The following is a 144,179-nucleotide window of genomic DNA, read 5'->3' as shown; positions in this document are numbered from 1 at the left end:
TTTTGCAAGGCTTGCAGTGTTGATTTGCACAGTCAGTGGCACACACTTTTTAATTTGATGTGCAATAAATACTGCATACTAAATGCACTGCAGTGTAACCGCCTTATTATTTAGCCTTCTGGTACTCATTTCAACAATTAAAACTGCTAATTTTTTCATTGTCCTCAATGGTAAACAGAATCATTTATTGAATATCAAAGAAACAACATTTTCAGAACAAGTTTCCTTCATCAGGTTTAAAATACAAGGCAAGAAATGACGACAATTATACGCACACCTGGCGAAGGAACCTTGTTCCTTGGGCCGATATACCGATGAAAAAAATCTCCCTATTTTTCACAACCCAATGTTGGTAAGTATGGTGTGTGTGTGGCTCAACCTCTCACTTGATCAAACAGACACACAGACCTGCAGCTTGCATCCAAAGAGCAGAGGAGAGAGACAGAGACAGCAGTGTAACTTGGTTGCTATGGTTTTAATGAGTCCCGACCTCGGCTGGGGGCTACACTCTACTACCCAAAAACGTCCAGAACAAACCAAAATAAGAAGAAAATTAGAAAGTACAGGCAGAGGGCAGGTTCTCTGCAGATACAGACGCTGCCATACACTGCTAGTGGGACAAAGGAGATGATTACTTTTGTGTGATTCTATATTGTTTTTTAGGGAAAAATCCTACATAGTATGCCTTTAAACCAAGAAAATCCAAACAGGCCATACAAGCTTTATAATGTCCTGCATTTCATCCTAATATATTCTTCTGGATTACAGTTGGGGTCACCTTAACATGGACCTGTGTCATCTCCATGCCCTTTGGTTAATCCTTTGTATGATTGCTTACTGTAATTGTGTATGGATTACATGTTACCTGAACATAAAGCAGCTCAAATCTTTGGGTTATACCATAATGACTAGAGAGGGGATTGATATCCAAGTCCCAACAATCTTAATATCATGTTTTTTTGCATGCAACTATTTCGATCTTTTCAGTTTGCATTTAATCATTTTGAGAGTCACAGCTGTCCACTGCCTCTGTAACCAGCCCCCATGCAAACATCATACGATTTTAAAGAGGGATCATGGGAGAGGAATGACTGGGGTGGAGAAGTGGAACATTTAACTGTGTCAGCGTGGACCTGACATCAGTGCAGAAAACTACTGTGCCGTGACCTAGCTAATCACAGCAGGTGTCAAGAGTCATTTGGGACTTAGTGTACCAAGCGCACACACACACAAGCACATCCCAACCCAACCTTGTCATTTTTCCAAGCATCCCGACTTTTGGCAAAGCCGCGGTGCATATATGATGATAAATGGCTGGAAGCGGGTCTGAAGCCACTGAGCAGAGGGTGGAATCTTATTTAAATGAGATGCGTAAAGCTGTGACACGGAGATGAGCGACTGCAGCCATCACAAAGCCATATGGCTGTGTGAAACAAAAACAAAACGAACTCAAATCTCTCAGATTTGTGTTTTAGCAGCAGAAATGACGGGGCAAGCTGTGTGTAGGATTGATAAATCTGCTGAGAAGAAAACATATATTGTTTGTGTTTCGATGGCTTGTAGAAGTCACAGCAGATGTAGCTTCCTCCCCCACTATTTCGAGGTGGAATAAACTGCTTCATTGCCAAGAGAGTTGGAGGTCGGTGACGGTTTGAAAGGTCTGTGGCTTCAGTGGGCTGTTTAGATGGACTCTGTTAAAGGCTTAGAGAGATGAAAGTTAGCATGATGAGATGAATCGGTCCTGAGACTCAGATGTGATACAAAGCAGGACCTATGGCTTCTTTCTGCATGCAGCATGATTGAATTCTTCTTCATGCCCAACATGGTAAAAATGAATTTTACTAATTAAATGTAGTTACACCCTCCGCTGGTAATGACAGGTATTATTCTTCAAATTGATTTGGCTACAGTTTCGGTGAAAGAGCAGTCACTGTAAACTGAACCTCCAACAAATTAATTTCATACTTTATGCAGCTATTTTTCAATATTCAAAATATTTTTGGTGGAAAAACACTTTCACTTAGATTTCATCACTTACATTTCTTGAATATTATCTTTCAAAGTGATGTCTCTCAAGTGATCAGGCCCTGACTGGAGGCAGTGTTATGAGTTTGCAAAAGCTCAGCACTATGGGGGGTGATGATGAATTGTGGATGATAATCGGCACAGATGGCTCATCATTAAGGTCACAAGTGTAATCAAATATAGCCAGGGGGGCATTAAAGGCTGTGCTCGCTCCGAGTGAACCAACTCAAATAACTTACAGGGGCTCCAGTCATGTACAATGATAAGTTTCCACATTAGAAAGCAAATATATAAGAGTTCACAGAAACTTCCAAAACAATTCTTGCAGCATTATTTGTTTCGCTAACATCCATCCATATGCTGACCGTCTTCCACACAAACAAATACAGCTAAATGTGCTGCGTCTGTGACTAACTGTTGAAGAGCTTCTTGCTCCTCCTTCTTTTTCATTGGCTGAAAACTGATTTTTTTTTTTATCTATAAGGCACCCACATAGTTTGTGTGACTTTTAACTTTAATACTGGTTGGTAAATCACTGACTTATGCTTAAGAAGAGGAAAGATTTTTGGGGTCTGTTCATCCTAAAGCCCGGTAAACACTGTGCGGTTTTGGGCTCCTCCAAACGAAAGATGATCAGCGTGAAAGAAACCTGGCAATATCTATGACCTATGTCTACTAACCAACCATTAGAAATGCATTATGAAATGGCGCACTGGTGCTTAATCCAAACAAACAGATGGATAGCAGCTCGCCATGGAGGCAAAACGTGCTCCAAGAAATGTCTGGGATTCCAGCAAAGAGGAAAACCTTGCCTGTATGATGTGTCCTCCAGTGGACAAAGCATGGAAGGAAATATCGGCGAAGTTTCAGCTGCCAGGTGAGCAACCTAGCAGCTAAAAAACTCACACAGACACACCGCAGTATATAGTGCCCACAAAACTTTAGGCTATTTAATAATGTAACTCTCTATGTTGTGCTTGACAGTAGGAGAAGTAATAACCCATGCAGCATCTTTTCACACTCAGTATGGGAAGCTATTTCATCGTACGTCGTAGCCTGCAATTCAGTAGGCGCTGTCCTCATACAGTCCTCATACATCAAACGTGATGTCATACCCAAGTTTATTAGATCCATGTAGCACAGTGTAGCTGCACTTACAACGTAAAAGACTGCTAAAATCTCACAGTCTGTAGGAGGCTTAAATATAACCAATGATAACCACATTTGATTTTGAACCAAAGAATTCACCATTAAGTATTAAAGCAACAAAAATAAACACTGTACTGTGACGTTTACTGTTGCTTAGGGAAAAAAAACTGCAGGTGGCTAGACACATGACCTGAGAAATTTACTGATCTAAACTAGGAGAGAGAGTGTGCAGATTTAGGGAGGGCTCATCCACTGGACCTTTTCAGGAGCCCAGCCATTTCTGTGGGTGGGTTTAGTTATGAGGCAAAAAACCAAATATTCATCACCAAAATCTATGAACTGAACTGAACTGAACTGAACTTAACGTAACAACTTAACTTCTTAACTTAACTTAACTTCTTAACATAACTTAACTTAACTTAACTTAACTTTTGCAGACTTTATGGTGAGAACCTTTATTAATGTCTTGTTAACATTTGTAAGTGTAGACTTGATGGCTTATGAAAAAGGTGAGAAACTCATGAACATTTATTCATGAATTACCTAAATTTATAACTGTTTTATTAGCAAATAGAAAGAGTAAACACCTTCCAATAACCTGACAATCCAAAATCTGTTTTAAAACATGTAAATTATTTATTAACCATTAATAAAGCATTTAGTTAGAACTAAGACATTTATGAATAGTTTCTCATAGGGCTGCAATTAACGATTATTTTTATAACGAATAATTCTTTTCTTGATCTATCAATTAGTCATTTGGTCTATAAAATGTCAGAAAATGGTAAAAAAAAAAAAAAAAAATGTTGATCCATGTATCCCAAGGCCCAGGAGGATGATCCTAAATGTCTTATTTTGTCCACAACCCAAAGATATCCAGTTTACTGTCAGAGGAGTAAAGAAACCAGAAAATATTCACATTTACGAAACTAGAATCAGAAGTTTTGACTGAGAGACTTGAAGACTTGAAGCTTTCTTGAAAGAATTACTCAAACTGAGTCATCGATTGTCAAATGAGTAGATGTTAATCAGTCATTTAATTGCTTGTTACAGCTCTGCTGTGTTTAATTAGAAAGTTGTTTCATAAAATGAGACTGTATCATTGTGGAACCTTCATTCGTTTGCCTTTCAGCTGCTGTTCTTTGTGTTGGACAATAGACACGCTTGATATATTAAGTATTTACTGTAAATAGATAATACATGCAGTGCGCTATTCAACAAAGTATAAAGCTAATGTGTCAACTAATATCACACGAAGATGCAGCCAACACACCAAGCACATACACACAAATATAATTTAACATGACTAGTTCAGATCATTTTCTGTCTCTAAACCAGTTTCACTTGCTTTCCCACTGCAGAATGTTCCGGTAATCAAGCTCGCCTCCAGGAATCCTCTGATTATATGATGCTACATCACCTCTGGTCCCAAGTACCTCTCAGTAACAACTCAATTTATGCTTTTATCCATTCAGGAGAAATTGTGCTGCACCTCAATTGTAGCGCTCAGAGAGAATCTGCCTCCCTCAGGTCCAGGATTCATTTACAGTTGTCGGTCTCTTCAACAAGGATCCAAACACTGAGATTTTTATATTAACCCAGTGACCCATTCAGATGCAGCTGAAAAGAAAAGAGACATGCCTTCACCTCTCTTTGCAAACAGAATACTAAAGTAGTCCCAGATCTCTGAGAGCTGGGGTGGGAAAAGCCACAGTAAATTCTTTGAATGTCAACTGGCATTTTGATTTTTTGTCCGGCAGGAAAAGAGACGTTAAATGTCAGGTTAAGGATTAGTATTTTTAAGTACTGCTCCTAAACAAAAGCATGATCAAATCCTTTAGGAACTTTCTCACCCGTAACTTGTTATGTGCTTATGTGAGGATTAAAAAGACTCCAGGCGGCTGCTCTACTTTTCTCCTGTCCATGCAGAATAAGACACTCAGTGAGTGACCTCTTTGGTGGCATGTCCTGACAACTCTCAAACATGTTATTACCAATTAGGTTGCCCCTGCTGGGAGGAAAATCTCACTGGGGCGTCCTATTTATATATGTGTGTGTGCTTGGGTCCATGTTTGTGTGTTAGTGTTAAAGTTTATTAAGGTGTCAGAAGAAATAGGCCCAGGCTCAGGGGAGGGAAACCCATGTTTGGCTTCATCAATCGTGCCCAGGAAGCCGAGTAAAGGCCAGACTTGGTCCAGGAAATAATAAACCACAGAAGTGAGGATATTCCACATATAAAATGGTATTGATTGATATGGCAAATAATAAAGGTTGAAGGGGACATCCTTGGCGAGTTTCTCCGAAAAGAAGAAAGGTCTCAGAGCCTGCATAATTTATTAATTCATCATCCCTAGTCTTTTTTTCTCTGCTTCTTTTTTGGGAGGATCATTTCTACATTTTATGGCTCATTACAGCCCGATGCAGCTGGCAGAAATGTCACCATGTTGCCATGTCATTCCCTCGCCCATGTGCCACCTAGTGGTCAAACACTCCACACATATTGTGTACATAAATTTTGATTAGGCTTTGGTGGTATCTATTTTTCATGCCTTCCTGACATTCCACCAGGGTGAATGGTTTGATCAACAACAGAAAACTTTAAATGTGAGCCACTGGTGATAGAAGTCATTGTAGCATGTATGTCATTTTCTAGCCTACCGTGCTGTGTTTCTCTTAGACAGGTCATGCTTTGTTTAAATAATTATTGCCCATAGAATAATGAACTGATAAGCTCCCTCCTTGGATATGGACCTGATGATTCAACCTCACTTACTGCTGCAGCGAATACCAACACACATGAGCCGAATGGAGATGATGTGTAGAATAAAATCATTCTAATAAACTGCTTTTGTAGCTGGAGGAAGTCACCCCCCAGAGGAAAGTTATATGTGGCAATACTCTGGAACAGGGGCAGAGACATTTTTCTTTTTTTTATTAGTCCTGTGAAGATATCTCCACCACTAGCAGCTGCCATCTTTCTCAGCTCAGCTGCCTGTAGCTCAGTCCACAGTCCCTGTACAGACCAAGTATGGAGCAAGGGCTGGTAGCTGGAGAGGTGCCAGTTTGCCTCCTGGGCACTGCAGAGGTATCCTTGAGCAAGGCACTGGACCTCAAACTGCTTGGGGAGCCTGTCGCTGCTGCTCTGACATCTCTCCATTCTTGTTCTACTTCCTCTTGTTGTTCTTCTTCTTGTTATTGTTCTTCTTCCTCCAGTAGACACCAACCTAATGTGGCACATCCTACATCATCTCCGTATCTGTTTAATAGATAGAGGAGCAACTGGGTTTTTTTTACGGTACTGAAAATCTGTCCTGGTGAGCATGTTTAACGACAGTAACCAACTATCCTGCATACTATACCTTTTAAAGTCTGCCTAAGCTTGAAAAGTTTTTGTCACATACAGCATTGCCTCACCATCCGCTAGCTACATGTGCTCTGAATATGCTGCAAAAAAGTCCGGTTTCTGTAGGCAGCCCAGGCTCCGCAAATGGCAACAAAAACATTTTTGGTCCAGACTGCACCAACCAGCCAGCGCGAGCCCAGCGAAAGCAAGCATACACACATGAACGTGGTGCCCAGAGAGGCAGTTAGAGCTACAGGCTACAATGAGGCTAAAAGGCGAGCTAGCTCCATTGTGTTTGATAACATTGTTGAACGTAAACAGAAGTGAAGTGTTTTTGTTGCCATCTGCGGAGCCTGGGCTGCCTACAGAGACCGGACTTTTTCACAGCATATTCAGAGGACATGTAGCTAGCGGATTGTGAAGAGATGCTGTATGTGACAAACACTTTTCAAGCTTAGGAAGACTTAGAGAGCCTTTAAGTAGCCTTCATTTTTATTGAGTCACATTTTGCAGGCTGTTCTCATTTGCTGTTTGTTATTTATACCTACGAAACGTAATGCACTAAAAGAGTAGAACCCAGGTGGTTGTGAGCCAGGAGGCTGTGATCACATGACCAATATTATGCAGGCTGTTGGGAGCAAAGGAGGAAATAGGTGACAAAGTCTGAAGAGCAATTAAGTCTGCTCAGAGAGGAGGTCAGGCTCCTTTGACCCAGGAGATCAGTGTTTGTTTGCAGTATGAAACCAAAAATCAACAGGTTAATTTAAAGGAGTGGTGTGTAGGATTAAATGGCATCTAGCAATGAAGATTGCAGACTGCAACCAGCTGAAACTTCAGGAGATAGGTCTCTTCCTCTCTAAAACAAATGGATATTGTAATCAAAACCAGTGACAATGCAGAATAAAGCAGTTTCACATTACAAATCAGTGTTTCTCCAATGTTGTTTGGATCCCACAGAGGAGCTGCTAACTACAGTGGCCGACATTAAAACGCAAATGGCCCTGTTAAGAGCCAGTGTTTGGTTTGCCCATTCTGGGCTACTGTAGGAACATGGTGGTGCAGTCTCATGGATGAGGACCTTCTCCTTATGTAGATATAAACGCCTTATTCTAAGTCTGATCTAATGTAAACATGACCCTAACCGCTTATCTGGCGCTGGAGCCTGTCCCAGCTAACATAAACAGTGGGAGGAAGCTGCAGAACCAGGAGAAAACCCATGCTGACACAGGGAGAACATGCAAACTCCACACAGAAGGGCCCCAGCTGGTCAGTGGGTTCGAACCTGGAACGATCTTGCTGTTAAAGAAAATGTCCTTATAATATTACACTCCATTTCTGCCAATAAATTAGGTGTGTACGTCACGTCGCCCAACTATGATTCTGTTCCTAAACCTGACCTAAGTGGTCGGGACGCTAATTCATAATTTCAACTTCCTCGTTCACAATAGAAAAGTAGACATGCAGCATTTCAATACAACTAAATATAATACAGCCACAGTTTAAACAGCTCTCTGGTGACTCTACACTCTAACTGCAGTAAAGTTTTTCTCTTTTGAGAAGCCCAGTTCCAGACACAAATGTGTTGTCTTCACCACACTCCATTATAACTCACATTACCATCTTTGTAATGGCCCGATAAATTATATATCCCATGCAGATATTTTTCATGCAGTGCTCTGTGTGACCAAACACAATATCTCTGGATGCCCCAGGAGTAATTTAGTTTAGAATGAGCGCCAGAGGGTTTATCCACAACGTACCTGTTGAGAGGGATTGAAATCATTAGATCCTAAATGGGACATTTGTGTAGTGGTCAGGGGGTTTTATTGCTTTCCGGCCCATTGATATATCAGGTGGAAACCATGGAGAATGACATGAGACGTTCACCACTGCTGGACTTATGTGTACAGGGTAAATCTCGCCATTACTGTTTCATTTCGTCTCGTCCACTGGGGTTTAACTGTCCATACACAAATCAATAATTCATCGTAACGGTATATGATTTACTTGATAGATGGGAGGAAGTCAACTTTTCAAAACACCAATAACATGCTTGTTTCTCACGTTTCCATTCACAGCCGACAGAGATATCAGCATGAGGTTAAAAAACAGAAGAGAGGAAAAAAGCGGGTTGTCGATGAAAACATTCCTCAACGCACTTTGAGAGGGATTAACGGAAGAAAAGGTGCTGCTCAATATGTCAGTGTGATAAGCTGGGGACAGCAGAATGAGTTTTCTTTGCTCTCCTTAATTGTTTTGTGGTGCTTTCCAGTCTACAAAGCTTTAGGGGATTAGCAATAATGCTTTCACATTGAACTGAGATATAACAGCAGAGCTTCCTAACAGGTATGTGCGCCATGCTGGCAGTTTGTGCTTCTTACATCCTTTTTTTTTTTTTTTTTTTTTTTTGAGATTTCACAGCTCAGAGAGTAATTGATTTTATGTGATTCTATTGGCAAGATCAAAGTTTGTCTTTGTTTTTTGCTTTCCGTTTTAAACCACTGAAGCCTTCGCACATCCTTAGAGTCCTAGTTAGTTACAAAAATAACTCAGCTGTCACATCCACAGCACATACTGGAGTGTATTCAGGATGAATTAGATGATAAGCTCATAATTCTGTGTCCTTGCTTATCAATCTTTTTTGTTACAACATGTGAGAACATCTGTAACTCACATTAGTGCACATAACAGGGCATCCAATACTGAAGTTTCTACATTGTTGATTTAGCCTTGGTGATAAGTGCTATCAGCAGAAGCATGTTGTTCCCTCTGGTTGCTCTCCTGTTGGCTTTCTGCTTGTCAGAGATTACCATCTGTGTTTGGCTGAGCTACAGCAACGCCCGAGCATTCGAAAGCACAGACACCTGATGTCTTATCACACATCAAAGATCATAGAACATAAGGAAAAGGATATTGCCCAGACCTGAGCAGCAGTCACCCTCCGTCTAACGCGGGCGCTGAATGGCAGAGATTGACCGACAAAGACGGGCTTTGTGCGCGAGAGAAATGGCGGCTGCTTCCTTTTTCTCGGTCTGAAAGGTTAAGGGTTAACGCTTTCCTTACAATTGTTATGAGAGCAGATAGAAGGCTTGATGAGAACCACTTTCATTATGGCTTCCAGTCAGCTGTGTCCCCCACAATCAGTATATGAGCAGCTGATCTCAGAAATAGACAATAACGTCCGTGGCAAACAGTGTAACAATGGGCTTTGATTTGCGGGCTGCGGAAGATAAGGGATTCTGAGAGTGGCGGTGATAGCATTGTGCCATTTTTATTTTTTCATTTTTCACGCGAATTGTTTTCTCTTTCAGATTGATAAATGGTGTGTCAGCAGCATAGCAAAGAGGTGTTGTTTCAACAGTGTATATAAAGACATTTTTATTCTTCTTTTTGTCTGTATCAATAATATGGATGTAGTTGTTAGTAGGCAGATCAAAGATAGGCGGATTTCCTACTCATTGTAGGTATTAAGCCCACACTTTATCCACAGGATTATGCACACCTCGTGTCACATAAAAGATACACACATGTCCAAGGATCTAACTCTAATGGTTTATACTAACTGCTTAGCAACTGCAACCCAAAACACTGTTATTAGATACAATGGAGTCACTACTTCACCCACTGCCTCCCAATGAAAGCACAACTGTTAAAGCCTCAGTGTGTAAAAATGGTGAGTAACAGCGACATCAGCGGTCAAATTCTATATTGCAGTGCTCACTCGTGCTCACTCGCTCACCCCTCCTGTCGGGTAAGTGACGGTGGCCTTGTAGGAGAGAAAGCCTTGCGCAGACAGAGATGGCATCATCCACGAGTTTTTCAAGTCTTTCAGGAGTAGGCCTATCTAGCGATGAGGTGAATATTTATTTAGGAATCTAAATCATGTTACGATATTGTAGCAACCCTGCAGTAAATGTTCTGTTATAATGTCAATGTTCTGTGAGTTAATGTCATGTTTGGGATTGAATGAGTAAAGGTAGGGGGGCGGGGTGCGAGTGTGACGGGGATGAGAGCTGTGTGAGTGCGCGTGCTGGTGTGTGTATGAGCGAGCTGGAGGAGAGAGCAGGAGTGCACAGTTGGAGTTACAGCTAAGTTCTTGTTTGTTGGTTGTTTTGGTGTAGTTATGGCCAACAGTAACCTGTACTGTTCAGTAAAAAAAGGTGGTTTGCCGAATATCTGCGTCATCCTTTCCACACGTCCTGGCGAATGCTACAATATGTTATAGCTAACCAGTGAGATGTAGGATATCTGTGAGATATAACGTTATGTTAGGTGTGTTTTATCTCTAATTGTTTATCTAATTGTCCAGCAGACTGCGCCCTGCCTGTGTATATATAGAGAAATCATTCTAAGCCTACGAGAAAGCTTCCATTTGTATGTGAATTGCATTACACTTTAGTAAATATATATTTATGAAAGCAATAGTTGATATTTGCTAATAAACAACCATGTAAATTACACATTGTAACTTTAATATACAATTTAATTAATTCAGTGTCTTTTAAATGTGAGATTATGCAGAAATGAATATTTTATGAAATTAATGACCTCCTCTCAGGTTTTAAGTGCACTTACTTAATCACAAGATGCGCCCATTATTTTCATTAACATGTAATTGCTCAAATTAGAAAGTGTTATCAGCTGTTAGTAGTAGGAGGTTTTGCTACCGTGGATATGAAAAGCACTTATGTTCAGAGCATCTGCGGGATGTACTTTCTCGGCTCAGACTATTTACTTTGGTGGCAGGATGTGTTCTGTCTCGCACAGAGATAACCACTGTTTAGAAACGGAGCAGACGAGCTCTTCATTGCCCAACTGTTTGCTGCTCAGTCGTATAGAATCAGCTTGAGATCACACTGATTCCAAATTGTCTTCTAGGTGCCAAACGATTGCACTGCTCTTAATTGATAGGCAGCCGCAGCTGAAGTGACACTCAAGCCTTGCTTTCAGTCATACACTGATCTGACAGTGGCATCACCCTCTTTTGCAGTAAATACATATTTTGAAGGACAACTTAGATCTGCAGGATTTTAATCAGGGATTGAATGGATATATTAAGCAACATAAGCTCCTACCACTCTGGTTCCAGATGCTGGTCCTTGATGCTGCTTGTGGCTTGGCCATATAAGAAGTGGATTTAGCCAACCTGGCAGCAGCCATTGGTTTGGCATTTTGGCTGTTGCCATCTTGGTTTTTTAGAGCCAGAAGTGACCGTATTTGGACAAGATGGTGGGGCTGTGAAGAAGCGAGCGGTTGATCTGACTGAGAAGCCAAGGAAATTATGCTAAGTAGCAACTTGTCAGTCACAATCGCGTCTAGAGGATACCCTGCTTTATTGTCTATTTTACTCTAAATGGGGCCATAATTTACAAAATGAACGTAATGCTGTTTTAAAGAAGACATAACACTAACAACTGAGACCATGAACTCATTAGGAAAATGTTTGCTGAGGTAATAAATCGAGTGAGAAGTAGGGTCAAGTTGGCATAGACCTGTACAATCAGACTTCTTTTTGGAAGCAGTGGAGTCGCCCTCTGCTGGCCATTAGAAATGATGCGGGTTTAAGGCACTTCCATGTACAGTACCCCAGGAATGAGTCTTAAAACCCAGAAATGAAATAGCTCACAGTTCCCTTGTCTCAAAGTTAATAGGTTTTTGATTGGGTGTTTGGTTAGATGCCTGAAATAAGGTCTGTGGTTAGGACAATGTTAAGAGAAGTTAACATTTTGTTCTATGACATTAAATGTCAGTAAATCACCCACTGGTGAACTCTGAAGCTTTTGTGTGTCCTAAAAAAAGGTGGTTGCTAACAAGTGGTTAAATGAGACGTCATCGGCGTGTAAAGCTGCGGTGAAAACAGCTTTACAGTCTTGTCATGGTGGTGACGACCGTGGTGTAGTTTGTATATAGCCTAACATGTAGTGATGGCCTCATGAAGCCTCATAAAGCATTTTCTTTATTTTCCGAATAGCACTTTTTGTTCAACGAAAGGTTTAAAACACACTGAATTACCATTCTTTGAGCCTCTCTCTTTAAACCAAGAGTGCCATCTAGTGGGCTCAGAAAATGAAGAAAATGCTTCATGAGGCTTCATGAGGCCATCACTACTAACATGAGCTCTGTATTTCTGGTGATTGCATATAGGCTTCAATAATCATGAAAGTGGTGTTTGTTTGTGAAGATTATCTTGCTGAACAAAATGTGTGAGTATCCTAAGCGTTTGTTTCCCACAGAGCCTATGTTCGGCAATTATCCAAAATCCAATAGTTAAATCCCATAGGCTTTTGACAAGGGAACCAGTGCAGTGCTAACAGCCATGTGGGCTTACAGAAAGACGTCATTTGTGGAGCACTTTATTGGCTTCACTTTTCATACCCAGAGACAACCCCTTGGGTGGACAGGTGGTGGTTCGATGTTGGAGCCTGAAGCAGCAGACCACAGGTGCAGCCATTTGGACTGTAAATGAGATTAGTGATCAATGATTGGCTCCTTTGTGGGTGAGTCAGAAGCATGCTAGGTATACATAACTTGTTGAAATGCAACAGGATCATACCTTCCTCTCAGTATTGTTGTTATGTTTTGGAACTGGCATTAGTGAGAGTGAACCCTTGAGTGTTTTTATACACTCTCTTTTATGTGTACAATATTACTGATGACATACGTACATTACTGAGGTCCCTGATGAAGACTCTCTTGTCGAAATGTGTTGGTTTATCCATTTATTAATAATAGAGAGTGCCTCAGATGCATTTGTGGACTGCCTGCCTGTACAATGGACTCTTACACTGAGTGAGCTGGCCAGACATTGTTTTTTATGTTTATGTGACCATTTGCACCATCCTCGAAGAACACCTGATTTTCTTTTATAGCTAACTACATAGTGCTTTAACCCACTGCAGCACTCCCTATTTTTCCCCCAATGCAATGGAGGATGTTGGATGATGGGATGGGAAGTAAGCAAATAACTGAATCGATAAAAGGCAAATGGCATGGTGAGAGGGAGTGATAAATCAGTAGTCGAGGGTCTCTAATTGCTTTGTAAAATGATCTTGATAACTCAAGAAATGTGCCTCTTTAAACAAGCTCCTGATATTTAGTGCGGTTTGAAAAGTAATACCAGTTAACACAAATGAGAAAAAGACCCATTTCTACAGTTAAAAGCTAGAATGGGCTTTTTAATCACAACATTTTCTTATTCCTATTCTCCTATTCATCGAAATTACTCTCTCAGGGGGTTTTTTGGTCTAGGTTTTTTTTTGTTTTTTTTTTGAATACACCAGCAGTACCATTCACAAATTTTCGCAGCTGATTATTTGTAGATTGATGATAATAATTTTCAGATCCCATTTGCACATTAAATCACAATAAAGCCAGAACCTGGTGAGAGAAGTTGTGTCATCATTTGAGCCAAATATGATATTCAATGTATGCGCGCACACACACACACACACACACACACACACGTGCACACACACACACACACACACACACTCACTCTGCTGCTGTGGGTGTCCGTGTCCTCTCAGCAGATGTTGCACCTTCACCCTCTATTTCACACATATTGTATGATCGGCTGACATTAGCTGCTAAGTCATAGCTGGGGGGCATCTCTTCTTCAGTGGAAATACACCTCGCTCTTCGGAATGCAATTATCACATTAGGACGATTTCTACAAATCCATTTTAGCGGTTTGCAGAATTGGTCAATCCTATTGCTCCTTAGAGATACAAAGCGCACAGTGACTGCGCCGCAGTTGTGCTTCAGATCAGCTAAATGAAAGATTAAAGAATGTGTGTGGAGAAAGTCAGAGGTAGGCTTCACATTGGTTTGCAATTTCCTGGTAATATCCTGTGATATTAAGTTTTGTGCTTTGCGCTCAGGCAAATTGAAATTATATTATATGGCTGACACCATGCAGGTGATCTACCTATATTCTCCTCATAACGTATGTATATGTCGGTATGAATATTTTTACATTATTGCCCCATAAATATGCATAAATGTAATTTTACAGCATAGACTTTATGGACTATGATCAGTTCATAGGACTTACTATGTGTACAGATTAAGACAGCAATATTCTATAACCTGAACTCATAATACAGTAATAATATTCTTGTTTGCATGTTGGAGACGTAGGATGAATGGTCAAATGAGATGTGAAGTAAGTGGCAACTCTGGAGCTGATGTAACACTGCATTTTATTAAGGCCAAAGTTATGCATATTTAAGGGTGAAGCCACTTGAGTGACAGGTTGTCACCACAATCTATGAGTCAGATCCACCTCTCGCTCCCCCACAGCTCCAAAAACACAAGATGGTGATGGCCAAAATACTGAACTTGAGGCTTCAGAACTTGACTCCACAGACCAGTGGGTGACATCACTAGCTAGTTACGTCCATTATTTTTACAGTCTGTGATGTTAAGGCAGTTAATGACTTCCTCTCAGATGATATGGCTCTTGCATGTAATGCAGGACAATAATAAAATATAGTGGTTGTTAAATATTTAAAGGGGGGGAATCAAAGCATGGGAACTTATTGGATAGATTGCCATTTTTTATTTAGTGCCTATCTTAGAATTATTAGCTTAGATCAAAGTCATGTTATAATATAAAAATTCATGGGTGAGACTTTGTAGACTTGCTTAGTATGTGTGTGCTAACCTCTTGCTATGCTAAAGGAAACCAATTCATTCTCTTTTTTAAGGTTTTAGTGTAATTATTGTTGTCATTTTCCAATTTATACAGCTTAAATACACACAAGTAAAAAAAACTAAAAAACAAAACAAAAATAAGTCGTTACTTTTGAAAAGGTGACAAACCAAAGAAAGGTGAAGGCAGAAGCCTTAGCTTATTGCACCCACCCTTTTTACATTAGACTGTGTTTTGTGCTGTTGTCTTTAAAGTTATCCAATGAAAATGAAAGAAACAAGACAAAACAAAATATATGTATATTATACATATCCAAAAGTTCCAGACAAAAGTTCATAGCAGTCATAACTCAGTTTTATTATGGAAGCGTATCGCTGCCACATCAGAAAAAATAATAATGTATCAGTATTACATTATAACATGAAAAGTTTAGTGTTCTCACAAGAAGTTTTTCACGTTATAACAATATATTTTCATGTTTTAACAATTTAGTTTCATGTTATCTGTGTTTTGGACCATGTTGATGCCTGTTCACTGCAAATAGCCAAGTGCACCTCCTCCTGAGACCAAATATCACATTATAATGTGGAACTTTTAATGTCAATATAAGTTATCGCGTTTTAACATGAAAAACTTCTTGTTAGAACAATAAACTTTCACATTATAGCGTAATACTGACCCATTATTTTTGATTGGGTGATGTGGCAGCAATATGCTTCCATAGTTTTATATATGTTAATCATCTTTTTGTTATATTGTTTTATATACAGCTTATTTGCAGTTTGGTTTACACTTCATTACAAAGGAAATTGTTGGTCAGCGTTAAAGGGAAAATAAATAAATATATAAAGAATAAAGAAAAATATAAAAGATAAAAACAACCCATACATTCACAGTATAATAATAACAGAGAAAAAAAGGGAAAAAATAATAACTTTTAACATTTGAAGAGATGTGGACTAACTAATTGTAGAAGATAATAGCTAATAAGTTCTAATAGCTTATACACTAATCTTTTTTTTAAATGTATTGAGTATATTACACAATTACAGATCCTTTTCGAAACTGTTACACAAATTAATTCCTTTGACTGTTACAATTTTTTGCATTTGTTCCTCTTACTGACACACTATAACATGGAACAACTTGTGGACATAGTCTGGAGGCATCTTATTTGTTACTTCATACATTAATTATAATTCTATTGCATTTTTCTGTAGGTGTGGTGGCTCAGTCATAGTTCCTCGTGGTGCAACCCCATCTCCGTTATAAAACCAGTCTCAGTGACCCATCTGTCATTCTCCCTTTGTGGCAAATACCTCCTCAGCCACCGGTTCTTACAAAGCATTTCTCAGCAGTCACCCTGACTGAAAGACAGCTTGACAGCAAGTGAGCCATCCCATCAGAGCGCAGAGAAAAAATCAATATTTTCAAAGAGTGAGTCACATTTCTTTATTTGGAGTCGGTCAGCTTTGTAATGAAACAAATTCTGCTTTGCGCTTTTCTCTTTTTTCTTTGATTACCAGAACAAATGAAACTTTCACAAGGTCAGGGTATGCCAGTTCCAACACAATATCTGGCACTATGAATGCATCATTAGAGTTAAATTCTTTGGATGGCTGTGTTATAAAGTACAGTGCATGCAGCAGAAACAGAGCAGGCATTGTCATGAAAAACAACTGCAGAGTTTGTGTCTTAATCAGCTGAGCCACCAGGATGCACCATTGTACTCCTCAAACTCCACTGTTAGCCTTCACGCAGTGTGAGTGCAGATCTCTGCTGGGATCTAACGTGTGCCAAGTCCCTAGGAGACTGTTGAAATCCCTGCAACAGCCTCCTGACATCGCTGGGTCATCACCATGGTTACTCTATGTCATTCATGACATTCAGCGACTCAATCTTACTTGGATTCTTGTAGAGGGACATCAGACCAGTTGGTGAGCGACAGAAACTTCTCACCTCCCTCTCTCCCTGTGGAGCCAGCTGCCTCTCGGGGTAGACATACTGTCCTGTGCTCTGTTATCCAAGGCTGCCACGTACTGCATGAAGCAATTAATGTGTGTAGCTGTGTAGCTGTGTACTCCAACTATTCCTTCACACCAATAAGTTGTTTTTTAATACCATCTAATTGTTGGATTTATTATAATATCCCTATTGACTGTCTTCTCTCTTCCAATTAGATTCAGCTGCTCTTCACAAGTTCTTTTCAAACCGTTCAAAAGAGTAGTACGTGAGGATTCGCCTATTACCTGATGTGAATGTGGACAGTCTGTATTACAAATAGAAGCAAACAATAGAAAGAATAACATTAGTATTTCAGCCCGCTGTGTCTCCATGTCCATTAATATCACTCCAATCCTCTTTTTTCCAAAGAAAGCAACAGTCAAAAAGCTTTTCTTGATTATCGCTCTTCTGTCAGGTGGCTCTAGCTCGTCTCTTCTTTCTGTTCTTATTGATTTGAATTTGCAGACTATGGACCAAGGGTGTTTTGTATGTTTGCACTGGCTGACTTTTTTTCCTAGTGTGATCAATGACTCACTTTTCAACACGAGCACTCTGGCGTTCTGCTCAGACTGACTGCCACCTCGGGAGCAGCTACATGAATGCTCAGGTGTTGCTTAATGAATGTTTGGCTCTGTTTTAGTACCATCTTCACACTGACTTCACTTACCGTCCTCCCTCACCGGTGTTGGAGTTATTAGCTTTATGTTTTTCAAAGCCCTGAGCAGTCATACAGTTTTGGACATCAGAACTGTATGACTGCTCAGGGCTTTGAAAAACATAAAGCTAATAACTCCAACACCGGTGAGGGAGGACGGTAAGTGAAGTCAGTGTGAAGATGGTACTCCAAGCAGGAAAAAGAAATGCTTGCTGACTTGATGGAAATAACGGAACATTTGCAACAAGAAGGTTCTGCATGAATGCTCATTAGATTATGAGTGCTCATGCACGGTGAACAGTCATGTCTCACTTTAGCTTGACGTCTCTTGACATACGATAGTGCCTACACCAGTGGACAGAATATCAATATGTAGCATTTACATGAATGACTTTGACGATCTTTCATTACTCAAACAGCCGCCATTCTTTCACATCTAGATTTTGATGCTGATTCTTTACAGAAATGTTCCATGTGACTCTTTTAGCCATGTTACAACATTGGCTCTAGGGATGTCAGCGGGACCACCACTTTCATCCATACTGAAAAAAGTTTAACAACTGTTAATAGGGTAGTTATTCACATTATTTTAATTGGGGCCAAATTTTTGTAACCTGAAGCTGGGAAGCCGGCTATGGAGGTTGGTCAGCTTACCAGTGAGTCGAATAGTTTCAGTCTATCTGGTCTACTTTCTTTTCTGTTTTATTTTAGAACTAGCCCAGTATCACTGCTGTTTGTGATTGCTTATTTTAAACATGTATTTTAGTTGTGTCTAAATAGAGAGTGAGAGAGCTGAGTAGGCACACTGCACACAAACACACACATACACACAAGCTAACAGATAGAAAAAAAACAATCTATGTGTGATTAGAAAAGAGCAGAGTAGCAAAATTGCTTGTTGACTGCAGCTTGTTCTAAATTACATTTTTGTTATTACTCTACAGAAAGGCTAAGGTATCGAAAAAAGGTACCATTGAGCACTGGTATCAAATTCGAAGTATGGGCAACGGTACCAGTATGGGTTCAAATGTGAGCAGTACTCAACTCTAATTATGTTCAAAACACAAGAAATTTGTGCTCTAGAGAAAGGATCAGCGCTCAGTGAATAACCTCCTAAGCCCTATGATATGCTATTATGGCAAGGCTTAACTATACAGAGCAGTGATAACTAACATGTTTTTGGGGTCATCAGGTGGCAACCTCCTTTCACCAGTGTTTCATATAGTTGGTCCCACGACACCTCCAGGAAGCTAGACAGTGATCTCTGGCGTCCAAGAGACACTTCCCTAATGGCAGCTCTCACTGCTCCCCGCACCGACCCAACAACCTCCTTTACCTTACTTACACATGGCTTTCTCAGCCCAAACAGCACTGCCACCTTCAACAAACCCAGTCTCCATTTATGCGAGCTCCAGGTAGTGACCGTGCAGACACTACCTTTCCTAGCACATTCACCATACTCTGTTTCACATGCTACATAGCATAACTCCAATATAAGGAACTGAAATGGATTGCCAGAGAATGAATCCGTATGATTCTGGTGATCCCCTGACCCTTTTTGTGCATCATGAGGTGCCATAGCTCAACAACTATTGGATGTAGCACCACAGACATTCATGTCCCTCTTGGGAGGAATTGTAAGAACTTTGCGAATCCCCTGACTTTTCATTTAGTACAATGATAAAGTTGGAATTTGTGGTATTGGTGAAATATCTCAATAACCACCTGATGGATTGCTATACAGTTTGGTTCAGACATTCATTCCCCTTCAAGGTTGAATCGCGATCACTTTGGCAATCTCCAGACTTTTCGTGTAATGCTATCATCAGGTCAGAATTTTAGTGTAGGTGTCAAAGAATTGGTCAAATACCTGCATGCTAACATGCTAATCTAAGGTGACCATGGCTGGCTGTGCATCATGAGGTAGAGCCAAATGTTGAGTAGTTGCAGGGTTTTATCCCTGTCTTTTCCCGTCCATATGTCACAGTGTTCTTTGGAAAGATACTCAACATCGAATTACCCCCAATGATTGATAAACAAAACCATGCAAACTTTATACGTATGAAAAAAATCAGATCAAGTGCAGGTGCAGCCAGCTGCTGTGCTGGATTGATTTTCTTTATTTATTTTTTTATATTAAGGGAAGAAAACAACCTAGCCATCCGCCACAGGCTCAAATTTAAGATTATTACATCCAGCAGAGGATCATCCAAACAGACAGCTTGCCACTGTGCTTGTTGACCTGTTTGGGCGCCTTTAAACATGCATTTCCCCTCTATAGCCTGAGTGGGGCTTACCTTTACTTCCACAACCTAATGAATGTTGGAATTTTATTGCCTAAAGTAGAGTCAAAATGACCAGCAGAGATATTGGCAACCAAGAGCTAAAGCAATAGTGGAGGAAAATTTAATCAACAAGATTAAGTCATCATATTTGACAACGACAATGCAGAAAGTGTCACTGGAGGCACAACTTTGGATTTGACAAATGTTGTTTGTTCCGAATTTGAAACCCTTCCCTGCATATTGTAGATAAAGTGCCCTCAGCTAAATGTTATAGGTTGTTTCCTGGTGTAAATGCCAAGGTACATCCTGATTTACAGCCCTGATTTGTCATCGTTAGAGTCACAACAGTTCCTCTACTCAGAATCTTCTGGGTATCACTAGCTTTAGAGCAATAGCAAATTATATTTTGTAAACCTGTACCTGCAATGTACATCTTAGCAAGAGGGATGGCAGTTTCAGTGGGGACAGGGATGTAATGAATTCAACAGGTTAAGTTGAACCACAAAGTCACCTTGCAAAATCCAGATTTCCCCTCAGATAAACCTCAGCACATCTCCCGTCTGGCCCAGGGATCTCCATAGCAGCCAGCCAATGATATCCTCACCTACTCATGGTATAATGTTTGTTTGCCACCTTGTCTGATAATTACTTGGTGATGAAACAAGTGGGCTGGAGATGGAGGAGGAGGTGAAATGGAGCTTAGTGCTTGTTTCTTGTGATGTATCGGTGCATGGATGTATTTTGTTGCAAACACTCTACCCTGTGTGGTAGTAATCTCGACAATCGAACACAATGCAAAACACAAGGTTAATACATACAGTGATCAGCTAAATATTTCAATCATGCTAAAATGACAATTGTTCAATCAACCACACATCAGTCTTAGATTATGGTGATATTTTGTGGATCCATGCAGCCCCATCCACACTTAATTCACCAGATACAGTTCACCACAGTTCCCTATGTTTCATTACTGGGAACTGTTTTTAGAGCTCACCGCTGTGAACTATATCAGAATATGGGGTGGTCTTCTCTCACTGATAGAAGGGAGAGACACTGGGTGTTTCTCAAATTCAAGGAAGGGTCTTAAATGGCTTAATTTCAAGGATGCTATGTCATCAAATCCAAACTGTTCCAATGTCAAGTATCCTTCAAATTCTATTGAGTACGGAGGCGTTCTTCAGAGAATTTTCAAGGATGCATGTGTGTATCCTCCACAGGTGTAAAGTACCCACAATTCTTTGCACACAATTTGCTGGAATTGAAGGCAGGGCCTCTTGTGTGTTCATTGGATGCTAGGTAGGACTCTTGCCTTGCCTCTACAGGATCCTTCTCTGGAAGCACCCATCCTTGACTTTGAGAAACACCAACTGCCTCCTTTTTGTTTATAAGGCATTGCTAGGCAAGTTAACCTTTTACCTCACTTCTCTTCTCAAGTCAACAGGAATTTCTATCCCTTGAAACTCCTCAGATCAGCACTGAGCTTGGTTAATTAGCTTTTAGTTGTTTTTTTTTGCACTAAATAAATGGAACAAGTTACAGGAGGTATTGACATTAGAGAGGTGTGTGTCTTTAGATGACAGGGTTGTGCAGTGTTTCTGCTTTGGTTAATTCAGTCATAATTTATTGTTTTTATTTTCTACATTTTATTGTTGTTAATTTTTTCCGTCAATTTTATAGTTTTTACTGCTGTTTGTCGCTCTTGACAGACATCTCTGCTAGTTATTCATTTTTATGGACTTTTTCATAATTTTGTTGCAGTTATCATATAATATGTATCCTTCTAGCTCATATGAATCTGAATTCAGGGCATTGCTGTAAAAGAGCTGAATGCTCAGTCAAATTTCCCTGAATAAGCGATGATTGATTATGTTATATTGCACCAGTTTTTCTTTCTTTTTCATTTTGAGCTTTTCCAGTGTTTGTGTGATAACTGCAAAGGGCACACACCATAATTATGATTTATTAGAGCATTTGGTGCAACTATTTGTGACGACAAAAACTAAAAGGTTAGGAATAACAGAACAGGCCTGAGTTGTTGTTTTTTTTCAAGGTATAAATGAAATATTGGTGGGAAACTGCTACAGAAGCTGCATATTTCTGCGATATCAATCAGTCATTTATTTGTTACATCGAATCATATAAAGTGCAACTCCAGTGAAAGGTGACTTTGTCAACTCCTTAACTTTCCATGCTCTTATAGGCTGCTGCTTTATAATTGTCCATGTTCCTGGATGGTTCTAGTCTCTGGTGGTGGATTGATTTAACTGCAGTTTTGGGTACAGTTGCTTCTGTTGTTTTACAACTTAAATTCACCACAGTCTCAATGAATTCACTGATGTCAATGGTGGTGTCCTGGAATGTACTCTAGGCTCTGATTGGTTTCATCTTTTGCATCACTGGGGCCATGCTTCATGCTTTGTTCACATATCTTCGCAAGATGGCCACATGGTCGCTCTCCTCAATACAAGCAGCGACTCCGCTCTGCAGCTGCCTCTGAATGATGCATAGCTGTGCTCCAGAGCAGGAATGGGACAGCATCTCACACTCCTACTGTCACGCCAGTCGGTATTCACCATAGTGTACACACCTCCTCCCATTCTCTTGCCAGAGTCTGTCTGTCTGTCTGTTCTGTCAGATTAGCATATAGAAAAAGAGTCACCTGGTTGAGTGGTGCTGTTCAGGACATAGCTAAGTTTCAGTGAAACGAAGGATATTACAGGAAACTGACATCTGGTTGGAAACTGATGCAAGCACGGAGGTCATCCGGTTTATTGTCCAGAGTTTGCACAATGGCTATTAGGATGCTAGTTCAGCAGAAAGATCCATGCAATTGGGGTTGCAGCCGGTGTTGGATTCCTCCATGCTCGCCCCTGAGGTAGATATGGATGCAAAGATGGATGCAGAGATGGTCTTGCTTGTCCATATGGTTGGGTAGCTACATTTGAAAGCCATGAACTGGCCAGCTAGCCACATGCCACACCGTCCAACACCAACCACAAGAAGCACCACTGATACTTGCAAAATACACATACCTGTCCTGCCTACCTGTCCACCTAATATCCAGGTATGAGGTCCAGTTTCAGTTGTGCCAAAGGGACACAGCATCACATACCACTGACCTTGGATACAGTTTAACATTTCCCTCTGTACTTACTCAAAGAAGTACTTTGAAACTTCACTGAAGAAAAACATATCTGTCAGACACTAGACACTGTCCTTTCTGTATCCTTTGCAGATAATGACTCTTTTTAATGAGACCTTTAAAATATGCACTTCCTTTTTCCCCTAACTGTTGCTGAAGTCAAGCTGTTATGAGCACTAAAAGAAGAGAGGAGAGGCCTCTATGCTGAGCTGCAATTAAATATTATCAATGTCACGCTCAAATGGGCAACCTGTTCATTACAGGAGGGGGCTTGTGTGTGTTGAAGAGAAAGAACAGGGAAGTCATTTTACCTGCATTCAGTGTATAACACAGACTGCCTCGACTGAATGAACATTGTTTTGGGGCTCATGCTGATCACATTTAGTTTTACTGCGCTGCATGTCTCTCTGCCATGATATGAACAAATTAATTCCCTTCAGATACATTCCCGTGGGACTTAACCTTTCTGCTCATTCAGGTGCTTTTTAATACATTGTGAGTATTCCATTATGAAAGACAAAAGGAAAGACTGTGACTACCAGCTATTCTTATGACAGTGTGTGCTGTGTCTGTGGGTATGTGACAGCTTTGTAATTACCTGGTTGACTATAAACTAAAATGCCAGGCCAGAAGGGAGGCTATTTCAAGGCAGGTCATTAAATCGAAACACAGCTCATTAGCCTCTGTTGAATACCACAGGTCTGACCTGTTGCTCTGTCGTCTTCCTGAGGATGATAAACAACACAAAGAGTCTGGGGCCATATGGCTCTGTGAGTCTGCACTGAGGCACAGTGGTGCTGTGAGCTACATGCTAACATTAGCATGATAAAACATGCAAAGTGACAACGCTAACATGTCGATGTTAGGGAGCAGGCGCCATCTTAGTTTAGCATGTTAGTACAACATTTGCATATTAGCATTAAAGGCAAAGTACAGCTAAGGCTAAATTAAAAACTGGACCTCATAATGGTGCTAGAGTCATAAGGATAAGGATACATTATCCTGGAACTATGAATGGCTGTACATAGAGCTGGAGCCTATCCCAGCATGCAATGTGTTGTTACCAACCTCCAACACAATGCATGCTGGAGCCTATCCCAGCATGCATTGTGTTGGAGGTTGGTAACACTCAGGCTCCCAGAAAAGCAGCTCAGCCTAGCTTCCAATTTTTCCTGGTGGCCACTCGCAGTAATGCAGCACAAAAAATCCCCTGTGGCTCAAAAAGCAATTTCCTTATAAAAGAGACGTCTGTAAAACTGTTGACAGAACATCTCAAACTGCAAAATCAGTGTGTGTAAAGTCTGTAAGCTCAGAGGAAACTCGCAGGCAGAGCCAGCAGGAGAAACTCTATTGCACATTATTCAGTTACTGCTACTTCTAAGATTGTGTAGGCGCCATCTTGGAAATAGTTGGAAGTCCATTATCTGGGTGTTCTTATACATCTATGGCTATGCCGTGCGGTTGCCAGCATATTTGGTAACCTTGAAGATTTTTCAAGAATTAAAATAACAAAATAATAAGTAAGTACTAGGATCATGGTGGGTCAGAGGAGGGAGGGAGGCCAGGCTGTGGGCTTCGCCTGTGCCAGGGACCCACAGTTGTCCACACACCCCTGGGACCTGGAAACCCAAGCGAGGCATAACGGGATGCTCACAGTCTATGGAAGACAGTTGGGTACCCTGCCGTGGTGGAAGAGGGCAAGCTGGTCCTTCACCCAACCCTCGAGGGCCCCTTCAAACCCATGCTAGAGAGTCTGATCCAACTTGCGCACGTGTAATGTGGTCAGCATGGAGACGCGGTGTCCATGTGGGCCCAAAGATTGCCCCTCTCTGGAGGGTCAGAGAATGAGGAAGAGAGGGGGAAGCAGCAACAGACAGGAAACAGTACACTTTTCGTTTAGAGTTTAGGGTTCATACATGCTGTGCAGTGCCAGAATAACTGAAAGGGAAAAAAGGTGTGAACATTGTCAGAAATCAAAAGAAATGCGAGAGAATTTAATCCCAGGAAATAAACAAAGAGAAGGCAGTGAAAAATGTGAGTCTCCTAGGGAAACACGCGATGCTTGGGAAGTATGTTGCCAGGCTATCACAGCGCTAATGTACATTGACAACTAAGTACACACTTAGATTCGCACCTATGAGCAGTTCTCCCTGACTTGTTTGAACATATAAAAATGCCAACTCAGTGCAGTAACATCCCATACGGCCAGAAGAGACCCTCCTGCTGTGGAGTTAGCGAAGTTTTGTGGGTGCCTTGCTGTTTCTTGAAACCCTGTCTCCACTGACTGCAACGCTTAGCTTTTGTGTTTCATTGAACGCTGTGATTGAAGTACCGAAAAAATGAACAAAGAACTACAGAACAATTGGAAAGAACTGACTGCTAGAAAATCAGCATAACTCTCTTGGTGTTCCAGGCTTTATTGTTAAAATCAATGCAACAAATGAGAGACAGGAATTCGAAGGAGGTCGGCAGATGGTGGTTTTATGCCTGCGGGATAGTTACTTTGATCAATCCTTAGAGGACTGTAAAGGCTGTAATGGCACAAGCTTGCATCAATTACAGCTTGTTGTCGAAGTGTGCTCCTTTGGAATTGTTTCCTCTCTTTCAATCGAGTGCATTGAATGTGGATCGTGATTTGTAAGTGAACATTGAGGCTGTTGCTGAACAAACGCAGCTATCTTGCACATAATTTGCCTCGTGTAATCAGAAGTGTTTACGTGGAAGATGATCTTGTGAAGATCAGAATTTGCTGAGTTCAATACGTCACTGGGAAGCTGACAGACAAGGACTCCCCCCGGCCCTCCTCGTGTTTAAAAGGTGTTCATCGGTTTTCTCTTCGCACTTGTGTTGAGGAGTGCACTTTGGTGATGTCAGAAAATGATGGGCCATCACTGTGGTTTGGCTGCACATGCAGAGATGTGTGACTAGCGCCCACACAACAACAACACTTCCATCAAAATGCCACTATCTGCATTTACTCTACCATCTATCATCCGGTCTGTCGATAAACCAGCAAATAAATGGTTATGACACAAGAAACATTCCCTAGATGCTGCCTCTGTTAGCTGGAGTAACTCATGATGAGAACAGCAATAACCCCGAGTTATGTTTAGATATGGCCGTATTGATTCCAGGAATAAAAGATTTAAAAGTAACACTTCTCAGCCCATTTCGGCAGTGTAGCATTTATTTCAAGCAGACACCTCTGAGAGCCCTGTGGATCTACTGAGGAGATTTGTTCAGTGTGGGAGCACAGATCTTATAGTGTCAGAAGATTTACAAGATATCAGCAAACTGGCCCCCCTCTATTTCTTAAACTCTGGTACTGTATCAGTGGAGAGCAGGGCGTTTTTGCAAAGCTAGATGGATGCCTGTGAACTCCTGCTGATCTGGTGAAGCCCTATGAACGTGGGATGATCTTTCACACATCTACCTCACTCCGCAGCCTGCAGGAAGTCTCAGTCTAAACCCTTTCTCATGCAACCAAAATGAGGTTTTAGATTTAATGATTTAGACACCCTTCCCACATTCGTTCTGAAGTCACATTCTGTCTCCGAGCGGGGACCGCACAAATATGCAGTGAGAAACTTATGGAGCGATTTGATGATTTGTTGGCAGGCGAGTCTGAAGCAAAGAGGCACAGATGGCCTCAGTGCAGAGGTGGGGTGTTACTGCAGAACAAGGTAGGGTTTTGTGATGTGAAGATGAATACAGAGCTGTCCCTACACATTAAACTAAATAAGCACTTGCTCAAGGCCCCCTGGTCTCTGGAGGCCCCCCCCCCCCCCCGAAAGAAATTCTTTTTTTTAATTAATTAATTACAAGACGATAAAAATATATATATATATTAAACTTCCAAAACATACACTGATAACATTTTGGGGCTTTTTTTGCCAACAAATACTGACAAAACATAAGCTTGAAGACTGGTAAAATGTATGTAGGCTAAGTACAGTAAGTGATGTACTGTAATTCCTCACAAAATAAAACCTCCCAGGATTCAGTGGAAAAAACAACAACACATTTTGCACTTGTATTAGATATGATCAACAGAATAATCAACACAAAATAGGATAAAGATCTCCACCAGCTAATCTTTGACACTTAGCCAGCACTGCAGGACATGAGTTAAGATGAAAAAAATACATTTGGAGGCTGGGTGAAGAAAGTTTTTTGATTCTTTTCACATTACAACAGTCATATATTTTATCATTACATGCTTGCTGGTGGATGTTTCAACCAGTTTGGAATTTACTGTCATTACAAATGATAATATTTGTAAGTTCCTCATAAGAAATCATAAAGAATAACACAAATGTCCTTTAAACCCTCAGATAAAGGTCGCTGTATTTGATTAAAATAAGACTTAACTAGTGCTCCAAACTAACTTCATTTGCTGTATTCGTTCCTCTTTTGGGCAATTTTATGTAAACATGTTATTTAAACAGTGCTCCCTTTGTCTTTCTCATGAGGACACTTTAGCACATATTGCACAATATTATAAAATATTTGTGATAAATATATGCTTTTTACCATATTGTTGCCTTGTGCATCATATCTTTACGGTCACATCACATCCTTTTTACATTGGGACATCATACACATGAACCCAGGTGAGATTCAGCTCTTTCCATTGATGACATAGAACTAAAATATGCTTCAAATGTGAACCACAGCAAAAGACCTGCAGAAAGGACCATTCATAGGGTTAGGCCGTAATAAATAAATACTGTATTTACTGTAGTCTATTTGCTGTTGTAGTGTCTTATCTTAACATGCTTATTCGTGGCTACATTATGTGTGCATAAACTAGTGGTCGACTGATTCATTGGCGCCGATGGGACTTTATATAAACTATCATTAATAAGGGAACGGGGCTCCGATACTGGCCAATATCTGTTACCTCCACTTGTCACATGGGTACGGCCATAAGACTTTTGCACGGAGTACCCCACATTCAAATACAAGGTAATGTGTGCTATAGATAATTTGTGTGATTAAAGTGAAAGTTAACTAGCGTGTACTTCTTTATTAGGGGCATAATAAGGTGGCTGTTTATAGAACAGCATTATGTGCTTTGTCTGTTTTGCTAGCAAGCATGGCCGGTATAATTTCACTAGAATTAAGTAGCAAGCCACTGGCAATGTGTGTGAAATAATTTCTGATGATCGAAATGATTATTAACTCATTATTACTTTAAGACCAGGAGGGGCCAGGGGATATTTTAGTTTAGAGGGATTTATTTATCAAGGCGAGACATGGCAGGCAAAAACATTGATTTTTCATGCAGTGGTCAATTTGGAGATTTTGGGCTAGTTTACTCCTTGAATATGTATTCTTTCAAACTGCTATACAGAAAACATTCAAATTATACATTTAGATGTTTATTTTATTACATTTTGTCTACTTGTTTAATGTTATTATATTATTATGTAAATCTTTGAGTGCCATTATCTCAAAATGAGTTTTTTGTCATACTCCACGTCGAACATCTCAGCCTCTGTAGCACCTATGTACACCAAACTTTCCAGTTATAAACCTAGCTATATTCTGACAATATTTACAAAGGGATTTGTTAATAAATCATTCCTAGCCTGATATATGTGACATTTTATTCCCAAAAATATGGCGAAAATCTATTTTTTTTTTAAGGCTATGGACAGTATATTTTGATTTTCTAGGTAATAAAAGCAGATATCCTTATCCTTCATCTTATATATAAACAAAATGAAAAAAGAATTTTGCACCTGGCTTTATCAGATGGTCAGATTTATCTTCCTAAATATGCTAATTCTAGCATAATGAAATAATGCCTAATTTGCATATTTAAACATTAAAATTTTAAAAACTTGTCATACATTTTTTTTCTCATACTATTGTAAGTAATGAACTGAGGACATTTCATGATGATATCTATTATTTTAAAATTTTACCCTATTCACCTGTATTGTCTCCTCTTAATCATTTGTTGATGTAACAGTAATATTTATATAAAGTACACTCACTTTTGTTAGAGAGAGGTTGGAAATTTCACTGTTGCTGCTGAAATGCTGTAAAATGTCAACAAGTATAGAAGTGTAATGAAGCTAAATGGACAGTTGCAATAAAAGCAAATGTGAAAAAATGAGCTTGTGCTGAAGAACTACATTTTCATCAGAAGATTACAGCAGGGGGCAGTACAGACAGTTTTTATTCAATCAGGCCCTCCTTTATAGTCCAGACTACATGTATGACTGAGATCAGAGCCTCTATCTTTCCGAAGCATCTCCTACCTGATAAACAGTTACTGTGTCTTGTTATAAAGCTGTGTTGTTATAAAGAATGGTCTGGGAGCGGTAATTGCTCATGAATGAAGCAGGGGGCTTCGGAGCTCACACAGCCAGGGGGGTAATTCATCAGAGTACAATGGCACGGTGACTTTGATGACACAGAACTGGAGAAAATAATCAGAGCACCATCCAAGAGGGGGATGGAAGTCGTATGATGGAGGAGGCATAGATGAATACACCAGAGAGAGAGAGAGAGAGAGAGAGAGAGAGAGAGAGAGAGAGAGAGAGAGAGAGAGAGAGAGAGAGAGAGAGAGAGAGAGAGAGAGAGAGAGAGAGAGAGAGAGAGAGAGAGAGAGAGAGAGAGAGAGAGAGAGAGAGAGAGAGAGAGAGAGAGAGAGAGAGAGAGAGAGAGAGAGAGAGAGAGAGAGAGAGAGAGAGAGAGAGAGAGAGAGAGAGCGAGCCACGGTGATAGTGGTGGATGTTTTTACACTCGACTGTGTGGCAGCTGAAACGTTTGATTATCAAAGACATAAATAACCCTGTGCAGTGATTCAAATTAGGGGTCATTTTACAGCTGTGATTTAGTGTCATTCTTGCTGCTTGCAACCAGTAATAGCTGTCAAGTCGTAATGTGATCCCAGATAAAGACAGTTCCACTGATGCTTAAATGCTGTGTATAAGAATCACAGGCAGTTCCTCAAACACTCAACATGTATCATTTCTATATGGCCATGCATTTGAAAAACCCTTCTCAGTCTGTGTGTGAGCACCCCTCTGCTGTGTGGTGATGCCACCTACTGGTCAAACCTTGGTTGCACGCTATTTTCTGATCAAATATGAAACTCAGTGGTGCATGTGTCTCTTATCAACAAGACTCCTCATGCACGTCTCGGTTGTTCAGCCTCAGAGGTCCACGGTGTGTTTGCTCAAGATGGGTCGTCTCTTGTGCACCGGACAAAGCATTTCTTTGTTTGAGTGATTTACAGCACTTTCCCATCTGTGGCTGCCTCTGTGGACTCATGATAAAGACGCAATAACCTGCAGACAACACGCCCTGTAGGATGGGATTCAGTCATATATCTTTTGTGTTTATGATGCTAGAATTTACTTGCACACAAACTGGATTTCACTGAGATATTTTGACTCAACAGGTGCCGGGTATCAGTCTCAAAGCTGTACACCTGTCCTTGACTCAAATTCTTAATGAATCTCACCCCGTGTAGTTCACATGTGCATGTGTCCGTTCTTGGCTATCCCGTGTTTTTAAGAAGGAAAACTAAACATCGGGGGAACAAAGGGCCCACTGTGTCTGCTGGAGATATTCGTCACCTGTGGTAACACTATGATGTAGTGGAGCTGGGATTACACGGGTTTAGGAATGTGAAGGGTGACAGTTTGGACAAGATGGCTATTGTTGAGAGTAACACCTGAACTGGTAGCAGGGTGAAAACTGATCAGAAGGAGATGGGAAATGGCTCATCTCCGGCCAAGGAACAATTCTGGCACAAGTCCATAGGCAAGTGATGTTACAGTCTGGAATGGGCAGCGGAAGAAAACTGTCCAGGGCTGATGATATTACAGTTACAGCAGGTCATAGTGATATTCAGGCAAAATAAGGCCTCAAAAAAGGAATCAAATATGAAGTGTTTATTCATGTAAGTACTGTATTTTAGTGTTGAGTTCTAAGTTTTAACTTCCATACAAAACTGAAGTTGTGTTCTCTTTATGGTCAAAAACAGATGAAGACAGAGATACACTTATTTCTGTTACTAGTAAGTCAGTGGTTTTCAAAGTATGGTCTGGGGACCCATAGGGGTCTGTGTAAAGATTTCACATTCATCAAATCATCATGAAAACGCAACATTTGTTCAGCCATCTATTTATTTTACAAAACGTTTCATAGTTCACTGAATATTTCAATTTTTAATTCTAAAAAATTCATAGAAAATTCATAACTAAAGTCCTATTTGACCTCATGTTATTTGTAATAAATGCAGAGGCTGTCTTTGATCTTAATCCCACATGAATCTGCCATGCTCGCAATTTGTCAAGTAAAAATTCCACCGCAACTTGCCTACCCCTTGGGTACGAAAAGGTCATATCACTCAAGCGGCAACCTCCGAGGCTGAGAAATGAAGCCAATGTGGAAGTAGCAAAACCTGCAGTTCCTCGAATGACTGTTTGAGGCTGAGTCAATCCCCATAGACTCCCATGTTAAAATGCCCAACTTCACAACAGAAATAAACATGTTTATAGCCTGGAACAAAAACGGGTTTAGTCTCTTTAGCTAATTTCAACATTCATGACAACTGTACAGGGCGTGAATGTTTTATGTAACTTCCATTTTTACATTTTGTAAGGCCCAAAGTTACACATATTTAAGGGCGGAGCCATTTGAGTGACAGCTTGTCTGTGAGGCCTCACGGCAGTCTGTGAGTCAGATCCACCCCTCGCTCCTCCACAGCTCCAGCCTCTCGTCCAAATATGGTCACTTCTGGCTCCAAAAAAACAAAATGGCGACGGCTAAAACTTGAGGCTTCAAAACAACAGTCCACAAACCAATGGGTGACATCGTGCTAGCTACATTAGTTATTTATACAGCCTATGATCTCGCTACACAGCATGGAGACCCTTTTGCAGAGAGACCAGGCTCAAATCCATCAGAAGAGTGAAATGTCGTAAGATGATGAGATGGGTGACAACGTGTGGCCGAATCGGTGAGGTTAACTCTGTACATCGCCGCTGTAGTGGTGCTGTGTAGTGTTTCTGTGTTGTATAGTTACAAATGACTATGCTTTTCCCATGCCAAATGGGAACACGAAGCACCAAGTGGTTTTAATGTCTAAATTAGTCGGTGAAGTTTCTCAGTCATCCAGGTCATGATAATCGTAAGTGCTAATAGCGTAGGCAACTGGACTTGCTTGCGTTTCTTGAAGACGTTTCGCCTCTCATCCAAGAAACTTCTTCAGTTCCGAACTGTGATATTGGGCTTTACAAATAAAATTGAATTGAATTGAAACTGAACAGAAGTGTAAAAATAGGCTATGTCAAATTATTCCAAAGGACATACATGGGGTAAACCCTATCTTGTAAGGGGTCCTTGGCTAAAAAAAGATCAAGCACCTCTGTTCTAATCTGTTCAACAACAAAATCATCTTTGTTTTAAGCTTCCTCCACAATGCATCTGAGGCAAAGACAGTTAACAGTTTAATCTCATCTTCTTGCCTTTTAAGTTTGAGTCTTGCCTGGGGAAAATTCATGAAAGCTCAAAGACTACTGCTTTCAGAAGTATGGTGGTGGCTGCAAACCTTCACAGACTTCCAGAAGAACAAAGATGTCACAGAGTTTCAACATGTTCAGATCTGAGAGCTTCTGTAAACAGAGCCCTGTTTTCCAGAGCACTTCACAGTCATATTTTTCAAATAAGAAACTCTTTAAAACTTCTGGAAGCCCCGAGGCCATCACAGCTGCTCTGCTAGAATCAGCTGTAACAGATCCAGGTAGGAACTTTATGAAGAGTGAATAGCATTACTCTATTTCCAGTCCAGATGGGATGCATTAGGGTGTAGGCCCGATCGAGTACACCCAACGATTTTAGCCTCCTTATAGCGGCGCAGCGCCCTGTGCATTAGGTGGCCAGCTGCTCAGAGTTTCAAATCTTTCTTTTTAAAAACAGGGCAAAACATGGAAAAACATTGGGAGGGCTGGGAACTTTTTTCACACATATGTAAGGTGCATGTCACGCAGGGCGGTGAGGGGAGGTGAATAGAGCGATTGAGAGGCGTGGGACCCCGCGGAATGCACCGGAAACCACTGTCCAGATGTGGAGTGCACAAGACAGGGTCGGGGATATGGGATAGTGGTATGGTGTGGGCATGGTAGTAGTAGTGGTGGTGGGTGGGGGACTTGAGTGTGCCATGTAGAAATGGTATGTTACATATGTGCAACAAAAAAAGTGACGGATATTTGACGATACAATAAGTACAGTCCACACACTGAGTTATGTGAATGACATGACGTTGTTAACCAGTCGGGTGGCTCCACTGTCCAGTGTATGAGAACAATCATGTCCAGTGTGCATCATGTGTTTCATTACTAGTGGCCTGTCCGTATGTGATTCATTATGTCTGCCTCAAGGTCCCACATTTCTGTCCATCCACATGAAAGGGACCTGCTTTTCTTTTAAAATGACCCTGGGAGGAAAGTGTTGAGAGAGGAAAGTGTTTTTACGGACCAGTGTGCACACGGGAATCCATTTGACTAAGTGACACTCACAGCTCTGGAGTGAAAGACGACATCAATCGGCTGCTTTTAAGTAGTGATGAGGTGTGACGACTTGTTTCTGTTTTATGTGGATTGATTTCCCAAGCAGTCTCAGACATTCTTAAGATGAAATGCCTCTTACTGAAATATATATCAAACCATCCTGTGTTTCGACTGCATCCTAAAGGTATTGTCAGCTCTACATACAGAAAAGGTGTATTTCCATCGAACACTAAGAGTGTGTTCCTTGTGTGCGCGCGCGGTTGTATTGGCATGTCGGTGTGTATCCGTATTTTCTATAACAAGTGGTTGCTTGTGTGTGGCTCTGCAGCGTATTGTAGTTATTAAAGTCAGTAAGAAAGGAGTCTTTGTCACGGCCATCATCTAAACCCAGTCACACGGGCCATCTTGTGCCAAAGAGCCCAACTCATTTTTACCACCGCATTCCTGGGCTGTTTGGTAAGCCCATAGGGGTCCTTTCCCTTCTCTCCTCCTCCCTCGCTCCCTCCACCTCCTCTCGTCTGGATTCCTCATTCCATCTTCATTTGGGTCCTAATGGGAACATTAATCTTGCAAACACACACGCACACACACACCTCAAGACACATGCAAATACATTTTTTAACTGCTGTGTTGTATCTCCTACATTTATGCACAAAGTCTAATTTTATGATGCCTGTAATGTTTACTTTTTTATTGACCCTGTTATAAAGATGCTTATTAAATTCTATGTTTCAGCATTGAGCTCATAGTTAGTGTTGGTTCCATCAGACTACATTATAGTAAGAGTTTTCTAATTTTTTTTTTGTTGACAGTGAGCTTTATAGATAATGGAAGATAATGGTGTGCTGTTGTACTGCACTGAATTAGATTCCACAGGTGTACCTAACAAAGTGGCCACTGAGGGTACATCTATTATTTTATCCAATAAAACATACAAAATAAAATATATAACATAATTTTTTAACCAGGTGGCAAAGTGGTGGGGTGGTTAGCATTGTTGCCTCACAGCAGGAGGGTTCCTGGTTCAAACCCTGAGGTGTGGGAGCCCTTCTGTACAGAGTTTGCATGTTCTCCACGTGTCAGGGTGGGTTTTCTCCAGGTTAGTGTTGTGTCGTTCGCAAATGAATCGTTCAAAAGCATTAATCTGTTGAGTGAATGTACTGAACTGAATCACTTCTGGAACTGAATTCGTTCATTTCTCAGTTCAGTTGAGCTCAGCAGCGAGCGTGCTGGCCGGGAGTGGAACTGCCGATTCGGTCCGTGCGAACAATGAATCACTTGCGAAGCAGCCAGGGTGCAGGGAGAGACTGCCTACCGCGAGACGAATCACTCGGTGAACAACGTAACCCCAATCCCTGAGTGATTTCTTCTTGGTAATACACTTTCATAGGAACCATTTTCTCCAAGCTAACGGCTAATGTAGCCAGGAGTCAAGCCACATGAACACAATCACACATCTCCCCATTGTTTTAACAGACTGAAAACTTTAGGCTGGCCAGTAATGAGACTCACCAGTGCAGGGCAGACGCAGCAGCTCAGCTGTTTATCAGTTCAATGAGTCAGACTACACAGTACACAGTCGGGGCTCCTCCCGCCAAGCACTGAACTATTCAGTGAAATTTTTTTTTGAACGAATCTTTTCAATGCACTGATTCTAGTAATTCTAAAGAACTGCTTTGCCCATCACTACTCCAGGTACTCCAGCTTCTTCCCACAGTCCAAAGACATGCAGGTTAATTGGAGACTCTAGGTGTGAATGGTTGTCTGTCTCTGTGTGTCAGCCCTGTGATAGTCTGGTGACCTGTCCAGGGTGTACCCCGCCTCTCGTCCAATGTCAGCTGGGATAGGCTCCAGCCCCCCCGCGACCCCTAACAGGATAAGCGGTTACAGAAAATTAATTAACATAATATATTGACCATGAACTTGAAATTGTCAAAACATGATTTGTATTTAACCCCACCTTCAAAAAAAAAGAAAGAGGAAAAAAAGTAAGCCTTACGTAAGTCTGCAAGTTTAAATATGCATTGTGCCATATTGCATGATTTTCTTTCCAAACTGAGGTTGTGTAATGGTGGGAGGAAGGCCAGGTGAAACACAAACGAGAGCTATTGACTAATAGTACGGAAGCACAATCCATTCAATTCGGGGGGGGACATTTTTTAAAATTTTTTTCTGTATTCATGAGATCATTACCTCAGAATTATGAGTAAACGTTTCATGAAAAAAAATCTGCCCTTCCTTCTCATTAATTCAGAAAAACAGGGCAAATATTTTTCCCCATTAATATTCTTTTCCTCAGAATTCTGAAATTATGATCATGTTAATTCAGAAAAACTGAGCAGATTCGTTTTTCTCACTTGGATGCATCATGTCTCCATAGAATAGTTTATTGGATCATATTGCATAATTGTAATGGGAGGAGGTCCACATTAAAAGTATCAGGAAAGGAATAAGTCCCCTTGACCCATTTTAATGATCTTTTCAGACTGTCCCTCGCTTTAGCTGTTTACTGTCAAGTCAAGCGATGTGCCAGGTGAAAATAGCACCTTTTGAACGTCAAGCATTATCTTGCATTGCATAGATTACTGTAATAAAAGAATGTAGATTTCATTTTTATCTGGTCATATTTAAATGATGTGAACTATTGATGGGTTTTGAAGAAGTAAGGACTTGCCTATACTGTATGTCCTCACTTTCCAAAAATGTCTGCACTCTCATGGTCTAAGATTCTAACTGACCCTTGCAGAGAGTGAAGTATAAGAGCGCACACACACACACACACACACACACACACACAGTCCCTAAAGGCAGCCACTTTCCCGAGCAGCCTTGATTACCTCACTGAGCCCCAGGCTCTGCTGCCAGCCCTGGTCAGTGGGTTTTGGAAGCAGGAGGTGACAGAGAGCTTCCTCTTATTTTCTGCAGCCTGTTCACTCTTCTACCTTTTTTATTCTTCTAGCTCCTCTCCCTTTGTTTCAATAATAGAGACGACACATAAAGTGACACATTCAATATCAATACGACCACTTAGTTTGTCAGCAGCTGTGTTCCGCAATGTGCTGTAAGCCCAGCGGGAGCAGTTAAACTGATGGGTTTTGCAGTAATCACTTGCCCCTTTCTTATCCGCATTAAGCTCTGGGTTTTTACTGTCTCTGTAAATGTCTTGTGCGTCGCTCCCCGCATCGTTTCAGAGGCTGACAAACAAACAATCCATTCATGGAATAGCCAGACTTCCCAAGAAACTCAACCGTATGTTTATACATTCTTTCAGTGAAAGAGCCTATTTGCGGTCGAGCCATTCTAGTTTCCCATGTTTCACTCTCTCCTGTTGTCTCTCTCAAACATTTTCCAGACTTTCTTCCTCCTTCCTTCTCTCGCTCTCTTCCCTAACTTGAGTTTGCCTTCTTGTCTCCACAGCTCCTCTGTTCTCACGGGTATAAGATTGTATGGATAGAGAGCATGTTCCTCAACATTTGTTCTGTTAAAAACTTGATATGCAGTCTATATAACACACTTTATGTGCGGATGACATCACCTGAGGTTTACTGGTGGAGTGAAATAAGGTTACTGACCACACAGGAAGCCAAGGTGATGGTGGTACCCTAAATTGTCTTACTTAAATACTTAAATATACTTAAATAACATACTTAAAAATAAAAGATAAATGCTTTAGAATTTGGGATAAAACTAAAAGTAAAAATAACTAAAAAACAAACCCTCCAACAGCTGCACAAAAGCAGGAATATAACTTTAAATCTAACATGGATAGATTGCATTAAATGTTATTTTAATGCACCAGCTAAGGGTGCAGTAAAAGTACAGTTGCAACTCAATAAATGAACAATGGAAGTAGTGTCGTCTCTGACCTTAACCCTCCTAAACTAATTCCATGCACAGTCACTGCCTAAATAATTCTTGCTTTACATTTTTCTCTTTCTGATTCCAGCATCAGTCATTGTCTGTATGAACGTGGGTGCGCACAATCGGTACTTTATTCTCATGTTTGTTGAGTAATACACAGTCAATGGTGCCATGGTTACCATGCTGTCTTTGTTTGATAGGTTGGATGTTTTACTTTCACTCGGGCAAATATACAGTGTGTGTTGAGACTGGGACGAATGGTGTTAGAAACCATGCAGCTTGATTTGTTGGATGATGATAGTGATGATTATTGTTTATTATCACCACCCCCGTCGGATTACATTTACTCAAGTGGTTTTAGATAACCATTCTGGCACATTTTAGAGGCAAATGTCATCATTTTTCCTCCATTTCATCCATTTATAAGACAGCCTAGCTATTACTTACCTTACTGCATAATGTCTGAATATAAACCTGTTTGAATAGTTGTTGTTTTATTGTGGATTTTTGTACTAAATGTTGTATTTGTTGCATTTTAATGTGTTTTGATTGGCTGCTAACTTGGCCTGGTCTCTCTTGTGAAAATAGATTTTCAATCTCAATGGACTTCATGGTTAAATAAAGGTTAAATAAAAAAGAAATTAAAACACTGACTTGTTAGATCAAACTGAACAACATAATATAATTTTTTAAAGGCAATACTTATGATCACTTTTAATTTTTCATACTTTACTGCTGACATCACTTTTACTTAAAGGAGCAGTGTGAAAGATTTAACAAGATTTAGTGCCATTTAGTGGTGAGGATTGCAGATTGCAACCAGCTGAAACTTCTCCCGATTAGAATTCTCTCTGTGTTCATTGTTCAGGAGGTTTTTACCAGGAGCTGATTTATCCAAAGACGTCTCTTCCTCTCCAAAACAAATCGACCTGGCGGTTAAAACCGGTAAAAACAATGAATAAAGCAGTTTCATGTTACAAATCAGTGTTTCTTCTATGTTGTTTGGCATGACAGGCAGACAGGCCTCTTGTCCTGCTATCTGCTGTGTGCTCACCTTATTTCTGATCCAGACAATTGGGAGGTGTTTACTATGTGCCAAATTATCCGCAGAGGTCTCTTCCTCTCCAAACAAATAGACCCAGTGATTTAAATTGCTAAAAACACAGAATAAAGCAGTTTCACATTGCAAATCAGTGTTTCCCTTTTTTCTCTGACAACTTAAGATCCAGATGTTAAGAAGTTTTTTACTGGGAGCTGTATTATCTGTTGAGGTCTCTTCCTCTCCAAAGCAAATGGACCCAGCGAGTTAAATTGGTAAAAACACAGCATAAATCAGTTTCACGCTACGACGCAAAAACGCTAATGGCCCTATCTGGAGCCAGTGTTTTGTTTGTTTATTCTGGGCTACTGTAGAAACATGGCAATTTCCATAGACAAGGACCCTCTCCCCATGTAGATATAAATGGCTCATTCTAAGGTAACAAAAACACAATGATTCTTGTTTCCAGGTGATTGTACACTAGAAGAAAACATACTTATTGTTTTGCTTTACATTTCTGCCAATATATCCCCCTGAATCCTACACACCTGACCTTTAACTACATATATGAATCCAGGATTTTAATTTACTTATTACATGAAGAAATCTTTTATGTTGTTGTATTGCTTATTTTACTTGAATAATGATCTGAACATTTTTTCCACCTCTGTCTATTCCTTTGAAATTTAACCAGACAATGACTCAACCCAACAGGCTGACTCACTGTACTTGTTTTATTATTCACACACAGCCTGCAAATAGTATTTGCTTACTTTGACCTTTCATTTTACCTGATATTCATCTTCATGTACCTTATGTTTAGATGGTGGTGTTAGTCACATGCAGTGTGATTTTCCACAGGGTCATTCTTAGGATTTTTGTGCTGTCATGAAGGCCCAAGTCTTCTTTGTAGCAGGTCATATACAATATTAATGAGCTCTTGAATAGCAATACCATACTGCTCACATGTGAGATGGGACTGTGGGAGGGTCATAATGAGTTATATGGTTGTTTATCCCTAAAGAATATAATGTATGTAATGATTTTTATCTGTAAACAATTTGAATTCACCATTCATATCCCACTTTCTGGAATTCCGTCTGACAGTCTTAATTAGTTTTGTCTCCTTTACAGCCAGACCTAATCAGCGGATTTAACTTAATCTATGGGGTTTAACTCCTGCCTCAGCATGCCAATGTTTTGGTCAGGCCTGGGCATATATGGCAGACAGCCTTGTGACTTCCCGACTCTCCTCTGTGTTTGTCTTGGCAGAGTATTCCTCTCCGTATGATCTGTTTTGCCACCCTGCCCCTCCCTTTATACACGTCAGCATACCCAGCTGCCCAAAACTTATATCCTACACATGCTGGAAATGCTAAACAAAAACCACAAAGACAGAGCAGTCCTGCCTTTCTGTGTGACAGGCTTTTGCTTCTCTGACCACACTACCGTTTGTTCAGTGTGATCTGTCATTACAATGAAGTGGTCTGACTGCATGCATAATAATATTGCTTTCAGACATAATGAGTATGTTTGACCTTTCGTTGGTTCCCTTTTCCCTCATTAGAGCTTTTCTCAACTTGAATGGTTGGAGTGGGTACGACTGGAGGTCAGACAAAGGGGTTAACCTCTGATACTGGCTTTTGATTAAGAACTGAATATAGTGATTATGAGTGTTTAGGAAATTATTGACATAAAAACAATCAAATTGACGAAAGGACTACAAACAATAAGGCTGCAAATGAGAATTACAAGTAAAAATATCACCCTTTTAACAATTCATATTAATCAAATTTGAGCGAGAACAGCTCCTTCATTTGGTTTCTGTTGGAATATTTATTTGCACATTACTACATAGTAATGGGGGGAAAATTGACACAGATATATATATATATGTATATATATATATATATATATATATATATATATATATATATATATATAATTATACATATATTAATATATTTTTTTGCTTTCTTGCCTTTATTGACAGGACATTTTCAAATTTTAATTCAATAGAACTTCAATAACCCCGAAGGAAATTCTTGTGCCAGAGAATGCCTTACAGAAACACAAATTACAGTTACAACAATTACAATCACAAACCAGTAACAATGGACAGAATGGACTGCAAGTGACTCACAAACTTGTCAAGTTTGTAAGAAACACCCTTTATTTTTAAGTACAGTGAATTTCTGGCACAGAGCTTTTACATTGTAGTGCTGTTTCCTGCTCTGGAGTGAGTCACTAACAGACAGCTACTTGACCGAGACAGCAAACTAGCTCAACGACATGACCAAATGCAAGTATGACTCTAAACTGTGTGGACCTTGAACTAATGACTAAGCAGAAATCTGGAGTCTTTGGTTGGACCAGTTGGGAACCACTGGAATAGAGCATTACGTATCAGTCAAAGTATTCAAAATATTCAAGATATAAAGTGTTTAAAGCACAAAAAGCAAAAACCAGTGCCTAATAGAGTAACAATATAAGTAGGATAAGTACAAGAGTTACTAAAAATGAAATAAGATGGTGAAGATTGTACCTGATAATCAACGATATATAGTATATAACATATATCAGACAGGAAAGGGGGCAGAGAGAGGAGACCACATGCAGGACAGTGCGGCGGGATGGAATCAAACCCAAGCCACTGAAGTCAGGACTCAGTCTTTCATGCTCTACCAGGTGAGCTGTATACTCTGCCTGGTTATGTATCGACACATGGATGCTAAGTATCATTTTTTAAAATTAGATTAATTATTAATATTGCAAATACAAATTCAACTTTTGGTAGCCATCTAGAATAAAAAAATTAAATGCTTTTTTCTTTCACTAGAAACATTTTGCTGCAATAAAATGATTTAAGGGGTTGCTGCTAGGGGTTGCAGGGGGAGCTGGAGCTTCTCCCAGCTGACATTGGGCAAGAGGCAGGATACACCCTGGACAGGTCAGCAGACTGTCACAGGGCTGACACAAAGAAGCACACATTCACACCTACAGCCAATTTAGAGTCACCATTGACCAATCCTGCATGTCTTTGGACTGTGGGAGGAAGCTGGAGTACCCTGGGAAACCCAACCCTGACACAGGGAGATCATGCATACTCCACACAGAGGGGCTCCCTCACCCTGGGTTTGAACCAGGAACCCTCTGGCTGTGAGGCAACAATGCTAACCACTGCACCACAGTACTGTGGTGCTGTGGTGCAATGCTAATCACTGCACCACAGTACCGCCAAAACCTAATTTTATTTAAAAAAAAAAAAAAACAGATGTTGATTAAGTGTCCTTTGGGGACATAATTTGCTCTTGAAAAAGGTAATAAATCACAATATATGTTATTGCAACACTCAGCAAATCACAATAACATTGTATCGTGACTTAAACATTGACAGTGACATTTATCCAGCTGTATACTCAGTACCTCCCAAACAAAAAACTTCACATTTAAAACTGACCTGAAACGTATCTCTGCTCTTTTCAAAGCCAGCCAATATACAGGATTTTTATAAAAAATGCATGTGTTTGTGAAGTACTGAGCACATGACTGGATAAATGGGACTTTTATTATACTACACTTGTAGTTGTGGGAGAGTTTGTAAACCGATGTTTGGATACAGTTTCACTGATGTTAAATGTAGTCCCCAATCAATCAATACATCAATATATTTGCCGTTTTCTGCAGAGGCATGCAAGAAAAACAAAATTTCCTTCATGATTCCAAAGTAACATGGCGTGGCTGATTAATGTACCAATTGTAATCTTGTGGGTGAAATATTCCTATAAGTATCATGATAGTATTATATCATGGGGCCTCTGGTAATTCCCACCCCTATATAATCAATTGATTTTACTTTTCCTTGTCGCAGGTGTAACATTCCTTTCCAAGGACGGGTGGGTAAAATCTGTGTATTTTAAATCACTTCCAATAATATGAGGCCTGGCTTTTTCAGCTGAAAAAAAAGAGAAGTTCCTTCCTTCCTCTGCCTTCCAGCTGACAAAGCTTGTTCACAGAGACCGCAGAGCAAAACCTTTCCTCCCTGGATACCCATAGCACATTACTTCCTTAATTCTTCTGTGGAAACATCTCGACAAACCTGGCCCCAAAACTGCCAAGGCACATTCTGTACTACAACAAGTAATGCGTTGTGCCCTGTTTGACTTCGGAGCCGTGGAAACACAGAGTGGCTCAGTTCCCTCGACTCTGCAGGTGCTGGGAGCACATTTCATAAACACCTGCTGAGAGTTTAGAGTGTTTGGAGCTCTGAATCCTGGCTGATCGACACTGGGCTGAGATTGTCTGCGTTACAGTTGGTGATAGATAGTCGGAACAGTCATCTGTTAGTCAGTTGAGTCACCACAAGGTCAAGACTTGTACTGATATTGGATTTGAAAGCATTTGGCATGGCTAGTGTTATGGAAATTATCACAATTCTTAAATATTTTCATGACATATTCAACATTTCCTTGTCTGTATTAGTCAAGGGGTGCTTGACGTTTCTCTGGGTGCTCTCTTTATCCGCCAGAGTTCCTGGATTGAAGACTGCAGCCTCAGCTCTGGCCCTTACTCCAGCCACAGTCCTCCCTAAGCCACAGCCCTAACCTCAGCATCAACCCTGCAACAGTTTAGAGAGCAGGAGGACTGAGCGAGCTGACCCAAACTTCCCAGGATGAGAAAACTTTAAATCTAAATGTTATTCTTCTGGGTCCTCAAAGGATACATTGTGTGGGGATCCAGAAGGACATACCAGGCTGTGAAAGAGGCTCTTTCTTGTTTTCTGCCCATTGGCCCCCTCCCAGTCTCTCCGGGGCGGCCTGTCTCTCTCTGACAACAGCTGCTTGCTGCCTGTGGAGGCCGGGGGTGAGCGGCGCAGCTCCAGACATCTGTAGGCCCTGAGCCTGGGCCGCCTAGCTCTCTCTTTCTTTTTCGCACACCCTCACACACACACACACACACACACACACACACACACACACACACATACATTGGAGCCCACAGTCTGCCCAGCACAAAGGACTACATTCATCCCCCTCATACAGTCTCTACTGGTGAAGAGGTCGTCTGAAGCTCCCAAGCTCTCACTCTTTTCTGCCTCCTCTCCCTCCTTCTCCATCTCCTGTCATTCTCACAGATATTCCCTCGCTTCTCAAACTACGTCAATCTCTGCCTTGCTCTTCATTGGAATGAGCGTTCCTACATTCAGGTCCATAAGACTCGCATAATCGCTAAACAGTATGAGCTGCGGTTAACCAAAATGACAACGAGGGCCACATGTCTCAATTGGAGGAGACATATTGTCCATTTTTGGAAGTGCAGTGACCTGTCTTTGGCTTTTGGTTTAGTCCAAATGTGGGTGTCTTTGAAAAATATGTGGGAAAGTGCACGTGTTTGTGTGTCCCTCTGTGTGCGTTTTACCTCCTAACCCTGAGAACAGGCATTCCAGTGCAGAGGACTTGCCGACTAAGTTCACAAAGGGATACTGAGAGAGGCCAGAGCGAACAGAGATCCTTTGTACAGAGTGAATGTGGCCATGAGAAGTTTGGGAACGGCATGGTTTGAGAAACATCACAAAGTTGCTTTTAGAAAGCGCCATTGGTAGGAAACCATCTACTTTCAACATTGGAGCTTGAGGTTGGCCAGGTGTCCGTTACCTCGCCTTTGACAGGCAGAGCCAGTCACTCCACGCCGCAACTGCATAGTGTGTGGGACCTCAACTGAAAAATGCACTTTGTGGATGAATGTCTTTAAGACAGCTGCACTGTCCTTCAGCTGGACCACCTTTATTCACACCCTGTGTCTTCATGCAGCCATAGGTGTTGATTTTGTGGGGGGTGGGGGGGGGGGGGGGCAGAGGACATATCCCCCTCAATATTTAACATGTGCATTAGTCCCCCCCCAATAAAAACATAAAAGGCCCCCTTTACACCCGGCATCAATATGTGTTTTTTGCGATAGGATTGCAATCGGATAGCGCTTGACCACACACACTTATACCGGGTATTGATATGCGTCTCTGGTGTCCACATTCAGATCCGTTTACTATCCAATCATGCTCTGTCCCACTGACATCACATCCTCCTCTTCTCCTTCTGTAAACATTTCCAGCAGCAGACTACAACGTCATATCCTGTGCGCCGCAATAACAACAACAACAACAACAACAAGATGTTAGCCACCTGTGATGTCGCGTTATTGTATGGACACATTTGTCTAGCCAACTTAGAGCTTAGATTCTCTGTGTGCTGAGTGCAGCGCGATTCTGGTATATGACAGCAAAAAGACAGGGACCTCGACACTTAAGAGGCACATGACGAAGGCTTGCCATGGAAAGAAAGACGAGTCAGCCTTCAATGTCCATGTTTGTATCCTTAAAAAAATGTCGGGTTTAAACCGGGCTCGGGCTCATAATTACAGTTAAAGGAACGGGACGGGACGGGCTTGGACAGAACATGCAGGGGCTCGAGTGGCGGCTGGATTTTTGGGCCGAATGTATGCTCTACCGTGACTCCATCCTCGGCTATTCCCGTGTTTTCTTTTTCTTGGCAGTTGCTTCCTGGTGAGGATTGATGTTGTTGTTGTCTTCTTCTTCCTTCTTCCTGTGTCCAGCTGGCGCACCTCGCTTACGTATTTCCATCTATGGAGTTGTTGCATGTAGATTGGAGACGCATTTGCATTTACACTTGTGTTCCATGTGGTCACAATGCGTCCCTGACCACCTTCAGAAGTGGTTTGGCAGATCGGATAACAATCTGTCGTCAGTGCCTTTCGAGTGTATTTACACCTGTACTTTCATGTGGACAAGAGCAATCCGATTGCAATCCGATCACAAGAAAAAGTAGCAGAGGACTATTATTTTGATGACATTTCCACCGTAGATTGAAGCATTAAAATCACCAGAATGCAGGAAATTAGGTGTTTGACGCTGAGAACTTCCTGGGAGGACCCCAGTGTGTCCACCCCAACGTTAAAACAAAACCTACACCCTTGCAAGCAGCTGCCCTACTGAAGTATCGTAGCACATTGACTTTTAGCATTAACACTGGAGCTCCAAACAGGTTGCTTGCAGGTCAGTGTGTGTTGCAGCCACTGCAACTTTTGTAAATGCATCCCATGGGACCTATTAATAGACTTTTTCATTGAACACTTTTCTTGGACCTGTTTTATTGCACTTCTTTGTTGGATTTTTTTTTCTTTTGCATTAGTATTGGACTTGCTGGAATATAGACCCCTTGTGTTTTCAGTTTATACTAGCTGTTACAACTTTATTCATTTTACACACGTATTTCTCTTTAAATTGCTTCCTCAAGAGATGTCTTTGACTTTATTCTTCCTTATGTGCTTTATTTAATTGTATTCAGTGGAACTAGTGACTTTGTGGGCGTTGCTAATAATAACAAGAGATAAAAGGTACACGTGTTGCACTGTGTTGTTTATACAGTTCACCACCCAGCTAATTCATAGTGCCGAGTCTACTCTCAAACCACCTCCATACTTGTTCCATGAGAAAAGGGTTGTTCCTAATGTGACCTATGGGTGGCACATGGCTGTATTTCTTCCACTCTGTCAGTGCTGCAGCTCAACTGTAGATATTTGTGCTGGATGACTCCAGAGAATATCACTTGGCACATACATACTGTACGATCACTGTTCCTTACTCTTTATTCAGACTCAGTCACTAGTTCACAATTCACACATTTAAACTCTAAAAAGTTTGAATTTGGATTGTTATGTGAAACAAAATAATGGAGACATGCAGAAATCACTTATGCCTAAAGTTGTGAGTAATTTGCTGACAGTGGTCATAAAATGTGATGCAGACCAGAGTGCATGTTTTACATCAGCGTGTTCTGATCTCTACATAAACCATGTTTTTAACCCCAGTCATGTTCCATAGCTCAGCAGTAAAACCCATCTAAGCTCTACACACACTCACATGCACACATACATGCAGTCACTCACACACACACACACACACACACACACACAGTCTGCGCAACTTGTCTGCTCATCTGCTTCTGATTAGTGACGACATGAGCAGTGCCAAATGGGAGATATGGATCTCATTCCTCTGCAGACAAAGCCTCATTCATTGGCAGAAAGCTCAGATGTGGGAAGACAATTCCTGTGACTTGGACCTGAGCCGCTCCGCTCCTTCTGGGTCTGATGTTGTCCTGCGAACAGGGGGTTGTACCACATGTGTTTTGGACGGATCGAGGGATGTTGGATTGGACAGTGGGAAGGTGCACATTTACACAGTATACTGTATTCCTGTCTGAGGAGTGTAGACGGTGGGTAGTTTCCACAAGACGCATAAAGCCAAAGTTCATTTGACTTCTGACAAAGAAAGAGACACATTTTCCAGGAGGGACCAGACAAAGCAGATCCATCAATCTCAACAATATATGTTACAAGGGGCAATTAGCTGCCTACATTATCTGCTCATGTACTTACAATGAATCTTTTCTATTAGCGTGTCAAGCAGATGTGTGTGTTTTGGATCACTTACAGGATCACGCTAACCTTTTTATTCATCCTCCTGTTTGCTGATGTTGTGTTTGGCCAGCCAGTGGATATGTTCCATCCTCAAGCCAGGAGTCAGTGGCCTGCAGACAAATACCTGACAGCTCTAAAGGTGATGGCACACCTTGAGAGGACAGGCAACCTTTTGATGGCAGCTGTACCCACGAGCCCTCTTAACCGCTCTGTGTGACTCACTTTTGAGGAAAAAAACAGACCGGTGCCAAAGTTTGGGTGAAACTTCACCTTTGAGCTGCAATAAATATGACTAATACTCAAAACATTCAGAAAAAAAATCAAACACTGTCCTTCAAAAGCACACGTGTAGATACCAGAAGTGGGACCAAGTCATTGTTTTGCAACTCCCAAGTACTTCAAGTCATTGCACTCCAGTCCTAAGTCCTAAACTTTGAGTTACAAGTCCTGAACAAGTCATAATGTGCTCTTAACCAAATGTCATGCCATTTTAACAACAGAGTAATGATATATTCAATTAACAAATGTCATGAAAGCTTTTACAAATTAGTATTTATGTGTTAAAACAAGTTTGTTGGAAGCTGTGTCGCCATCTTTAACATTTGACCCAGGAACGTAATGTTAGTTCTTCATGGTTCTCTCCTGTAACTTGATTGGATGCTGTAGGGTTGGTCCAAACAGTGTCGACAGTATTAATGTTAGTTGACTCAGGAAATGAAGGGATATGAATTGATTTGTGGCACATTTTTAAACAACATACTTTGTAATCTTTGGGCTTGGGAGAAGGAAGTATTTTCAAGTCAAAAGACTTTAGTCCAAGTGAAGTCATGAGTCATTGGTATTAAAGTCCAAGTCGAGTTACAGGTCTTTTTTTTTACTTTGTCAAGTCGAGTCTAAAGGGCCTGTCCCATTTCTACCCCTTAAATCTTCCACTTGGTATTGAGTGCCCTCGTTTGCGAGATAACCCTTGATGAGGGAAGTGAGAAATATTAGGGTAGAGATCTTTCCCTAAGAAATGGGACACCACTTCATGCAAATTGGCGTGACTGACGTGCAGGCATATGTCACACGTAGTAGCAACGCAAGATACCGGTAGTCGTTCAGGTTTGAAAATGCCGGCTCCAGCGCTTATGTTGCGGCGTATGCTATTTTCATTCTTCTCCCTCTGATGAATCAACAGGGAGAAGAAATGCTGGAAACAGTTCTGATCGATTTTGTTCAAGTAAGTCAATTTGTTTAAATATTTTGACGCTGTGTTCAACCGAGTTTCTGATGAGTTTACGCCAGTCAAACCATCTGTTGTCTGTATAGCCTACATTCTGATCGTACAGTAACAAATTGTTTTCCAAAACTTGCCGAAGTTGCTGACTTCGCAAGGTGTAGCGGGAAATTTCATCTTCCACTTCATTGAAAGTGTTGGTCGGGGCTCCCTTGGAATCTAGGGTGGGTTTTCAGTGTTGGAAACCACTTCCACTACCTCAGTTCTGTTTTGGGACACCACTAGCCTAAACGTGAACACGCACAACCAAGTGCAAGTGGGTATTTCTAGGGGAGGTGTGGGTACTGGGACAGGCCCAAAATCAGCAAAATTTTGACTCAAGTCCAAATCATGTTTCTTGAGTTCACACCTCTGTTTGATACAAACATGCAGTCTTTGTCCCTCATGGAATGATGTCACACATGAAGTCCACAGGGTGAGAAACGCAAACCAACACCCCAACACATTCCAGTGCAATGAAGTCCAATAAAGATCATATTCTGGAGTTTAAACAATGTTTATCACCTCAGCAGAACAAAGGCTGTAAAGCTCTTTACTGCAGTTGCCTGTGCTTTATAGTGTGCCCTGTCACTCTTGGTACAGTTGCTGAATACTACACTTTAGTCAAACAGGATTTTTCTCATGGAATTTAACACAATTTTTGAAAATATTTCCTTTTTAATCCACATGCTGTTCTCATTTCTCCATTCCTAATTACACAATAGGATTATACTGTGTGTTTGCAATTCGGTTTGTGGAGCCTGGCAGCATGTTCACCACGCTCAGAGGTTGTTGACCTGTTGTTCAACTCTGCACTGGTGAAATACGTCATGAGTAATAATGTGTGTGATTGTTCTGTCTTTGTTCCTCACAGGTGTGCAGTGTCATCACTCTACAGAACTCCTAAACATTCTGATCTCAACAGTAACACTGCATCTGGACTCTATCGCTCCATCTCCTTCCCTGTTTCCCTCTCCTTTTTTTTCCTCCCCTCCTGTCTCTTGCCCTGAACCCAAAGAGCAATCTGCCCGCCAAAACGTTTGAGGGCAAACTAATCATAAAGTCATTTCCCCCGTCATATTAAGTGCACATTTTTTCAGGGGGATAAAAGGTCATTGGCAGATTTATTTCAGACCTGGGAGGCAGCTTGGGTGATTTTGGATCATACTGCGAACCTCAACCACATTACACACTTGCCCAGAAACTCGCTCTTGAGAATTGGGTGTGTGGGTTTTTGTGCGTCTGCCTGTTTGTGTAGACACGGCCATGTGTTTTTACTGTCTTGATGGGTCCTGATCAACAAAACCAACAAAAGCGGTCACAAGGAACTGCTGTCTAATGTTGAATGTCTTAACATGCAGTGTTACACAGTGTGTCATGTCATTCTAAGGTGTAATTCTTATTATGTTATTTCTGCAGTTAAGGGTTGGGCAAAATGATAGAATACGCAGCACGTCAACAATGTTTGTCGTCAGTCAAAGAATTTTGTGGAGCAAATATACTCAAGGATTCAAGGTTTTATTATTGTCATTACAATACAGGATTGAAATGTAGTTGTAGTCTTCTCCGTGCTACACACACAGAAAATGTTTAAACAGATATTCAAAACATTTAAATTAAATTACATAAAATTTATGATATAATAATAACTTTAATATAAATATATCAACACATCTTTACCTCTAATGTCTTTTGCATTACATCTTTTAGCAGGACTGCTTTATGGCTATATTTTGAATCAGTATAATAAAATTGATTTTTTGGGGGCTATTTATTAAACTAAATTAGCCGAAAAAAATCTTGTTTCATCTGTAAGAGGTCTCTCAAAGAATTGTCTGTAAAGAATAATAGACATTTTGAAATGTTAACTTTATCGGGATAAATCTGAATCACTGAATATGAAACTCAAAGTAATAAATAAATAAATATATAAATAAATAATGAAATAAAATTGAACAAATCTAACAAACGAACAAAAAAAAAAACATTAAAAAAAAAGATTCAAGCTCACAGTGACATTAGCTTGACTTTGTTTAGAAGCCTTCATGCAAAAAGGTAATCAGCAATGAGCAATATTTATGTTACTTTATGACATTAATTTGTATTATTTTAATTACTTTTGAGTGTTTTGTAATTGATGTTGGACAGAAAATTAAAAAAATCAAATGTAATATGAAACAGGACGCTTGGATTGGAGTGTTTTTCTTTTTTCTTTTTCAAAATACTAAAAATACTTTATCCGTGATTCATTTAATACAAACAAGACTCCTGTCCAAACCTAGTATACGGCTGGAATGTGTATGAATTGATAGAGAACTTTTAATTTGAAATGCAGGCTTTTGATTTGAAACAGGAAATGGCAGCATTTCACTCAGTCATGCATCTCAAATCGCATACTTCTGTACTTACACTTATATTTTGAGTGCATAAGTGCATTCACACTGAGAAGTATGGAAAAATGCAGTGCACTATGAGTACCCGGATGGTGCACGCAAAACGGTCAAGAAGTTGAGTGTGGAACTATGGACACTTCTTGCCCTCAGTGGTCGCCATCTTGGCTACATAGTGGAAGGGGAGGCGGCCGAGGACTGTGTGACTTTGAATGTTGCTGCATTGTAGCCTACAAATACATGTGTTTCTTGCACTAAGCACCACTATACTGTTGTCGGGTATAAGCCAGCAGTATGTTTATTGGGTTAATTTAGCAGTCTAATGACTGTAATGATTTGGTACCACGAACGATAACGCTAATGCTAATGCTAATGCTAGTTTGCTAACTAGCCAATTTGCAGTCGTTATTTCCGGTAAGTGCACAACGACCATGTTTGGTTTGAAACAACACTACCCTGTTGAAATTTGCGCACTATGCCAATAAGTACATAGTGCACATAGTATACTACATGTAAGTAACGGAAGTTGGTGATTTGAGACACAGCAATGGACTCACAGACTTTTGCTCCTTTGCTTCAGTGCAATACCTGAAAAAAATACATCTTGAAATAAACAGCAGTAAACTAGACACAGTCACACACCACGAGGGACCTGCTTTCTCCAGAGCTGTACGATCAGCTCCCTTCTGCTCAATTTAACACAATTCTGTCCTCTTCAGCTTCAGTTGGTGATGTACATCCCAGCAGAAGTGGTAGAGGCAGCCATCAGCCACAATCAAAGCCAGGTCACGCTGACAATGATAGTTTGTAAAATGTCCTATTGGTGTAGATTAATTGACCAAACTGATAAAGTGGTCGACCTCTCATTAGGATGTATTGATGTCTCGATATGAGATTAGCTATACTGTAACAGAAACCCAAACAACCCACCCCTTATCATCACGTTATGCAGTCCTGAGTTGTTATGAATAATGTCACAGGGTTGCATTCTTAATTTGACTCTAGGGAAAAAACACAACCCAAAAAAGAGCAACCAAGAAGGCGCGGTTATGGTTCTAAGACTGACAATCAAAGCTTGAGATTGAAACTAAGGTGTCATTAGGATGTCCCCCTAATTCCAACAGATACCTGCCGTACGTGTGAGTGTCTGTGCTTGTGCACATGGACTTTTCCTTCCTTCCTCACTGCAGTGCCAACCATCTGAGTCTTAGCAGGAACCTAGCGATGTAGCAAGTCAACTCGACAAGATCCAAGTACAGCACCACCAGGTTTTCTGTAATCTGCAAAAACAAGCAAATGTTTTGGGCTTTTCTCTCCTGGGCGCTCCCCTCCCTCTGCACCGCATGGAGCAGGGTTCATTTGAAAGGCGCTGTTTGTTAAGGCTTTAGCGGTTAGTAAGTGCTTCCTTTGTTTGGTGGGAGCGCAGAGACGGGGGGTTAATATCTCCCAGGGAGCGCATACAAAGAGGGCCTTCAGCTCCCCTGGCCGGAGAGGGGTGGCTAGATGAATGAGGCCGGGCCGTGGGGCAAAGGTGCCAGGGAGGGCACAGGAGGGTGGGGAAGTGCAGGGGGCAGGAGGCAGGGGCGAGTCCGTGAGGTCACGGGGGTATTAGAACAGTGGAGGGGGACGAAAAGGCTGCAGGGGGGCAAGAGGCGGGAAGGAGGGTAGTTAACTTTTGGGTAGTGGCCATGAATAGAGAAGTGACTTGAAGGCTAGAGGTCACTATCAGTGTAAATGTAGGTTAAAAAACCCTGCAAACTTGAGAAGAAGCATGGACAGATAAGACTGGGGTGATAACGGCTTTTCCCACATTTCTCCTGTCTGTTTCCAGATAGTTTGATGCCCAGTGGTGCGGGTTTGGGGATATTATGTGTCCCTCTGGACCCCGTGGTCTATACGCCATTAGGCCAGGTGCCACAGGTAGCAGTTTGAGTGTAGTAGGGATAGTGGGAAGCAGCGATGCAATCACACAACTAGAAACTGGCAAGCTCTTTATGGCATCTACACATCCCTATGAGACAGAGGGAGTAAGGTGGAATTATACTTCTGCGCTGTATTGACACTGTACCTACGGCGTAGACTCTGTGTTGACGTAGAGCCTACGCCATAGCTTACACCGTAGCCTGACATGCACCTCCCCAGAAATGTAACTACACGTTGCGGTGAAGCAGACCTCCTGTCTGTTTGTGTAAGCTGAAACCATTTCCCTCAGTGGAAACAAAGCTTTTATTTACTTTTATTTCAGAGATAAACAATAAATTGTGTAGATACTAAAACATCCACAAAAATAGCATTTTAAGTCTTGTGTGTAATTTATCCTTCAGGGATTTATATTTCATAAGAGCAGAGGAAATCTCCGCTTGTCGCTAGGCTAATTTATACAATGTAAAATGCTAACGCTTGTGCTAATAACGTTAGCATGTTGTATTCGTTTGGAAAACGTGTGAAGTATAAGACAGTTGTTTTGTTGGTGAACCTTTTGAGCTGTAATGGAGCTGAATTTTCTAACGTTACCTTTGTCAATTGTTGCTGTTGTCCCTGGCTTCATATGAGAAGAGGAAAAGGTTGCTAGCTGCTAGGCTAATTTATACAATATAAAATGCCACAGGCCTGTGCTAATAACATTAGCACGTTGTATTTGTGGGGAAATTGTATCCGGATAAAGAGGCTGTTTGTGTACTTGTGTTTGAAATAGTCTCTATTAGGCAATATTTAATGTGTTTTTTTGGGTGTGTTTTGAATCAACTAAACTTCAGCACTACAGCACTTCACAGAAACCTCCGCCGCCGACTAGTGTTTTGGAGGTGTAACTGCAGAGTGACACAGACACACCACTGCACAATTATAAATGCTCACAATGGCATAGGTGATGTTCCTAGGCTACGGTGTAGTGTCTGCCGCACAAGTATAAATCCTGCTGAACACATAAGGACGGTGACAAAGCTAGTGAGAACATTTAGAGGAGTGAAAATTGGTTACATTTTTAAAATGTTAAAAATACTGTTAAAATGCTGTAGAAGTTATCATTTGAGAAATTATCTAAGTAAAAGTCAGATCATGTTCTTAAAAAAATCTTTAGGGCTACTAAAAAGTGCCTTTGTATTAAGTGTTGGTTTTCTAGTTTCATCGTCACTAAAGACCGCTTCTTTTTATTTTTGCTCCAAGTGTTTTTTTCTCTACTGTCCATTGCCCTCCACCTCCCTACATCTGCAAGTGTGTGCATGAGTGTTATTCAGTATTGTGTTTAACATGAGTGCAGAGTTTCCCAATAGAGCCTGATTGTGGAGGGTCAGCGTTGCATGATGAAGAACAATGGGATTTCTGTAGTAGTCTTGGATCAGATTGATGCTTTTATTTCATGGGAATCGCTGTGTGCTTTGGATTGCAACATGTGTTGGCTCGGGTCATGATACAGATAAAATGAGAGGGGGAACTTGCCCATAGGGGTATAAGTCTCATTTTTTTTAGATTGGGATTTGGCAGAGGGAAACTTTTCCAGGTATTGATGTTGGATCAATAAGTCACAAGTCTCATTATATCCCTGGGTGCTTTATGCTTTTCTGTAATGTCTCTCCAACATCAGAGATAATGAACAAAACTCCATTAAAAGTGCATGTTAATAATTACAGATAATGTTTTCCAGAAGTACAGTTCATATTCTTCTTAAATTATATGTGTTCATTACCTTGTATTTGATTAGTTTTACTCCCCGCCAGCAGCACTGTAATGATGCGTATCTCATGTTGGATTGAAATAATGCCTGCACTGAATTATTGAGGGCTGCTTGTGAGGGCTTTGTTGATGTCTCCATCTCCTCTTCTCTGTCACAAACTCATTGAGGAGAGGGAGAGAGATCTGTCTCATTGAGCCCAACTCTTCCCACGGAACTCCAACTGAATTCCCGCTGCGTCTCGGGCCAAACCAATGGTCCCTTTGTGCCCGTCTATCAGAGTTCCTCTCTCCCCTAGACACTGCCCTCTCTGTGCCCTGCAACCCAGGACCAACTATCGCCTCTCCTCCTTGCAATGGGACTCTGTGGACTGTATCACCCCCCATGACCACTTCAGCCAAATCTCAACAGGGTTCACTGCCCACCTCTGTCTACGCTATGGCTAATCTCGTGGGAAGATTTGTAGATGAAGTGGTGTGCAGCTACTGTGAGAGGTACTGTATCTTATGTAGCAGCGTGCTTTTATTTCATCAACAGTAAAAGGGTCGTAATGGCACTGATGAGTGGCTGTAAAGTTCCTTTCTTCCTGTAGCTGCTGTATGTATGCAACTTTTTGCCCAAAAGTTTACAACAAGCACTGTACAATTGTTTCTTTCTACACTAGGAATGCAGTATGTGTTTTGTCCACATACACAATATATTGTGAGATATGGTTTTACATCTGTATCTGAATTTACGTTGTTGGCCAAAACACCATTGTAATATTACAGTTATCAGCCTTACATAGCCACAATAGATACATTACCTCATCACTATGTATCCTGCAAACAGCTGTGTATGAAAAATAAGTTTTTCTTTCAGTTGCTTCCAACACAAATGTACACACTAGCCAGATCAAGATCTATGGTGGTAGTCTGGAAACACTTTCGCTTTTGTCCACAGGGGCCACCAAAATCAGCATAAAATGAAAGTTGCTTGTAGATACTTTAAGTCAAACCAGTCTCCAAAAATAACCTGCATTACAGGATTAAATGACTATGTGATCTGTTGTACCCACCCCCACAAAGGACATACCCTGCTGCCATCAGCCTGTAACTGCACAACATCTTGCATCACCTTGACCGTCCATGAACTCTTTGGTCATGTCCAAAGCTATAGGGTTGGGCATTGTCAGTCGTAGATGACTGCCAGGCACAGGCAGTAACCTCCAAGGCTGAGAAATGAAGACAGTGCAGGAGTGCTCAAACCTGCAGTTCATTGAATGGCCACTGAGTTTCCATATAACTCACCTATCCTATCCATCCATCCATTTTCATTTTTCAACACCTCTAACCGGAGGCGCCCAAGGAGCATCCTAATCAGATGTTGAACCCTCCAGATGTCTGTGCTCTGCACCCTATCTCTAAGGCTGAGCCCAGCCACTCCCCGGAGGAAACTCATTTTGGCCGCTTGTATCCGCAATCTTATTCTTTTGGTTACTACCCAAAGCTCATGACCATTGGTGAGGGACCATTAAATTGAAAGCTTTGCCCTTCTACTCAGCTTCCTCTTAAACCATGACAGTCTGGTGCAGTGTCCACATCACTGTGTTCCTTCTCCTGTTTACATTTTAATAAGGCTTAAAATTATGGCTATTAAAGGGCGGGGCTACTTGAGTAACAGGCTGTCTGCGCCACTACAATCCGATCCACCTCTCACTTATCCACAGCTCCACACTTTTGGCGAAACATGGCCACTTCTGGCTCCAAAAAAACCCCAATATGGCCATGGCAAATGCCAAATTCAAGGCTTCGTATAGTAGCCCACAAACGAGTAGGAAACACTCGTGATGGCTGTCTATTATTTTACACAGCTTATGGTCAGTCGAAGGCCACTGTGCCCAACATCCTACTTTAAAAGCCCCTGCCCTCCCCGTCCACACCAACACTGGGGCATGGGCTTGCAGTGGTGCTAATGCCATTGATTATGTGCTTAAAAATGGACAAAAGATGAACTGTAGGATGTCCGATGGGCAAAGAGGTACCCTTTTTAACAACCAACTTTGTTGTCACCATCGTGCATATTTGCCACTGCCACTGATCAGTATTGGCTCAATCCTGATTCTCTCTGTCCTTTTCTCAGTCCTTAGTCCTGACAGATGCTACTGTAATGCATAAAGTGAGGGTTGGCTCCAGTCTGGATAGTAGATGTCAAACAACGATGTCATCGTTCATCAGGGTGTTTCTGGTAGACATCACTCAACCCTACAATGAGCGAAATGACAGCTCTAAAAAAACTGGCCTTCCTTCACAGTCTTTCTTTAGTCACATTAATACTCGTAAAGTGAGACACGACAGAAAGTCCCAGTATAGGTTTCCCTCTTGAAATTACTTGAGCCAGAATCGCCCAGAAATTAAGTTTCTTTGATTCTGTTGGTCGCAAAGTATAATGTAACTCATTGTTAAGCTCAAATGCCCCAAAAGCTCAAAGTCATCAGGAAGTGATATAACCTATGTATCTCAGCATTATTCAAGACATCTCCACTTATAGATATTCCCAACCTGATTCCTCCGCAAGGCAACAAACCTGTCAAAGCACTTCTGAAAGCTCCCAGTATCCCACCTTTGTGTCCCTTTCAGTTTCCCACCATGAATCTATTTTTATTGAAGTCTGTTTTTGCTCTAATCACCTTCTCTCCATTCCTGTTGACTTTCCTGTCTTTTTGTGAACTGTATTTTTTCCTTTTTTGTATGGGTCGCCATGGCAGCATTTCCCCCGCATGATCTCATCAAATCCATACAGCTTTAAATATGCTGTTCAACGCTGATTCAAAGCAGTTCTGTGAAAGAATAATATTTATTCTCTTTAATCCCCCTCTCCACCTCTACACATTCCCCCGCCTACAGAACTGCGGGAGTGTGCCAACAATAGCACCCCTCCCTTCTTCCCTCACTCCCTGCCGCCCACTCTGCTCACTCCCCTGGTCGTGCCGGCAGACTGGGGGGCAGGTGTTTGGGTTAAATGCCATGTCAGAGGGATAGGAAGTATGTATAGGAACCGGCTCAAAAAGGTGCAGAGACAGTTTAAAGTACTGGCATACTTGGATGGGAACATCTTTGCAGACAGATGCTCTGTCATCTTCTAGATAACCAAAAGTTAGAGATATGCAAGCACTGATTCAGAGATATCACAGCTGTGGAGAGGTTGTATTGTGTAGTCTGCCAGATAAAACGGTGCTGAAGGATACCATAGGGTTTGACTGTTTTCCTTAGCTAAATTAATTTCCTCCAGGTGCACCAATGGAAATACTGAAGGGATTCAGTGAGTGATGTACCATAGATTTCTTTCCTTTTCAGTTACCGCACTCCTTATGTGGTGATGGCAGTAATAGATTAAGTTCTCTCGGCAAAGTGTGCAAAGTGTTTCGACATAGAGCAACCTGCATACCAAATCCCCCAAAAGACATCTAGTGAAAAATGACTTTAGCAGTTCACATCAGAGTTATTTCAATAATCATTTCTACAATGTCGCACATTGTTAAAACTACTTTAATAGATGTTTTTTTATAATAAAAATGTGTCATAAATGCTAAACCGATGTGACAACGTGGAAGGGCCCTGTTATCTGATGACCCTACAGAGTATTATCACCTGAAATCTGCAGCTCCCCTCAGCTTTACAGAGCTGTCCATCATTTTCAGCTCATTTTTGCTGTCTGGCCCACCATTTTAATGCTTTGGTTCACTCTCACCACACGTATCGTCATTTTCGGCTGCAGCAGGCTGCTGTTTTCAGTGAAAAAAGCCACTGTACACTACCTGCACCGCACCGAACAGCAGACAGACCCAATTAGCAACTAGCAGGTGAACATAATGGAGCATTTAGAAGCTATAAAGAACTAGATATTTTCCTCAGGAGTTGGTAGAGACCAAAAACAGAGGTAAAAGAGAGTGAATATTCGACTTTTTGGGCATTCATCAGGTGACCAGAAGAATAACTCTGAATAAATTATAATTTTGGTCCTGTATGCTGGATGTGTAAATGAGAAACTCTACAAAAAATTCCGCCATATTAATTTAAAGGACCAGTGTGTAAGATTTAGGGGGATTTAGTGGCATCTAGTGGTGGAGATTGCAGATTGCAACCAGTTGAAACTTCTCCCAGTTAGAATTCCTTCAGTGTGCATTGTTCAGGAGGTTTTTACCTGGAGCCACAGAGGTCGTCTCCTCACCAAAACAAATGGACTCGTGCCCTTTTTCCATTGTCACTCTTGGCTGTGCCAAGTAAAGCCATGCCACGTCGATTTGTGTTTTTTCTATCGTTAGTTTAGACGCGCTGTGCCACGCCAAGCCGCGCCTGAGATGGACCTTCTCCGAAGTAGGTCCAACAGCCAGGCCGCCTGTCCTCAAGCAGATAGTGATGACATTTCGCTGACCGCAGCCAACCCTGTTGACACCATCCCTCCTCCAAAGAAGCATTTGTGTTGCAACACTCTACTCAGCTCTGTCCGCAGGAGAACAGAGAAAGGCGTTTTTAAAAGTCTCTGTGCGTTCAGCTCTCAGTACAACTGAATCTCTGTGGTTTGGAGTTTAGTTTCTCTCCTGCGTCCTGTTTTTACTTTAGATATCTGCTTTATTTTACTGCTTCATGTTCGCTATCAGTCGTATTAGTTGTTTGAAGTTGCTGCTCAAAAAACAGCTGCTGCTTCACAATAAAAGTTTATCCATAACAAAATAACAAAGGATTTTTATTGGAAGAATCTGTAGGAAATTAAATGTGTTATTACTGAATTAGTGGAACTTTGTCAGCAGCTTCATTTTAGTAACAGCAATTCTAATAATAGGGCAGGGAGGAAAGTGAAAACAGAAACAGCCACAGTGAGATGTTGATGAAGAGCTGCAGACAACAGGCTCTTACTGCACCTCTGTAAACTTCTTATACCTGCCTTGCTGTGGAAAAACACAAGGAACAAAAATAACAGGGGACTTTAGCCGTGGATCAGCACTCTACTATTAAACGTCATCACTCAAGACAAGCCATCATCAGTTTCACGCCTTCAAGAAGGAAGCCCTGTTGTAATCGAAATGCAAATTCTTGCTGTGCTGAGCTAATGGCCCAAACCTAGCCAATCCATGACTGTTGAAAAGGGGTAAAGGTGAAACCAGTTAACACTTGAGTAAAGCAGTTTTACAGTAAAAGTCGTGTTTATCCCACTCTGTTTTAGCCCAGCACCTGCTAATGTGTGCTCACCTTTTTCCTGATCCAGATGTTCAGAGGGTTTTTACTATAAGCTGAAATTATCTGCAGAGTTCTCTTCCTCTCCGAACCAAATAGAAAAGGTGAGTAAAGGAAGTTAAACACCGAATAAAGCAGTTTCACATTTAAAAAATCAGTGCTTTTTTGACACAGCTTGTTGCGGAGGGGCTGCTCACTAAAGGGGCTGAAGCAAAAATATGAAAACATGAATTTCGCTATGTAGAGCCAGTGTTTAGTTTGTCAAATCTGGGCTGCTGTAGAAACATGGCAGTGCAACATGGCAATCTCAGTGGATGAGGACCCACTCCCAATGGAGATATAAATGGCTCAGTCTGAGGTAACAAAAACACAACAATTCTTATTTTCTCATGAATATACTAAAAAAACTCCATGCTTATATGTTATATTGCATTTCTGCTAATGTATTTCCCTAAATCCTACGCAGTGGACCTTTAAAAGGTGTTGATAAGCCCATATTGATCATTTCCTTTATTTTGTAACCCCAAAAAATGGGCCAAAGAGCAAGCTTTGTTATGCTAGTAATGGCTAATTTGCCTTGAGCATCTAGTCCTATGCAAAATTAGGAGTGAGCTACAGAGGTCTGACAATCTCACTTCTTTATAACTCCAGATTTTTGACTCAAATAACATCACCCAAGGCAATTTTACAGACTTCGCCCAGTTCCCTCTGGAGCCACAAAAAGGTTTATACAACGTTTTCACATAAACAGTAGCTCTCTCCAAGACCTGTAAACAAACTTTGATGTGTAAAGCCAGTACAGTTCACCTTTGAGGTTAAGTGACTAAAACACTTGGTAAGGTTAGAAAAAGATCTGTGTTCATAGCCATCCACCGCCACCTCCAAACTTCAGTTCACCACTTCCTGCAGAGCCACTGAATGTTTGCACTGGAGGTTACATGTGCTGCAGAACTGTTCAGTAAGAATGCTCTTCCCAGAAAGTGTGCACTGAATACAGCTCTTAGTTTGATATTTCAACACACTGTCTTGTGAAGTCATTTTCTCTGCTCAGAGGGATGTTCTCTGGATGAAAATGGTTTTACAGAATAACTTTCCCTTCATTCTTGTGGTTAGAAATGCCTGGCACCATGAAATGGAGCATTATACCATGCATTATGATGGAGGAATCCAGCATGTCTCCAAAATGAAGTAAACAGCTTGGAAAAGCAAACACACATGCTCTCGTCCTTTCTCTCAATTTGAGGAAACTTTGCTCCCGTCAGGCAAACTGTGCTCAGGATCGTTTTTCATCAGTGATACAAAAACTGAAGTTTGTTCAGGACTCCAAAAGGAGTGAGGTCATCGGCTGTGTGGTCAGGGAATGAAAGAGGAGATGAGGAGAGTGAGTTCATCATGACCTAGGTCTGCCCTGAAGCCCGGGACTTTGGTTTGAGGTTTGGACCGGGAGACAGGGAGAGAGGTCAGCCCTAGTGTAGTGGCACCACACTCTCCTCAGGTCTTGGCTCAGCCGTGGTGTACTAGTTGTGGTCCAGGTTGCTAACCTTCAGGAACTCTTGCTCAAGCTTTTCTTTATTCTCTTTGACTTACTGCTTAAGAAGGGGAGTTGCTCATACACTCGTCAGTTATAATGGTGGTAGTGTTATTGTAATTACATATGTATTTATTTGTTTTATTTTACATAATTGTGAATTAGAAAAGTGTGCACACAGAACATGAGGCTGACTGGTCCAGTAGTTTGTGAGAGAACACATGATACCCTTCAGGAAAACACCTGGCGGAGATCAAGGATACCTAAAAAAATATGATGATCATGTCCTGAAACTAACTTATGGCTAAAACTAAAGCCAACTAACGTCCGGTCAAGGCCAACACTGGCTTGACTGGGGATAAAGTTATTCCATCGTGTAGCTAGACTTTAGCGGACTGAATTGTTTAAATTCTGATAGTAAAAACACGTCATTTCATGGGGGTTGTGACGCTCAAAAAAATGTATCCACTACACAGAAGCAACGGAGTAGACAACAGCAGAGCCTATGACGTCAGCACATGTTTAACTAACTTGTTGTGATTGGCCAGTGAGCTCACTCCTGGAAGTGAGGTTTCTTCTACACTGCCTTACTCTGCCTCTGATTAACCTGATATTCTTACTCTAACCCTGCAGTCTCACTCCTCATGCTTACACCTAACCAACCCAACCAACGAAGGCACAAAGTACCAGCCAATCAGAGAGAGGGCAGGGTGCCTTTGCTGTCCTTGATTAAAAAAAAAACTGGTGGCCTGGCATACACACACACACGAATACGCACCCTGAATGACAGGCACACACACAGAGTTGGTAAAGAGAAAGAGGGCCAGACGCGTGGTAAAAACTTTACAGATTTTTTGACGGTCCACCAGCCCACTGATGTGGCGGCCCACCGGGATTTGTCCCAAAATGCCAGATGGCCAGTACACCACCACTTTGTAGTTTATATAAGGAACCCTGCGCACGCTACATCACACTCGGTGAGGCACAACAATGGATTCACAGCACTGTCTGTTCATGTGTCATCTCAAGACAGGAGATAGGTGTAATGTCTAGACCATAACCAAACAAAAGCTGTGTAATTAGCCATCCCTCACCCTCTCCAGGATTTGGCAGAGGTGTTGAGTATATAGAGCGCGATCACAGGTGGAGGAGAAGGGTGAGGTTGTTTGAGTTAAGTGGCTGTCAGAGCTGTCATGTGGACATTTGCTGGATTAGTGTGAAGAAATTCAATGAAGAATGCATCCAGTCATTGTACCCACTATGTTTTTACAACTATTATGAATGTTTATAAAGATTGAATTAATCTGTTTAATCTGTGTTTGGGCCCTCTTTGGATGACACAAACACTCAGAGTCACACACCTTTTACTCATACCTGCTCCCACTGCAACACAGCAGCTCCTCACCTTTGTTTTCTCCCCTCCCTCCCTTCTCTCCATCTTCCCTCTCCCACTCTATCCCTCTCTTTTGCTCTCTGCTGCTGTAAAGCCTTTCCGTGACTAGCTGTCATTAATCTTCCCTCTCTAGGGGCAGGATCTTGACTGCATGCCAGCAAGCGCTCATACAAAGCCAAGACAGCCATCCAAAAACAGAGCCGCTTTTCTTGTTTCCAGAGCACCACGTAGCTCACATTCACGCTGCTGCAGCCCTTGGGGCAACACTGCTCCACACAACAATGGAATGACTCTGGATGCAGCTTCGCATATCACACCTCTGCTAATATCCATACATTTAAATACACATGCAGGCATGCAGGCTGGACGTATAAACCCCCTTTTTTTCCCCTTCTCACACAGTGTCTGTCCTCTTAAAAACAGTCACATGTCAAGTATTGTTTGGATGCATGCTGCATGAAGTCAATGTCATGTTGTTGTATGCACTTCCTTTTCCAAATCCTCTCATTTTAATTTTTGGGGGTCTATATTTTCGCATACTTTCTCACTAATACAACCATCAGAGTCTTGTTTCATTGCACTCATCAGTACCTGCAGCCCGAACAGCACCTGCAGCAGCTTCCGGGTGGGAAAAAATGATTATAGTTACTACAAGTACATGAGTCAGTCAACCGCTGTTGACATTTAAGTCTGATATTATCAAACCATACACACCTATGTAGCATAATAATAGTGTTTACAAGAGGGAACTCGTAAAACCAGAATACATGGAATTCTTTCTCAGGACACATCAACGTTTTAGCAATCGCTGTTGAACACGTATTTTTCTGCAACAAAAAGGAAGTTCATTTAGTTTTAATTAGTTTGTGTTGTGTTATATATTTGATAAGTTTGTTTGTACTTGTTCACATACATGTTCAAGATCAGAGTCTGTGTGCCTAGTTGTTAATCTGCATTTGTCGGTCGCCTGGATGACTCTTTGACCCAGAGAAACCACGGGTCACCTGACTGTCACGCTCTCCCAGCAATTAGCTTTGACTCGTGTTCAGTAGGTGAACCAATCCTCTGCGTCATCCTCAGTGTGTTGGCAGCAGACTCTGGACTTTGTGTCACAGGCAGCACATCACACATCGCAGCGCTGTGGAGACGAATGGCTGGTGATTTCAATAGCTGCCCCTAATAAAAATGCAGATCCTTTGCCATCATAAAGAGCTACTGGGAGGTTAACAGTCTATTGTTTGCGCTATAAATGTCAGTCAACGGAGAGAGATGAGAAGGAGAGTGGAAACTCAGCTGTGTAGCAACACCTTTTGTGTGAACGTTGTCTTTAGGGGGGGCTTAGTGTTGCTTATGAATGGGCTGGATCCTTCTTTGTTATCTTATCACAAGGCTGTTTTCAAACCTGGTCCCCTTGGTTTTTCCTTTCCTGTGAGAAGAGATACAGTGATCTGCCAAATAAAAAGAAGGGGCCACCAGCAGTGGGTGTGCTGCAGGATCTCCTTTTAACAACAAGTGCCCCATTCAGCCCCCATCGACTAACGCATCATGCAACCTCTACAAGCCACCACCACATACTACTTAACGTACCCACTTCCCTTTGCCCTCAGATCCTTTGTAGCTCCTTCGCTTCAATCTAGCCAGACCACCGTGCTTTCCCTCAAGAGTTCCCCACCTCTTCAGTGATCCAACCACAGGAACTATGCACAGTTTACACCTCTGACTAAATAAACATAAAGTGATTATAATGTCGATATGGTTCTGAAAAGCTTCACTCTTTATGGGTTTGCTTTTGCTCAAACCCACATTGTCTCGCTATACGGGTGCACAGTAACGTGCTGTGGGCGTACTGCGGATGATGGGAAATATGTTGTGTAGTCGCAGCCACTGGCAGGCTTACAGATGTGTTTTAGGACATTTACTTTAAAGAATCCATAGATTGATAAAACACTGGCTGTAAGTGCAACATTTTTGGCACTGCTGTTGGCTTGAGACAATATTTCTCTTAAGACGTGTTACGTTCCGTAGCTTTGACAGCCGTCCAACAGACTCAAAGTGAACAGTTCCGCAACAGTGCGAGGAATGATTTAGACAGCTGCTGTTTGTCTGTAGCATCAGACACGGCGTGCACTGTTCTGTTATTGTTTTCACAATCAGTCATCAATTATCAGTAGCATCGCTTGTGCCCTTCAGTTTTATCTTTAGAAATCTGTATGCAGTGTGAGTCTGCACAAAGCTTTTGTTCTCTTGAATAACTCTGCAGCACAAAACCAACATTAGGCACGTCAAAAGTTGGCATTAACCCAGTTGAAAGAGCTGTCATTGTGTCAGTTGAGGAGCTGGATACCCATATCATGTTGAGTTAGTGGTGACATAAATGTTAGACACTCGCAGGGATTTCAGTCTATATTCTCAGGACAGGAAGGATTTACATTCACTTGTGGATTCAAATGGGATTGTAATGATCCTTTCCTAATGTGTGCATTGATGTGCGCACAATAAGTGTGGTATATCACAGTAATTGCTCCGACTCCTGAAACACAAAGACGAGATAAGCCCCATGTAATTACTTCTTTTTAAGCGAAGGACTCGCTAATAAAAAAACCCGAAATATTTTAAAAGGGACGTTTCTTTCCCCCGCACTCCGTGTCCTCAGCCTCAAGGCGTCAGTCAGTCAGCCGTATTTCATTGTGTTTGTCTGGAGGGGGGACACATTAACCTGCCTCGGCTGTCACGCTAGCTCCCAGTCGAGTGAGTCAGCGTCAGCAATCGTAGTTGGACCTCAGCATACCATTCTCACACATCAAAGGGAGGCTAAAGTGACTCCATACGCTGAGCCTCCGTGGTGTGGTATTCACATATTCAACGCTGCTCCCTGACCAGTTTAATTTAAGCTGCTCCTTGGTACAAACGCATTGTTGTGAAGTGTGACCTCACTGCGTTGCCAAGTAGAGTACAATAATGACAATATAAGAGTTAATGCTAATCATACTGGATTAGCCAGTCAGAGAATCTCTTTATTGTTTCTTTGAAGTGGTTGTTGGATGTGTTACCTGTGGGTGTTCCTTCATAGCAGGAAAAACAGAGATGACAATCCATTCAGATGTCACACAGCAGTAACTGGCATAAGCAGTTGATGACTGTTTTGCATACAAACAAACCGCAAACCAAAAGCTACCAACACTCTGGCCTGGTTGGAGCAGTTTTATGATTTCTGATAGTGATAAATCAGCCCAGATGTGAGGCTAAATAATGGCTTCTGTGGCTGAACTCTGTGTCTACTTCATTTTTGGGCAATGTTTGGTTCGGAGTATTTCTTATTGATGATCATGACACAGCAATGTCACTGAGTTCTTGGATTTTACGGCTGAGCTGTGAGAGCCACTATAAACATGTTAAATGAGCCATACATGAAGAGGGTATTGTAATCATTATGGTATTGAAAGCATTAAAAAGAAAATTGTGTTTGTTTGCTCAAATAAAGTAAATCAGTACCACACCGATCTACGAAATGCTCCACAGGACCTGAGGACACTGCATGGCATGTGTATAAGTCCACCATTTCTCCTAAATAATATGCAGATGGATGGAATACGTCAAGCAATTTTTTAAAAAGACTATTTCACACTTTTGTTTCTGATGAACCTCTCGTATTCATTTCAAAGCTGTTTTTTCAGTACTGCTCTTTTCTCTGCTACAGCGTGCCAGGAAGCTGCCATTGTATTCCAGCTCAACCCTGTCATTAGCTGGCTGGGCTGCGGGGTGTACTGTTTACAAACAGCTGCCTGGCATGACCAGAGAGAAAGTGACACACACGCTATGTACTACAACACACCCTAAACTTGTCTGTCTCTGCCTGTGTGACTCGATGACATTTCTCTGCTGATAACAAAAGCAATTGCATAAGATGATTGGAGCAAACATGTAGTGTCTGCTGCTGAATAAAATAAGGGTTAACAAAATAGAAAAACTGTAACAAATAACATATATATAATTTTAACATGTATTAATTATAAAATTACATCGGCCCTCCAACTTTCAATAGGCATCATCTGTAATACACAGGAAATCACTGATAAATGACTCATGGTAATCAAATAGTGCGATGACAGTGGTCATTTTGTGTCCTTTCATACATGACAACATATAGAGAACAATGTTAAAAAACCTTGGTAATTCTATTTTATTTACTTTTTGTACTTTACTCCTGTACTTTGCCCAAGTTGCAACCTCTGGGGCTGAACAATGAAGCCAACACAGGAAGTGTGAAATATTGCAGTTCCTCTAATGGCCACTTGAGGCTGGCTCCAGTAACCAGTCAATCCCCACTGACCCCCATGGTAAGATGCCCAGCTTTACAGCAAAAATAAACATGCATTTACATTTTATTAAGGCTTAAAGACTTATGACTTTGCCTTGCTGATACCCTTCTGCAGGGACAGCCCTCCATTCCGAAACCCCCCCGTTCCGAACCACCCCCACTCCAAAACTGATTTTCAAGTCCATATCGAGTTTCCTGCATCAAACACTGCCGCCCGCTCTCTGGCCGCACTCGCAAAATTCTGAAATTTGTTGTACTACAAAAGCTTCCAATGAACGTTCAACTCATTGTTTTTATTGAAAATATGTCACTGTCTTTATTTATTATGTATAATTTCGCTAGCAGCAGACACATTTAAAAGGAGAGGCTTGTCAAGTCTTTTTACGTGCGCTGTCCATTTTGCTGAAATCCCCACTCCTGGCCGCACCCGGGGATACGTGTTATTAAATGCATTTATAAAACGGAAAGGTGAAATCAGTCAATCTGATTGTTTCTTAACTGTGATATAATGAGCATATACCCACGGCTACAATTTTAAAGCCTTATCACAGCATATCACCAGCTAGAAGCAACGATGTAGGCCTATCCATGACAACAATAAGCCGAGTGGAGCTGTAGTTGCAGGGGGAGGCTGGTCGGGGCGGATCTGTGATTGAGTGTGCTGCTGATTGGAGGTACCTCTTGACGAACTGGGGGCGTTGTCCCCAATATTCCGAATAGTGGGGCCTTTAGAAAAAATGGGAAACCCCGCCATTACGAAGAATGGAGGTCTATTTTCGGAAAGGTGGGGTGTAACCCCCTTCTGCTCCCAGCTGGCTACTTGAAGCTGGTGCTGCATGCACATTGAAGTAATGGGGAAAAAAGTTAAAAAATGTACTGTCCTCGAAGCTCATAACAAAATGCCGGAAAACAAACCAACAAAATGCAGCAGTCAGGGCCCATAGGAAAAGATGACTACTGACATGAAACAAAAAAAAACAACCTCCAGGGCTGAAAAATGAAGCCATCACAGTAAGTGTCAAAGACTGTAGTTCCTCTAATGGCCACTTGAGGGTGGCTCTAGAGGCCAGTCAATCCCCAAATACCCCCTATGTTAACATTCCCAACTTTACAGCGAAAATGAACATGTTTACAACCTAGTAGCTAGTATTAAGTCTTAAAGACTTCTGACGTCGCCTTGCTGATACCCTTCTGCTTCCAGCTGGCTACCTGAGGCTGAAGCCGCATGCACGGTGAAGTCATGACGGAATAAGAAAGCCATTTTTTCTCAGTTAAAAAATGTAGTGTCCTGACAAACCACCAAAAAAATGATCCAACTTGATGCAGCAGTGAAACTTGGTGTTCCTCAGGCTACCTTTTGTAACAAGAAACAGTCATAGCTGCTAGTAATGGAGACAGAAAACAAACACGCACAGAGAAAGCACTTGTGTTTGAATCCGCAGTCAAGTGGACTGATGATGGCCAGTCACGTAATGACTGTTTGAAACAGCTGTACTGTATTTTGAAACGGGTAATAAAATTCAGTTAAATAGCCAAGCTGTCAGTTTAATCACTTTATATTCTTGTAATAAATGTACACATGTCAATTAGATGGTAATCTGAATGAGAAATAAAGAAAAAAAATGTGGCTATTAGAATCTTCCGGACAGACATGAATCACATGATCACTAAAAGCTGTTTCCACTGTACTGTGTTTTATGGCAACATGATCTCATTCCTGTCATATTTTAACACTTGGGCAAAAGCCCCAGGCATCACTGTGATGATGTCAGGGTTTAGGTTTAGGCAACCTAACCCCTGGCACAAGGTGCTCAGTCTTAAGCACCAAAACTATTTGGTTAGGTTTAAGACACCATGAACCAACATCAAAGAACTAGTGCTGATGAAGGCCAGTTGTTTGCGTCGCCCCACATCGCCTGTGTCTTAGCTAAAAAGATAATGCTTGAGTCTGAGTGCTCGGCAAAGACTACAGCCAACAGTTGACTAGCACTTGAGTTCTGTGCGTTGTGGGAGAAAATAACTTTCCGTATGAGCAGGCGGCAGTAGTCTGTATTTGTCATTCAAAAAAAGAAACCAGAAGACTGACTTTAATGAGAGTGCATTCAAGGCGCTAGTTAGCCAGTTAGCACATTAACAAAACAACCAGGTTTTAAAAGAACAGATAATATTTACTGTGCACCAGCGAACAATAGCTCAAACACTTACGAACTGTGTCTGCTAAAGAGCTCAATGGAAGAAGTTTGTTTCGATCTCACACCCTCTTGACTTTAGTCGTTTGTTTGCTTTCCTCACTTCCATTTCTCTTCTTGTGCACTGTGTTGAACTGCCCATCAGAGTGATTTCTCCCACCAATGGGCTCCAACATCTCCAGTGCCTTTTTAACAAGCTGAATCCGCCAAAAAAGAGCTGGCAAGGACCGACTACTGCCAACGCTTGAGGACACACTGGAAAAAATAAGGCGACAGACGGTTTTTGACAGCCTGACATTTTCTGACCACTGACCATCAGCTTGCTGTGTCAGGGCCCAGGAAAAGAAAGAGGCTGACGTTTGTCGTGTGAGTTAACTCACGTAACTAACTACTGACGAGACACTAAAAATCAATGTGATTTTGAGTTTCACACAGGATCGCGTCCTGGTCTCCTGGGTCAAAGTCATGTGCTTGTTGAATATCCATATCTGACACCAAGGGCCACTGCCTGAGCAGCAAGTTTTGATGGCCTGGGAGTGAGACCAGGCTGTTTATAGATACATACTTATGTTTTTTAACCATTTCAAGTAGGTAATGAAAAGAAGCAAAGGTTTCTTTATCACCCATGTGGTACGAATTTACAGAGAGAGCATTTTTCATTGTTACGTTGCCATGTTGTTGGTTCATCTCTAAGCTCACCTTGCGGTGTGAGGACGGACAATACAGCACTTTCACAGCACTGACCTAACTGTCACACCTTATATCCAGGACATCCATTGGCTTCATGAACAAAAGCAATTGTTCCAAATGAGAGCAGCGAGTGACAGAGATTAACTGATCATGAAACAATAGACTCAAACAGGGCACAGCAAGTTTGAGCTGAAAGCTCAGAATACATGGAACAAGAGGAAAAGTGTGGCAACGTTAAAATATAGGGAATTATAAAAAATTGGGTGAAATTGAGAGTTTCTATTGTCTGTATTTGGATGAGAGTGTTTGCGCCTGCATTTACGGGTCCAATGACAAACAGCGGAGACTGTAATAAATATCCCTTTATACTCCCACACCAATTGCTTCATATTCCCGATCAAACAGCCCCTTTGTCTCAGCGTTTCGTCCGCGCACAGGGAAACACTGCACTGCAATGACGAGACGCAGACAGATTATCTTGTTTGAATGGCTTTTCCAGAGCAGCAGAAGGCCAGCACAACAATAGGTAACTTGTTGTAGGCACAACAAATCTAATATTCATTTAACATAGCCTTACCCATGGGGGCTGCCCATGCTGGTACAGTAACTGTTTGTATTTGCATAATACACTCCACCTCAGCAGGGCTGCTAATTGGGCTGGTTGGAGGGAGCCAAAAGGCCCTGATGAAAGAGAGCAGTGGCTACAATTATCATAGGAGACACAACAATGTAGGGATTGAAATAATTTCTTTTATGCCTGCATGGGACTCTCTTCTCCTCTCTGACAGGCTGACTTTTCCAAATAAAGAGAACAGGAAGGACTCAGCTGAACTCCGAGCTTAGAAAGTAATCTTCTAAATCTATGCTTGTATGTGACTGAATCTTAATGAATTGCATACATGGACAATGCAATATGTTTGGTAACCAAGCAATCTGAACTTGTCTGAAATCCCCACGCACTAACTTAACCCTCATGGGTTTGTCAGTAGGCAGCACGTGGGTATTTGTGCAGACATGTATCCATGTGCGGGTGTGTGTTTGATATTGCTAACAAGCTACAAAGATCCTTCTCTGCCCATACATTCGTTAGAGGCTGATTGAAGTCATATGTGCTGCTGGTAACGTTGGCAGAGAGCTTTGTAGTTTTCTCTGCTTGGACATGATGGTCGCCCATGATGTGTCAGAACCAGTCAAACCTTCCCTCAGTCTCCGCAGTAAGTGCCTGAGAGCAGCTTGAGGGATGTGCGTGACTGAGATTGGCATTGGAAACAGAGCTGGAGTTCACAGACCAGATTTGGGCTTGTTTTATTACCTTCTCTCAGTGTTCAACATCTGTTAGATCACAATCATTCACACGCACCAATAAATATTTTGGATGTTATTCACACATATTGTCTTTGTGGGAGCTGTACTGAAAACCATGTAGCAACAACACAAGCAAATTAAAGGTTACATGTGATTGAGACGTGCTTTTATTGTTGTATGAAATGCATCAATAAAAAAGCTGAATGAAGCCAACATATTCTCATGGCTCTAAAGTATACTTTATTATACAAAGACTATACAGTATGCAGCACCATAAATTTACATTGTCATCAATACCAAACCCATTTTGTTAAGGTTTCTTGGAGGTAAGGAGGATGTTAGATGTCAAAAGCTCAGAAAAACTGTTAAGCGAACATTTGAGTTGAATTTCTTGTCTCACTGTTTCCAAGAACAAAACTGAACTCGGATGCTGAAGTTTATGGACCGTTTCTGACAGATTGTTTCCATTTTGTATCCTTGAGAGATGCAGCCCACCACACTTGATTTTACTCAAACCTTTCTTTTCCTTTGGAAGCATAATCACCGTAGGCAGCCTTTAAAATCTCAGAAATCTCTTGTCATATGTTGTTAACAAATTGGCCATGTTTAGGCCTATAATGTTTTTTGAAGGCTCCATTTTCACTATGAGACTTATAGTTTCATTATGGGTGAAAAGAGTAAGCGGGAGCAGGGGAAATAAGAAACAAAAAAGCAGAAAACAAACAATGACACCCTCTAACTTTATACTGAGGGTGTTTTCAGCTGTTGTCTTGCTTTGGTCCAAATCAGGGACTCATTTTGTTACAAAGTTGCGTAATTGCCTGGTGGTAAAAGAGTTGACTTGAGTTTAACTTGGTATTCATGACTTGAGACTTGACCTCGATTCGAGACAGATGAATCGAAAAGACTTAACTTTTTTGTATTAAATATTTGCATTTTTCTAGATATTGATAAGTTATATATATTTTTGAAACATGATTGGGTAATTTAAAATGCAATGTGTGCAAACCTGGCACACCCACAGAGGCCAAGGCAGTCCAAAAATAATAAAAATTGAATCTAAGTATTATGTTGTTGATGCAGGTAGTAAGAAGTAGGGTGACCATATTTTGATTTCCAAAAAAGAGGACACTCGGCCGGCCACGACATAGCCTACTTAAATGATACTCGCAGCTTACTTAAAGATGCCTTATCATTTTAATATATTTAAAATTTGTATGTATGGATAGAAAATTTTAGTTATATTACAAAATAATATCTCTCAAAGACAGAAATTCAGATAGGCCCCAATAGGGGACACATACACACACTAGAGTGTGGCGATCCGAGCCCGACGTTACCCGACAGGTCGGGCCGGGTTTGGTCAAAAATGTAGCTATAAATTGTATTTGGGCTCGGGTCGGATTCGGTCAGCTTTCAGTGAAAATGTAGTGTAAAAATAAATAAAATCCTATTGTCTGTCCTGTTTATTGCTTGGGCACTGTTATTTATGTGACAACACCTGAACATAACACACACAGGCACACATTGGCGGTTTGTTTCTACCTCTCTCCTCGCTGGAAGTCTCGGACCTCCAGCCGCCCGCCTCCGCCTTGATTAAACGCTGAAAATAAAATAAAAGAGGGAGACAGGTTTTTCCTATTTTATCTTATTTTGTTTTATTTCTCCCTCTCCTCTCGCTGGAAGCGTCGGACCTCCCGCCTCCCGCTCCCGTCTCAAACACGGAGGTCTCCCTCTCCGCTGAGCACGCCCGGCCTGTTAAATAGCCTGTAACTGTAACAACTGTGTGACACAAACTCAGTGCTTTGGTCATTAAATAATGTCGGGCTCGGTTTGGGTTCGGACAGAAATATGCGGCCCATGCCGCACTCTAACATACACACACATACAAACACACGGAAAACCGGACATTATCATCAGTTTATAAAAACCCCCCGGATGCCCCGGACGGGACGTGAAAAGTGGACATGACCGGGCAAAAGAGGACGTTTGGAGAACCTTTGTATACATCGTCTGCAGCACAAAAATAAGTGGTGTGACCACCAAAACATCCAACTTCGTCCGTCACCACAACACCCTCGAAGAAAGGTACATGAACATATGTTTTTAGCTAACTTAGTAGCTTATTGGTTCGTCTAGAAAGCTGATGTTTGACCAGGTCATCAGAATTTCATTTGACTTGTCTTGCTTGACTTGTAGCAGAGACTCGACTTGACTTGCTTGATTCTCACCACAGTAACTTCAGAGTTGCTCAAGATTTGAAGGCTGGGACTCCAGACTTGCTTGTGACTTGGACCTGCGTGACTTAAGCCGAGTTCACATTACACGATTTTCACACTGATTTTGCATCGCGGAGAGACTATCGTAATCTTTTGAGTGTTCATACCTGCCGACGTGTGTCTCTGTCAGCAGGAGTCTCGCCAACTGCGTTATGACCTGAGCCCTCGCCGACAGAGCCCCAGATAACGCGGTGACGTCACCAAACTTGGAGACGACACATCGTAAAGGCATGGATATTCTTTATTATCCTGGGTCCAAACACAACATGCTCCCCGTGATCCTGTGGATGCTGTCTTTGTTGTTGTTGCTTGCCGGCTGGCTTGTCAGTGTTGCTAGATCTTGGGAGAGAAACAAGCAACCAGGACTATGTAAACAAGCCCAAAAGAAGCGACTGCAGTCAGACATACTATCATGCGTTTAAATAACTTATTAGACGGATATATATAGAGAAAGATGATGTTTAGAGAGCAAGCAAATAAGCAACTCCACTTTAGAAACAAGCCCAAAGTCGCAGCTAATAAGCGGACCTGGCAACCCTGCGGCTTGTCCTCCTCATATTTCTTCTGTCCTCCTGCGTGCAGATGTGGGACGTATCCTGCTTCTCATTGGCTGATGCTCTTTGTCAGTCGTGTCACACTTCTCCAGTTTTCTAGCATGCAAGATATCCAGTCCCAGTCTCAGATGAGGGGGCGACTTGCTCGTAGGCTTGTTCACACATGAGGACTCGTTGTGGTAGACTATCTGCTGACTCACCTCCTACCCAAGGTGCCTCTCAAGGTCCTCTGCGACGTCAAAATCGCGGATAAAATCGTGTTATGTGAACTAGGCTTTACTCTTACCTTTGAATGATGCCAAAGTGGAGATAAGGTGTGGTGTATATTAAGGGTGTAGCTAAATCACATTATTTTGGTCCTGGTAAGGTACAGGCTTTGGTCACAGGTTAATTTTATTCAGTTAAATGAAACATACTAGTTAATTTTGTGACAGTATAATAGCATTTATTTTTATTCAATTACACAGACATCCACACTTTTGCAGGACGAATATTACAAATGGTTCCAACCAGGTTTGAAAGTGCAGCAAAAACTCAGACGTTTAAGTTCACTAAGACAGGAAAAAGCACAGCGATTAGAAGGCGCAAGTAAAGCCTGATGGTAGACCAGTGTTTCCAGTCAATCAAAAATTTGGTCAGTCACTGAGCGACAGAGAGAGAAACTTCATAACCTTCATAGGAAACAGGTGCTGAGTCAGTGAGGAGAGGAATGTTAGAAGAATGGGGAGGGAAGGATAGCGTGTCTGCGTGTGCGTATGTGAGAGAAAGAGGTGTGTGTGTGGTGAGTGTGTGAGAGCGAGTGTGAGTAACGCTGAGTGGAAGCCAGGGGAGGCGAGGAAAGAACAAGGGGAGGAGACTCTCTGGGGATTGCGTGCGGACATCAAATGTTTACCTGTAACAAAAAGAAAGGGGAAGGTGTAGAAGGGAAAAAAAGGAGAGGAAAAAAAGGCCGTGGTTTACAGGAGTGGGCGGGGACCCAAAGCCTAAAGCATGAGCTTCGCACGCAACTTAACAATACTACCTTTATGAAGACTGTATTGCGTTAGTCAGTGAGCACACACAAACACTCACACACGCTTATTCACGTATGATACCGCTTGTGTTGCGCACACACACACACAGACACACACACACACTGAACGATGGCACTTGCACTGCACTGAAACCCCGTAAAAGAGGTGTAGAAAGCATTCGTGACTTCCAGATAATGGGATCAAAGAGGCTTGGACTCTTTTGCGGCCACACATTATACACCAAATGGGACCAAATAGCCGACCCCATCTGTAGAACAGCTGGAGTTTCTGTTTGACAGAAAGGGTACTTGTGTGTCTATCCCAGCTCAACCCAGAAAGCAGAAACTTCTGAAAGCAGATGTTCAGCATTCCCTCTCGCCCCCACCCCCACCCCGACCCTCTCTGCGGTTGCCCTGTTCATTTTTCAACATAATTGGCCAACAAATCAAGACAAAATGAGAGTCAGCCTTTGTTGTGGAAACCGCAGAGAGCCCCGGTGATTTACAGACGGTCGGCTTCTCTCTTGCTTTCTCTCGGGGTCTCTGTCTGACTGTCTGTCTCCCGCTGTCTCTACATCTACAGTATCTTGGCTCACCATCTCAAGGTTGCCTTATCTGTTCCAAGAACAAAAAGCCTGGAAAAGCCCGGGCTGGTGTACGGCTGAAAATAGATTACTTAACAATAGTCACAACATGGGTTTATATTTTAAGCTCTCTATTTCTACAGACCTTTACACATTTTAGCTACCTCTGTGTGCATGTGTAGAATACTACTATTCCTCATTATAAGCTTTTAAATTCAATTATAATTAACAGTGATTAAATGGGGAATGTCATATATTGAATTTGACCAGTAATGACGTGCATGCAAGACAATTATAACCAAACACAACCTCTGTCCTTTTGCCAGCACTTTGCTTCTTCTCTTTGACTGGGAGTAAAATCTGTCAGTCACAGCTCTGATTGGCAGCTTGCGTGTAAAAGGCAGAGTTTTGGGGATTTAGCCTGGGGCACCTGCAGTCAGCACAATATGTGTACTATAAATAATTTGACTCTGTATGTCGTGTGATTGTGTGAGCAGAGAGAAAGAGAGAGAGAGAGGGAGAGGGAGAGAGCTACACACACACACTGGGCTCAGGGCTTCCTCTCCTGTGAGCGTCTGCAGTCAGAGCGCAGGTACAATAGGGAGCATTGTTCAGCTGGCAGGCCCCTGCGTGCCGGCTCCCCCCCCGTACCTGAGCACAGAGACAGGTGTATTTCTCCTAGTCACGCATAGCCCTGCCACACTCCCAGCTGCCTACACACAGCCTGCCACTGAGATCACACACACACACACACACACACACACACCTAGGAGAGCATCTACAGACAAAAGCTGGCATATACCTACATGCTGACTACAGGCACTGCTTTTACTCCTCACAGTAGATCCCTTACGTGAACTCTTCATATTCATCTTTCCTAATTCAACGTACAATACAATGTACAAACTCCAGCTGCACACTTACTATGTGGTATTTCTCCTGCAGGAAATTATTGTTGTTATGTTTACAAGGTGTGCTCTTTGACACAGAAACCCAATAAATTGAGGCACCTGCAGGTCGAAAAATTCTCATGGTCACACCAAAGGATCCAGGAAGGGTGTGTTTGTCCAAAGAAATTCCCCTTTTGCCCAGCGCAAGAGTGTGTGTGTTAGGGTGGAAGGAGGAATGAGTCACACATATGTCAGTGCTAACTGCACAGCCAGTCCAGGCCAAAAGTTCATTTAATTTCTCTGTAAGTGGGAAAACATGTTTGAGTAAACATGAGAACCCCTGTTACAGTTTGACACCCTAATGCAGCGTGAGAGGGTGAAGGCGTGAAGGGAGCGAGGGATAAAGGAAGTGATTTTTATCAAAATCTTTACATTACATTTCAATGTGAAGAATTACATAGTAGTAAAGGGGGGTTATTGATTACATGGCTTCCTTTGAAAGAGCCTCCCCTCCACAGAGCTGACTCCCTGAGGTGCTGGAAGGACTCCAGCCCTATCAGTCTCATAGCACAAGAGGATTAGCTCTTTATCCTGGGTGACTCTAAAGAAAAGAGGTACACGCTGCATTATGTCTTATTATATAGAGCAGGCACAAGCCATTTTTTCTTTTTACCCGTTTTCACATGAGTAATCTTTCCCCATGTCACTCTGAAACCTTGCCGTGACCCCTGTTTAGCTTCTCTTCGCCCCGTTCCCACGGAGAGGCCAACAACCTGACGGAAGCCGGCACATTGGCCGTACATGAAATTGAGCTGCCAACATGGAATCCAACCTCAGGTTTCCTGGCTGATATTTACCGAATTAATTCCCAGGCGGATGTAGAAATAATAACACCCGTGAAAAGTGGGAAAACAAGGAAGGGAAACCAAGTGTGGTGGGCTAGTGAGCGTGCGGTGGGGGCCGTGCCTGTGAAAGGGCATGCTGTTATTGGGAAATACTGGTCATTTCTCATCTGCCTCTCAGTTTTCATGACATCATCCAACCCCTGCACCTAATAATGCAGCTCACATCATACTATAAGATGGGCTGAGCGGGTAAATAACGGCAATACGGCTTGTATTATTGTAACCTTCTCTGTCTTTCGGTCTCATAGGCTCTTGCTCTCGATCCCGTCGCTGCAGCTCGGGCACTCAGAGCCACATAAGGAAACATTTGTTCCCAGTCTGGTTGAATAGAGCCTTGTGTTGGAGGTAGTCAAAGAGATACAAGGGGATAGGACATCCAAACAGTCCAACACAAGAGCTCTGCTCTGAAGCCCCTCTCTGTCTGAGCTGGGCTAGTAATGAATGTCCTCTAGTCTTAATCACTCTCAGAGCACACACTGGAGATATGACTGACTCCATTGTCCTCCTCGCTATGTTATGTATGTTGAAAGCAGAAGTCGTAGAGGTCATCGCTTCCAGTAAATATTAGATTTGTTTCACCGCCACCAGGTGATTGCTGTGCCGCTTGCATGGCCTCTTTCCAAAGAGTGCATTTCCACATATGCATTTTTTTAATGCTGCATCACATGTGTTACAGTTGTGCATCTTGATATGTACGCCAAGCAATTTTTTTTTTTTTTTTACACAGCTTGAAGATTTACAAACCCTCTCTTTACTCAGTCAGCCTTGTTTCCCCTGGATTCTCTGATGCATTCCTCCTTTTCCTCCCATCTGTGCGAATGGTTTTGTGCTCTCTGGATATGATTATCCATGTCACACCAATCTGGAAAACATTTGTGTGCACATTAGCACATACCTACAGACACACATTGGCATGAGTAGAGTCATGGAGGAGGAGAATGCAGAGTAGATACATGCACACATACATACATGCCTGCAGACACACATGCATTATGCACATACACACACTGAAAAATAATGCATTTTCACTCCAGTTGCCTGTGGTTGTGAGGCGGAGTGATCGCTGAGCAGGAGGAACTGCCGCCTCCCTCCATTGTTTACATTCATGACATTGTTTCAGATAAGAGATCATTACCTCTAAATTACCTCTACAAGATAATTGCCCCTGCTAATACTTTAATTCAGCCTTGATTAATGATTAATGAGCCGAGGGTGCAGAACGGCTTTTGTGCAAGAAGCGAGGTCAGCACAGTGAACCAGATAAAAATGTGTAACCTTCCTTTTTCTTTCTTTCTTTTTTCTCAAAAGGAAAGAAAAAAACCCTTCACACAGCAGCGGTGGCTTAGGAATGCGAGACAGGAATGCTGTTGAGTTACTATAAAGGGGGTTTGATCACTGAAAACAATGTCTTTGTGTTTTCATCCCCAGCTCTAGTCACGCAATGCTGTGTGTGCAAACCTCCAGCAACTTTTCAACCCCGGCACACAAGAAAGCCATCAAGTACCTGCAATTGACAGAATCGCGTGCAATTCAGGTACTCCAGGATTGCACTGGAGCACGGCCAAATGGGGAGTGAAGGAAACGGTGGAGTGGAGCTTCACCTGCTTTAAAGTGTAACACACAGTGTGTCCTGTGATTGGAGATCAGCAACAGTGGTGGAGTGGAAGGTAAAGCCACTTTATATAAATATTAATATATGGCAGAAGTTACTACATACATGTAAATTATAGGGTGACAAAATGTAGTTTGTTGTATGCTCTGTAGGAAAAAATAAAGTAGATTTCTTAGATGAGGTACCCTTTAAATCAAAGTTTACCCACTTTACCAAAATATAAAAGCTGTCACTGTCAGCCATACTACATCAATTTAAATGCAATAATTCACACAGTCATACAGTATGTTCACAATGGTTTTATCATAGTGGAATTTAAAATAACACACATGATCAGTGTAGTTATTTTCAGTTCTCTCTAAACAGTCTAACACATGACAGACCCATTAATTATGCCTTATATCACATTTAATGAGTGAAACTTAATTAAGCTTTACTTCATTTATACTGTGAACTCACTGCTGTTCTAATTTTAGTCTTCAGGGCTGCACTCCGTTCCCAGAAATCCACTCCTTGTTTTGAGCTTTAAGGGAAGCTATGATCCCAGAAATACAAGCAAGCCTGGAGGTGGTTAGGACATGAAAGTGAGGTAAGAAAGACAAGAGATTCATTCATGGGAAGGTGATTCAAGGCACCGACATCCCTGTATCTCTGCATAGCGACAGAAGATCATTATTACTCACTCACACAGCTCACACAGGGCTCACACGCAAACCTGCGATCAAACTGACAGATGATGAGTGATTGCAGCAAGATTATAACAGCCTGCATTCATGACATAACAACTTATGTGACAGTAACAGATAATAATACTAACAATAATGATAATAATAGTAATAATAAAATGCTGTCTTTTTTCTCTTTTGATTTATGTATTGCACCTTATTTGTGTTGTATGTTTTTAAAAAGTAAACAATAATAATAATAGCTAATAAAATCGTAACTCTAGGAAAAAAAAAAAAAAAATTAAAATGATTGATATGCGAGTAGTTACTGAATGAGCACAGATCCAGGGTCCCTCCCATGGCCTTTACATGCAAAATGTCACTCATAATATATATGCAATCATACAGCAAAAGACCACACAGAGACACAAAATAACTTAAGAAATGGGCAAAACAACCAAGAGACACTAAAATGACCAAAAAAACCACCAAAATTACCTCAGTATGACACAAAATAACACCAGAGAGACCCAAACATCTACAAGATGACACAAAATAACCACAAAGAGACACAAAATGACCAAAAAAAAGACAAAATTACCCCAAAGAAGCACAAAACAACCACAGGGAGACACAAAATGACCACAAAAAGCTGCAAAGGAACTGCAAAGAGACATAAAAAAATTAAAAATGGGCAAAAAAAACACACAAGGAGACACAAAGTGACTGTAAAGATACACAATATGACACAAAATGTCCTTAAAGAGACACAAAATTTCCTCAGTATGACAGAAAATTACTCTAAAGAGACACAAAATGACAAAAAAATTACCACAAAGAGACACATAATAACCACATAAAATGACCACAAAGAGATGCAAAGGAACTGCAAAGAGACACAAAATGACTAAAATGCAGAGTGACTACAAAGAGACAAAAAAACGACCAAAAAAGAACCAAAATTACCTCAGTATGAACCCAAATTACCTTACAGAGACCCAAACATCTACAAAATGACACAAAACAACTACTGGAAGACTCCAAGTGACTCTAAAGGGACACACAACTACAAAACAGTCACAAAAGTACATCAAAGAGACACAAAACAACCACAAGGAGACATAAAATGAGCAGAAAGAGATGCAAAGAGAAACAAAATAACTAAAAATGGGCAAAATAAACACAAGGAGACACAAAGTGACCAAAAAAGACAAAGAATTAGCTCACAGAGACCCAAACATTTACACAATGACACAATACAACCACAAGGAGAAACAAAATGACCACAAAGACACACACAAACCACAAACAATGCATAACAACTACAGATGCAAAACCACCCGCACATCTGTGTGGCTTGTTTCTGTTTAAGAGAGGTGGTGAGGCCCTTTGCATATCTGTGCCCAGGGGCCCATTGTCTCATTATTGTCCCATGTTGCTGAATTGATTCAATGCATTTTAATGTAAGTGAAAAATTTCCAGTCACAGGCAAACATGTTTGAACCTCCAACGTGAGCAGAATTAATTAAACAGTACTTTCATTTCATGCCACTATATTATAATATCATTCAATGCAGGCTTAAGCTCGGTGTTTATATTTTGTCTTTTGTCTGTTTCAAAGTGTTTAGTCTGGCATTAATCTCCTCTTCTCAAATATTTGGTCGCAACAGCAAAAAAAAAAACTCCAAGTACCATCATGCTTTGCGCGCCTACGTTGGCTGAGAGCAGCATGTGCTCCGGCGCTCTGCTCCAACTATGGCTCAGTGCGGCTCAGGCTCCTCACAGGAGCGCATCGTATCGGCTGTGGAGACGCTGGTTGGAGCTCCAGCAGAGACCAGAGACCATCACTGCGCTGGACCACAGGGAGGAAGCAGCTTCTTTTATTGCTTATCGGAAATAACCACACTGATCGATCCGCTTTATTTGGTGAAGCGGCAGTCACTTTACGCACGGATTCTGTGGACGCATAAAGTGGATTAAATGCTGCCGTTACAGCGCTGACACACGTGGAGGAGTTATTATTATCATTATTAATATTATTATTACTGGGAAAACTTCATGATGGCGACAGCTGACGGATTCAACACCCCAGCTGTGAACCCTCCTGGAGGATATGAGGAAATACAGCCTCTCACACGGGATGAGTGGTGTCCATGCCTCCTGCTGCCCAGGTCCTGCTGCTGGACAAGCCGTCTGTCGGACACACGAGTCTCTTGGGGTACTTCGCGCGTGTGGCCAGTGTCATAGATGACGAGCACCATGATTGTTTTGGAAATTTCTAGCGGTGGATTTTGGCACAAGAAAAAAAAGGAATATCCTGGAATATATTTTGAAATTGATGCTCAGCAGACGTGCAGCAGTTTGGATAATGACATCTCCGCATCCAGCAGGTATGTGAGAAAAGATAATTACTTAAGACTTCTGTCTGTTTGGCTGTAAAGTGTTTATCTGTCAGAAATGTAGGTTGTCATTTCTTTTTCTTTTTTCTTTTATTGGGGGGTTTGAAGCCTGCTGCATAGTCAGTGCGTCCTGGGGTTTTCCAAAAGGGTCCCAGTTGAGAATAACTCAATTTCACTCTCACAAACAAAATGAAAACGTTCAACAATGGCTGTTTGGGCCAAAGGTTCTGTCGTTATCTCCCTACACACCCATTTGGCCTACATCTCCACTACCAAATTACACTCAGCAGTCAAACTCTCCCACATGGGGTTCCTTAGGACAACTCTCACCAAGTTAGGGTCCCATCTGTGCCTAAAGAGGGGGGCGTGTTTGAGATAAGAAGCCTAGTCAAACCCCTGACGTGCTCCACATGTGTAGGCCCACCTGTTCAGTGTTGAGAGCACTGCTCCGTTATGCTCTGGGTTCATTAGGTGTACATCTCTCACCTTTAAACGTGACTCCAACTCGCTGTATCCCCTCCTTTATGACCTGACGTCACCATACACCTGCAGTGCCAGGTGTCTGCAGACCATTCACAGAGCCATGACCTGTCACAAGTCGTGAAAGACCAGGTGCAGCAGAGCAAACAAACAGTGTGGGCACAGTGACCATGCAGTCCACCCACCTCTCTCACAGTGACTCCATTCAGGTGAGAGTAAATCTGTCTCCAGAGCTGTGCCCACAGGGAGGGCTGCCATGTGAAGCGGCTGTCAGTAAAGGCACATGGCATGTGTGAGAGATCGCTCTGTGCTGTGGCGAGAGTGTAGGAGGATTTGGATGAGGTGCAGATGCTGCATCTGAGCGGAACCTGCAGGTGCATGTGATCTCACTTGAAGAAGTGTTTGTACCTGTTCTGCTTGTGATACAGAGGCATTGCATTCATAGTGGGGTGTGTGTTCATGCAAGTTATCTAATGAAGCTCCCACCTTCCTCTTCCTTCACCCCTCAGCTCCGTCCACTTCCTTAGCAATGAAGAATTCCATCTATTGTTGGGGCAGGGGACAGAGCCCCACTATATGTCTGCATACAGCGCAGAGCACAGACCGAGCACACCCCCTTCCCCTCCAACTCAGCAACCACCCCCCCCACACACCCCCTCCATTAAAAATCTTCTCCAAACAAGACCCCCTTTCTCCACTGAAGAGGGACCCTCTGTCTAATGCCAAGTGACTCTCATGGCCAGCATTGACGGTGGGACACTTGCTTCACAAAAGGAGCTGAAGTGTCAAATAAACTCGGTCAGAGCCCCCGACACACAAGAATTCCTTTATCTGGCACCCTGGGAGGCAGACAAAGACAGACTTTGTGTCAGTGAGCAGGCCTTGACTAAACACTGGGGCTTTTTTTTTTACTCCTCTTCTCACAACTTCTGCCTCTTCTTCCTCCTCCTCCTTTTGTCATTTGAACGGCGGAGCGGGAGCATGTCTGTTGACGTGACCCCCGCTCGCCCAGCATCTGTCCTGCACACGGCCAACATCACCCCTGTGCTGCTGTGTAAGCGCCGTGCAAACACAGATACACCCCTGCACGCCCACTCCAGCAACACCCGCTTCTCTCCCTCAGACATCAAAGCAGCCGGAATATTTCAGTAGATGTTTTTTTGGATACTTTTGTTTATGTCTTGGTGGATAGCTGAGAATAGCAACGCAGGAATTTGCTTTCTCACAGGGCTGAGTGTGCTGGCTGAGCCGTCATATGATATGCTTGTGGTGAACCGCAGCAGAGAGCCATATACACACCAGGGTCAGACTCACTTAACAACCCTGTATTTACTCCACTCAACGTTTCCTAGGAACTTTCTCATCACTTGCAATTCTTTGGGTGCAGAATCAGCTGTATTGTCATCTGTTTGAAATGAAAACATAATGAGCTAATATCAGAGCTCCTCACACCTTCAGGTTTGATGTTGTTTTTCCACAAGTTCTTAGATGATTACCACAAGTTTCCTGGATGAATCAGGTGACACACACACTTCAGATAAAACAGATACACACTCTTTCCACACCATGCAGAGATTCTCTAGAGCTCTATAGTCTGCTCCTTGAAGTTCAAAACTAAATCTGTATGAAACTGAGCCCAAAGTGCTGGAAAATGACCTCAGACGACGTAGCAGTAGCACTGAGTTGTGGCCCAGAACTGGAGCTGGAGCTGGCTGGCCCCTGTGATAGACATGTGCATCAGGCCCCCAGGCATACTAATACAGGCCTGCCAGAGAGCGATAGTCCCCAGCACGGTGGTTAAGGTAAACAGATCGAGTTGCTGTGGTTGAGCGTGTTAATGGCGTGTTTATGAGCTTAAGTTGAGTGGTGATTTATCATGTCTAAACTCCAGGCTCACCTCGGGTCCTTGGCCTTGATCGAGCCCAGTTTCTGCTCTGTGTGTGTTTGTATGTGACATTGCACACAGGTGACAACGCAGACCGAGCAGTGTGACCTCCCGGTGAACCGCGTCTCGATGTCATGACCGTTTCTCGCCGGCTGAAGGGAAATGGAAAGCGATGGAAACATTTATTATGCATTAATTACACCTTGTTTTTACAGCGCAGTGTGCCCTCGGCGTTACCTCATCAGGTCTGCGGGGCTCGGGGCTCGGAGTGCAGGAAAATATCCCTCCATCATTAGTGTCAGATAACCTTTTAATGAGCTCCATGAGAAATATCAAGCTGTAAAAAAGCCGTTGTGTATCCTTTCATATAGAGCACCATTTACACTCAGCTTGTGTGTGTGTGTGTGTGTTTAGAATGGGCTCTAAAGTTTGTCTGAACAGGGGAACTGTCATTTATTAGTAGTGCAGGAACAATGGGGAGCTTGTCTCCGGGGTGGTGGGGGCCAGAGGGGGGCCAGAGGGGGCCGGTGGAGCCAGGGGAGGGTGGCCTGAGATTGGGCAGCAGCCTCTGACCAAGAACAAGCCCCTGTCTGATGGAGAGAACTGCTGACCCTTCCTGAGTAAAATGGCACCTTTGTTTCGAGGTGTATGTGTTTGTGCCTATGTGTTTATGTGTGTGTGTGTGAGAGAGAGGGAGAAGGAAAGAGGTTTTGAAAAGCTGGGAGCACTTTTTTTTCCTCAGCACTTTCCCTACGTTTGTGTTTTTCTCTCAGCTGCGAGTTTCGCGATACATTCTCAAGGAACGTGTGTGAGAAATAGGGGCAAAATTTAATTAGTTATTTGGCAAAAAAAAATACGCCCTAACATGCAGAGAGGTGTCCAATCCTCCCATCACAGAGCAAGCGCCCTCAGCAGTGCACAACAGCGTAGCACGTCTGTCATGCTACACAATGCTACAGACCGATATGATGCTATGACACCAGACCACCGCTTCAGACTAATTAGCTATTTTGTGTTTTCCTCTGGCCTGTTGCCACAGTCTGTGTGGTGCTTTCTTCCGACTGGCCTCCAAACAATTGTCTCCACTCTCTAATGATGCTCATGAGGGAGAGATGCTTTGTTTAAACAGGGAGGGGGGGGGGGGGGGGGGGGGGGGTAAAGGAATAGAAGGGAGGAGGGAGGAGAGAGGAGGAGTAAATGCTGGTGGGTAATAGCAGCAGATTGCTGATTTCCTACAGGGAAACCACAGCTTGCATAGAGGGTGGCGTGTGTGTATGTGTGTGTGTGTGTTATACCGCTTTGGGAGTTATCAGGAAGTGGGAGGCTGAAAGAGACAGACAGCTTGTGCTTAAGTGAGAGTGTGGCAGGGTGCTTTAGAGGAAGTGGTGAACATGAGTGGGGGATTCTTCAAAAAAGATGCCTCTGGGTGCAACACTTGAAGCTTGTCCTCTTTGATAAACCTCCTTCTGCACCTGGTGTTTAGACCTTTTAACTGAACTCCCCCTCCGTATGTCCCACCACTCCCGATTGGGTGATAAAATCTGGCACGCTTTCCCCTGACTTTCATTTAAATCCTGCTATCCCTCCTGTCCTTGACCTCCTGTGTAAGCACAGTCTCACCAAACTGAAGTGAATCAGAAGAAAGGAAGCATTGGGGAGATGGAGAGCGCAGAAAGGTGAAAGGAAGATGGGTGGAGGACAGGCTCTTTTCCCCCCGCAGCACCCCTCTCGACACACACAGAGCAAACAGCAAAGACACACAGTGCAGCACAGGAGCACCTCTGTCGGCCCGGACGCAGACAGACAACACTCCATTCAAGCTCCACTCAGCCACAGGAAGGCTGCACGCACCACCCACCTCTCGACAAGGAGACTATGGATCTGCGGAAGAGTAGTAAACAAGAACAGAAAGTCTGCGAGCCACTGTGAGGATGTGCAGTGTAGAAATGTAGCACAGGGTTGACTCATATGCACAATACTGAGGAAGGGCATGAAATGAAGCTCACTAGCATGGATTTGCGCGTGTGTGTGTGTGTGTGTCCAGGTGTGTGATAGTGAATCTCAGGTGTCCTCTTGACCTGCCCCTGGTACAAAAAACAATTTTGGTTTTCCAGTGCTTTAAATACCAATCATTCCTTCTCCCATTTTCTCTCAAACTGACCTTACTTCTTCTTTTCCATGCTCTCGTTTTGGAGGGAAAATTCCTCCCTTTGTGTCCCCCCCCTCACAAATGTCACATTCCACCGAACCTGTGACCATATTCGGCCTTTGCTTTGCTGGGTGTGGGTCTCCACGGCAACGCCAACGCGTTTCAACGAGTCACACCTACACAAGTAAGCCATCCTCATTCAGGGTCCCCTTTTTTTTTTCATTCGATCCACTCTTTCACTCCTCCTCCCTTTTCTTTCCTTCTCAGTGGGGAGGATAAAGGAGACATTTTCAGTGTGAAGAGGAGCGTGAAATTTCCTGTGTGACCTCCCCGGGACACGGCAGACCACCAGGCTCCTCAGAAGACTGTGTGTGTGTGTGTTTGTGTGTGTGTGAGATCCGTGTGACGCATGCTGAGGGCCTTTAGTGGCTTGTCTGTTTTTATTTGCTTTGTTCAGAGGGGACTGAACGAGGTGGTGTTACACTCTTCTTCACATAAAACGTGCAATTAAGTTGGATTAAGTGTCCTGACATTTAGAAGGCGCACACAGATGATCGTGTCACATAAAACTCTGTAGGCTGGGGTGACTGGGAGGCAGATGCTCCCGTGTTAAAGGCTCTCCCAGTAGGCCTGTGTGCTGTGTGGCTTCAGGCTGTCAGTGTCCCTGACCAGACGCACAGATAAGCACAGAGAGCCAAAGTGCTGTAATGACAGCTAAAACGACTGGAGGCTGTCCAGACGTCAGGCTGTCATCACAGGGCATCACTCTTTCAACAGGCTGGGGAAAGAGACTCTCACGCTCCTCTGTGGGCTGTCGCTCATTGAATTTGTGTCAAATTAAAGATGATTAAATTGGTATGAGCAGCTGATGGGCTTTATGACAGTGAGTTATATAGTTTATAGATTTTGTGTAAAGGAAATGGCAGTGAGTAACAGTGGCTGTTATAGTGCAGACTATGGTTGTTTGTATGCATTTGTTAGACTCTGCTGCCCCCTTGTGGACAATATAAGCAATGAGAGAATAAGAATTTACTGGGCTGTAGTTCCTCTGTTGGCCACTAAAGATCTGTGGTGCTAATTGACAACTTTAGTGATTTGATTTAAAAAAAAAGTCACTAATGCCACCATTCATAGTAATACAGCAAATAAAAATTATGTATTGATACTAAATGTATTATACTGTGAACTTTTACATCCCCAACTACTGTAAATTGTCTTAATTTTATTTTATACAGTGTCTTTGTTTTTTTTGCACTGTGTTTAAATATAATGCACCAAATCATCATCAAGTCAAATTCCTTGTAAGCAGAAGTTAGTTGGCAATAGAACAATTCTAATAACAATAGCTTATAGTTACTCAGAATATAATTAAAATTCCTATTTCAAACTAAATTTACATGTTGGTGTCTTAGTGATCCATCCATCATTTGTAACTGCTTATCTCAGGCATGTCCAAAGTCTTGGCCGGGGGCCAATTGAGGCCTGCGGGACGAATGTTAACGTTTTATAAAATATATTACATATGGTGGCCTTGGTGGGTGGCACGGTGGTGTGGTTGTTAGCATTGTCACCTCACAGCAAGAGGGTTTCTGGTTCGATCCCAGGTTGGGGAGCCCCTCTGTGCGGAGTTTGCATGTTCTCCCCGTGTCGGCGTGGGAACTCCGGGTACTCCAGCTTCCTCCCACAGTCCAAAGACATGCAGGTTAATTGGTGACTCTAAATTGTCCATAGGAATGTGAGTGTGAATGGTTGTCTGTCTCTATGTGTCAGCCCTGCGAGAGTCTGGCGACCTGTCCAGGGTGTACCCTGCCTCTCACCCAATGTCAGCTGGGCTCGCATGGAAAGATGATTTGTTGCACTTTTTGGATGTAATTTTTGTTGTTGTGGTGGTTTTAATAACCCATATGATGTGAGAAGCAGATGGCCCCCAGGTATTTTCACATTATCTAATATGGCCCCCATTCAAAATAGTTTGGACACTCCTGGCTTACCCTATTTTGGCTCGCAGAGGGCCGGAGCTGATCCTGACAATGGGCGAGAGGCAGGGTACACCTCGGACAGGTTCATCACAGAGCGAACACATAGAGACTGGCAGCTGTCACACTTACATTCACGCTTAAATTCACACCTAAGAGACAACCAGGAGAAACCCACACTAACATGGGGAGAACATGCAAACTCCACTCCCAGTGATACTGGAAATACAACATCCACAACTATTGTTTTAATGAATTATCAGTGACTAACAAGAAATAATAATAATAAAAAACAGCTGCCTTACAGTCTGGCACCTGGTCGCTACCTTTTTAGAAAACCCAGACTTCACCCATAGATGTCCAGAGCACAGAAAATAAGAACATGATAAGAAAATACAGACAGAGGGCAGAGTCTCTGCTGGAAAAAAGACACCGTCACACACTTCTAGTGGGTCATAAGTGATGAAAGAGAGGGATCACTTCCGTATGAATCTATACAATTTTAGGAAAATCTTGCATAGTGTATCTTTATGTCTCACAAAGTTATAAAAACGTATCTATTAAATATCAATCACGTTTTCATTTTAAACCCATCTACTTCTTTTAACTATTCTAAATGTTATTAACTATAATTAATTGTAATTAACTCTCACATATTTGATCAGACTTTTGTTTCTCACCGTCTTCAATGAGGGAGGAAAATAGAGTTTTATTCTGACATGTACATACATTTCCAGTTATACAGAAAATAGAAAGTAAGCTGCTCGACTCAAACATGCACAGAATATTAAAACAGGTTCAGAAATTAAAATAATGTCTGTACCACTGTATAAGTTATATTATGGGTAGGTTCATGTGTTCCCTTGTGAGGTGCCTCAGTTTATAAAATACATAAAAAATGTCCAGATAGATGTATAGATACCACATATTTTATTAAGAGAAAAACATCTATCCAAAGTTTTCCACAGCGTCACAGCCAAGCTTTTCCATCCCTCTCACTGCAAACCTATAGCAACAAAAGCATGTCATTGTCTTCAATCACCACTAGAGTTCAGAGTTTGATCCTTGTCTGGAAACACATAGGACTCCACTGCTTTACTGCAACATACTCAGTCTAATACAGTGGTTGTCAAATGGTATATTATTTCCTTAGTGTCATGAAAGAACATTTTTGTGTGTCACATCACAGTGAAAACAAATTTAGACCACACAAAGTTTTTTTCATTCATGTTACCTGCCTGCTTTTTTCTGCCCTTGACCATTGAATCAATCAATCAATCAAACTTTATTTATATAGCGTCTTTCATACATCAAAAATGCAACCCCAAAGCACTTTACAAACTAAAAACATACAAAAAAAAAATACTACAAACATTGAAAACCCGCCCCTCCCACCCCCACATAACAGAACAGGGGAGGACAGGAGCGGGAGAACTGTGGGTCACCACACGAACAGCGCCCCGTTTACTTAGCAAATGCAAATAACAGAGCTTCATTCTTGGTGTGTACACTACTGCACTACAGTTGACTACATTACCCACAAGGTGTCGCCCTTGCATAAGGCTGTGAGCAGGTAGAAAATGTCCTCCACAGTACAGAGAGCAGGTTTCTACTTTTGTTTCCTTAGATATCCACAGTGATGATTTGCATTTGCCCATTCAACTTGCCACTGTTTACAGTCTATTAGAATCTATTAGTGACAGCATTTTGTAGAATTAGGGTGCCCACTCACTCACCTAGTAGAGTGGGCCCCCTCATGTACAAAGGCCATGTCCTTGCCACAGAGGCTGCAGGTTCGATTTCAACTCTGGCCCTTCGCTGCGTGTCTCCATTTCATGCTAGACTTTCCTATCAAAAATACCAAAAAAATAATCTTAAAAAAAAACAAGAAAGAAAGAAATTTGTAGAATCTCTCTTGCTTTGCTAAACTTACTTCACAGATTGCTTTATGGCCTTTTTTCTAATATGTTAAGCTGCCATCACAGGTACAGTTCAATCAGCATGTCTCTAAGTCTCTCCAGTGGACCAAAGGTTAGTTCCAACTTTACCCACTAGATGGCAATGTGGTAACATGAACTACATTTCCCCCTCTTGAAAGTAAAAGCTACTTTGCATGTCGGGGTAACCCTGTGATCTCTGGAGTAATGGATGTAGATTGGCATTATTATCTTCTTATTGCCCCTCATTCTAGCTCATCTCCCTTTGAAGATCAAAGTGGCCGTGTGCCTCTGTGTGCACCGACACTGATAAACCCCGAGTGAACTTCAATAAAGCCAACTGTTCACTCTGTACATCTGTCGCTCCTAACCCTTCTCTGGCCTTGCAAGCTGAAAACGCTGTTGAACCAGCAGAGGCAAACTGTTGTGGGGCACTTCTCGTTGATTGCTCAGTCAAAAGATTTCAGGATTATTTCAGCAAAGTTGGGGATGTGATTTTAAATGTATGGTGGTGTGGCTGAATGGCAATGTGAAGGACCATCAGCAACCAGGCTGGCCATTTGGATCATGATACGGAAACTTGGCAAGGCCTTTGACTCACTGTTGGCTTCACTCCTCCTCTGTGAACTTCCGACGTTGCAGAACACAGAATGAATGAGAGAATGATACAGGTGACATGGTGAAGGAACAGGTGGGGCAGCTTATGACTGGGTGACAGTAATAGCAGAGTGTACTTAGAGCACTTAGAGTTTAGTTCCCACAGGTGTCCTGAATGTGTTTAAGGAACATGTTGGGCACATTATGTATAGGACGCAATTATTGTTTGTTGTTTTATACATGTGGTTGAATTTACAAAAGGTGCAAAAAGTTTTCTGTGTGTTCAGACCTTCACTGCAAATTCAGCTCTTCATATCCACTGTGAAATTTTGACGGTTGCATTTCGTCTACTCCTGATTCAGCTCCCCTGAATGAATTTCCTCTTAAATATCGAATATCACAGTTTCTTGTAAGAGCTCTGTTGCTAATTTTGGAAGGCCCGCTCGTCCGTTTCCTGCCCGCGTGTGCGCTACATTGTTGAACGCTGACCAATTCGTGTTCAGCAAATCAGATTGCAGACTATGTAGTTATTCAGGTTCTCATCAGGTGGAGATTATGGGAAAGAGTGTCATGGGAAGAAGTTGCAATCGCAGGTGAATCGTTCATCTGTGTGTCGCGTTACCGTGTGCACATCTGGTTTGTCTGATATAAATGTCTTCACCTCACACTCAGTTGTGCATCCATATTGCGTGTCGTGTATGCACATGTGCAAGAAGGCATTTGTGTATCAGTAACGTGTGTATGTACTTTACACACGTAGCCACACCTCTTGCACTAGTACAAGTGTATGTCAACTTGTCCAATCTGCAGCTAATCAGATTGCTCCTTTTGGGTTTGTCACTAAGGCCACCTTGAAGAGCTGTGCTACCAAGTCGTGCACACACACACAGAAAGGCATGCACACACACACACACAGCATAACCTTTGTAATATTTCATACGCTGTGTGCAGTTCCTCCGGATCCCTCTTATCTGCCTTCCTTTCTGACCAAAACCAAAATCAAATCCAAACTTTGCTCTTATCAGAGCTGCTGGCCCTTATTTGCTTCTGTTCCTGCTCTTTTTTTTTTTTTTTTCATTTCTATTTATTCTCAGTGAAAGTGCAAGCTTGCCTTTGTGGAGAGCGTGTTGACATTAGCACCTGCGTCAGATCTCATTCATTTTCAGAGTGGCAATTGCTAAGCCGCAACAGAAATGCTTGCAACATTGCTCCCAGTTGCTTATCGTCTCCATCTCGTCGAAGCTTTTCAGAATTACTCATCTCTTCATAATAATCGATCTAAATCCTTCGGCAGCTTTTGATAACAGCTACCGCGGGCTAGCCGAGCTGAGAACCTGACCAGACGTGTCCAAGGCAAGCAGGCAGGCAGGCAGGCAGGCAGGCAGGTACTGTGGGAGTTCATTTGCCTCCAGGGAAGACGTCCATGTTTTTCCCAAGCTGTTGTTTATTGCAGGCAGTATGTGGAGGCATGGCAGAGCGGGTAGAGTGAGCAAGTCAAGGTGGCGCTTCGGCAGAGATACAGAGGAGGAAGTCTGAGTGTTTATCTGTCTAGTCGATGTCTACTGTTCGAGTTAATCATCAACTCCAGACCCTGGCTTTCTGTACTTTGCAGGCAAGCGAGGCTTTAGGAAAATATTTGTTCATTAGCTGCATTTTTCACATTTCAAAACCTCAGAGTGCATACGCAGGCTGTTGTATTAACCACATTTTTGCAGCAGTGCAATAAAGCATTACATGGTGAGCCTTTCTCTGTAACTGTTCCTTATGGCTCTGCGTCTTTGCTCCCTGTGGTTGATGTTAATGGGGTGTTGTTAGTGGCAGCAGCTCCTTTACAGGCCCTCTCAACGTACGTAGCACCCCCACCTCTCTCCACTCAACAGCTTCACCCTTCCACACTGGGTAACCTCTACTGTTACACTGGGCCTCTGTGGGTAACATTGGCAATACCTCAATTAGAAACCAGGGGAAATCCTAGCACAATGAAAATGAATAACTACGTCTTCCCCTCGTGCCACCACCCCCAGTCGTAGCTGCAGCTCTCAATCAGCAGCGGGGTGCACGTGTATTGGGCATGGGCAGCTGTGGAGAGGGAGTCTGGAGCCCGACTTGTAGAGTAGACACATAGACACATGTGCACCCACACACAAACACCAACTCACAAACACGAGGAGGACATTAGCAGCGGCGAGCGGCTGTTGTAAGCTCTGGTTTCACTGTGGTGCAAGGAGGGGAGCTTGTGTGAGGTGGGTACGTATGTTTGTGTGTGTTCCTCCGTTCCGTTTACAAAGCCTGCACTCCTCCACTGTAAACTTTGCCAACCTAGTCTCTTCCAGACATCTGTCTCTCCCTCTCATACACACTCACATATGCCTGCGCCACCTTCTCAGCTAATCCCCAAGTCCATACAAGCTGCAACTTGAAATCCAAACCCAATCTGTGCATATTAAAACGGCTAATCCACCTCCAAATATAATTACTTGTACAACTGTGACATTTCTAGAATCAGGATAAACTGCATAAAGTGTGCGTTATGTGCACTGTGTGGCCTGTTAAAGCAGGGAGGTGTGTGGAGGTAGCTGGTTTCACGTGTTTACTGTTACTCAGAGGCTTGGTGTAGAGCCTGGTGGCCTTGAGGACAGGGCAAAGGTCGCTCAGGTGAGGTCGCACTTTTCCGCTCCTTTCAGATTTGCGGCGCCATGCGTCAGACCAACTGGCCTGTGCTCTGGAGGGCGTGGGGCAGATTGAGAAAAGGTTTTGGAAAATGTGAGTGAAGTGGTCAGGGACCTGGTGGATACTGATGGCAAGTTTCCCTCCTGCTAGCTGCCAGCTTATCGACTTTAACGACGCGAGCGAGCGATGGCCAGTCCCTCTGCCCCCTGGGTCTCTGTGTCCTTCATGCCCGCCAAGGCAGCAAGAATGGCAGCAGCACACCAATAAAGCCCCACATGGTACTGATTGAGAGGTATTAAAGTTCCCTTTCCCTTGCTCTATTCACTGCATCGTGACTATCAAAGGATTTGGAACGGCCCGGCACATTTGATAATCTTTGTGCCTCGAATGCCTCGGTGTACATTTCTTTAATCATCTAATAAACAGGTTTGCTGAAATAATATAAACGCCATCCTCGGGCTAAACTGCTTTTCCGATCAACAACTCTAATTTAACAATGAACTTTTTAACCCTTGTTTATGTGAGACCTTTACTATGGGGCACTGCAGGGCAAAATGATTTGCCAGTCCCCTTCTTACTGTAATTTTCATCCCACCTTCCCTATCACCTCCTTTCCTCCGCTCTGCGACGGAGCTGTTATGGAAGGAGCTCCAGGGGCAGCATTCATTTAAGAGTTAGATATAAACAAGCATTAAAAGGCAGCGTGGTCCTAATTAGCAGAAGCTGCTCATGTGTTTGGCGTGATTGTGTAATGTTTATACTTCAGTATGTGTGTGTGTGTGTGTGTGCAAATGAGTGAGTGTGTGCAGTGCACGCTGTGTCAGGCCACCATGCTAATCACCTAGCCTAGAGTTTTATTGCCCTGTGCGATGTTGTAACGATGCTGAAGGGAGACAGACGCTTGTCACAGTGACACTGATGACTGATAGCTGTTAATGTCACCAAGAAGTGTAACTTAAGCTCTTGTGGCGACAATTTGTGCAACATTACCTCACAAAAAATGTTAGAAATGAGAAATAAGTGTCACGTATTTGTCTTTTCTCACAAACATCTTGCAGATTTGCAGAGGCTGCCATAAGGGTTGCTTCAATGTGTAACTCGGTTTTCATATTGGATGCTTGTTTTGTAAAAGCAAACAAAAAACACATGAGCTGGCAGGGTTTGTGAGGCAATGTAGCGCAGTTTAAGCTGCGGTCTTTGAGTGCAAACTCTGTGCATGTGCGTGTGCCAAGCCCAGTAGTGTACCCATCAAGGCTTCCTCACCCTGACCACATTGTCTCAGGTCTATACCAGGGATCCTACTGTGATTATGAAAATGAAATCCGCTCCTCTTCCATAGAACTACCTGCCGCTTTCCTGTACAGTAAAGCAATGACACTTGGCCCAGTCATAAAGGAGCTACAAGAGCCATAAAAACACCTTACGATGTCTGGGTTTCTGCAGCCAGGCCATTAAGCTGTAAAGCCCTATTGTAAAAATCTAGATTGAGCCGATATAGTTGAAGAGAGTGCAGCAAAGATGAAAAGGGCCTCACTCTGCCATACTTTCATAACCCTACAGTGGGCTTGGTTTTACCGGTAAGCACACGGGAAAATTCTTTGAATTCCCCGGCTTCACACCCGCTCTCTACTTTTGCCGCCCTGCAGCCAATGCGTCTGGCTACATGGGCTTGTTTGTGGTGCGTTTGACGTCACGGAGAGATCACTTATTTCCTCAAATGAGCGAGTTGTTGCCCCCTCCTCCCCGTTTAAAAATATATTTTACTTTATAGTTTGTATATTGGACTGAATATGTAGATAAGAAAAAGTATGTGGGGCATTGGGACATTTAACCTGACACACACACACTAATATCCAGCTACCACTGTCTAGGTGGGCCGGATCACACACCATACTGGAAGCCATCCACATGTGTAAGTTTGGACGCACCACCCTCCAGCTTTTCCTTTGTCCCTCGCCTCCTCTATCTATCTTTCTATAATTGTGTCCCAGACCCAGACATGTCCATAAATAAACGGGGTCTCCCTCTCCTCAACCAGACCCAAGCCATGTTTATGTTCAGGCCCGTGTTAAGGGGGGCCATCTGGACCACTGGGCCTGCCTCACCACCTCTCTCCAGGCTCAGGTGGATTCAAGATGTGCCACCAAACACCAGCATCTGCTCGGTGGACTAACATAGGCTTAAAACATTACCACAGGGTCACTGGAGATATATTTTTTTAAACTTTTATTGAGGATTAAACAATCCTTGACTCATATGCTGCACGTTTTTCTTTTAACACTTTGCAGTCTTAGCACAGAATTTAAAAGCAAAACACACAAGAAATATAAAGATACAAGTGCTGTTAGGGTCTCTGCAGTTGTACAGTTATTTAGTCTGTACCCAGAGTACATTATTTAGTTTTGCAAATGCTCTCGCAAACATCTTTTCCTTTGCAATTACTCCAGAATACAAACTGTACCTCTTGGTGAGGAAGGCATAATCTTCCAGTTCCTGCTTCAGTCTTATGCAATCTGTAAAGAAAATGAGAGAAATCTGTCATGACAGACAGTGGAGGATATTTGAGGTTTATTTACATTAGCTGGATGTGGTCTCCTGGTCTTCATTTCATTTGGTCCGGGAGCCAGGCTATTAAAACTAATGAACACTTATTACCCCGAGTTGGATCCTGAGCTCCTTGCTAAACATCCCTTCTGTAGCTGTTTGTTTTACTTGTACCTGATTATTCAAACAGAGCAGTAAAACATGTGGCTGAGCCTTTGCCTCTGGTCTTTACAGGTAGTCTCATAAACAGTCTGATCTATGATACGTGATTGGACATGAGAGCCACAGTTTTTATATGAGCAAACACGGGTGGTCTTCGTTTTTTTTTTTTCCTCACTAATCATCTTGGACCAGATCCAGCGTTTTATTTAAGGTGCAATCTGATGTTCTATGTGTCGAATGAAAAGAAAAGAAAAAACTGTTTTATTTTGAACACATTGCAGTTTTTTTTCACAAAGCTAAATGTCTGTGTGCATTTTCGTGTCCCTCGTCTTGTTGAGGGGATGACAGATTTTCTTGGAATGCACAAATGAAGACATCTGCTTTGCAAATGTCACGGCACATGGAGACTCCTCAGAGCTCAGCTGAAACACAGTCTATTGTGTTGTGATGTTTAACAGTGCTGACAAATATCACAGTGTGTTTTTGTATCTGAGAATTTTATTGCAGATGTAAAAGAACATGTTTAAAGGTCCAGTGTGTAGGATTCAGGGGGATATATTGGCAGCAATGGAATATAATATAATAAGTATGTTTTTTTTAGTGTAGAATCACCTGAAAATAAGAAGTGGTGTGTTTTTGTTACCTTAGAATGAGCGAGTCCTTGTCCACAGAGATTGCCATGAAGTGCAGCCATGTTTCTACAGTAGCCCAGAACGGACAAACACTGCATCCAACACTGTTATTAAAAGCAACTCTGCAACAAGAGCATCAGAAAACAGATTTTTTTAACATGAAACTGCTTTATTCGGCAATTATACTGATTTAAATCACCAAAGGTGAGCACACATTAGCACGTGCTGTGCTAGCAGCTCTTCTGCAGTATCCTAAAAACTCAAAAATAAAAACTAATTTATAATGTCAAACTGTTTTATTCAGTGTTTTTTGCTGATTTTAATCATCTGGTCTGGTTGTTCTGAAGAGGAAGACACCTTTGCGGAAAATTCAGCTCATGGTTAATGGTGCGTTCGTTTTGTACTCGGAGGTCGAAAGTCGGAAGTGGGAATGACATCACCTCTGAGTTGACAACAGTTTTTGCATTCTAGTTAACAACAGTGGACAAGTTGGAAAAAAACATGGACGCCCGCAAGAAAGCCTTTGTTGCCCTTGCACTTTCGGAGTATAGACAGCTTCAAAACCATCATGCAGTCCAACTGATGAGCGCAGCAGATGAGGCTGACCTAATGTAAAACAAATAAGATAAAATTGCTATAAACAGTACTTTAGCAGAGTGTTTACTCACTATGTATGTGACCGGCAGCCATCTTGAATCCGTAAGTCAGGATTGATGCGGTTGCTCCGAGTTTCCGAGTTGGAAATCCGATCTCAGGGTGCGTTCGAGTTTAAACTTCTGACTGGGAACTGGGAATTTCCAACCTCCGAGTACAAAATGAACGCGCCATATTTCCTCCTGAGCAAAGAACACTGAAGGAAATCTAGTGTGAAGATATTTCAGCTGGTTGCAATCTGTAATTGTCACCTCTAGATGCCACAAAATCCCCTAAATCTGACACACTGTTCCTTTAAGTGTGCAACATTTACTCTGTTCAGGAGTAAAATACATGCCCCTGTTGGATAAGCTTGCATTGTTATAAGTTTTTATTTTAAAAATGCACATTGCTTCTAGTTTACAGTGTCAAATCTGCCACCAGTTTCACCTCATGGCCTTTTTATCGTGGTTTCAACACCACCAGGATTTGCTTGCTTGCTGGCTTTGTAATTGTTTGCTGATCGCCAGGTGTCAGATTGAAGATTATAGCCACAACTGACAGATGTACTCGCTACTTTAAGTGTGTGTGTGCATACATCCACGTGTGTTTTTGTGTACATGACGGCTCCGATGTGTCACTGTGGATCATTAGTGGCATTAAAGAGTGTTAGTGAGTGACACATGGTGTGTGTGTGTGTGTATGTCTCTCCCCTCGTTGGGACCTTTGTGCTGCATAAATCAGCCCCGAACAGCTTGGGTATTGTCGAGGGAAGGAAAGAGCCCTTTCTTCTGACTGCTCTCCCGACACTTGCGGTTTTTAATATGATACGTGCATACAGAAAGCATGGTCAAATAAACAGCGTGTTAAGTTTCCCCCGTGTCTGTACCAATCCGTCAAAAAGAGATGCAGCTCAACTTTCATCCTCCCTGCACCGAAACCCCTCCCACTGACCCTGCAGCCTCTGTCATCCTCAGCTGGAATTTCCCTGGAGTCAGAGTCGGCCATTTGTTTAAACCTAATAAAATATTGTTAGAAGGCATGCCACTTAATGGCACCTTTGTTTGTCAAGTACAAGATAGAAGAAATGTGCGCCTTTTGAGAGAAAGGGGAAGAGAAAGTGGACTTGGAGTGATAAGCCTGAAAATGAGAGGCAGATTGAGAGAAGGACAGAAAAAAAAAACCCTTTCCTGTCTGCTTTTCTGCCAGTGACATTACCTCTGCACCCCTGAGGAGGAAGCATATCAGCCCTTTTTTTGCTGAAACCCTATATGGTGAAATTAAAAGGTAGGGCTTCACTGGCTGCTATGTCTAGGTCAAAGCATGCTAACACTGTTGTATTGCATTTCACTTAACATGCTATCATTGTAAAAAATCTGTAATTAGATATAGAACACAAGGCACCACACCTATAAATCTAGCACGATTATAAAGGCCTGTGTTGGCTTGATACTCGGACTCCACCTACGTCAGTGGCACAGCTGGCACTCTGTGACTCTGTGTGTGTGTGTGTGTACTCTCAGGTTATAGACTATATCAGTCCCTGTTGTACTTAGTCATTCCGCAGCTTTGCTCTAAAGAGTTTAGAGATCTCACAACAGCATGGAACCTCCTTTTACAGCCCGACCTTCCTTGTTTGTACCGAAAATCATCAAATATGCTGGCAACACTGCAAACAATGGAAAGAACAGGTTAGAACATTATGGCATGACGTGATGACAAAATATTTAGTACACGAGTGGGCCCTGGGCAGCTGTGTAAAGTAACATAAAGAAACAGAGAGCAGGGGAGATATGGGCCAAACATTGTGAGAGAACATCGAAGGCATGCCTGTGGAAAGAGTTTCAGGTCCTCAGAGTGTCTTAACTGTAGCTACTGGTGGAGGAAATACTGGATCCTCACTGCAGGGGCCTTCCTCTGTTCTCTCCTGGAGAGAGGGTGCCTCTGAGAGTGCCTGATAGCACACGTTTTTCTTGGATGCCTCACAAAGTCTTTCCTCCGTCTCCTCGCACATCTGAAGACGTATTTTTATCACAGGACAGATGACAGGGGTAATCCTTTGGTGTCGTGCCCCAACTGACCGTTAACTTCCTCTTTTTGTTTTGGTTTCCCTTTCTTTCTTTGCCCCCCTCTTATCAGCTAATCCGTCCCTGTATAGAACGGTCAATTAAGAAGCTTAGTTGATAGAAAACGAGACCATTTTGAATGCTTTGAATGTGTGAAAATGCAGTGAAAAGGGGGGTTGTGACTGGCCCTCCAGCCGAAGAAAAGGGGGAAATGGAGCCTTTTTGTTGGAATTCATTTACCAAAGGAGAGTGTGTGTGTGTCGCCTCCGAAAGGTTAGATACAGAGCGTTGAAAAGTGGCAAAAAAAAAAAAAAAAAATGAGTTCAGAAATCTCACATCCCTGGCTGATTTTATTGCACAAGTGGTTCAGATTAAGGATTTCGAACGTCACAATCGCACACTTTTGTAACTGTAGCATTGCTGACCCTATCATTCCTGAACTTTGTTGCAGAAAAAATAGCCCAGAAGCATCTTGCACACCAAACACACACACACGCACACACACGGTTTCTGATCTTCTTACTAAGATTAGACACAAATGATCTGGCTTATGACGCAGCAAAAATGTGATTAAGATCCATAGAATTATGGTTTTAAAGCTTGTAGCCATCTACTTTTGTCTCATTAAGGACAACACATTTCGCAAGACTACTTTAACTAGTTGAAGAGTTTTTTTTCAATTAGTAGTAAATTACTTAGTTAAATATCCGGTGTGTAAGATTTAGGGGGATTTAGAGGCATCTAGTGCTGAGGATTGTAGATTTCAACCAGCTGAAACTTATCGTGGTTAGAATTCCTTCAGTGTTTAATGTTCATGATGTTTTTAACGCGAGCCGAATTACCCGTAGAGGTCTCTTTCTCTCGCAAACCAATTGACAAAGTGATTTAACCCAGTAAAAACCCTGAATAAAGCAATTTGATGTTGCAAATCAGTGTTTTTCCTATGCTGTTTGGCATGTCGCAGACGGGCTGCTAGCTTAGCACTTGCTAATGTATGCTAACCTTTATGTTTGATCCAGATATTCAGGAGGTTTTTACTGTGAGCTGAATTACTTTTAAGCAAATGGATCTGGTGATTGATTTAAGCCGGTGAAAACACTTAGGGGCTGCTAACATAGGGGGCTGATGTGAAACACGAAACACGAAAATGCAGTTTACCCTATCTAGCACCAGTGTTTAGTTTGTCCATTCAGGGTAAAAACATGGTGGTGCATCATGGCGATCTCCGTGGATGAGGACCAGCTTCCTATGTAGATAAGGCTCATCTAAGGTAATGAAAACACTACGATTCTTATTTTCAAGCGATTATACACTAAATAAAACATTTCTGTAACACTTGAAGGCATTTTAAAACCGCAGTCAGTTGTTCTGTGTGTTTTATCGAATGTATCTCAGTGATAGCTAGCCATGATTTGGGCTGGATCTTTTCTTATCCGTCTCAGACTTAGGAATTTATTCTCAGCACAGACTTTTTTTTAGCAGTGCAGGTACATTTAATCCACCTTAAGTTGACTGACTGGCAGGCCATTTTCTGCTGTGAAGTTTTGAGATTCGGCTGGGGGTGAAAGAAACGCTTTCTGTGTACAAAACATAAGTGAGATGTGCTTTGGAACAGACTCCGTGCTGTGCTGCTGGGAGAGGAGAGAAGAGGTGAGGGAGAGGGGAGGGAAGGAGGGGGGTAATTGCCACATTAAGGGGAAGGAATTCAAAATAAATTTAATCTCCCAATCCCTTTCACCCCCCAAGAGGTTTACAGTGAGCATGCTCCGTCTTGTTATGAGACACAAGGAGAGCACACAGAGAGTGAAATGGAGACGGGGAGAAAGAGGGCGAGGTTCTGATCGAGGTAACCGACTGGCTCCTAACCAGCGTGAACTTGTGTGGGAAAGGTTCACACAGAAGAGGGCAACTTTGTATGCAAAAGCCGTGCAGCCATCTCTGAGCTGGTTGTGCCCGTGTTTGTGTATGTGTGAAGTGGCGCTGATGACCTTTGCTGCCAAAGCCGCATTTGCATTTACTCTTCTCTGTCGGCACCTTTCCCACAGTGCCTCACTCTGTAGCTGAATAGCGTCATCAAGACCAAGGGGCATGTTTTCACCCTAACCAAACACACCACACTGGCTAATTGCGCTGACTGGCACATCTTCAAGAAAAGGAAGGAGAAGTGGAGGGAGTGTGGACATCATTAAAATCCGCTGCTAATGTGTTGGGTTGGTTTTAAAACTAGGGGGTCAGAGGATGATTGAAAACCAGACGTTAAGCTAACCGAAGGCTTTCTTAAGCACAAATTCTCCCCTGTGATGTCTTTGGGTCCCATTTTTCCATCAACCAGGGACTTGCTGAATAAGCACTCTCTATCTTGGAAGTCACTCCATCCTGTTCTCTTTTCTGAAAATAACCTCAGGTGAGTGGATCGCTCCAAAGCTGCGGTGAGGCTGTGTCAGCTCGTGAGGTGCAGAAGCAGGGTTAAAGGCCCGCCGGATTCTACTGTATGTCATCATGTGGTTTGGGCTCTCACTAGGACATATGGTGCGGTGTATTTTTATAATGTAATCATTCCTCCTCTTGCAACAACACCGTTAAAACTTTCTGCATGCTGGGGCAAGAATTCAGTCAAGAGCCCTGCTGACCCAGACACAGCAGAGCATAAACAATGGAGCTAAGGCCTTGGCAACACACACAGCACACATGGACACACAACAGCACACACCTTGCAACTTTTGTCGCTGCCCAAAAGCGGCTTCACTTCCTGCACAATTGTCCAGAGTAGGTTTTGTCTTACCATCTTTTTCATCTCTTTATTTGTCAGTTATTAGTTCAATCACAGGTCAGTGGAGCATACACATGGGCTCTGTCGAGTGGTTTTATTGGTGTGGTGTGTTTACCTGACCAAATGTAACCTGTGGTATTCTGAGTTGAGTCATCCGCTGTCAAGGAGGGACGGCGAGGTCAGCTGAAGTTCTTTCCTGCAGGAGCTGTTTAAGTGACACTGATTTGGCTCTCAGGTAGTAAAGATAATTAAGACAGGTTGCACAAGCCTATAATTATGGCCTCTCCCTATGCGTCACCCATGTATATCGTCTCTCTTTATCCTCATTATCGGCTGTAAATATCTATCTACTGTATGTTGCTGAAAACCAGTTTAGTGCTGCACTTAAGATATTGTTTGTTTCTGGTGTTGCTGTTGACATTCGTCTTCTCAAACTACCTTTTCAACTGAGACAGATTTAATTATCAGCCCCCCCCTTTTCATAAATGCTTCCTGTAGAAAGAAATGTCACCTAACCTGCCACTGTGGCACTGAAGGATTGACAGCATGATTAAATGGGATTGTCTTCGCTCCAGCTCAACAGGGGAAACAACAGCCTTAGTTTCAGGGTGCTGACAGGCTGATTCGGTGTGATGGGGTGCCCCGCGGATGAACATGCCATCCCCTCGGCTGCCGGGTGAACACTGTTCTCTGTGTTGATGGGGACGACGGGCACACAGATCACGTTTCCAGCAGAAGCAGGAAGTGAGAATTGGATGGTTCCTCTTACCAGGCCCCTTCTTTCCTCCCGGTCCTACACAGAGCCAAACTCAAACCATGTGTGTTCTCACCCTGTGGACCTCCGCATACAGCCAGCTTGGCTGGCTGGTTGGCAAGTGCTGTGGTCTTCTTAACAACATGTGATCTCAGGAAACATTCAGCCCCTCCCTTGTGCCATTGTTATTTGAATCCCTCCTCTGTGTAACTCCATTGGGCTCTCTTGGGGAAAGTGGTAAGCGATTCCTCTCTGTGTCCGGTCTCCAAAGACACACCCCTCCCTCCCGCTTGGAGCTTTCATTCAAGGTTAGGCACACGATGGATGTGATTGGGGAAGTACAGTAGTCTGTTCCCAGGGCCAAAGGTCATTTCCTGACACTCAAGCTGCTATGGGTTAACTAGGAGCAGATTAAGAAAAATAGCTTAAACTCACTGTGACAATAGAGGAATTAGCCACTGATGGTGATGTAGTTACACAGTCATTACATAAAACTGATCAGTATTTCTGTGTCTTAAACCAGGGGAGACATTATCATTACAAAATATTTTTTTCATTTTACACACACATACATAGTAATATGAGAAAAAGGCTTTTTTGATGTCTTTATTTTTCTTTCCATGTTGGAAAAAGCACCTTTAGCTCTTGAATACCCTTTGAAACACATCACTCCTCACTCTCAATACACACGCATGAGATACACACTGAAGATACAGAGCACATGAGCAAAAACAGGCGGTGACCATCCCCTGCCGAGGTGATATTCGTGCTCAATGTAGGCAGTGCTGAATGTGACACACAAACGGTTGTATTTGTTAGAGAGCTTGATAGCTCACTAGCTAGCAAATGAATGTTAGCCACCTTGCTAATAAATACAGCAAATTATGATGTCATCAGTACTTTCTTTTTCTTTTGTCCAATGTCTTTCTCTTGACTTATTACCAGCCAGGAAGCATCTCTCATCTGGGCCAGTTTGAATTTTTCATGGCCAGTCATACAATATCGGCCAGTGTCTTCTCCATCCTGGCTCTACAGCCAATGACAGTCAAGCAGGGTCAACTCCACACACTTCTTCAACAAAGTTGAAGTCTGCCCAATGGGATTATGCAAATTTGCTCTGCCACTGAAAGCAAATGTTTTATTCGTCCCTTCGCTTGCATTAAATTGAAGTGACCAGGAGCTGAATACTCGGCAATGTTCATTTTTGCAGGTTTAACCTTACGGGATTAGCAATTGTAAAGGATACAGGATCAAAACACCTCACCGACTTTGCCTTAGTCATCTGTTTCAGCACAAACACACTGTATCTTTGTCTGGTGACCATTTGTGCGCCGAAGCCCATTGCCTTGCGATACAAAAGTTATGTACAGTGTCGTTAAAGTCAGAATATTCTAGTCATTGGTGGCATGTTCTGGCATGCGAATACCCCTAAGATGAGGTATTTATGTTGATGGAAAGCGAGGCTGTATGAGGCTGATTAGGTGAAATACCTGTCTCTGCTCTCAATCCTTCCACTTCAAAACGGCTGTTTACAGAAAACAGCGACTGATGAGGGGATAATCTGTCAAAAATATACGTGCCACTTCTTTCTTTCTCTCGGTCTTTCTCTCGCTTACTAAGAAGAGAGTGGGAGAGAGTGTACATCCAATTTTACAAAGAAAAAACTTAAAAGATACATATTCATACAAGGGCACTGTGTTGGTGCATCCACTGTCAAGCCCTTTGTGAGGAATTGTTCAGATCCTGCTCCTGCCGCGTTCCTCTCCCCTGTCTCCTGTGAAAGTCACCCCTGACCCACCTCCCGCCACCCATTTTTTTCTAATGAGACACATTGTATGGACACCTGTGGGCTGCCATTTCCACTGGGGGTGGGGGGTTGAGGGATGGGGGCGTGGCAGCGTTGCCAGCTTTTAATCGAGACGCGTTGACTAATCGCCCAAGGATTAGCCTCTTAGACAAGGCCTCTTTCATTCTGACACTCCATATACCGCAAAGACTCTGCGTGGAGATGGAGAAGGCGGGGGAGAGTACATTTTTGGGGGGCTGGGGGTAAGTACAGATGGCATACTGTACCTGGATGTGCTTTGTTTGATCATGCCTGAGCCCTCTGCATGTACACACACACATACACACACCCACACACACATACACACATATCCTGAGGCTGGATCTTTCCCCAAGTTCTCTTCCTGGAGACAGCTCTGCATATTTCTCACAGCAATCACATACTGTGCCTCTAACAGCCTCTGCCCTTGTGCTGTGTGTGACAGTAAGCAAAAACTGACAATAGCAGTGCTTAATTCATTTTGAGCAACGAAACCATTGTACCATCTCACTTTATGCCTCTAAAACATTCTCCTCCCCGTACTGAATGAAGATGACATGTTTTTCGGGAACGTTGCCCTTTCTTCAGCCCGCTTACAAACAAACACACATATGCGCACACACACACACTTGTGCACAGACGCTCTCTGAGTGAGATTGAGTTTAGCATGCCGTGAATGGTTTGTGTATGTGTGTTTGGGAGTGGGCTGTGGACCTGTATATTGTTGTATGTAAATGAAGCGGGGAGACACCGTCGGGGCTCTGCGCCGTAGCTCGAACCTGATGTTTCCCAGACCCCTCTGCTGTATATTCAAGGGTTTGATGAGGTCATTCATAACACACAGCACATAACACGCACGTACGATTTTAGGCACAGAAATAAGGTAGACACAAAGAAGTAAGCCTTGTGTCGCACATGGACTGGGTATTGGTACTACTGACCAAAATAACCCAGTAGTATATCAACCTCTCCGGTCAAACTATACCTCCATTTGATCCTTCTTGTACCTAGATCTGGAAAGAAATGACTGTTTGTGTGGTAGCTACAACCTATACAGTCTGTGGTGTATTTGATGGAGTTGCCGGTTCAGTGTGCTGAGATGCCATCAAATAAGTGATGGTGGCAGTCCACCCAACTGAGTGCCTCCAGTCACATCACTTTAAGGGTTCTGGTATCGTAATTTTTGTAAATGATAACAAATCCTAATTGCACTTGCATCTTTTAATGGCTGATATGAATGACTGCACCACTTTAAAAATCTCACTTTCTTTTAACACCACACCCCCAGATATGTTTAATTTTAAACTTGTAGCATTTGGCACCAACCAACATCACCAGAGGCAATTTATCGGACAATGTGCAGCTCCATCTGGAGCCACAAAATGGTTTATTAAACTTTTGATGCCTCTGCGTCATTTTTTGGGCTGTCCGTCTGTCCCATTCTCGTGAATGTAGTATCTTAAGAACACCTTGCAGGAATTTCTTCAAATGTGGCACAAACGTGAACTTGGACTCAACATTGAACTGATTAGAATTTGGTGGTCAAAGGTCATTGTGATCTCACAACCTAAGAATTCTTATACAAAGTATGACAAACATTCACATGAATGTCTAATTGAATGAAATGCTGAAGTGACAACATTTTAATTCCAAAAGGTCAAAGGTCATCCTGACATCATAATGCTCTGCAAAAACGCTCCTCTAGCCATTATTCAAAACCATTACGTGCAGGAACATCCATATTTGAAGCGTTGTCTACTGTTATTGCTCCATCTGAGCCTGGACAGACACTGATGTAAACTGCAGCTTGACTGGTTTGCTGAAGCATACAATCGTAAGGCAGTAGTTCTAGTTTCACACATGCACTACTCCTGGAGACCTTTAAACTGACTTTAAAGAGTAAAATTAGTAGAGTTCCCCTTTAAGACAAACTTTACAAATTGTGAAACTATCACTTAACAGAGAAAAAGATGATGTCCAAAATCTGTTAGAAAGCAGAATTAAATTTCCAGTGAAGAGGGTCTCAGTTCTCTTTTTGTCCTCAAACTACTGCTTCCAGCTACTTGATATTTTATACATGCACATGCCATTGCAAAGCATGATGCAGTTACTAATTTCCAAGAAAAATCCTTCATGGTCAGGGTCCTTGTAGGAAAATTCACTGATATTCTAGATACCCTGCTTTTGTTTTCTGGGAATTGAAGCCTGTAAGGTGTGACATGCTGTTTTTCAGGATTCTCCATTTGCACAGTTTGCCTCTAAAGCCTGTGTGTTTCAAGTTTCACACACCTATCAGAGGAACCTGCTACACACTAAGCCCTCTCTGAATAGAACATGGTGCAGAGCAAGCAGAGGCCCAAGACAACCTTGTAACATGACAAAGGAGGGCAAACACCACAGTGATTCTTGTCTTTTTCAAAGGCTTCTGTTGGGGTAGCACGTCCCAATGGTTCCCCATTGTTCTGTCGATTGACTCTGACTGAAGTGTCTGTTTGCACTGAGCAGCCCTAAACCGGTGGGCGGAGATCATCCAAAGTTTTTCTTGTGTGTGATTTGTCGCGGTGACAGCGTTTTGTAAAGGTCACGCATGTGTGGCAGGCGGGCTGGGCTCAGGTGTGCAACGTCAGCCACATGTTTGCTCAGTGGTCTTATGTGTTCTTTCAACCGTTTACACTCTGAAGTTGCCCTCGCTCGAGCAAACAGAGATGAAGAAACATGCAAGGAGGAAGACATTGCGGTTGAATATCAAGCTCGTAGAATCATCTGCTGAGCCTGAAACTAGATTAAAACGTTTGCTGAATTTCACCGTTCAACTTCTCACGATCCATTTCTCCATACTGTGTTTGCTCTCGAATACATACTGTGGCCTGTTGTTTGTCTAGTCACAGGAGCAGCCTGGAAGCAGCTGCCAACCTGGCTCTGCAGTTTGTGTGCTGTTTCACTCAGCCGGTGAAGAAATGATAACAAAGGAAATAAATTAAATAGCACTAAAGCATTTGCGGTGAGGGAGATAGAAAAGTGAGACATACTTTACCATGAATGGGAGGGGCAAGGTAGAAGCTGAGGCTGCAGGATATGAATAGGTGTGTGTGTGTGTGTGTGTGTGTGTGTGTTTAGATATATGTGTGTGTGCGTCTGTGTGTGTTAAAAGGCTGTGTTTACGAAGCTGGGAACTAAGTGTTTGGCCCTCCAGGTGTGTGTGCCGGTGGTTGTTGGGGCTTGTGAGGCCCGTTGCGGAGGTGGCTACGTGACAGTGGTAATGATAGGTTGTGGTGGGTGAAGACATGAGTGTGTGTGTTGCTGCAGGCAAGTGTTAGCTTTGCTCCTGATGACATACACACACACACACATTCATACACACACACACACCCGCGCACACAGTCAACAATGTACCTTATATCAGACTTCACATCCCACGCAGCGTGAGCAATTAGACACATGACATTAGGACGAGTGAGCACATGCCAAGTGAGGAGGGCCAAGTTCTACAAGTCTGGGGTCAGATGATCCTCAGCCAACCAGCTCCGTCTAAAACGCAGGCTCTTAAATCAGGTGATGGAGGGGTCAAGTTCAGGTTGAGCTGTAATCTAGCAGAGGAGGTCAAGAGCCTGTGCCTGTCTGATTGCCTTTGACCTGTTGACTTAACAAGATAATCTGTGTTTCTAGCTCCTTGGGGTGCATTTACACCAAGTATGGACAATTTACTCAGTCTTTGCAACATGTACATAATGAGAACAATTCCATTTTGAGCACCAAGACTTCCTGAAAAAGTGCACCTTTGTCGTCTTCTTTGTGGTGTGTACAGTCAGACTGACACTTACAACACACCAATTCCACAACACAAACCCCATAATCAGTAAGTTGAAGTCTAAAAGAAAACTTCCCCCCAAAGAATGACCATTTGTACATGTATAACAATCATTCACCATGTAGTACCTTGAATTTGTAAGGAAAACTTTGTTTTTCTCGCATGGCTCCTTCATGAACGGAGAGTCCAAAAAAGGCAAACACTCTTCATGAATTGAAGTAAACTGGATCCACATTTAACAACAGCAAAACTATATCAAAACATTTGTTAACGAACTGTCACACAACTTGTGCAGTATCACCCAAGTCTCATTTATCCAGTCATATGCTCAGTAGTCTACTTTTTGGTAATACCTTATGAAACACTTCTGCATGCAAGTAGCATGTCCTGAGCGTGCCTCGGTGTGAGACTGTTACTGTGCAAAAGTGTTTAACATCTTAATGTTTTAGTGAAAATGCACATGTTTGGGAAGTACTGAGCTTACGACACGATAAATGAGACTTGGATTATACTGCACACACTGTGTGATGGCTCCATTTACCTCAATTCATGAAGATTGTTCTCTTTTTTTGGATTCTCCGTTCACTGTGGAGGCAGGCGAGGGAAAAAAGAGAAACTTTTTATCACATGCTGAACTTGTGGTGAGTTGTTAATATACAAATGGTCATTTCATGGGTGAAGTATTTCTTAAACGTGATTTCAAAACCATGAAGAACCCAGAAAAGTCCATAGTTAAAGTTTTCTAACTACCAGAAAGGCTGCCCAATTCTGTTCAATAAAAAAGTAACTTGTGCATCCATATAACCTTTGGTTTCAAGCCCTGTTTCAATTTTAATTGCAAACCCCTCAAAAAAATAAGAATATGGTGCAAAGTAAACATTCATATGTGGTTTGGCTCAATGAAAACCAGTTTGCCTGCACCTTAAGATGAACAGTTTGAAATTTACATTTGCCTCCAGAGAATGGTGTTTTGAGAGATGACATTTAAAATAACTGATCAGATTTTATGGACTTAATTTCCTCAGAGCTAAAATGTCTAAAATTACTTTCTGTAGAAGCAGCTTCCAGATCAGCACTAACATGCTCTTAATAGACTCCGAAGGCACATGAGCTCAGCTCTGCAGATGTTGAAATTAGTTTCTTGTTTTATGACAAGCACATACCTGGAGCTCATTAAATGCGATCTTCGACACACTACCCTCTCCTGTCATTTACAGTAATGTGCAAAGATAATAGTGGTGCTCGACAAAGATGCTTATTGTTGTGGCTTGCAGCGAGGCCTTGCATCTCAAGGAAACAGAACTCATTGCGGCTAGCCGCCCCACACAATAAAGCTCTCAGGAGGACCTTTTCAGTGCTGGGGCATTCCACTATGGTCTCACCACTCCAGCCGCATCCGTTTGCCCGGTTCTGTGCTCCTCTGTTCTGTTACACCGCAACATTTAAAAAAACACACACACACACACACACATTCACAGAGGAGGAGAGACAACAGATGAGCTATTGTCTTGTCTTACATAGGATGGACTCAGAACTACTCATGTCTGCACGTCTGATCTTAAAGTATGAGCTATGGTTTGGTGTAAGACGGTTGAGTTGCTGCTGCTTTATGTCAAGATGACTCTTTAACGTGTCAGCTACCATTCAGCCTCTTAAAAGTAAGATGTGTAGAATAATGACTCGGGAGACAAACGATTTTTAGAGAGTCCCCAGTCATTTTGAATGTGGCAGCTTGCCACATACCATGCACAGGAGCGAAGTAATAAAAATTGACTCAGTGACAGATGAACAGTAGGCAACCTCTCGGCCGCTTTTGTCCACAAAGATCAGACTCCATTGTGAGGTGCGTCTGTATAAATCCTTGTGAGATTATTTTTCTATTACATTTTATGTTTTGAATTGAACTCTAATGGGGCTGAGTTCAAAGACGTGAGGAGGATATTTCCTGCTGTCTCAGGGCTTAGTGCTAGTTCAAAGCCTTCCAACTGTTGATGGCAGCTGGTCTTCTCAGGATCTCTGACTTTGTCCTACTGTATAAAAAAAGCTACTACTCAGCTTTAGTCAATCCCCAACAGTACAACACTATACGTCCCCCCCATGCACTGTAGTAGAAAGCTTTATGATTTAGACAGTATTAAGCTGTCTGGAGAGGTATCAAAGCTTCCCTCTTCCATCTCTAACTCTTGTTGTTTCTCCTCAGTTCATTTCTTTTCCAGTCCCAGAGACGGCAGTGCCCAGAGGCAGTGTCAGTGCTTATATTTGTGATTTTGTTGGCAGAGGAACAATGGGTTAGTTTAGGCAGTGCATTCCTGATTATTGACACACTTTGGTATGGAGGAGGATTAGTGAGCGCCTTGGCTTTCTGATTCTTCTGCACTGGCTCGTGAGCAACACCTGGGTGTATCCATGACAACAGGCATCACAATGAACAGTGATTTCGCCACCAACCGGTTCGACAGAGAGTCTGTGGCGATGCTTGTGCAAGGAGGGTCACTTGAGAGTGGAGGAGTGGGAAATGTTTTCTTGATGCAAAGCACAGAGTGAGTCCTTGCAGAAGTGCCCAGCTACCTTCAGGATTAATTTTCCTACTCTTAAATAAAAATCATAAAATATTTTTATGCACAAGTTCCTTATCCTGTATGTTCAGTAGAAATACTTTTATAGGGTGGAGATGGCGGTTTATGGTTTCTGCAAGAGGAGCTGGTCCCATTCTGACAGCCCTGATTACCTGAGTCCGGCTAGCCCACATGTGGTCTGTGTTGAGATGGCCCGATAGCTGGGACTGAGGCAGCATTGTTAGCCAACAAGCAGTTTGCTGAGGGTCTCTTAATGACCTGCTCCTCAATCTTATCAGCAGGAGCCCACAGGACCCATATCAAGCATCCTGGTAAAAACTTCCACTGACATCGGCTGCTAGGTTCTACCCCAGTTACGTTTTCACCTTTGAGAACCTGCTACTTGCTTTCACACAGAAGTATTAATGAAATGAAACCACATATTGTCTTGCATCATTCGTGGTTTGAATGGACTCTGTGGAAATGTGTTCTCGTAAGGAACGTGTTTTGTAACATTACCGTCTCTCTTAAATCTGATAACTCTGTTTATGAATTGAAACCCAGGATATGTAGTCTGAAGACCAGTTTTAAGACTACTGTTTAAAGCTCCTGGTCTTGTCTCGAAGTTGACCTAATTTTCTCTGTGTTGTCTCAGACAAAGACAACTGCGGATTTTATTTCAAGACCGGTCAAGAACATAATTGCGGGGATATCACTGAATTGCGTGTCCAAAAAGGATGTTGAATAAAGATGAGTTAGAAGATAGAAGAAGATGAGAATTTAATTTCAGTTCTTAACTAGAAAGCAAAGGAGAATTCGCATACATAGAATTTACCTCTGCAATGCCTTTTAATGACTTTATCAACATTTCTCTTGGTACAGTTATACACATGTACTCTATATGGCAATACAAGAGGAGAATGATTTGTTTTCTGTGAGTGTTTTAACGGGAACGCGGATCTTTCAGATCACTTTGAGGAGTACTTATGGTTTGCATGTTCCACATTTTTATCATAAGTGTCTCGTGCAATTTGGGACTCACGCTGGTCTGTTCTTGGTCTTGACTTAGTCTGCCCTACCTTGGTCTTGGCCTTGATTTGGTCTCGGCTCCTCGAAGTCTTGATTTTGTCTCTTCTGGATACGCTGATTTTGGTCTTGGTTTAGATGGTCTTGACTACAGCCCTGGATGCAAGTAATTTTGGATTTCAAATCACCAAGGCCTATCTCATTGTTAGCATGACACTTTTTTTTTTGATGCATCGTAAATTATGTTTACTTAAATTTAAAGAACATGCTCAGTGTATGTTCAGTCCTGGCATTTTTCCAGGAATATTTTGGCAAGAAACACTTAAGTTTGATTGATTACTGCAGTCTGTCGAGTGCGGTTGCATTCCGGAAGAATAGAATACCATTACATCGTTCTCATTTATGTCAATTTTTATGAGTAGTTAATTATGTTCTCCATTTTATTATCTTTCACATACCATGTAGTACAATATATGGGAAACATAAGCCTCTTGAGGAGCAGCTGCTGGGGTGTCATGTTCAGATTTCTCGTCACAGCATTTCTGCTCTTGTCTAAACTTCCCTGCAGGGCTCAACGTTGGTTAGTTACTTGCAGTGGAATTAAAAAGAAGTTATCTCATTCTGTATCCATCCCTGAGTGGAAGACAAACCTTGAGAATAAGCTGTACTGTAGATGTGATACTGTAGATACAACCACGTGTCCAGAAGAAAACAGTGTGTCCACATAAAGTTACTAACTGTCCATATGTACCAGAGGTGACTGTAGTCTACAGCAGAAACTTTATCACAAACTTCTCAGACTGTGTTACTAACGAGCACTGATAAGTGAGGTATTTAGGGCATTTGACTACCCTGTCATGTGCAATCAGAGGTGATACTGCTTGGCAGGCCAGACAGCTGACAAATACACCAAGAGGGGGAAAACCCATCAGTTTGGAGCCCATTTGAGTCACTGAGTGTTTCCAACCCACTCACTGTTAGCTCACCTGGTGTGAAGGAATAATGATTTCTATTGATGTCTTTAAAGATTAGAATTTTCCTGTACTTTTACCTTTCCGAAGTTTGGCCTCTCTACAAGACTGCCGAGCGTTGGTACAGGAGGCCCTTTTCAAGAACACTATCCCATGAGCCTACAATAATCATGCACAACAATGAACATGATTGCTTCTTCTACGCCCTGAATGAGGACAATTTGCACAATAAACCTCAAGTAATTACAGGATTAATTACATGTCAATAATTGTATCCGCCAATACAAATCATTTAGTTCTACCTTCTGTCTACCTGCTTATTATTTCTGATGTTTACGATGGTCTTGTCAGTATGTCACAATGCAGCAGCAATAAAAGAAATTATAAACTAAGAGACTAACATAAACAAATACATCCTCCAAAGCATTCAAACACTGAGCAGATCACCTGAGAGTAAGCGTGGGTGGCTGCAGAAAATAGCGCCTGAGTTTGCGAAAGAAAAACAAACAAGAAATGTTCTTCCTGATAGCTGAGATGTCAAGGAGACATAGTGTAACTGGAAATGAAGGGCTGAGCAGAGTGGAACCAGACCTAGCCTGTTCAGGAGCCCTCTCACTCACAACAAGTGATTTTGTCTGGCACTGTCCCTTTTGTTGACACCGTGAGGTTCTCATGCCTATTAGGTTGCTGTCTGTGAGCGGGCACCATGATGACATACCCTGCACAATGCCATTGGCTGGCACAGTGTCATTGTCACATTATCACCTGCTTGCTTGACTGGAATCGTTCTAGACGGCTGGAGCGGAGAGGTGCACAGGCTTTGTCTTTTTGCATTATAGTGTTACAGTATCAGCGGATGACATACCTGTGCTGTTTAGTCATTGTATCGCTGTGACATCACTAACATACCACATTTTTTTGTGCAACTTAATGTAAAAAACGCCTATTTTCTGTCTTCTCAGTCATCCTCCCCTCCTGGGTTTTTAATCGGTGTGTTAGCCTTGTCATGCCGATGAGGAAGTCTTGTATTTTTTTTTTCTGATGGCTCATCCCTGTGTGGGCAATCGGGTGTTGGCCCTTTTTTGGAAACAAAATTCCCCCCCTGCCAATAATGAAGAGTGTTACAGGCTTTAACTGTGATCTTATGGTGAGAGGCAGCGTGGGAAGTTTGGTGAACTTCCTAACCCCACGCACCACCGCAGCACATTGACCCGCGTCACGTGACAAAGGAATGCTCCGCATCTTTTGTTTTAACACCCACCACACTCATGGAGTTGAGAGCAATTTTGCATACTATAGAATGATCACTAGCTTGGCATTTTGCCTCCCCATTCTCCTCCAGTGCTATTCCCAAACAGGATTTGCAGGCAGCTCTCTCCTGCATCTTTTAAATCACTTCAAGCGCTACTGAAGCCTTTTTCACCCAAAGCGGGCACTAATCTAATGGCATCATTTGGGCCTGCACACATCGAGAGAATCAACCCCTTTTTTTTCTATGCTTAAGGTTTTGTGAACAGAGGAAAACAAAAGGCCGGCCCAATGAAGCGCATCTTTGCTGGCAGGCTGAATAGAGGGGCCCCTTTCATGGCTGTTTATGAGCACCCCTCTTCAAAAACACACATACAAATCACATCCAGTTCTCCCAATGGCTCCTCTGATACGAGGATGATGGCAGGGAGGGGTGCTGGAATCTTGTGGTGCCTCTCTCCCCTTTCATATGTTCCAGTTGATGGATTTCCACCCAGCGTCACCCCAGCTTTACTATCGGATCCATCGGTTTGTTTTCATGGGTTGAATCACATGTTACATAAGAGCAAGATGAGCATCTCTGCCGAAAACATCATTAAAATGTTCCACGTAACAGATACTGGACAGAAGGCAGGAAAAAAGGCAGAGTTATTAAACTGTCTGTTGCCTTCGGTGCTTCAGAATGTGAGATGCAGTTCATGGGGTGAAGTGTCTATCACAACACTGTGCAGCATTTTGACTACCATGGAAGTGTGCGTCAAAATATGAATAAGGGCTGCAATAGATATTTTCACAATCAAGTCATTGGCAGCTTTTTTAATAATCTATTAATATTTTAATTAGCATTTAATGGTTCCAGCCTCTCAAATGTGAGCATGTGCTGCTTTTCCTTATCTCACATTATTAAATTGTGTTTGAGGTTTTGGACTGTTGGTCTGACAAAATAAACAAAATAAGTTAAAAGAAACAGAGGAAGTAATCTCAGGGCTGGGCAATATATCAATATTATATCGATATTGTTATATGAAACTGGATCTTTTGGATATTGTTGCATTATAAGTGTTGTCTTTTCCTGGTTTTAAAGGCTACATTGAAGTAGAGTGATGTCATTTTCTAAACTTAGTTCTAGCTGTTCTATTATTTGATTTCACCCTTTTAGTCTTGATTTCCTTATTACTGATTATTACGTATCAAAAATCCCATTGTTTAAATATTTTGTGAAATCCCTACAGTATTGTTGCAGTATCAATACTGGGGTACTTGGTCAAAAATATTTTGATATTTGATTTGTTCTATATTGTCCAGCCCTGAGTCACAGACAGACATTTATTTAAGTTTTCTCATGTTTTAAAGAACGATTTATAGAGCGATTTATTAAATAATTATTTTTTAAAAAAGAAAGAAAATCAGCATATTAATCAGTAATGAAAATACTGCAAGTGCTGCTCTAATCTGGTGATTTTTTTTTTTTTAAATTTAATGTAGAAAATGTTATTGCCATGTTAATGCCATTCTCAGTTTCCCTGAGCTCATTGGGAAACTTTCAGACTAACTGTCCAAAGTCCAAAGCTATTAATTTTACAATGATGTAAAACAATGATGAAAAACACCATAATTAAGAAAATAAAATTAGCAAATTGCACATTTTTTGGTTGAAATTTGAAATTATTTAAACAATGAATCCAATATCAAAATAGATGCTATTTAATTTTATAATTTAGCTTTAATTATTGCAAGCAGTGCAAGCGCTTTAGATAATTTCTCCTCATATTTTGTCCTGTCTCGTCTGTAGGCCTGTTGATCAGTTGTAACCGGAGGGTTTGGACTTAATTCAGAAAGCCTCTCAGCATGAACAAAATATAGTTTAAATGCAGCTTTCAACCAACAGCAGCACATGAGACAATAGGTTTTATTGTGAGCGACGACTACATGCTCTCCGTGTAGTTACACTTATGACTAAAGTCGCTTGCATTTCTTGATTATGCTGTTTCCAAACTGCCACATTGTTTCACTGGCAAAATGTCATACAGTGCTGTCAACATGTGATTTACAGTGTTTCAGGGTCATTATAAAAGTCTTTTGCTCAAAGGTGTAATTAAGTCCAACTGTAGTGCTGTGTTTTTATTGGTTGAATTATATAATATTTTGTAAGGCTCATGATGCAACAGCCGCTCAAAAATTGAAATTAATTTAATCTATCCTTCCCTGAATTCTGTCAGACAGTGTTTATAAAATGAAATATATGAAATGTGTTCTGTGTTAGTGTGCACATGCTCATACTCACAAGAGTGAGCGAAAGAGCAGGCGAACTTGTGGATGCATGCCTCTTTCCTTGGGTCAAGTATGAAGGTCAGAGAGCTGACAACTTCTGAACAAATTGCAAGTCATCCCACCACGAAGTCGATCTTCTTGTAACTACCTTTTCCGCTCTGTGTCATATCTTGTTCAACAGGTAGAGGTTTGATGGACAGGAGGAATGCAGGCAGAGGGATTTGTTTTGTAATTGCAGTCTATTCTTTGGGTGTTCTTGAGCAAACAGAGCGACGCTATGTCCTGTTTTTACGGGTTTCACACGTCACTGTTCAAACTCTCAAACAGGCTGGTCCCCAAGAGTACATGCAAGAGAACAAACAGTGCTCTAATACTTCACCACTCTGACCTTCTGCTAACTTGATTCACACATAGACAAACACACACACACCTTTTACTAATGCAGTCAAACCGCACTGTGCAAAAGGATCTGCAACATGTTCGTTTTAATCTTAGGTTTTTGTGGCTTATTTCTTGCGCAACTGAATGAAATAAAGCAACAGAGACGTGGATAACGTTGATGTGAACCAAATCTGACTTTTGTTCCGATCAGAGCACTTTAGCCTCGGAGGGTAAATAACATAATAGTGTGGATCCACCTGATGTACCAACAGTCCACCTCCAGTTTACAACTTCAACAGTTTTTCCAAAATATTTAAAAATAATTGTATTTAATGAATGACTTTCCATATCCGGAAATAGCTTTGTTTTTTAATGCAGCACGGGTCTCATAAACATGGGTGGTGGGAGCTATATGTCACGTTTAAGTAGCATACAAGTGGCACATTTCAGGCTTCGTGTGCCGTCCTAATTGAGTGCTACTTTAATGTGTTTGGGTCAAAAGCATGGAAAGAAAACAGTGGGAATTCTGTGGGAAAGTTTAAAAGCTCATAAAATGATGGATTTCCAAGTGCTCCCTTAATCCCAGCAAAATGTATTGAAACAGTACAATGTCTATTTTTGTTAATGGCATGGAAAAATATAGAGGAAATGTGTAGTGCTCCCTGGATGGTGCGCGCAACTGTGTGTCTCGGGCTGATTTAGTTTATGTAAGCATGTGTGAAGTAGTTAGGTGCGTATGAGTCTGGACTTGTGTGTCACTGCAGTGCTGCCGAGCTCCCTGCCATGTTGTCCTTCTGTACAAACAGAGAAGGAACCAAACAACACCTACTGCTTCTTTAGATCCCTCTGCGATCCTCTCTTTACTGTTCTTTTCCTTTCCACTTGTTTTAAATCTGCCTCCGATATACAAGGCATTCCTTTGTGGTTGTGTAACGTGATTTGAGGCGAACAGAGAGAGGGCGAACGAGACAGACAGAGAGAGAGAGAATGAAAAAGAGCGAGAGGTTTGTCTTGCTGGGTTTCACGTCCTACTGTGCGCTCATATTTCTCAGCCCGCTTCACAGTTGTGGGTAGCTGGCTTATCGTTGGCCTCCCCAGCTCTTTCCGTCATGCGTGGCCTACGTTAATCTCTCTTGTGTACTGTAAACCGCCCCTAATAACCCTGCACACGATTAAAGCAAACATCTTAATAACGGCCTGCCTCATTATCAACTCACACTGGGAGAATGAGTGGTTCGACCTCACCTCTGTAATCACACATATGTGGCTCAGAAACAAGCTGGAGAACAAGGCAGCCTGCTCATTTGGTATCTGATACAGAAAAAAAAATCACAAGCCTGTGAGCTTGTCTGATTTTCTCATTTTCACAATTGATGTGATTAAATGAAGTAATCGTTGCTGATGAATCTGCCATGTGAGCATAATTTTCTGCTGTTTATGACGGGACGGGCTGCAACAATGAAAGTGAGGTGCAGGATTGAATGTAGGGTGTTGCTCTAGAGGGTGCTGTTTACTGAGGAAATGTGCTTTCCTCCCCTTGAACCTGCTGCTCTCTCTAAATCTTAATCTCTTTACTCTGTGGAAAACATCATGTTTTTAAAATAGTGAAAACAGTGTTTAAAATTTTCTGTGCTGTTATCGGATATTTTGTTAAAATTGATGCATCAGATTAGATTCAACTCTCAAGGGAAAGTGAGATATGAAATATAATAAAGTTTCTCAAAGGACAGATTTTTCAGTGTGTGGTATTGTGCTTCAAGGCCTCTCCGATATGACATTAGGCCATTGTAATCCCTCTCTGTGTGTGTGTTAGTCCTCCTCACCTGTGGCTCCCGCTCCACACACACACACACATACAGACATACAAACGCTCGCAGATGTTTACACAAGCTTCACACAGCCAACAAGAGCAGATGATGAGCTGTCACTTAGACCTCCACTGGCAGAACGGAGATGGGGAAGAATGTGTCCGTGGTGATGGTTACACCTGTGCTGTCTGTGGTTTCCTGCGGCGCTATTGCAGGGTGTAATCCCTAACATCGCCCGTGTTTATGCTTGTGTTTTAGTTACAGGCCTGATACTCGCATGCTTTAGAGCTTAGATGGGACTTCTGCTTCAGTTACTCCTCAGCCTGGCCCAGGGGCATCCTCCCCAGCCTGCCACACACAGGCTCATCCCCGGCATGTATGGATACAGTAAACAAACACGGTAGCTTTCTACATGTGTCATACATCCTGAGTTACCTCCCTGCACTGTACACACAGTCAAGTATCATAGAAACTCCAGTTAAAGGCTTTTTTTTAAATATCAAACTAGACACTGTGCTCTGTTTAAAGCTGTTGTGTAAAAAGTAATTTATGTTCAAACTCTGTTCTAAATTTAGAAAGTGCAAAACCATATTTTTCTGTTGATCTGGACTTGGATTGCCATAACAGGATCATTTACAGGGAACATTTAGTTGCGGCTGTTTCCTTATGTACTCGGAGTATTTGAGGAGGTCTTTTTTTGTTGTTTTATATGGTTTGTATTTCGTCATGAGTGACGCCGGCTGCACCACTGAGGTCATAAACGGGGAGGAGAAAGTTCTCAGTGCCAGCAACTGAACTCACTTTTTATTTTAGTAAATATGCTAAATTTAGAGCTCGGCTGTGGCCAAAAGTTCGTCCCAAACTCCCTGAATGACACACCTTTCGAGAAGTGACTCTCAACATCTGCTATTTTTATCATAATCTCACTTTCCCCCCCTTTGTTTTTGTAACTTTCTCTGCTCTCTTTTTCTGACAGACGCACTATAAATGATGCAGTCCTGTTTTTCATTTATAAGATTTGTTGGGTGGATTATTACAGAGAGGATCCTAATTCCCACTAAAGAAAGGACATGCTTCAGCAGTGTTTATGAAAACACTGAGCTCTGACGTGAGTAGCAGTGGAGAACCAGTAACAGGTCCTCTCTGCTTACACACCCTCCTTACACCGCTGCCCAGTGAAAGGTCTGCTGTAATGTAATGGTGGCATTTCAACCCTTAAAAGCAAGATGGCCAATTGGATAATGGGATTCGGTTTGCCATTCTGGGGAGCAAACCAAGCCGTGACACTGCATAAAGTTCCCTGTGACGGCTTCTGCTGACTGAGACAAAACCTTACACTACATAAAGTCTGGCCTGTTATAAGTACAGTATGGAAGCCTTGTGGTTCTTCTTCTGTACAGAGTGACATTGATGAGATCCACCCGTCGTCCGTCTGTTATTTCTGTCCCTGACCCATTATTGTCAAACGGCGCTCTGCTCCACTGTAAAGTGGTCAGTGTTTTGGAAGCTGGTCCTGTGGGTTGAGGCTTTCAACCGTTTTCCATTCGTACCTCATATTACATGCTCTAACAGTGTTTTACCTAAATGAACCCAGCTGAACAAATGGAGAGTGAAGAGTTAAGCAGATATAGCAATGTAATACTATATACTGTAGGTGGTGTGTGAAGTGACGTTTGCCCTCTTTTGATTTTTTTTTTTTTTCTCTTTCACAGTGAAGGAATCCAAATTCTTGGAATGAGATGTCAACCTTTAATTGCTTCCAAGGGATCTTCTGGTGAGTATGTATATATATATATATATGTTTCAAAAGACTGCAAATAGTCTCAGTGTGCTTTTGGTGCCACAGTGTTAAAGTTCTCTCCTGTTTCATTTTCGCTATGTCCGTGTGCTTAACCATGTGTCCCTACTGGGCAAGCATAGCCTACGTTCACATTACAAGCAAATGTGGCCTAAACCTTTTTTTTTTTTTTTTTTTTTTTGCTCTCATGTGACACAGTTATGATTTTTTCAGAGTGTGGACACAGAAATTGAGGTTAGCGTTAGTTCAGGCAGGACACCAAGCTCAGCTCACATCCCAGCTATATCAGCTGATCTCAGTTAACTGATGGAGCAGCTGATTGATGGAAGGGAGTCAGCTGATAGATCACATGACTCCTTTCAATGCAACCAATTGGCGAATCTTATTCAGGGCGCCCTATTTAAACTGCTCTGGCCTGCCTACTGTTGCTGCTTCCTCCTTTGCAACCTGCCTCCGCCCCAGCTTCTCCTTTTCATGCTGTGTCTGACTTATCAATGTCATTTCTGTTTGTCATTGATGCTGCTCTGTTCTGTTCTTGGGGGTCTTTGCTGCTGCTCTCCCTGCCTTAGGCTTTCCATGTAGGCGCATGGAAGGGCAGGGAGGTTTGCTCTCTCTGACTCAGGCTTCCCTCATTTGGATGTGGAAGGGCAGGGAGGTTTGCCCTCTCTGCCTGACGGCTTTCTACGTAAGCGCGTGGAAGGGTGGAGAGGTGTGGTCTCTCCTCCATAGGCTTTCCACAGTGGCGCATGGAAGAGGCTTTCTGCGTAGGTCTAGGAAAAGCAAAGAGGCCCCAGAACAGAGCCATACCGCCAAATATAATACCGCTACTACTACTATAATACCGCTGTGTTCCTGACTGAAATCCATTTTTTCCAACAGGCTGCCCCAATCTCCAGCCAGTACTGAGCCTTACTGTCAGATCCTTGCGATCCTTGAGTTCTGCCTTGTCACAAGGTGGTGACAGCTATATTGTAATAGCCCTGGACATTGTTAAGTTCTGGGGATACTGTTCCTCTGTGAAACCCTCAACTACACAGCCCCAGCACTCCTGATTCCTCCCGCACCGACTCTTTTTCCACAGAACGACCAGCAGTAGCTACTAATAGAGCTATACGGCTTTTGCATTCCCTCTGCTTCTCACCTTCATGCCATTGTTTTTACGGCTCATAATCCTGAAGCTTCAGTTGTTTGGAAAATGTCCCATTGGACCAAAAGCCCATTTTACTACAGCTACATACCAAAAACAAATACATTCCTCCCAAAGCTACACATTCGTTTTTCCAACGTTCGTCATTCTGCATAGTAATTAGCCATGTGTTTCTGTTGGGAGATCGGCGTCTATGAACAACTGTCATTTGAAATCCGCAGCAGTTTGTTCAGGAAATGAAGCTTGCATCGCTACTTCATTCATTTTCCTCCCAGATGCCTGCCTCGCAAATGTGATATTTTGTGTTGTTCCAATGCAAATGTAATGTGTGTGATATTATTGGTTGCATGTGAGGCGTTTCAGGGCATTAATCTCAGATATGTGTCACTTCAAACACAAATGTGAACAGCACAGGCAGAAGGATCAGATGTGGAGAAAAAATTGGAACTGAGCATCAAGCCTTGTAATGTGAATGTAGCCTTTGTTGTCATAGGGTGATGTTATGTCCTTATCTCCAAGCTTTTCTTACCAGCAGTGTTTTACTTTGCAGCTCTTGTGGCTGACCCAGATGTGCTGAATGTTTTCACTATCTGTAACAAAGCGGACGTATGCCAGAGACTTTTAGTGTTACTGTGGTTTAGCCTCATAAAACTGATGCAACTTTTAACCGTGGGCACAACTGGCAGCCAAATGTTAATTATTTAGCTTAACATGAAGAATTTAGACAGAATTTACTGCATGATATTTGTTGTGGTTTACTAAAGAGATTGTTCTCATCCTCGACATGGCATTTTAACACAAAGCATTTAATCACACTGCTTTTTAAAGCCACAGCCATTAATACTGTTTTGTGACGGTGCTGTAGCCTGCGGGACTCAGTGTACTTAGCCCCTCTCCCACATCCCATCAGCCCCGCTCCCTCCCCACTGGTGCCCCCTGTCCCTTACTCCCTCATTCAGCTGGTCCACCCTCTACCAACCAGTGTGCGCCTGTCAGCGTGTCACCCCAGGGTGATGCCCCTCTCTCAGCCCCTTGGGGCCCTTTTGACTCCGCAGCACTCAGTGTTTGCCCAATCATTTGGGAGCCGGATACGGGGATGAATTGTTAACTACAGCAGGTCAGCCTGTGCCCCACAACCCCCGGCCCTCTCTGCTCCCCCCCCGACCTGCTGTTGACTCATCTCCATGGCAATGGGGCAGGAATTTGTTTTCTCTCATGTGTCTGCTGCCAGCCAGCTACCCGCCACCCTCCGCCGCCACCGCCTCCCCCTCCACTTCTTCTCTTCATCCTCGCCGCCTCTGAGCGCCCAATCAAGAGGCAGCTGGAGGGAGTCACATGGTCAGGAAGTGTTGAGGGTGCATCCCACTGAGCGAAGCAGTGCTGTCACTGGAGCTTTGCTCTGCTCGGCTGGGAAAGAAGGCCTTAGGGGGAAAATGTGTGTGATTTGTTTGGTCGGAAAGTACAGTCATCAATGATTTCCTGAGCATACAGACGTTTTTAAACACAGGCGATCAGAAATGCACACACACATATACACATACATACACACACACACATGTTTTGAGGAGGCTATGTGCAGCCATGTGGTTTATAATGTGCAACTTATTACAAAATACATTATGTGTAAGCCGCCTAAATCCTCCTCCTGCAGCCATCATGATGGCCTTAGTTAAAATAATTCAATTTCTGTTTATTTTTGCAGTGCAATGATTAAGAGAAACCCCAAACAGAGCGAGCCTGTCATATACATTATAGTTGTGTACCAGTCTATTTCCACGCTTCACATAGCATGGTAATACAGTACAAAGAGACACAGAGTCCCTGCATTCCTCATTGCTATGATTTTGTTATGAAAAATGCTACATGTGGCTCTCTGAGATCAAACGTGGTCCCATCTTTTTTGCTAACACAGTTGTGAGCAGTTTAATTCCCACCATTGTCTCAAGGTATCGACAAGCTCAAGTGTGTACATGCGCGAGTGTGTTTGTGTGTTTGCCTCCACACGTGTTATTAGCTTAGGGCAGGTGAGTGTTTGCCTACCCGTCTCCCTTTATGAGGTGAGTGTTTGCCCAAGGAATGCACCACGTCCGATTTGTCATTGACTCTTATTGTTCAGCTCATCCAACTGGTGCCTTGAGGTTGAGTTGTGCTGTGCCCTGGCAAGTGAGAAATATGTGCTTTCCTTCCTCTTTTTTTTCTCTCTTGTATTTGCACACTTTCTTGGATGTAAATGTGACTTGGTGGAAAAGTATTAAGGATGGTAAATGCATTCGGAACGAAAATGAGAGGAGTCCAGACCTGCATCAAGCAAAAGTGGAAAGTGAATTATTAAACATCACGATCAAGTTGAATGTCACCGATTTCAGAGAATTTACAAAAGTTTTGATGAAAGCCAGAGTTTGAGCCTGGCTTCTGCTCCCCATCTGTAACTACATGGAACGTTCTTGTTCTGGACTTGGGTCAGTTGAGATAGAAAATTACACAAGTCGTCACTCTTCAATTATGCATTATGCAAACTGAAGTGAAAAAAAGAGACAAAGTGTGACGTTATTGAGGGGAATTACTTCTAACCAGGCACATCCTGTAGATACATATGAGCCCTGATGAGCAAAATTGGCTCCCTCGCTTTGTGGTAATGAGGAAGCCTCAGCAAACTAATCCCTCCCACTGCACTTGAGTGGTTAACAGAGTCATAACAAATGGCATGTGCAGCTTTTTATGCTTATTTCCAGAGAGATTAAATATTCAACATCACAAATAGCAAGATTTTTGTTTGCGTAGAAGTCTGTATGCATGGAAGTGTGCGGATTCCTGTGGATATCTGTGTAAAAATGTACACATATAAGTATATTTGAGTTTGCGTGCATGTGTGCCTGCGTGTGTTTGTGCGGCTGTCATCCTGTGCCACCATCTGGGTGGTCCTCACGGCTGGTTTGATGGTAATCCCCCTGTCCCATAAATCAGTGTCCGGGCTCGGGCCGGGAGCTGATGCTGTGTGACCAGTGGAGCGAGGGGCTTGAGGCACTAAGCCGAGACCCCAGCCGCTGCCCTGGCCTGGCCTGGCCACACGTCAGCTCTCCACACCACCTTTAAAATAACTCGTCATGCATGGCTGACTTCGGGAAATGGCCTCAGCTCCAAGAACATACGAGCCACCGGCAATATAAGCCGCAGTAGAAATGGAGGGCACTCTCATAAACTCTAGCAGCAGAAGATAAAGTTTCATGACTTATAACCTGAATAGTTTGTGACTCCAAAGCCTCTCCCTCAATATGCTGAACTTTGTCATTATGCATATTTTTCTTTTTGCAATTTTCAAATATTATAAAAATGTATTTACAAATAATACATTTGTTTGTTCCAACTGGTGGCTAACAACTCAAAGTGACTTTTGATAGCCTTCGAGAGAGCTGCTTTTAGTTCAAATGTTTCTGTCTGACTGAAAGTGCTAAGATTAAAGCTATATCTTAGTCTTTGTAGGGCCTGTACCTCTCTCTGAGAATGAGGAGGGAGGATGAAGGCCTGTCCGAGCTGTCTGGCTTGCATACAGCTCTCCGCTGAGCTTTTATCTAGGGAGATTGGTTGCAGCTCTGTCCAGACCCAGCTCCCAGGGAGTGCACAGTCCTGAGACCTGTGGCATTAATAAAGATAATGCTGTTTGGAATAATAACAGTCAATTCCGCCCAATAGAGGGGAGAGACAACAGAGTGTAGCGGAATACAAAAGAAGCCAAGATGAAAGGCTGAAAGGTAGTCGTGTGTACCTCTCTGGCTCTCTTGTGGGAACTGATGGAACCGTTATCAACATGCTCGCACACAAACAGCACTGAGAGGGACCCTATGCCGATTTTGACCCTCAGGTGCCATGACGCAGAAATGCAATTTGTTCTTTTGTCTGCCAAGATCACAGAGGGAGAGCAGTGACTTGTCTTTCTTTCATTCTTACTTATTTTTTTTCTCCCTTACTCCCCTCCTTTTCATTCTCTCTGTTCCCCATTGCCTTCAGTGAGTGCAATTTAGTTTGATGAGCAGGTGGTCTTTTTTGAATCTCACAGTGCTTTTGGCTCCCACCTCTGGCGTGTGGGGCTTTCAGTTGGAGTCAGTCATGTAGGCCAGGATTAGAAGGGTGGAGGAGAAGGAGGAGGAGGTCCAGTAAGAGTCTTGGTATTGGCGACCTCAGCGCCCTGCAGTCAGAACCATGCAGAGTGCAGATTGAAAGAGTTATTTTGTTGCTAAAGCTCTCAGCCGCACCCCAGATGGCTTTTGTGCGGGCCAGGGACATGTTTGGGGACAGGGTTAAAGCAACAGAGTCCTTCAGGCTTGGTGAGTCTGTGGGCTCAGCAGGTAAAGCACTGTGGGCCAGACAGACTGAGAAGGCAAAACGTTGTAGTCTCGGCACTTTTCCACCTTGAATCTGAACAGTGGACCGAAACAAAATAAGTGGATTAGAGCAAAGGGAAGACATACTTCTCAGCACACCCACATACACACACACACACACACACACACACACACACACACCCATATACACAGTGAGATTAAGGCCTCCGAACATCCACCCAAGTTAAGATTTATTGGAGCATCTCATCTGAGTCACATAAGACAAAAGAGCTGGTAGAAAAGGGAGGGAAACGTGCTGCGTCTGCATTTCCAGTGGAAGCCCTTTCTCCCCTTGCACACTATTTCCTGGTAGCAGAAAACAGCACCTACTAAATTACAACCCGCTTTCACTGCTTTACCTTTGATCTCAGTTTCATCACACACTGCTAATTAACCAACCCTGTTAGTACTTAAAGGAATTTATGGCCCATTACTTTATCTGTCCAACATCCCTCTGCAATAATCTCCATGGTGACGCCTAGACAAGCAATCAATATTTTGTCAATAATGCTAAACAGGTGTGCTGCTCTGCTTTCTGTCTCATGTTGACTTCTTGTGTCGTAAAAGCCCTTCTGCCCTTGAGCATGAGGACTTGGGTATAAGCCTGTCATTGGCCGGTTATTTTAGACATTTTCAATCCCCATCGCTATCTGAAATGAGTCTTGCTTTGCCAGACGTACCTATTCACTGCGTTCGTTTTAACGCCAGGCCTTACCTCTCCATACGCAAATGTTCCACCAAACAAGTTCCCATCCATTTTCCAACTGCATATCCTCTTGAGGGTCGCGGGGGGGCTGGAGCCTATCCCAGCTGACAATGGGCGAGAGGCAGGGTACACCCTGGACAGGTCACCAGACTATCGCAGGGCTGACACATAGAGACAGACAACCATTCACACTCACATTCACACCTACGGACAATTTAGAGTCACCAGACCCTCTGTCCAGACCCGGCTCCCAGGAAGTGCACAGTCCTGAGACCTGTGGCATTAATAAAGATAATTCTGTCTTTGGACTGTGGGAGGAAGCTGGAGTACCCGGAGAGAACCCACGCTGACACGGGGAGAACATGCAAACTCCACACAGAAGAGCTCCCACACCCGGGATCGAACCGGGAACCCTCTTGCTGTGAGGCGACAGTGCTAACCACCACACCACCATGCCGCACCAAACATGTGCCCTTCCAACACTATTTTGCAAAGCACTGTTGCTGCATCCTGGGCCTAGCGCTGCCCAAGACAATTGTGATTTCTTTAAAGGAACCACCCTGAGCATTTTCCCAACCTTTGCCGAAAACACACCAAGAAGCGACAAAGTTTGGCCTGTGGCAAGCTGCCATGTAGTGTCTATGGAAAGCTGTGGCCATGTGATTCTGCTGCAAAGTCTGTCCAAACTAAAAGTTGGGGCTAGTTTAAGTTGTAGTGGTAAATTGCATCCAAAGAATACCCGCAGCCAGTCCGTAAGTCCAGTGACTCATGTGACAATTTGACCTAAGTTACAAAGACATTTCTTCCCACCTTTAACACATGAACTCTCCTCTCAGTCAAAGAACAATGGAATTATCACAGTAAGCCGCACTTTGCCATGGCTTGGTGTGTTTTTTAGCATTAGTGCAGAATTATGATGGGTTCAGCTCGACCTTTCTCCAGCCCTGGCTCAGCAAGAGATAGAGCTGGCTGTACGAGACAGTTGACAAGTAGTTTAATCACTGCCCATGTTATATTAAACTGCATGTAATCATATAATAAATTCAAAGGTAACATTACCTTTTCAAAGAATGAGATGTTGTTTGTATTTTCTTAAAACAAGACCATTATTTAACCAGCATATTTCCTCTACATAAACAAGATATAATCTACTGTATATGTCTTTAATTTATGCTAACTGTTTGCTGGCTAACTCAGCATCACTGTTGACTCAAAGTTTTGTCAGAAGCAGCTGTATATGTGTCAGTCACTGGAAAATCAAATAGTCGCCCTACTGAATATGGCTAACAAGAAGTCAGTGTCAGAATGAGAAATGTTTTGGTCTGAATGTCAAGCAACAGACTTTGAGGTCTCAGCTGTAAATCAAAGTGTGAGGGGTGACTGGGTGGACTCTTCTGTTTGCCATTCTGGGTTTGTCCCCCGAGTGTTTGTCATGGAGGTTTCGCAAGTGGCCGTTTCTACTTGCACTGATAAACAGCAGGGATTGGATCCAGACCCTGCTGGGTTCTAGTTGGAGCCCCGGGGCCTGTAACCACACAGACCGGGAATGTTAGTCATTTGTTTATTATTGGTGATATTTGCCCGCTCCTAATCCCTGGCTGGATTAGCCTTGATGTGTTCCTCATCCCACCTTTTTCCACCGTTGCAGTCCCTGGCATTTACACAAGGAGTTTTGCATGTTTTGTTAATGTGTGCATTGACAATATGCACACACATGTGCATGCAACGGCGTGCTTCTAGGCTTGTGCGTTGATCCATGGATGTGTGTTTGAGTGTGTGTGCCATATCGCATGTGTCGCTGAAGGATGTTTGTAATCAAGGGAGTTTGACAGATATCCCCTCTAACTCCGACCCATGTAAGTCTGTGATCAGTGTCAATAGGAAAACTCTGGTACTGTGGCTGACTTTTTATCCCATGCCAGGGCATCTTGCTCTATGGCCGTGCTCGCAGCTGAAGTGCGTGTTTGGATCAACGGGGCTCCAGAAAGTGTTTTCTGACATTTATTTTCAAACGGAAACACACAAAGAGCCTTATAGGAACCAATTAATCAAAGATGCTGAATGTCAGCGTGGCGTCATTGGAAATCGGAAATTACTGATGTCATGAGGCAGAAGAAAGTGGTCAGAGTGGTGCTTACGTGTCTGTCCCGTGTGTTGTGAAACTATTGGCCGGGAGTCACCTGGATCCGGGAGGGAACAGGCTTTACTTAGCGGACCTAACTTGTTCGGCGTGACCTTTAAAGAGCTGATCCCTAACACTACATAAATCTGTTTCCAGTTTCAAAACACGACCACGCACATGCACATTAACATGCCGTGCTCTTTTACCCGCAGTGTTTTTGTGGGTGTGAAAGTCCTGCAAATCTGCACAAACACTTTGGCCCTGCACAAAATCCCTTCTCCCCCATTCCTCCCACAAGCATACACAGAAGAAGATACGCCAACGTGAGACTGACAGACTTATTCACGACATAGACATGTAATTATCTATGTTTATGTGTGTGGGCTTTGAGGCCAAGAGGTTAAGAATGACGCTTCATGAATTTTTAGAATACTTGACTCAAACTTGTCTGGGTGAGAGTCCCATCTCACTGCAGGGAGCAAAGTGTACTTGACATGATTTAGGGGGACTCAAGTTTCAAATGATTTAGGGCACATCCAAGTCAAGTCACAAGTCTCTATAAGCAAGAGTGAAGACACAAGTGAATGGCACAGCATTTGCACATTCTCATCTCCAACCTATAGTGATTTTATAGAGCTAAGTACAAGTCATTCCCTGGCCAAAACTTTAGGCCTTTGCACACCAAGCCTGTATTTTTTTATCTGATAAAATAGTTACACACAGAAACCTTGCACACTGAGTGTACTGAGTTATATTGTTATATTTGTTGCGACAATATGCATTACAAGACAAAATGTAAAAGCACCCTTGCTTCTCTTCACTGGAGGCAGCTCCTCTGCTGTTGCCTCTTGTTGCCTGCATCTGGCATTTGGCACTGCGGCAAGGTGCTGACCTGTTTTCCCTTTCTGTTGCCACACTGTCGCTCCCTGTCCCTGGCTCCAACAACTCTGAACTTTCACCCAGGAGGCTGGTGTTCACTTCCCCTATGAATGTAGAGCCAAACCATAATATTTTTTTCTAAACTTAACTACATGTGTTTGTTGCACAATGAAATAAATGTAAATATGCGGCGTTTTATCGATAATGTAAGATTATTTTTGAAGAAGACTGTATGCATCTAATTAACAGAAACTGTACATTTCCTGTGTTTTGAAAAATAACCCCACAATGCATGTAACAGGCGTAAATTGACACGACGTCCCAGAACATCAACAACAGATGCACCAAGATTACCTGGCACATAATATGTACACTGACCAAGCTGCGATATATGAGTGTTAGTCAAACAAATGCAGGAAATCAAACCTGTTCCGAAAACTTTATGAGTGACAAAAGCTTCAGAGTCGATGTGTAAATGTGGTTGACACAACTTGAGGTTGTATTTGTTTTTAACCATGCAAACATTTTGGACAAAAAATATGAACAGTGTACTATGGCCTCTCATGTTTTGGCTTTCAAGTCTCAAAGCAAGTCTTTAGGCAGTCAGTTTTTCAGAGCAGTCAAGTTCAAGTCAGTTCTCATGTCCTAATTTTTATGTCTTGGGTCCGATTTTTGAAAACCACCTTGAATGAATCAAGCTCAGTAAACCCCAAAACAGTGTCTGACCCTCCCTCAACATCCTTTCTTTACCCTGCACAGAAAGTGCTTTTACTCCCTGCACATGGAAGCTGTCCAGCTGAAGCGGTCACAGCTGAGCTTCATGGGGTGTTGGTTAATTGGCAGTTTTTGGTAAGTGCAGTTATGCTCCACTATGCATATCTTCCTCAATGTCCCTTGCACTATTTGCCTTTTTAAAGTGTCCTTTAATTGGCTGCACAGTCACAGTCTCCTGCTCGAACTGTCCCCTGTGGTACCTGAATGTGGCCTATTTGACCCTGAGGCCCTGGGGTGAAAACCTCATATTTGGCAGCCAAACCCAATCAACGTTGACCAGATTTTTTTCTGCTTTTGTTTTCAGTCTCAATCTCTTTTTTTCTCAACATCTTTAATAAGAGTTTTGAAGGTGATCTCTTTGCATAGAGACAGTATTTGGGCCTCTGAAAAGCAAAATCCGCTCAGTTTCAACACCTCCTCATAATCCTTACCTAGCCTGTGTTTTTGTGAGAGTCTGCCAGCCTCAGTCAGGCAGTTCTGTCAACATGCTAACATGCCTGCCTCCTCAGCCCCAAAGAAAGGCCTCATATTTGGGCTCTAGAGGACCCTGACTTGTCCATCTGATAGATCTGGCCACAGCTTCTCCCTACACACCAGCCACTTCCAACTGGGCTGCATCAGCAGTACTGAAAGACCTGAGAGTACTGTGATCCCACCATGGGGTGTATGGCTGTGGCTCCGGCTGCACTACACTTTAATCCCCTTCCCTTTTAACCACAATGGGAAACATGTGCTTACTCTGTGTAGGGTACAGGCCCACCATGGGAGAGGCTGTTTACTTTCACTCTAAAACTAACATTTCACAGCTCCTGTGACCACTACCTCTACTGGGTTAAAAAGGTGATAGATGATCATTTGGTTGCATTTTTGTTTGTTGCTGCTGCTGAGTAGAACTGTTTTCTCACTTCTCACATAAAATCTGACACGCAAATGAGTTCTTTCCACATTATGGTCAAGAACAGAGGAGGGGTGAGCTGTCGAATTTGTCCTATTAAAGAGCGGCTTCATGTAACTTTATTATCCACTTAAACTTCCATTTCCAAATGCAGCATACGACACTGATGATTGCACCTTTGCCTCTTGGTGAGAGAATTTAGCAAAACTGGGAACTGTGCTTGTCAAAACTATACCCTAAACCAACATAATCCACCATGTAGGATTTTTCCAGATGTGGGGAGTGCATCTCATTGCTTTAGATTTCAACACCCAGAACAGGAGTCTAAGGTCACGGTATGCGTCCGTAAAGTTGTGTTCTGTTTCCAGTGGTAAGACAGTTGTTTCTATGCAGGCAGGGAGCTACAACAGAGAGATGCAGTGGTGTAAAACAGCAACCAGTGGACATATGCCAACCCAGAGGACAGGAAATGCACTCCAGATGAAGATACTACATTGTGGTTTACTTTACCGGTGTGTGTGTGTGTTCAGGAATGTGTGCTATAGGACTGACCATATGTGTCTTGAGTGACATCACAGCATTTCCGAATCCTTTTACCTACTAGATCGGCAGTTTTTATTTTCATCTTTATCAATTCATTGATTGTTTAGCTTAAACAAATGTCAAATACCCTCATTGCTCCTTCTGACTAACAGAACATAAGGTATTTCATTTACAGTGATTCAAAACAGACTATAAATCCTGTAACCAGGAAACACTGCTGGTTTTACCTAATTTCAGTCAGGTATAAAAATCAACCTGCAGAGACTTGAAACCTGCTTGTCTTGTTACTGTTGTCTGCAGCTGCTCCACAGCACTGCAGCTGTACAGTATAAAGACAGATACAGATTTCACATAGCGGCTGCCGGTGTTGCGTTATACTTTTTAAATAGATAGCTGCACAAGTAGGCAGAATCTGTAGGTGATGGGACAAGATCTTAGTATCAGAAGTATTCTGATTTCTGTTTGTAGTCCAAGTTGTATCAACAAATCATGTTTGAACAAGAGGTAACAGTCTGTATAGAGAGGTGGATTGCAATCTTGGAACCAATCGGCTATTGTCTGATAAAGAGTTAGCTTTATATTATATTTACATGCAGATATCCATTTAAAAAGATTAGCCAAAATGACTGGCACATGAAAGAGGAAGTCTATGCCCGGATATCCACTGGCTACACCGGACAAGCCCGAAATATTGGTTCTCGCACCCAGAGGCTTTTTTCTCACCAAACGATAGCCGACAGATTCTGACATTGGTGTTGCATTCACTTGCTATGCTGTCATAAACTCCTACCCACAATATACAAACATGGATGTGCAAAAAAGGAAAATAAACATCTGGTAATTTTTAACATTACAAAGTTGTTGTTCAAAAACCACTTTCCAAACCTTAGTTGTAAGGGTGGGACCTTGAAGGCACCAAAAAAAAAACTTTGCACATAACAATCTTACTGTGTCAAAAAATGTTGAAATGATTACTTTGATGAATTACTCTGTCAAGCATATTGCAAGTCACTCTGCAAGTTGTGTATCTGCGCTGAAATTAATGGAAAACCAATGGCGGCCTGGAATGTCTTACAGCGTGGTTTGCTTTGGAAAATGTTTGCCAGCAGTGTTGAGTCGACACGTATTTGCCTTTCTTCGGCCAAAACACGTAAAACCAATTGTACAATAATTAACTGTACACAGTTGCTGTAGAAGTTACCATGCATCAGTCCAATCTGAGGCTATGGTGATCAATTCCCAACTCCTGGCTGGTGGCACTGTGTGACTGAATCAGATTTTGGCCTCCACGGGTGTGGCAGGTGATCTGAGGGATGAGTGAGCCCTTCCTGGGGTAACAGTAGCCCCAGCCAGCTCCCCCTGTTGCCCTTCCCCAATCTGCCCTTTCCTGTCACCTTATCTGAGCGTCCAGTGCAATCTAACCCAGGGCGCGGTCCCTCTTCTCCTCCGTTTCCCGTTGCCGGCCTCCATTGCTGGTCCTCTCAGATGTCAATGTGAAGAGAGAATCAACCCGCTTGAGTTGAACTTGAGTTGGGCTGACTGACGCCCCATTGTAGGCACAACTGTCTCAGCTTCCTGCCACCCACAACTTCCCACACTCCGACCTCCATGGCACCAAGGGCAAAAGGAGCACAGACAATGAGCTACACGGCTGATCTATTTAGTATTTTTGTTCTTTGTGATGAATGCCGAGACAGCAGTGATTGATTTTCCAGACTCGATGGAGAAGTAATTCAAGTTTCCTTAAAAAGTTACGAAGACAAATGAGATTTGCTTGTCGGTTGGGCCAGAGGGACATGCTGATGTAGTTGAAGGGCTTTCTGATTAGCAGAGTGGAGACTTAATGTAGATCCTGTAGGGACAGAGACTTGTACTTCCTCCAACTGTCTGGGTTTAATTAAGCCCACCAGTCCACCAGCAGCCAGCCAACCAGCTTCTTTTACATTGTGACTTAAAGACTCAAAGCACAAAATAGCTGCGAATCTGATCACTGAAGCTAAAACGTGCAGAGATATCAGCACCAAAGACGCAAACAAGTATGAAAATATTTGCTTTCTCACCATGTTTTACCACTCTTATTGTGCTTAATCAACCATCCGTGCGCTTATTTATCCACTAACTCAATCAGTCAGTAGAATAATTACAAAACATCCAATAAAATCACCGACCCAGGGAAATGTGACACTAATTTAAGCAGAAGAAACCAGTGTGATTTCCCTGCACATTAGTTCTTGGTAACCTGAATAGGACTTGAATCATTTGCGAATCATCTATCAGTTGCATTCCTGCCAAACACACTATAAACATGTTTCCACATGTGCTCATTCCATAGCAGAGCTGCCAAACAGCAGTCGAGCGCTGCTGAAAGGAGGCTTATCATAGCCCTCTATGATTTTCCTTGACAAAGAAATTGTTTTGTTTTGTTCCTATTCAAGGGAATCTGAGGCCTTAGTTACACTCACTATAGACGTGCTGTATATTTACTGTATCCTGTAAATTTATATGCACATTTTGAGCCAGTTATTTCCGGGCATGGCTGATACTTGCAGGTTGTGTACATTAATAAAGACGAGAAGGTTTGTGGGACAAAATCTGATTAAGCTGGGTGTGTGTGTGTGTGTGTGTGTGTTGCATGGACCTGAGCCCTGGGCTTTAAATGTGTGTGTGGACTTGCAGACCTCAGCTCGGAGATGTAATCTGATTTGCAGAAATGAACGGGTCGTTTCACATGACTGGTTTAAAGGACCACTGGCGCAAGGTTGTGCCAGTGTCCCTAACTGGGGTGTGTGTGTGTGTGTGTGTGTGTGAGAGAGAGAGAGAGAGAGAGGGGTGGGGGGTGCATGCATGTGTGCTTGCATGCTTGTGTGTACACACCTACAAGTAGTTTTATTTTTTTGGTTTTGCAAAGTGCACTGCAGAAATATGAGCGTTTGTTAGTCCACGCTTCTAAACAGTAGAAATAAAAAGGTGTTGAAGTTTGCTGTGCGGGTGAACAAACCAGAATGCTGCACTTATTCTGTTGTTCTTGGTTTTAAATAAGATTTATTTGGGAAAAGGTTACATGAAAGTAAGGCCACTGCTAATTAACAGTCGATTACACATCTGGAAAAAAGTACAGCTCTGCTTTAGACGCTGATGCAGGTTTTGTTTGCAACTTTCTGTTTACACATCTCTTATAATCAGAGCTTTATTTTGAACTAATGGACCATCAGAAATTATATCAAATAATTGAAATCATCCTATAGCCTCAGCCCTCTTTAGAGGACTGCTGGGATCAAATCCCCTGAAAGCTTTGCCTCTGAATCCTCTCTGTTTTTTAACATTGTTTGTTGATGTTTTTTCGGGATGGAGATTCTCTGCTGGATGTGGTCCATCATGTGATTTTCATTGGAGAGTGGCCGGAGGAGACGACCACAGTAAAAGCAAGTGAGCGTGTGTTTGTGTGTCATCTGGCCTCGTTAATAAATGCAGGTTGTTTTCCATCTGGGGGTCATCAGTTGTGGTCATCACATACACAAGTGGAGGAGCGGGGGCCCTAGGAGGTGACGTTTGCCGCCATGTGCGTGCTTGTTGGTGTGTCCGTGTGCATACTTATTTACACGTAAGCGTTCACAGAACTTTGAGTTGTGTGTGTGATGTCCCGGTGTTCATGCCTGTCTCTTCTGAGAGGTTCAAGAGTTTGTGTTGGTGTTTGGTTGTGTCTTTTCTCTCCTGTGTGTGCGGAGAGCTCATAAGCAGGACGATGCTGTGGGCAGGAAGCTCTGATCCCATCAGGCGTGTCAGCAGGGGCACTTTTTCATAAGGTTGTAATCTCACCACACAAAGGGGTGTCCAATATAAGAGAGAGCCCCTACCCCTGAGCTAATCAAGACCTGACCAACCCTTCTCCCGGCTCGCCAACCCTCTAAACATTACCTCATCTGGAGGCTTAGCCTAGCCACATGCTGCTCCAGCCTGCTGGTGTACATGATAACTCACTTAGCTCAGTACGATAGCTAGAAAAAAACGGAAATATAAGAAGGGATATAAAAGAAATGGGACCAGCACACAACTACCTATGGTGCCTGGTGCCAGGGAAAGGTATTTTAAAAGGGAGAGGAAAGAAAGAATCATTTTACCATGTCCTCCAGAAACTCTGGGAAGCAATTTGCCGGTATTCAGTTTCTCTCCCCGCCGTCCTGTTACTGCTGTTTTCCCCTCAACTCTTGGAGCCTTCAACCTGAAAGGAGGTTCTTTAGTTCAGGCTTTGTGTCACTCGGAAACAGTGCATTTGTTGCCAAGGTAACAGGTCTGGGACAGTGAAACTCAGAAGCAGAGAGTACCTTTGTCCGTGAATGGATGAAGAGGGACCGGAGCTTTCATCAGTCCAGAGAGCACAGCTTCAGTCCTAAACACGTCCGTATGAAAAAGTCTGTGATCAAGAGAAGTTTCTAGATCCAATATCTACCTGAACCTGTTAACCTTATAAAATATGACCAGTACACCATGCAGTTTAAAATGGTACAATGGAAAAGCCACTGTGACTGCCTCCCATCTCTTAACCTGCCAGCTTCTGCACAGCTCCCATGAAACCTCAGATTTACATAGAACAGAGTGGGGTGATCTGTCGCTTCTCCAGGTTTGGCTTTTTAAATGTTCTGTGAAGATACTGGAGAAGGTCTTGAGTCATGTGGTTATTGCAAAACCAGGTTAGGTTGGCCAAGAGCCTAAAAAATAATGCAACAGGAAGGTGGTCGGGGTAGTTGAGTGATAACCTAAGCCTGAGAGGGTTTTTCTCAGGTTTTTAATGGTGGAGTGACGTCTTTTGTCATTTTTTGCATTTGTGCAGTTATTGTGTGGATTATGATTACGAAAAAGTCTTTTTTTAGTTTATAGAACTGTGTCCATGCTAGAGAAAGGTCTAGAAGCACACATTACCATTCTGCTATAGGGGAAAAATGCTCTGGCTTGTTTGTATTTCTTTGAACCAATCAGTCGTCCTGGGCAGCTCTAACCCAGTGTGCAGGGATGGTGTCCTTGGAAAATATGGTCAGGGAACAACATTGGTGGGACATTTGGACGGACTTTAATTAAAATGGCTCGGCAAATGAAAACAAAACAGAAACAGACATATGTCAACGGCGTGATAAAAAAGAGAAATGGAATTTGATAATCGGTGCCCTAGAGATTAAGGGTGAATCCAAATTCTCATTCTTTTTCAACTTTTGTTGGCCGTCTATTTGCTGGTTATGTGGTGGATGATACGAAATTCCTCATAGCCCTCTCTTTCAAGTGTGGTCTTCTGGAATCTTCGTTTTAAGGGCTATGTAGCCCTCGGTCTTGGCCCTAGCCCTTACTCCAAATGAGAATTGATACACCTCTACCCCTCACGTGAACGCGTAAAACCAAGGGGAAGGGGGAAGGGGTGGAAATGAAATGCATCCTTAGTCTAACTACACTTAAGATCTGGAGGACCTCACTGGACCTGTGAAAACCACAAGTGATATGCTAGTTGTATGCAGCTCCTGTACAACATTATTACAACAGTATCGCAGAAGCTTATGTGAAGTGTAACAGATCGATAAATTGGTGAGGTCAACCGCAGGGTAAAAAGATGTGGCAAATAAATTCCGACTCGCTGTGTCAGAAAATGGGGTCCTGCATGTTTGGGGGGGGGGGGGGGGGGGGTAGCATGTGCGACACACAATACGTAGACGTCTTTGACATCATGTCAAAACTGTTCCTTCTTCACCTTCTGTCGATTTTGTTAGTTCATTTTTTAAGATGTTTTTAAACTAAAATAATGTCCATATCTTACATATTGTACCTTTAAGACATATGATACAGCTATTCATGTCCAGCTGCTGGAACTCCATACAAGTGGTTCCCAGCTTTCTTGACTTACCTTTTAAACTGAAGCAGTGTATGCATGTGGCCCATCATCACTGGTTGCAAACGCATTGCATATGAGTGATTGTTTCCCCCTGTTTTATTTGACTAATGTTTATAGGCATTGAGAGGTAAAAATTTCCAGTACAATTAGAGGAATGTCAGAAAAAAAAATCTATGAAATTTTATGTAGCATACATGTTTTTTTCCTATCTTGCTAATCATCTGATTCCTCGAATTTATTTTGAGACTCAGTGTTTGGAAAGCACTGCGCTATAACCTCATCATACCTATGCAAACAGAGGAAGGAACTGATTGCTCTCCCATTGTACTGTAGGAAAATGAATATTTGTCAGAGTGTTGATGCAAGTTTGGGCAGAGTTGGACCGCATTACATCTGATTCCTCTGTTTCTTGACAACTTTTGTGTTTACTCTTGAGTGAGCTTCTCTCTGAATCATTTTATTCCCCCATCCTTTATCTTTTTCAGATGATCTCAGGTGAGCACCCAGAAGAGGCTGAGTCATGGAAACATGATCTCAAGAGATTCAACAGGTAGGGATGACTCCGTTTTTTTCTCGTGTTTGATGTTCATTCAGTGGAATATGTGATCACACACAGTGCAGACGTATTTTGAAGTGACAGTTGCTATAAACAACCAGAGTTTGGTACATCCAGTGATCAAACAGAGGTAGCACCAGTTCACATGTATGTGAGACATGATCAGGGTGGTGGCACTGGCTTTATGCCCGTGATCTTGCTTTTTTTTAAATTGTGTAACTGAAGTCATGACAGCACAGTAAAGAATGCAGTGGCACAGAGATATCACTTCAAACACGGCGTCTCTCAGGAGCCTCAGATCCTTTCAGGGGAACTGAATGAAGATATGCTTTGATGGCCCACCACAGAGTCGGTGGCCTTCAAAGAAACCTGTTGATGGGCTTGTGCGGGGCAGCCAGCAGGCTGAATGAGTGGCACTGTATACGTGCGCCTCTCAGGGTAGCCGTGGGTGTTCTCAGTGGAGGTCAAACATGCTTGACCCCAACATGAGTAGTCTTTTTCTATAGATTTTAGGCCTGCATTATCTTTTTTTCTCCTTCTACCAGGTTCTCTGGGTAAATGAAGGGGAACTGTGTGTGTGGATGGCAGGGTGCCAGCAGACAGGTACAGTAGATGTGCTGATGAGGGAGGGCGATAGGGGCCGGCCTCAGTCGCAGCCCCAGGCACAGACAGGCGTACATGGGCAGGCTGAGACTCAGAGGCAGGTTGGGACCTGGTTCTGTATGCTGATGCTGCTTTACTGGCTCCGCTCCAAGGTGAGGCATAGGAGAGAAACGTGGGAAGGGAAAAACCAGAATAAAGGGCACAGGGGGCGATAGAGAAAATCAGGTGAAAGGATGATTGTTGAGTGGTGGAGCTGAAAAAGCACACAAGCAAAAAATGAGGGTAGATAATAACAGAGAGTGTTAACAAAAAGGCAAGAGAGTGGTTGTGGCCGAGGTTAGGGGAAGCAAGCTGGAGAGAGATGAGGATGTGTGAGGCCCAGGGGAGGGAGAGAGAAGCGAGGGAGGAGGAGATGAAGAAAGAGTGCGCAAGTGAGGCCACATCCTGTGCGCTGGTGGAACGTGACTCCTCACAGGTAAACCAGCTCAGAGGTGCAGACAGGCAGAAAGAAGATGAGAAACACTGATTGATGACTACTTAATCTCTGACACGTTGCTTCCCTGGGCAAAGATGGGCCGGTCCCGCCATTTTGGCTGAGTGGATGGTGCGTGGGGGCAGACGACGTAATGTTTTGCGGGAGGTTAAAAGCGCAGGCACAGGTAAAGCAGAGCACAGGTTGTCAAGAGGCCACCTACCTGCATTACCTCACCTGGGGGTGTTCTGACAGGAAAAAAGCAGATGTTGTTTGCATAAGACAGCAACATCCAACTGTTTATCGGGATATGAAACAATTTCCTCATCATCTTCTTTTACTGTTCACACACTTATGTTCTAGATAAAAGTGATATTTTATCTCTCGAGACATATCGTTTTTAAATCAAGCCTTTTCTGGGCCTGGAGCGATACTAGATTTGACATCTTAATTCTGGTATTGGACTGAAAAGTAGACAGTTCCAGCTGCACCGTGAGAAGGCTCGGTGATTTGTATCCACACTGCTGGAAGCAAAACGCTCACCCTCGATTTTTGCCACCACTCATAATGTGATAATTTCAGCTGTGGATGAGGCTCTGGGTGGTTCATCTGCAACTTCTTTATGCCAGTTTTAAACCCTCGAGTCCTTCTTGTGTGGAAAGTTTGCGAAAGCAGCCAAATCTGCTCAAGGCATCAGCAGAGAAGAACTTAGTGTTGATTAATTCTGGGTGTTTTATAAATCTCTGGTTGTTTTAAGTAACTTTGCTGAACGGTTACTTTTAACACTGAAAAAGAATGTTGCCAAAAAGATTAAGACGTCTAATTTTCTGTAGTATGCGTATGAGAAACATGTGTCAGTGTTCAAGCTTCAAGTGGTTTTTGGCTTCAGTCAATCATTAGTTTCTGTATTATGTTTCTAGGATCATATTAAATCCTGGTTTGGACTTCGGACCAGCATCCCCTGCAGCAGATGTTTGCTCCTGGCATGGCTGCGAACAGCGTGAGCTCCATCGCTGACAATCTCGCTCTCAGGGATCCAGCGCCAGCAGCTCGGACTTGGAGAAGCCTTGACGTAAACTCAGCGGGACAGTGGAGTGCACTCTGCCGCTCAGACATTATGGAACAGATCAGTCAACCCTGTGCAGAGAAGCGCGCGATAGGAAAGTCAACTCGATGAATGTCCGTTTACCGTAGTTACCACAATGGATCTACACATTGTTTGACTTTTTCTAAATTGAACCTGGATTAATATTTTCCCATGTATACATCTGCTTTTCATATTCTGTGTTTATTCACGCTGTTGCTCATACACAGCAGTTGTGACATATACTGTGTTATTCTGGATACAGTATCAACAAGCGCTGGAACCGTAAATGGAAAATAATCAGATGTTATTTTCATTTTTAGCTCTATTTTTACAGACTGACGGCAGTGCTCACACCACTGCAGTCACATCCACAGTTTAACTTGTGAAGAGAAATGTTTCCTGTTGTGTAAAATGAGTTAATGCACCTACTATCGAAATGTCTTAGCAGCATTACTCAGTCTCGGAAATGTAACATTCCCATTTGACATCTTCTAATTGCGATCACAAAGAGGCCATTGTAATCAAGGTGCTTATGAATGCAAACCAAAACCTCGGCTATTGACACTACATTTCACTTTGACACATTGGCAGCTTTTGCTATTATTACCGTCAGGCTGTTTATTCTCATGATGATTAATAGCTCCATAACTTCTGTTGTGTCTCTGAAACCCTATTAACAGAAATAAAGAGAGTGTATCCAAGCTGCTGTCTGTTTGTTTTGTCATTGCAGCTGCAGATCTCTGAGATTAATAACTGATAAGACGCTTTCACAGTGATCATTATGTGTTTACATATGCGCCTGCTTTAATTGTTAGTCATGCTTCATTACCAGTTGGGCCAGTATGTGCCAGTCTGCAAATCAGGAGTTGTGTCAGTTCTTTTTTTTTTCGCCTCTCCTGCTGAGGCGATGAGAAGCAGAGTGAAAGTGAAGTTTAAAGTGAAAATGGAAAAGTGTGACATTTAAATGTTGATCCGCTGAATTGCTATTGGAAATTACAGGCTTTTACTTCACTAATACCAGTGTGAATAACAGGTCAATTTTGAAGCGGTGTAAAAAAGATCATTTACTTTTATCACAAGGTCTTTCTAGAAGTGAGAGTTTTCCTGAGAACGATGACCTCATGGAAAATGCGTTTGCCAGCTGAGTTTAGTGTCTGTAAACCTTGTACATATATTGTTGACAGAGAAGTGCTCAGTGTAGGTGAACGTGAGTCAAGCTGCAGGGACTTTTTATTGTTTTGTGGATAAAAAAATCCCCACACACACTCCGCTGCAGGAAGACATTCCAGCGAACACAACAAATGCATTTATTGTTTTAAATTAGTCTGAGTGAGTTCAACAATTCAGCAATGACTTCCCATTCAACTGTCTTTCACTGTCAATTTCAGCTGTGATTCAATAAGGTTTGGCTCTGGAAGGGGGAGCTACGGGCCCTGCGGGGGATGGGACATGGGTGCAGGGAGCGCGGGGAAGCGGAGTTGCTAAAGGGGGTAATTATTCCTCAAGGGGTTGCTTATTGTTGTCTTTCTCTCTGCGATAAAACAAAGCAGGCCGGGTTAGGGTCCACTGCAGTGTGCTCGGGCTTTTCTTCTGGCGCTTGACAATGTTCTGACAAGTTGTTCAAAGCATCATAGGGATCATATTAAGAATCAGATTTGCGGGGGACGAGGTCATCTCCATCTGTAGCAGAAAAGGGGTGTGAAGGCCCCGGCACTGATGTTTTGGAAGTTGAGCTTCATGACATCTTTATGGCCCTGCTTATGGTCAACAACATTAGCATGTCCACAATGGACTTCCCTACTTCGCCTGCCTCCCCCTCCTTTTTTTTTTTTTTTTTTGCTCCCCTGCTTTTTCTCACACACATACACAGCTCAGGGGAAAAATGACCTCTCTGCAGCTCTCAATTCACTGCACTTCTATAGCCCTGAATGGACCGGCTCAACAAAAGGTGACATAATTTTCTCAGGGTTTGATTGGCCCCCTCCATGCCACAGGATGACATCATGCAACCCCCCCCCCCCCCGCACTACCCCAACGCATCACAACCAGCACCAGCACACAACCAACACCTCCCCTCCATGTTCTTGGATGCTGGGTTGCCAAGACAACAGAGCTAGGCCCAGGCTGCGGGGCAGGACTTGGCAGTATATCGTGGCTTGGCTGTCCATAATGAGCTCAGGCGGCGTTGCTCTTGTGTTTGCGGTAAACAATCTTGGGAAATGATAGAAGGAGACGGGAAGGAGGGGAGGGACGAGGAACGCGGCCGTGGATATAATGGCGGCCTCCCGCTTCATTCCACGTCTCCTCTATAGGGAGCGTTGATGTAACTTAATGCAATAAGAGAAGTATTCCAGCAAGAAGTGTCAAGCCACAAACCTTTAATGTCAAGCACAAGCTTTGTGTCGGCCGTCAAGCTCTCACTTGAAGCGCCGCCAAGTTTTGGTGCAAGTTTCATTGTGTCTCACTTCTCTGAGGTTCAAGGAGGGAGTGTGAGTGTGTGTGTGCGTGCATGTGTGTGTGTTTGTGGGATGGAAGAGGGGGGCATTTGAAGAGGGATGTGGGCTAGTGCACAGCCCACAAGCCATGATTACTTTTCTTTAATTACTGAAGACAGAGGATTCGACATACTATTTGTAAAGTTTTATTTTGACTCTCCAAGTGTGGAAATTAGAAATTAAATTTTTAAAAGATGCACATTTTTGCAGATAAACTCTCTTTTCCCCTCTTTTTCTGTGTACCCACAATATGAAAAAGTAATTGGGGTGTTCCTCCATTTGTTGGTCCATGACGTCAAGTAACAAACCCTCGGGTTCTCCCACAGTATCAGAGCCAGAGGAGCTGCTATTGGCTGCCTGGCTCAGCCTGAACCAACCTGTGACCCCAACTAATAAATGCCACTTTTCATGCTGGTGTGCATCCAGGACTATTACAGGCCCTGTACACCAGAGTATCACACACATACAAATGGCCGTTTCCCCTTGGAATTGTCGTTAATGAGGATAATTTGAAGTGAGGTTGACACGCAGCCCCGAGCCAAACCTTGTTGGTTCCAAACACTCCTGCAGCATAGACGCCTTGAAGCACACTCCAAACCATTTCCTCAAATTGGAGCTGCATCCGAAGAAAAAATGACACAATTACTACTTGGTCTTGG

The 144,179-nt window shown here is 42.6% G+C and overlaps 1 long non-coding RNA gene across 1 annotated transcript; it reads left to right on the top strand.

Annotated features, from left to right (window-relative positions):
• Nucleotides 1-81,390: 81,390 nt before the first annotated feature.
• On the top strand, nucleotides 81,391-141,725 carry LOC117268080 (uncharacterized). The gene is made up of 4 exons (XR_004502621.2): nucleotides 81,391-82,035; nucleotides 120,905-120,966; nucleotides 138,793-138,857; nucleotides 140,859-141,725. It is a non-coding gene; the product is annotated as an uncharacterized LOC117268080 (long non-coding RNA).
• The last annotated feature ends 2,454 nt before the right edge of the window (nucleotides 141,726-144,179 follow it).

Source organism: Epinephelus lanceolatus, chromosome 18 (assembly GCF_041903045.1).
Source record: "Epinephelus lanceolatus isolate andai-2023 chromosome 18, ASM4190304v1, whole genome shotgun sequence".
Classification (NCBI taxonomy): Eukaryota; Metazoa; Chordata; class Actinopteri; order Perciformes; family Serranidae; genus Epinephelus; species Epinephelus lanceolatus.
Note: the sequence above shows the minus strand (reverse complement) of the source record. Positions and strands in the feature narration are given on the sequence as shown.